The 144,179-nt window shown below is 39.8% G+C and overlaps 3 protein-coding genes and 1 long non-coding RNA gene across 7 annotated transcripts; 1 reads left to right on the forward strand and 3 right to left on the reverse strand.

Moving 5' to 3' along the window:
- The first annotated feature begins 45,157 nt into the window (after window positions 1-45,157).
- ACKR5 (atypical chemokine receptor 5) lies at window positions 45,158-53,462 on the forward strand. 2 transcript variants are annotated; one of them, XM_034412256.3, is made up of 2 exons: window positions 45,158-45,829; window positions 52,106-53,462. In XM_034412256.3, exon 2 carries the CDS (start codon window positions 52,125-52,127, stop codon window positions 53,199-53,201), a length of 1,077 nt encoding a protein of 358 aa, XP_034268147.2. In that variant the 5' UTR covers window positions 45,158-45,829; window positions 52,106-52,124; the 3' UTR covers window positions 53,202-53,462. The 2 variants fall into 2 exon arrangements, with proteins under 2 accessions (XP_034268147.2, XP_060544898.2); XM_060688915.2 differs by having other exon boundaries at window positions 45,158-45,275.
- A 4,042-nt stretch (window positions 53,463-57,504) lies between these two features.
- Window positions 57,505-58,626, reverse strand: LOC148115342 (uncharacterized). Its single transcript, XR_015732428.1, has 2 exons — window positions 58,510-58,626; window positions 57,505-57,819 (listed from the first exon to the last, which is right to left on the reverse strand). It is a non-coding gene; the product is annotated as an uncharacterized LOC148115342 (long non-coding RNA).
- A 3,354-nt stretch (window positions 58,627-61,980) lies between these two features.
- Window positions 61,981-66,669, reverse strand: ZBTB39 (zinc finger and BTB domain containing 39). 2 transcript variants are annotated; one of them, XM_034412257.3, is made up of 2 exons: window positions 66,187-66,669; window positions 61,981-64,621 (listed from the first exon to the last, which is right to left on the reverse strand). In XM_034412257.3, exon 2 carries the CDS (start codon window positions 64,521-64,523, stop codon window positions 62,424-62,426), a length of 2,100 nt encoding a protein of 699 aa, XP_034268148.2. In that variant the 5' UTR covers window positions 64,524-64,621; window positions 66,187-66,669; the 3' UTR covers window positions 61,981-62,423. The 2 variants fall into 2 exon arrangements, with proteins under 2 accessions (XP_034268148.2, XP_034268149.2); XM_034412258.3 differs by having other exon boundaries at window positions 66,123-66,252.
- Window positions 66,670-76,397: 9,728 nt separating this feature from the next.
- TAC3 (tachykinin precursor 3) lies at window positions 76,398-102,166 on the reverse strand. Of its 2 annotated transcripts, XM_034412259.3 has the most exons (7): window positions 101,912-102,166; window positions 93,548-93,693; window positions 87,929-88,037; window positions 86,477-86,506; window positions 85,375-85,428; window positions 79,820-79,894; window positions 76,398-76,784 (listed from the first exon to the last, which is right to left on the reverse strand). In XM_034412259.3, exons 2-6 carry the CDS (start codon window positions 93,659-93,661, stop codon window positions 79,821-79,823), a joined length of 381 nt encoding a protein of 126 aa, XP_034268150.2. In that variant the 5' UTR covers window positions 93,662-93,693; window positions 101,912-102,166; the 3' UTR covers window positions 76,398-76,784; window position 79,820. The 2 variants fall into 2 exon arrangements, with proteins under 2 accessions (XP_034268150.2, XP_087742948.1); XM_087886822.1 differs by lacking the exon at window positions 79,820-79,894.
- Window positions 102,167-144,179: the final 42,013 nt, after the last annotated feature.

Here is a 144,179-nt window from a genome sequence, read left to right on the forward strand (position 1 = left end):
CCTCACTGGCTCTAGTGCAGGGCTGTCAAACTCGTGGGCCGTGGGCCGGATGCATCACGCTCTGGCCACACCCATGCCCGGTTTAACAAAGGGGGGGCAAAGTTCTGATACATCACATGATGACACCATGATGACGCGAGTTTGACACCCCTGCTCTAGTGCCTGCTCTGGCCCCTGATTCATCTCCTGCTTCTCTGTCTTGCTCTAATGCTCTCTAGTCTGTCTTTCTCTCACTCTCTTGTTGGTCCAGAGAGGTAGTCCAGACAAGAAGCATTAGCTCTATCTTTATTGTAAGTTTATATTAACAGAGTACTATAAGACTGAAAGAATTTCTCCCCTCCTGACTTTGAACTCTTGAGAAAACCAGGGAGGGTCCCTTCTGAAACTCTTCCGAACTAGTCTGTGTTGTTTCTCTGTATCATATAATATATGTGAGTATGTGGATATGTATGCATAATTTTTTTTTTGTCATATTTATATAGTGTATATTGGAGATGGTGAACCTTTGAGAGCTGTATGCAATGAAATTTCATTTTAATGTATGCTAATTAGTGTACATTTAAAGTAACAATAAAGTTATTCTAAGTTCTAAGTTCCTACCCCCTCCCTCCTTCTGTGGGCTGAGATATTTTTTACATGCTGGTTATTCAGTCTGCAACTTTCCCTCCTGTGTCCCAAGGTCATCCCCATCTTCCCATACTTGCTCCCTCTGTGGCTCTCACTAATGCCCAATGTCTTATTTATTATCTTGCTTTGTTCTAAAAATTGTTGCTGGAAGCTCTCAGTGGGTAATGTTTCCCAGTTAAGCCAATGGTGCTCTACTGACCCTGCTGTAGAGTCAGTTCCATTACCTACAGTAGTAGATAAGCCCCAATCCGGTTTCAAATCAGATGCCCACTTCCTGATCGCGCATGCCATCAAGTCAAAATGGCCATGGAAGAAAGTTTCCCACAGCTACCCTGTTTCCCCTAAAATAAGACATCCCCTGATAATAAGCCCAATCGGGCTTTTGAGCGCATGCACTAAAATACCCACCCACCCCCAAAAAATATAAGCCGTCTCTGAAAATATTTAAACGCATGCGCAGCTGGTTCCCGCCATTTCCACTGGTTTCCTCTACATGCCTCAAAATAGTAAGACCTCCCCCAAAATAAGGCCAGGTGCTTATTTCGGGGTTCAAAGAAATATAAGACAGGGTCTTATTTTCGGGAAAACACGGTAGAGGAGAGGAGGCATGCCCACAACCACCCCAAATGATCACTATCATCACCACAGTCACTGCCAAAGTGCTACAGACTGAACATATAGCAGGCATGTGCTGGGAAAAGATGGAAAATATCACTTTAACGCTAGTTGCCCAGAGTTGTTGAGAGAAGGGTGGCATACAAGTTTATTATTATCTGTTCACAATAATGTGAAATCACAGCTGCCGAGTTCTTTAGCTGGGTTGGCATTCACTTGCATCAAGTTCTTCCCAAAACCCTAGGATGTTGTAATGTATCGGTGTTGTATATGTGTGGATCCAAGCAGTGTGGTCTTTTGCAATTGAGACATGGAAATTTTGTCAATGTGCAGATTTTCTAAGTGCAGTTCAAATTTTTTGGTATGGCAGCTACTGGAACTACCACAGCCAGTTTATAGCAATAGCAATTAGACTTATATACCGCTTCAGAGTGCTTTACAGCAGTGGTCCCCAACCCCCGGTCCGCGGACCGGTGCCGGGCCGTGGAGTACCTGGCACCGGGCCGCGCAGCGGCCGGGGGCCATGATCGATGCAGCGGCCGGGGGACATGATCGCTGCAGCAGCCGGGGGACATGATCGCTGCAGCGGCCGGGGGACATGAACGCTGCAGCGCAAAGGCTCCTGGGCCGTGCGCAAAGGCTCCAGGGAAGAGAGCCCCGCGCAGGTACGCACGTGTGGCCCAAAGCTGACGTGTACCTGCGACCCTGCAGACGTCGCGAACAACGCCCCCCACCCCTGCGCGCGCTCAGCGGGCCACACAAATTATCAAAGGCTGATTGGTCCGCGGCGATAAAAAGGTTGGGGACCACTGCTTTACAGCATGGGTGCTTTACAGAGTGCTTTACAGCCTTTCTAAGTGGTTTACAGAGTTAGCATATTGCCCCCAGCAATTTGGGTCCTTGTTTTATCCACCTTGGAAGGCTGAGTCAACCTTGAGCCTGGTGAGATTTGAACTGCCAAATTGCAGGCAGCAAGCGGTCAGCAGAAGTAGCCTGTAGTACTGCACTTTAACCACTGCGTTGCTATGGCTCATTATGCCACAATCCTTCAATTCCAGTTTTCAGGTCTTGATACTTTATTATCTTCTCCAATTTTAGGTTTTCTATTCTACTATCCCCTGATATTGCCACATCAATTATCCACACTTTCTTCTTTTCAAGCATAGTTAATTCTGATATGTTACAATTCAAGACTTTATCAGACTGCATTCAGAAATCCCACAATATTTTAACCTGCTCATTTTCTACTACTTTTTCCACTAAATGTTCCCACCAACTTTTCATTACTGGCACATGATAATTTTTACGCGATGTTCCAGTGAATATTGCATATCATCAACTTGTGTGATCCTCTTGCACAATCTGACCTACTGTTTCTTCTTTGCAGAATCTGCACTTTGAGTCATTTGATGATCTTTCAATTCTGGCCTTGACTGTATTAGTTCAAATAGCTTGCTGTTAACGCAGCCAAAATCAAGCCTTCAATTTCTTTTCTTTTCTTTTTTTTAATGTTCCAGTTGTAAACCATTGCCAGGTTTGATCAGGCTTTCCCCTTGATCTTTTGTAGAAATTTACCATGTAATGCTTTTCCTTGCCAGCATTCTGTTCTTGTTTTTATTACATTATTTCAATATTCATGTTTTGTTCCCTGCACATTCAGTAAGTTCCAATTTTTAACTTGCATTAGTGCTTGTTCTTAGCTGCCTTGTGTATAATCGGCCAATATATACTTTTCTTCTTCAACAGTTTGCCTTGAAGTAAACCTTTGTCTCTCTTTCTGCAAAGCAGGTATAATCTATCAATATCACTACTGGGATGTACTGCATAGTGAATAATCATTAGCTTTTTTTTAATTTTTCGATCTAAACTTCATTTCAGCTTGTGTCCAGTTAATAATTCCAGCAGGGTATTGTATCACAGGTATGGCCCAGGTGTTGATGACTTTGATGATCTTTCTATCATTTAATTTTATCTTTAGCACTTTTCTTACTCTTTGTATGTATTCTTTACTAATCACCTTTTTAACTTATCCATGATCGATGTTGTCTAACTGTAAAATTGTAGACTTCATCCTGATAGCTCTTGATGCTTTGGCTTTTCAGCATGTCAATTCCATTACTGTTCACAATTTTACCCCCTACTTTATTGTATTGTATACTTTTCTCTAGCCCCAAATTGCATTGCTATCTCTGTGCTAAAAGGTCTTGCAGTGTTTGTAAAATTACTGGATTTCAATTTCTGATCTTCCACAAAGCTTCACCCATATGCAGCAAGTGTGAGATTTTGGTAACATTTATTTGCTGTGTGGTAACCAAGTTCTGTTTTCTTCAAAATCGACGAAAGTGGGATGATGATGATGATGATGATGATGATGATGATGATGATGATGATAATAATAATAATAATAATAATAATAATAATAATAATAATAATAATAATAATATGGTTGGTTGCACAGTCAGCCAGGTGTTTAGCCTGGATTTGGCATTTTTATCCAAACTTATTGAATCTTCTCAAGGACCTGGGATAGGCAGAGTTTGTTGTTTCATGTTAAAGATATCACTGCAGGATGGAAACTGTTCCAAGTAAAGCTGCTTTTTGTAATTGAGTGATGTTGATTTTATCAATGTTGAGGGTGTTCAAGTGGTGCTTCAGTTATTTGGGCATTGCACCAAAGTGCCTATTGCTATTGGTACTATCATTGTTTTTTCTTACCACTATCGTTCTACTTATATTTGCAGGTCTTTGTATTTTGTGTTTTTCTCCAGTTCTTTCTCTTCTATTTTGCTATCTGCAGCAGTGGTGGGTTGCTCCCGGTTCGGTCTGGTTCTTGCGAACCAGTAGTAATGGTGGCGGGAGGCTCCACTCACCCGCCCGGACGTCATTACGAACAATTTGCGCATGCACAGAAGCTCTGCACCTGCACAGAAATGCATGTGTGGATGTGAGCAAAGTGAGCCCGTGCGCGCGCACTCCCATTGCGAACCTGTAGTAAAGGTAAGTGGAACCCACCCCAATCTGCAGGTATTACAATATCCACTATCCAGACTTTTTTGGGTTTCTTATGAACAATTTTGTTGATGATATTATGTGGCAGGTGCTTGAATTCTTGAATTCTCTTGAATATTTGAATTCTAAAGTTCCAGGTCACTTTAAGGCCTTCATTTTCTGTTACTTTGTCTATTTTGCGGTCCCACCCATTCTTGCTTGCAGGCAAGTGTATTTCTTGCAGGCATTCCAATGTACCAAGTACATTGCTACTACTTTATCATGCAGTTGCTTGTACTCAGTCTCTGCAATCTTCTTGCAGCAGCTATTATTATTATGGTTTGTCAATCAACACAGCCAGATGTTTAGACTGGATTTGACATTCTTATCCACCTCTTGAATATTATCATTATTATTAATTATTATATATATATATATATATATATATATATATATATATATATATATATATATATATATATATATAATTTAGACCACTTGAGCTACGCAGTGGAGATATGATAAAGGCTGGATCGTCAGGACATATCTTTAAAGAATAAGCAAGGCATCTTCAAGCTATAGAGCCATGGTGGTACAGTGGTTAGAATGCAGTACTGCAGGTCTAACTCAGTGCTCACTCCAGGGAGTTCAAATCTCACCAAGCTCAAGGTTGACTCAGCCTTCCATCCTTCTGATAAAATGAGGACCCAGATTGTTGAGAGCAATATGCTGACTCTGTAAACCTCTTAGAGAGGGCTATAAAGCACTGGGAAGTGGTATATAAGTCTAAGTGCTATTGCTATAGTTAGAGAAACATGTGGATGTCCCTACAGTCATATGCAAGGCTGCAATTTGAATCTTAGTGACTCAGGGCTGAATCACATAATTAGGTTATCCCAGTGCAATGATGGACACTAATTGTTTCTTGGGATTAGGAAGAGATGATGTCATCCTCTCCTCTCCTCCCACCCACTGGGAAGGCCACCTCCACCCATCTCTCTGTCCACATCAAAAGTAGCATTTTCTAGTTCAATGCTGGCTCAAGTTACGTGATCTAGTTCTCCTGATGTACTTCACTGGATTAAAGGCAAACTCCCTTCACTATAGCTGGCAACTATGTATTGTCCCAGGACCACCCACATCCCTCTGGTCACTGACCAGGGCTCTCCATGGCTATTTCATCTCAGACTGCTGAGTGCTGGCCTTGTTTTCCCAGGTTCACTGCTGAAACAGTGAAAGTTGAACATTTTTCACAAATTCCTTGATAGAGGGAGTGGAATGCATCTGTCAGAAGCCAACAGAACAGCAGGCCATCAATGGTGGCCAAAATGGAGGAAAAGGTTCAAAAACAGAAAGAGAGCTCTTAAACCAGCTACACTTCCAGTCGTTTTCCACAAAGGGACCCAAGCAACTGCATTGTGGGAAAACCCTCAGCCAAAATCTAATGGTTCTCGTGGCATCTGAAAATCCACATGCAAAGGTACTGCCACATGGATGAAGTCACACGTGTCCCCCCTGCTAGCCACATTTAGCCATAATTATTATTAGTCCTCTCACCTGGACTACTGCAACGCTCTCTACATGGGGCTCCCCTTGAAGAGCACCCGGAGGCTCCAACTGGTCCAAAATGTGGCTGCGCGGATAATTACGGGAGCTGCATGGCGCTCCCACATAACACCGCTCCTGCGCAAGCTGCACTGGCTCCCAGTGGTCTTCCGGGTGCGCTTCAAGGTGTTGGTTACCACCTTTAAAGCGCTCCATGGCATAGGACCTAGTTATCTTCGAGACCGCCTGCTGCTACCGACAACCTCCCATCGACCCGTGCGCTCCCACAGAGAGGGCCTCCTCGGGGTGCCATCAGCCAAACAATGTAGGCTGGTGACCCCCAGGGGGAGGGCCTTCTCTGTGGGGGCACCTACCCTATGGAACCAGCTGCCCCCTGAGATAAGGAGAATCCAAGACCTTGGTGCCTTCCGCCGTGCCCTTAAAACTTTCTTTTTTCATCAAGCCGGGCTGGCTTAACATATTTTTAAATTTTAAATTTTTAATTGGTTTGTCATTTTAAACTGGGGCCAAATTAATATATATTCTTTTAATTGTTCTTAATATTTGTATTGTATGTTTTTATCTGGCTGTACACCCCCCTGAGTCCCTTGGGAGAAGGTGCAGTATATAAATTTGAAATAAAATAAATAAAATAAATAAAAATTATTATTATGGTTCCAAAGTCAACCAGATGCTTAAGCAGAATTTGGCAATTTTGTCCACAGTTAAGTCCTTCCAACAAACCTTAGATAAGATGTTGTTTAATAATATTATAGGTAGGCATCATTGCAGGATATAAACTCTTCCATAAAGTTGCCTTTTCCAATTGACTTGATTTTCTCAATGCCGAGGATTTTCAAGCAGCGCTCTAGATGTTTTGGGATTGCATCCAAGGCACCTATTACTGTTGGTATGTTTTGCTTTCTTTTACCACAGTCATTCTTCTTCTTCTGTTTGCAGATCTTTGGATTTCGTTATTTTCTCCAATCCTTTCTCTTCTGTTCTGCTGTCTCCAGATATTGCAATGTCCACTTTTGTCTTTTACGAATGAAAGCAAATGGAAAGGATATTTGCTGCAGGATCCAGGATAATGTCTTTGCAGGATCTAGGATAATGTTGCAGGATCCAATCTGAGTCAGTCACCAGGACCAGAGGTTTAGTCTTCCAAGCTTTCAGACTCATGCTGGAGCCCATCCTCGGGGAACTTCTCCCTCTCCAGAATGTGTACTCTAGTTTACCATCAGCTTATCGGATACTTAGGAGCCGAGGATGCAGCAGCATGAAGAGACAACAACCAATGACTTAATAACCGGTCACCAACACCCAGTTAACAACTAAAAGCCACACACAACTAGGCACCACATAATACGATGCATAGAACACCCAGTGTATGCATTCTAGAGAGAGAGAAGTTCCCTGAAGATGGGCACCAATACGAGTCCGAAAGCTTGGAAGACTAAGCCTCTGGTCCCAGTAACCATCTCAGATTGGATCCTGCAACTTTTGTCTCTTTTATTTTATCAACAATTGTTAAATCTGGTGTGTTGTGTGACAGATACATATCTGTTTGAATTCTAAAATCCCAGACCTTCTTCATTTTCTATTACTTTGTCCATTTAGACAGAAGAACAGTTTTTTCCTGAACGCCATCACTCTGCTAAACAAATAATTCCCTCAACACTGTCAAACTAGTTACTAAGTCTGCATTACTATTAATCTTCTCATCGTTCCTATCACCCATCTCCTCCCGCTTATGACTATATGACTATAACCTTGTTGCTGGTATCCTTAAGATTTATATTGACTGTTTCCATATGACTGTCATTAAGTGTTGTACCTTATGATTCTTGACGAATGTATCTTTTCTTTTATGTACACCGAGAGCGTATGCACCAAGATAAATTCCTTGTATGTCCAATCACACTTGGCCAATAAAGAATTCTATTCTATTCTATTCTATTCTATTCTATTCTATTCTATTCTATTCTATTCTATTCTATTCTATTCTATTCTATTCTATTCCTATTCTATTTGTGGTCCCACCAGTTCTTGCTTGGTGGCAAGTGGTATTTCTTGCAGATATTCCAATGCACCCATCGTTGCCACTCTATCATGCTGTTGTTTATATTGTTATGGTTGGCCACACAATCAGCCACATATTGTTATCATTTTACCCATGTGTGCATACACACACACACACATATTCAACTCAATGCATGACCTGTGTGTCCCCAAAGTCCTGAGTTGAACAAAGGCTGTTTAATCATTTTGTCTTTTGTAACATTGTGCTGCTTTTTTCTAAGATGCTTTGAATACTTTATAAACATTAATTTGCCCAGCTTTTTACAAGACAGGCCAATAGCAGGATATACAGGGAAATGGAGACACTTAAGTAAGTGAGAAACTAAGTGACAAGAATGAGCCCCACGGAATGTCCTGACAATGACTAACTAGCCAGATTAAAGACTTATATTGGAGGATATACTGTGACTTTCCATGTCAAGATGAGGGATGTAAAATAAGTCAGCTACGGATGGTGTGATCTGACATACTGATTTGTCATAATCGGTCAAAAGTAGTAGTAATTTTAAGTAGTAATAGCTTTTTGGAAAAATATTGCCACATGCAAACAAGGCTTGGATATAGATCGTACCCAGGTTTTGGGTGAGGTGCTTCCTGTATAGAGATTCTTTAACTCAATCTCTCATCCTTTGAACCAGGAGTCCTCCTCCTCTTGGGCTGTTCCACTGAATGATGGCCCCTCCCCATGAAAGTTCTCACCAGTTAAATTCTCAGCAAAAATCTCCAGAGTGAAGGGCTACTTCCAGCTACAGCAAAGAGAAGGAACTAGGTCAGCATTCCTTAACCAGTTGTCTCAGACTACAATCTCCAGAATTCCCAGTTTAATGCTAGCTAGGATTCCTGGATATTGTCATTTGCTCCAAAGATGTCAGCTTGATGGAATCTGTGCAGGGATGAATCACAATGTTTCTGACTGGGTATAAACTGTGTCCTTCCTTATTTCAGAGATTTTCCACATTTTCTCTTTTGATTCTCTCCTTTTTTTTCTTTTTTGCTTTTCATTTGCTGAAGAGGTAACTTATATGAGCGATGTGTAAGGTACAGGCAAGCTGGAGCTGCTGTTTGTGGCTCTGTGTGGAGCTCATATCAGAGGCTGGCTGAGCTTACTTCAGTGATTTCCAAACTTGGCAAGTTTAAGATGGGTGGACTTCAACTCCCAAAGTTTCATAATGGCTGGGGAACTCTAGAAGTTGAAGTCCACCCATCTTAAACTTGTCAAGTCTGGAAACCGCTAATGTAGGTTTTTTGACTTTTCTGAGGATAGTTTTAAGCACTTTGTATACTAGAACCTGTTCAGATGCTAAGAAGACCACAGATGGAAAATGCCACTTCTAATATGTCGCACATTTTGCTCCCAACTGACACTATTTGAGCCATGCAGTTAAATCATTCCACAGATTTATTTATTTATTTTTAAATAGTAGGCTACTTGAAATAAAATGTTGGACACGGATAAAACATTATTCCAAAGAAACACAGAATGTGATGGTAATGTGTACTAATTACAAGACAGGGATATCTCTTAACACTGTGGCACTTCAAATTAAAAACTGGGGGATGGCATGTTTATGACTGTAAATTGTAATAATCCATGGTTCACTTCATCGGGATTTTTCACTCCCAGTTTTCAAGAGTGGTTCTCTAGGGAAAACCTTTGACACAGCGTTGCATGGGCTCGAGCTCCCTCTAAAGGCCTTTGTTGGAAATACATCTTATACCTAGCAATGAATTTTAACTTTACATTTCGCAAATCCTTCTGCTCCAGGTTGATCAGAGCTTCCATTCAGATTACTCTACTTTTTCCTTTCCATCCTGGGTCTTGCTCCTTTTGTTGTTGTTGTTGTTGTTGCTTCAGGAAGTAGTTAAGACAGGGTTCTTAGCTATCTGCAATCCCAGAAGTAAGTTCAAGTCCTTTTCTTTAGTATTGTGGTACCGTAAATACTTCTATGTCAGAGGTGGGCAACTATGGCCCTTTTATGACTTGTGGACTTCAATTCCCAGAATTCCTGAGCTAACATGGCTGGCTCAGGAATTATGGGAGTTGAAGTCCACAAGTCATAAAAGGGCCATAGTTGCCCACCCCTGTTCTATGTAGTCTGTATATTATTATAGCTGGACATGTGTTACTCAACATTTATTTGTTTAACAAATTTACATGGCTGCTCATGTCATTGATCATGACTGTGGGAGATGTATAACAATCATTTATTTAATTGTTGGACTCTAAACATTCTGCCTAGGTCTGGGTTTTCCAGCCTGAGCCACTTTAAGATGTGTGGACCAATTATATCCCTGATTGGGGTATTCTGGGAGTTGAAGTCCACACATCTTCAAATAGCTCTGGTTGGGAACCATAGGCCTAGATCAGGGGTCTGCAACCTTAAACACTCAAAGAGCCATTTGGACCCATTTCCCACAGAAAAGAAAACACCGGGAGCCACAAAACCCTTCCCGTGCCTGACTATTTCTTGAGCGGCCACAAAACTAGCATATGTAGTTGAATTCAACGTTCTGTTTTCTTCTGAAACTTTCCTTTTCTTGGATTTTTCCATGGTTGGCATACCGGGGGTTGAAAAGCTCAATAAATCGTGCCAGCGGGTGTCGCACATTGGCGGTTGTGACGCATATTTTGAGTGACAGGGTGAAAGAGTCACATGCGGCTCCAGAGCTGCAGGTTGCTGACCCCTGGCCTAGATTGTCATAGGTAATATTTTCTAAATTAGAAAAAAAAAAAAATATCTGGCTCGGTGCCTTCTTGCATCACAACCTGAATGGTTTTCATAACACGAAAATAAGGATATCCAGTTTCTGTTATAGGTTTAAGAATATGAACTAATTTTAAATGTTCGGACTAAGCCATATGCATTAACAGTTCTCCAGTTCCCTTAAAACAAAATCCAAACTCCCTTAAGGAAAGTACCAAATGATAATAACCATTCTTGAAAACATATAAAGATCTCTTTTTGTTTCTCTTTTTCTTTTTTTTTAAAAATATTGTTTATAATATCGTGTTTCCCCAAAAATAAGACCCTGTCTTATATTTTTTTTGAACCCTGAATAAGTGCTTGGCCTTATTGCCATGCGCTCAAAAGCCCAATTGGGCTTATTATCAGGGGATGTCTTATTTTGGAGAGTAACCATTTATAATTGTGTTATTATCATTGACAATAAAAGTACAGGTGCAGGGAGGAAATCACTCACACTATTAATAATCACACTGATTAATAAGAACCTTCAGAGTTAATTTCCTGAAAATTAATAGGTAAAATCCAGTCACAGCATTCCGCTTGCAAATAAGTCAAAGCACAATATAGTAGGCCTCTTGTTTCCCTGCCAACAAAGGGACTTAAGAAGGCTGGAAGACTGCAAGGGGTGTGTGTGTGAAAATATGAAGAGACAAGTTTGGGGTGTGTCAGGAATGAGCTTTAATTAGAAGGTAGATCAAGCCGGCGCTTGCTTTTGGAAACAATGCCTTTGACATATCTCTTAGCTGCCTGACAGCAGCCAAATTGAACAGAAGTGGGTAGCACATGAGCTTAAAAGCAAGGAGAGGGAGAAGACAGCCCTAAAAGTTACCCATGCAAGATAAAACAAGTATACCAGAGAAATTGGGGGCAGGGGAGTGAAAGTGTCGCCACTGAGGAAAACTAGGGACTTTTGTTTTATCTAATTAGGAATTTGGGTGAGGTGCAAAAGTTTGTAGAAAATTGTTTTATTCCTATTCAAAACTTCAGCCAATAGGTATTGTATTTAGGCCTTTTTAGGGGAAATGAAAGATCCCAATTAGACCAAGCGCATTATTTCATTTCAAATAGTGGTGTAATATTTGTCACATAGGCACCTTATATAAACAAATGATAAACAAATGAACAAGCTTTCCTGACTGACTGGACTGGAGATCAGCAATCAGTCCAAAGACATCTCCACGGTCAGGTGGCTGGCATGACTAAACGCCAAATGTGCACGGAACACTGTTACCTTCCCACCAAAGTGGTCCCTATTTTTCTACTTGCATTTTTTACGTGTTTTCGAACTGCTAGGTTGGCAGAAGCTGGGACAAGTAATGGGAGCTCACCCTGTTACACAGCACTAGGGTTTCGAACCACTGAACTGCCAATGTTTCGATTGACAAGCTCAGTGTCTAAGGCACTGAGCCACCGCGTTCCTTTATGTTAACATAGAATTAAATAATATACTCCATACACACAATACACACAGACACAGACACACACCGAGCACAGCAGTATGATGCCAAGGTGCCTAATAATACTTGCCTTTTCCAACACAAAAGTTGTTGCGCCTAGCAGATGTCTTCTTCTAATAATATGAATTTGTGATTAATTTTGTGATTTAAATTTATTAGGACTTATTCTAAAAGAAGTATTGGAAGGATATGGCTGTGACTTTAAATATGCAGACTTCAGTTCAAATCTATCTGATCCTTAATACTGTTTCCATGAATAACAACAGAGGACTTTAAGGATGTGGTCATATATGTACTTCCTTAAGAGCTCTTTGCCTTCGATACAATAGGCTTTGCTTTTTCTGTAGCTTTGTGTATCACTGTTAAGCCACAAAATGCTATTGCCCATAGGACTATCCAAATTTATGGGGTGGAGGTTGGGTAGAAATATATCAGTGGAACAAGTGTTATATCCTATAACCCAGTGTTTCTTAACATAGGTAACTTCTAGAAGTATCTATGTAGTTCAACTCCCAGAATTCTTAGCTGGCTGGAGAATTCTGGAAGTTGAAGACCACACATCTGGAAGTTGTGAAGGTAGGAAACACTGCCATAATTTTTTACAACCTCTAGTCGTATTGGATTTGAAGACCAGAATTCTCAAGTGTGAGAATTCACATCTAGAAGGCACTAGAGAAGAGAAGCCTACTGACAACCTCTGAAATGGCGACGACACCAAACACCGTCTCGGGGTTGCCATACCTGGGGGAAGGACCCCTAGCATAGGAGGAGGTGGGTGGTGGGAAGAACATCATGAAACCCATCGGACCAGTGGACAAAACTGCAAGCAGTGAGCAAGGGCGAGCCGACAAACAGCTGACTGCAAGTGGGCCAATGATCAGCTGATCATGGTTGCCTGCAAGCCAGCCGACAAATGGTCAGCTCCTCCAGCAGAGGAAGGGCATAGCTCCAGCCTCCAAAGGGTGCTGGGAGGCAGAGGCTCCCAGCCCTAACTTTATTCCTTTCTTCATTTTGATGGAACTCACTGTGTGCCAAGATTCCAGCTTAATAAATCATTGGGAACCCGGAGCAAGTGGTGTCTTGATTTTGGGTTAGGTCTGGAGCTCGGACGTTTGAAACCTACCATATTCTTATATTGCAGTGGCATTTTTTTTCTTTTCCTTTCCTGTTGAAAAGAAAAGTACAATACTGACCTCAATACTGGCCTACTATCTACCTTACCCATGGACATGTTGTGGGACTGAAGAAGCTTTAAAAAGTTTTATCTCCCACCAGGGAAGGACATCACTGCCACGCTCTATCTAGTGCACTGGGGACCTCTAGCAGTTTTTAGTGTTGTGTTGTAGGCCCCCTGAGACTTTTTTCCAGCAAAGCTAGAAGACCTTCCATTGTCAAAAGTTGCCAAACCACACCCAACAACTGTGGGTCAGGTGTCAGTCATCATGCAACTGCTACTCTCTACTGACAATAGCAATAGCACTTAGACTTATATACCGCTTCACAGTGCTTTACAGCCCTCTCTAAGGGATCAACAGAATCAGTTACAGAGTCAACATACTGCCCCCCAACAATCTGGGTCCTCATTTTACCAACCTCGGAAGGATGGAAGGCTGAGTCGACCTTGAGCCGGTGAAATTCGAACTGCCGAACTGCTGGCAATCGGGAGTCAGCAGGATTAGCCTGCAATACTGCATTCTGTCTGCCAGCCTCCACACAACCGCATTCAGAGAGGAATCTGCTATAATTGTGATAATAAAGCAGTGGCCTTAAACTTTCCCTCATGATCTAGAACCTATAGATAACTTAAGAGAATGGATTTCTCACCCAGGTACTTTGGCCTCAGGATCTTGACTACTGTATAATAAGTAGCCAAGCCAACAGAGGGCGCTCTCATCCAAGGTGAGGTAATAAACATACTTCTAACTTGCAAGGGTGATTTTAGTGGACTATAAAAAAAGTATTGCCCACACTGCTCTTGGGAGAAAGTAACTTAATAAAACTCAGCACTCTGGGGGGGGTTTTTTCCCTTTTTGCACAAGCATGTGAATAAGTGTGAGCAGCCCAAATTAGCTTACAATGAGCCTTTCAGCAAGCAGGACAACCCAGGGGTGCGATGTAAATTCCTTTCCTTAGTGTTTTCTTTAACAGAGATTTACTGCTGGGTGTGGATCTAGCAGCTGCCAAGTTTGTGTCTCCTCACGTCAGGAGAGTGGGAACCAAAACCTTGGGCTGGCACCACACCCAGACGCTGCCAATGCTTTCAGAACAGGCCCAGCAGCTTGGACGGCCTAGTCTTTGGTAACTGCCTCACATTCCCAGTGCCTCCTACCTTTACTGGGTGTGATAGAGGGAAGCTTCTTTGGTGTGGATCTTGGGGTAGCCCAGGTTGAGCCTGCATCAGCAGAATTCCTCCCAGAGAGGTATTTCCTGCCCTGTCAGCAACAAAGTGTCCTCATAGCATGAAGATGCCTTTTAGTGGGAAAGAGCTATTGTTCCAGCCAGCTGGTTAATGGTCTGTCTACTTTACCATGGAGACGCAGAGAAAAGAAGGAGCTTTCAGCATGATAGTTCTTTGGAATCTGCAGAACTTGACAACGTGGTAACGAGGAACAACGCATGTCCCCCCACTCTGCCCAGCCAATATATCTGTGTTAGATATTATGTGCATGTCCTTTGGACTCCAATGACCGTACTCAAGTGTTGAGGAAATAATGGTGTAATCATTGCAAGTCTTTGTAATGAAGACATTTGAATTTTACACTGGATGGAATTTGTTATATCATTGCAATAGAAACAAGATGACAGTACATTATTTGGGGGGAAATTAGGTCCATCTAATAAGTGAGATGGGCAGCATAGAAATTTAATAAATAAATAAATATGCTTGCATCTTTTTCTTCTATAAGTTCTTTGTTCTTGCATTTATTAACTGGATAAAATCTCAAAAATGCAAAAGATTCAACCCACTTCCATATTTTAAGCAACTTCTCCATTACAATAAATAATTGGTGTAAAATCAGAGAAAGCACATTAAGTGTTTCTTTAAAACTATCTTCCTTTAAGGGTTAGGGTTAGCCTACCACAGTTAGCTTACACAGTTGTACTCCATGTTATCCCCACATTGAGCCTAAAATATATTAGGTTACAAGAAGTGACCAGGCCACAAGTCCCCAGTTTGCCACATGTGAAATTGGATCTGGGTTTCCTCATCAAAAAACATAATTTAAGTCCAATCTTCTTCTAGCTTGTATTCCATCAAAGTCCAGGACTCCAACTTCTAGAATGTTCAACTACTATGGCCTATAAGTTAGTTGAAGGATACGGAACTGAAGTCCAACTGCTATCTGAGTAGCAGCAAGTTTGGTGAAGAATTGACTGGCTATTATATTATTCTTATTTTTTGGACTCTATGGCTTTACCTCTCTTCTTATAGGCTGCCCTAGTCTGGATTTTATAGATCATAGTATGATCACTGCATGGTCCTAAATTGTGGCAAGATGTGAACACAATGGCCAAAGTGATCCCATCCAGTTCTTTTAAATTCCATCCAGTTCCCAAACATATGCAGGAAATACTAACACATTGTCCAGGAACTGAAGACTAAAAACAAGATCTCAATTGTGCCTTAACTATCTTCTAACTGGTGCTAATTCACCCATTTTAGATCAGCTGGACCAGGTCAGAACCAATTCTGATCTAGTCCAGCTTTTCTAAGGTAGGGACCAAATGTGTGGGTTCTGTAAAGGTTGATTTTAAGACCAGTGCAATTTTGGCCACAATTGAAAGCAGCAAAGGAAAGTTGGAGGTGAACACTTTTTAACTTGGTGGAAACCAGAGTGTAATCTTTCTGGATTTGTTATGAAGGGACCTTGCAATTAATCGATGAGTTTATATTGTCAGGAAAAAGTGATCTTGGGTAGGATCCTGCAGGGGCCTAAAATGTCCCATGAAGCAAACTCCAGCGCATGTAGGGATCAGAAGAACCGGCTCAGTGCCAGCCAGAAAAGCTTCTTCAAAGCAGGAGTAACCTGGCATCTGCTGATTGGCTGATCATTCTGCGGGCTGACAAATGGAATATCTGGGCTACTCCTTCTGGGATTAGCACACAGGTCACTTGGCATCCTGTGAAACCTCACAACGTCAACCTGACTCACCTCATCTGGCAGTTGGCCATCGCCCTCCCCTTTCCCTGCCCACCCAAGCATTCTCCCAAGCCGGGACAAGCTGAGTCAGGAACTTCGCTCTGATTCAGCCCCACCCTACTCCCCTCCCTGCTTGTACAGCTGGAATGAACTGGTTTAGCTGCCCATCGTCAGCAAGATTGGAAAACCTAAGCCACAAACTCTTGCTTGGGAAAACAGGAGAAGAAAGTTAACTCTCCCAATGCCAGGAGAATGGCCAGGTGGCTGGCCAAAAGACAGATGTTTGCTTACTAGAGTGGTGGTTATTTCTCCAGAGTCTCCTAGTGCCAGATGTTTTAATTTCTTACCCTCATAGCAACTGATATTCCCCCTCCACCTAATTCTTCCCAAATAAGATCAATTGTGGTGTTGTTGTTGTTAGTTGCAAAGTCATGTCTGACCCATCACAACCCCATGACAACGTTCCTCCAGGCCGTCCTGTCCTCTACCATCCCCCAGAGTCCATTTAAACTCATGCCTACTGTTTCAGTGATTCCATCCAGCCACCTTCTCTGTCGTCCTATTCTTCTTTTGCCCTCAATCTTTCCCAGCATTAGGGTCTTCTCCAGTGAGTCCTTCCTTCTCTTTAGGTGGCCAAAGTATTTGAGTTTCATCTTCAGGATCTGGCCTTCTAAAGAGCAGTCAGGGTTGATCTCCTCTAGGACTGACCGGTTTGATAGCCTTTGAGTCCAAGTGACTCACAGGAGTCTTCTCCAGCACCATAGTTCAAGATCAATCATATCATGTTAGAAATTGAAAACCAGGGAGACTTCCTCTTCTTAGAATGGTACAAAATGAAGGCTTTCCAACTTCAGCCCTTTCTGTCCAAATTTGTCTCCTTGGGGATCTGTGTGGCCTACTGCAGATTCTCTCTGTCCACAGCACTGAATTCCGCTGTACCTGTAAATCTTTGGCCTGGTTTGTTGGGCTCTACAATTCCACCAGACAAACTGCAAATAAGATGGTGACCTGCAGCTAAATTGCAAAGCAAGCTTAGCAAAGGTAGTTAAATTATAGTTCTGTAAAATAGGGCTATCACTATTTATTACTTTTTTTAGACACCCTATTTGTTTGAAACGAGAACAATGCTACTTGTTCTCGTTCGGACAACATACCAAGGCACACATTTCTAAGTTCCAGAGTGTTCAGGTAACAAAAAGATTCCTTATTTCTGTTAAGGCCCACAGAAGCTGTGCTCATTTTGAAAATTATCTTCCTTTAAAGGAGACTTCAAAAATTTTGGTAGCAACCAGATGGAGTGGATAGGGAAATCTGGGAGGTAGAATTCAGCAATTCTGGAGGACACCACATTAGAGAAGATCGCCTTAATTCAGATAGTCATCTCCAAACTATGATCATTAGGACATCAGAGATCTAATACTTCATAAAATTATATGGCCAGTACCTGGAAATAGGAGGGAGAGGAGTATCCAGTCCAGCTGCAATGTAGAATTCTTCAAACAAAGCTTCACTAATATGATTAGCCTTGCACTTAAAACCACGGTCCTTCTAATACAGAACGAACAAGATGAAAAGAGACAACCAATTAGGTGTAATGGTTAAAATATTGGATTAGGTGCAGGGAGACCCATATTCCAGTCCATCCCAATCACAGAAGCTCATGGAATGACTTCAGGTCATCCACTGTCCCTTAATTCAATTTACCACACAAGGTTATTGTTGTGGAGGACAACTGGAGGAGGCAGAGGTCTCAAGGCAGGGGTCAAAATGATGTAGAAAATGGTATTGTGCTGTTGCAATACAAGCTCTGCCCCTTTGAGACATACATAACCAAAGCTTGCATTGCAAGTCCGCAACCCTGCTTTGGTCATGTTCATGAAAGTATAGGATTCTGTACCTCTGGGAAGGATCCAGGAAGGCCTCCTTGAAGTCCTGAATGAAAGAGAGGATAACAGCGTAACAAATAATTGAATCAAATACATTATAGGCTTAGCCCAAATGGGCCATCCTGAAACCCAGAATGGGCTCTGAGTGCACATGTATGGGTAAGACCTATAGCTGCATAGTTGTTTTTTTTTATGCACACTGATAACTTGAAATGTTCCTCAAATAAGTCCTTCCCCCCTTTTTTCCAAACATTCCTGCCCTTAATTTAATATATTGGCCATCCTTTCAACCACGAAGGCCACCACCATGCTCACTTTCCTTAACTGCTGAAACAGGCCCAACCCATTTCTGACAACAAAGCCCAATTCTTATGGTGTGAGCTGCTAATTGCCAGCTGGATTCCATCCTCCCTGTTCAGACCTGCTCAGGCAAAACTCCCTCGCCCCACCCCATGGCTCAGATGCCTGGGAGCAAACCGAAAATGCTGAATTAGGCTGGGAAGGCAGCGTCTTTTTCAAAAGCTCAGCAGAAAAGCTCTGACTCCAGAGGCTGTCCCTGCACCAACTGGGTGGGAGACTCCGAAGTCCTCCCTTTCTTTAGCTTTCCTGTTCAGATCTTGAATCTCGGGAAAGTTTCAAACTTCCCAGTTCTCTGATTTGATCCCCTGCTTGTATCGATCTACTTCAACCTGAGAAATCGGCTTCAGTTTCCAGGACCTTGAGGTTCTCCAGCGAAATCAAATTGCAATGGCTAATGGGTCTGTTGCTGTGGCCCAATTTCCAGCCTGTTACTCCCCTTCCCAATATCCACCAAACCACAGATCCCAGAGCCACATAAAGGCAATGGTTGAAAGGAGACGAGGCCTAGCTTCATCCAACAGCTCAATAATTGCAGTTCTGCATTCATAATTCGGTCCAAGGGCTAAAAGTCCCACAGCCGCAGACAGCAGGCTTAGCAGATAAATGCTTATGATGTTATTGAGGTTTTTCTTATTATTGTAATAAAATAGTTATTACAATCATCATCCTTCTGGTAATAACTATCCTTCTCCACATGGAATCCTGGGCAAATTGCATTTGCAGATACTCCATTTGTACTACCAATGCGAACAGAAAAATTAATTGGCTCTCCCACTCAACAAGTGAAACAACAGGTGAATATGTGGACACAGAACCATTCGGAAGCAGCACCAATGCTGTGTCAAAGAAGCTTTGTGGTATGACTGGTGTGTACCAACTCATTGGCCTTAGTTGTGCGATTCCCCCAAATGTTTGGCAAGACCCCCTATGGCCCCCATCTTAAAACGTTGCTTTGCCGGAAGCAGTGACAGTCAAAGCACTCTAAAACTGATACACGTTTGAATGAGATGGGTCTACCAATTGTTTGGAAGACATCGTCTTCATGCTCATTCTCTTGCAATTGTTATCCAACCAGAAGGCAGTGTACCACCTTGGGATTATTTATTTGCTAACATTTCTTCAAAAAGATCGTTATCTGGTTTTGAAAGATGCAAGATAAGTTTAAGGTATCACCAGGTGTGCTTCCAAATCTGTGTGAGAGTTTATTTGGGGCCGTCCTCAACACCCACCAGTTCAAGGTATCACTAGGCCTGTCTATAATACACCTGGGCAAATGAAGAAGTGCCTGCTTACCACACTTCCAGCAGCACATGTTTCAAATCGGTACACCAAGTAGCCAATATTGCTGAATCTATTTTAAATGCAGGTACTGTAAATTAAGGCTAACCGTTTTCCCCCCTCTGTTTTAATCTATGTACAAAGATAAACTTTGGGTTCAGGACAAAGTTTTGGAATGAATATACCAGTACATAGAGCAAATTCAAAGTCATTTTTTTTTAATGAAGCAAATTAGAGTAGTACAATTTATGACATCTTTCTTTTTTAATCTGTTCAATAACAAGCCATTTCTGGGAGCATACAAAAAAAGCAACATTAGGTTGAATTTAATTGGCTGTCATTCCCCAGAAAGGTTTTCTCATTCTCTTTGACAGTTGGAATGATTTACAGGATACATTGGTTTAATTGAGGAGAAAAATAATGTGTGTAGATTGTCTAAAAAACAACATAGTTGTAGGCAGCAGGCTTTTTAATAGTCTTACAGGGAAAAGGGCAGGTGTTCTAAGTATACGAAACAGAATGGGCATTCTAAAGGCTCATCTACATGTTCACTTGCTGTGCTTAAAAAGGCCCCATTAATCATTTCTGAAGGCATGTCCCTTGGATGTTGCCTTCAGCTCATTGATGCCTGCTACTAAAGCAGCTCAAAGTTGGAAGTTAATGTGTGGAAATAGAGATTTCCCTCTTCCGTTGGCACAAGAGTTCCTATGTGGATAACCCAAGGCCCTAGGACAGTGTTGGCGAACCTTTTCAGCACTGAGTGCTGAAACTGGAGCATGCGCATGCACGCAGAGAAGTGCCAGAAACTGGAAGAGCAGCTCCTCGACGCAATGAGCATGACGGGAAGCTGAGCTTCTGGTTTCCAGCATGCACATCCATGCAGGTCACCTGGTCTTCTGGTTTAAAGCACGCATGTGTGCACAAAGACCAGCAGATCTTCGAAGACATGCGCACCAGAACCCGGAAGAGCAACGGGCGATGGCTGGTATGCCTGGAGAGATGGTTCTGTGTGCCACTTCCAGCACATGTGCCATAGGTTTGCCATCACGGCCCTAGGAGGAAGGTCCTTGGGATGAATCAATCTGGATTGGCAATCCACTGTGCTACAATTGATTTAGCTGGTCTGTTTTAGAACCACCTTCTTCCATTTAGTCACTGGGCTCTTTATGTTCTGCCTTTTATAGGCAACATTGACCCCATGCTACAGAATGGTTGCTATTTCAGAACAAGAGTTCCTTTCACACAAATGAAATCTGGTTACTTGAACTCTGCCTTTTCAACAATTATCTCCTGACTATACAGTAACTAGATCGCACAAATCTAGTCAGCCACTTATAGGCTCCTAAGAGAGACAGAAAATTGTCATTGCTGCCATCTTGTAGGCAACAGATGGATAATCCTCAAGCAAAAAAAAGGGGAGGGGGGTATAATTGGTTGGATGGAGTACCCAGCAAATACAAGCACCATCCCAAGACATGTTCCGTATAGCAATGGATGGCAACTTTTCCAGTGGTGAAATCCAATTTTTTTTACTACCGGTTCTGTGGGCGTGGCTTGGTGGGTGTGGTGTGGCTTGGTGGGCACGGCAGGGGAAGGATACTGCAAAATCTCCATTCCCACCCCACTCTGGGGCCAGCCAGAGGTGGTATTTGCCGGTTCTCTGAACTGCTCAAAATTTCTGCTACCAGTTCTCCAGAACCTGTCAGAAGCTGCTGGATTTCACCCCTGAACTTTTCCCACAGTGACATTGGGCAGGCTTGGAATTTCCACCAGGGAAACCACCTATCATTGCCCTTACAGTGTCTCATGACAGATCAGTACTGACAGAGCCAGATCCACCACTGATCTGGATGTGTTTTAAAATAATGCTGTAGAATCAGCACTATTTTTCTGATAGGCTTCCTCCTGGCTCAGGGACAGGTGAAAAAGGGCTGTGGGAATGAGCCCTAAGATTAGGCAATTGAAATAGCTGCATGCATTGAACCCATTTCTTCAGAATTGTTCATTTGGTTAATTCAGATGGCAATGGTGGTAGATTTACATGTCTAATCCATTCACTCAGGGAAGCTTTGCCATTAATTGGCTTGAATTTATTTGAGTAAATGACTGTCCCACATTTGCACTCAATCAATGAAAGCATTGCTCAAGAGATCTGCAAAGGACAGTGGTGGGTACCCAATGGCCTGGCATTTCTCCCCTCTATCATTCTGAGACTGCTACCTACACTGCATAAATGTCTCTCTTGTGCTCAGGGTGTGTCACCTATGATGCCAGGTTGAAAATTTGGGCAGGGCACACTTAGGAAAATGGCAGCCTGATCCCAGAGACAAAGCCATATGCACAAGCACATGCATACTTCATGTCATGTCTCCGCCCTGCCATGCCAATACCTCTAATTGAAGACTGCCAGAATATTTGATCACTCCTTTAATTAAACGAGATTACAAGCTCTGGCAGAGCCTTGTACCTTTCAGATCCTAGGGGCAGGTACAGAACATTCTGCTGTTCTCCTTGTGCTTGTGCTAACAGGAAAAGTCCTGTCTGCTTGTAAAGGACACACTCATGGAAGAACCCCAATAGTCCCTCTGGTCCTTTGGAGATCTGGCCAATATCATAATTTCCCTGTATCTGAAGATAGGAGAGGTGACAGAAGGACTCCATGGCATTCCAAGATCTGGGAGGGAAATGTGGAACAGCCTGAGAGGCTTAGGTAATGCCAGAAATCAGCAAAGTTTCCCTTTATATATACTCAGTAATATTTACAATAGCCCTTTAGGACAGACAGACATTGTTAGCTTCCTTCCGCCACTTCAAACACAAGAATGGCAGCTTGCCTCCAAGCCTGGTTGTGCATTTCTGGGGACCGCAGTGACATCCGGATTGTTGGCCTCTTGGCTTATTTTTGTGCTTTCCATACTACGCACCTGATGGGCCCCTAATGCAAAAATGTACTAGAAGGAAAGTGCCTGTCCTCTCTTTTATGCACAAGCGGCAGTCAGCCAGTCCAAATCTGCTAATCTGCCAAACAAAACTGTTATTACTGCTGAGTGAGTTTTGTGGATACAGCAGGGACTGGGGCCATTCTGCTCCAGAGATGATAATGGAAGCTTCAAGAAGATACATGCAGGGAGGAACTCCAAGCATGAGCTGGAGATGACAATCCCCTTTTAGGAGGCAGCTCTTTGTATTCTCAGTCCTTCTCTGAAATGTAAGAATGGTTTCAAATAATATAATCCTTCTCCCTGACAAGCTGCTTTTCTTCTTGCATAGATTAAAACAAATATTAAAAATGAAAGAGTATACCTAACAGGCATTTCCTTGAGTCGCATCCTCCAGTTCTGTTTTATTACAATTGCAGAAAGAAACGATCTATTCCCAAAGTGGCAGGAAACCTGATGGTTACTGAACTCATTCCTCCTCACTGCACCCCAGATATCCTCAGTGCTTGTCAATCAAGGTTTATATTGCTCATGAGTACCTAGAGCAGATTCAATCGTGTGTTCTGTCCATATTCTGCAGATATATAGGCAACGTTATCCAATTTGCCTCTCCTGACAACTGAATATCCTTCCATTAGAACATGGAAGGATGTGATTCCCCTTTTCTCCGCATTGGCTATGGCTATAGTGCAAAGAAGAGAAAGGGGTGAGGGGCAGGGGTGGTTCTACTTACCTTTACTACCTTTACTACCAGTTCGCAATGGGAGCGCACATGCGCGTTGCTTTGTGCACATGCACACTTCTGCGCATGCGCAGATAATCCATGATTATGTCTGAGCAGGTGGGCGGAGCCTCCCGCCGCTTTTACTACCAGTTCGCAAGAACCGGACCGAACCGGGAGCAACGCACCACTGGTGAGGGGGATGTTGTTGCCTAAGTCTGCTCAAGTGATATAGGAGTTCATCCCGTGCTTTGCTAATTGTGATTCAGTTTTGCTGTGATTCTCCAACAGGTTGCTCATGAGCATCAACCCACCTAACAAAACATCCTTCAGGTAGGTATCCTGCCTCACCATTTTTTAAAAATATGCCTTTTCTTTTATTCATTTATTTTAAAGGAAGGTAACCACAGCTATAGCAAAACACTGCCTCAAAAGGAAGGAAATAGAGTGGTGGGTAGGTTTACAAGGGAACTTAGAAAAAAAAAGTCAAAGGTAAACCAAGGTGTTTGAGTGTATTCGAGAGGGGAAGAGGAACAATGGGGAAGAACCTCATGAGGTTCCTTTCTTGTTCATGGAAGCTTTCTGATTGGCTCCTCCCACCATGGCAGCCCTGGAGTTGAAGGAGAACGTCCATGATATGCTCTCAGAATTCCAAATGTGCCCATTGGCTGCGAAGGTTTGGCACTCCTGAGTATGTGTGATGAAAGCAGGCACATCTGTCTATGCTTGTTCATTTTGTGTAATTTCTTCCACTGGTACAAGCCAAAAGTGAGAATGAGAGAGAAAGAGAGAGAGAGAGAGAGAGAGAGAGAGAGAGAGATGGTGAGAGCTAATTACACAGTTCTTGAAATCTCTCTCATTTCTGAGATGGTGCCAGGCCTTTCATCTTTCCATTCGTAGTTGTAAGAGATATCTATCATGTCAGTCATAGGGACATACAATTCTATGCTGACTACAAAGATAAACATTCATCCTTCCTCAGTTAACCCTACATAGAAGCCACTATTGAGAAGGTGAAACAGCACCCACCAAAAATGGCTGCCCTCCCTGTGAACCACGTTTGAGATTTTTTACATTAACTCCTTTATAGAGCTTGGGGGGGGCACTCTTTATGTGCAGTCTAGGGGGTCTGGCTGGAGTGTTTTATCTGCCCTGTTGATGACTGAAATGTTTCAATCTTGCTTACACCTCCAAAGTCAGACATGCAAGAGCTGGTGTGTCAGTTCCATGGAAGCCCTGGCATGCTTGCCTGCCAAAAAAGGAAGAGTCAGAACATTCTTAGGACTGGAGAAAATATTCTACTTCTGGTTCTGGTGGGGATCCCAGAACGGACACAGGGGCAGTGAAGAGGAAGCCAACAAGTCCCTTGGAAAAAGAGGAGGCCTATGACAGGCATGGAAGCACCTTAAACAGTTTTCCCCACTATCATAACCTTCAGATGTTTGGGCAAAGAATTCCCAGAGTAGGGTTACTGCTGGTCCTGATATCAGACTGGGGAGGTTGTATTTCACAGGCATAAAACCCTTTCCCCCCCCCAAAAAAAAATTGATTTTGCAGTTTATCCCTGTGCCATCCCATCTCAGAATGTCACATCCCCTAACTGCAAAGAGCCAAACTACACACAACACATTTGCAATTGCATGTGAGAACGAGTACTTGAATTTTATGGAACGGGGGGATGTCCCAGTGCAAAATCCTACTCCTCAGTAGAATGGACCAGAACTCTCTCAGATAGATTTGCCCTAGAAATGTATCACTTATGACACATAGATCCTGTACAAGTGGGGACCATCCATTGTACAGTCACTCTTTGATAGTAAAAAGAAAATTAGATGCCAAGTTGATTTTTAAAAAAAAAAAAAAAAATTGAGACTATGTCAAACTTTGAATCCGTAATGGCTCGGAGCATGATGGAACCTGCAATTCCCAACTAATCACAAATGGTTGCAAAAAACTTCAGTTTCTTCACAATGGAAAAGCTGTTTAGAATCCATGTGTGTGATCTCAAGGTCTCTCTTTCCTCCAGAGAGAAATATCTCCAGTCTGGATCTCACATCCAGCTGCCTTTTGGCCACAATGTCCTCTGAAAAATGCAAAGTATCCTTTCGCCCACCTTACTGGAAGATTTCTGCATAAAGTCAGTCTTTGGGACTTGAAAGCCATTTTCTAGTCATCTGTCATTCCATTACATCAGCCTGGCTCTAGGTGGCAGCAGTAGACTTTTTGGAGTTAGCCAGGAATCTCTAAAATCAAGTAAAGCTCCCTAACGCACTGCAGGATGTTTCGGATTGCAACCTCAACAAATCCTCGGACGCCAACATTGGGATGCTTCCATCTGATTTTAGAAGATGCACTTTTAAGATGTCCATGTAGGCAAAGAAGTTTGCAGAGATGGTGTCAACCTTAGCCTTTTAGGTTCATGCATCTGCTCATGTTGTGTAACTTAAATAAACCCTGGTGGGCATGGGCACCATTGCTTTGTGGACAAGTGGGAATATTCTCACCAACTTCTCCAATGAGCCTTCCATCTTCATCCTTTGTACCCACTGAGGTGAACTCTAGTCCATGAAAGTTTGTGCCGTAATAATTTAAGTCTCTGAGCTGTTGCTTCTACTGGGACGAACGCCTCCAAAATCATGGGATGGAAGGGTGGCAATGCATTTCTTTTCCTCTTCTGCCCTCCAGTGTTTCATGTGAACTTTGAATTCCTTGGCCTGGCCTTCCTTTTTCACTCTGAAAAACAACAACATTACTCCACCCTTCTGCCAGAAAGGACTTTCAACCAACAGTCAAAAGAACCCAGCTTCCTGCCTCATACTTAAAATCTAAAAAGAGGTAGCACCAAAGAAAAAGGGGTGAGAAAAAGAGCTAAATAAAGTGCCTTCATTCTTATAGGGGGTTGAACAGTGACCTTCCGTAGAATAACAGAATCACAGGTAGCCCTCAATTTAGGATCATTCTTTTAACAATTCAATTTGATTCAGTTTATTACAGCCATAGACCAGAATTCTTTTAACAGGAGTAGTTCAAAGTTACAATGGCAGGGGGGGAAAGCGACTTGCAACTGATTCTCGCACAATCATCGCTGTGTCCCTGCAGTACCATGATCAAAAGTCGGGCATTTGACAACCAGCATGCATTTCTAACAGTTACAGCATCCCATGGTCACATAATTGCTGTTCGCGGCCTTCCAGATGGCTTCTGATATGCAGAGTCAATTGAGAAAGCTGGCTTTGCTTAATGACCAAGTGATTCACTTAGTCACGTAATTGGGATTGTAAATTTAACAAAAAGCCAAGACATCCTATTTCTCAAGACAAAAAAGCTTATTCCTCGAATAAACTTTGGTGATACACGAGCACCACCTTCTGGATAGGAGACACAGCAGCCAGCAATATAAGTAGCAAAACAGCCACCATACCCAGTACTGAATCCCATATCCAATAATCAATATGCTTTTAAACAGGCTTATATTGTAAGAACTCTATTTTAACAGAGTTAATGACTTGGAAGAATCTAACATCAGAGATAGCACTATCATACGGGGAACATTTCAAAACCAGAGGACTCTGGGTCTCTAATCTTAAACTGATCACTGGAGAAAAAGGATTTCAGAAACATATATCAGGATATGGATTCAACACATTCTGCTACACAACATTTAATTATTATTCATTAAACTGCTGAAAAAGGAAAACCTACAAACATGTATTTAATAGATTAAGCCAACATCTTCCATCCCAAAAACATTTCTTCTCTAATTTAAACAGTGGTTTTATAAACATATATATGTGTGTGTATGTATGTATGTATGTATGTATGTATGTATGTATGTATGTATATATATATATATATATATATATATATATATATATATATATATGAGAGAGAGAGAGAGAGAGAGAGAGAGAGAGAGAGAGAGAGAGAGAGAGAGAGAGAGCCCTCAGGCAGTCGCTTTCACAACAAACTATTTTGTGTTAAATTTATATTTATATTTACTGATAAAGAAATAAAGGGAGACGTATAGATCTATTTCAAGCGATTTAGTTCTCATCAGCTAGCCATACCCTTCTGGGATATATACATATACATATACATATACATATACATATACATATACATATACATATACATATACATATACATATACACATATATATATGTATACATATATGCTCGCACAAGCACGAAGCTGAAGACACCAGCCTGAAGATGACGAGTGGAACCTCGTCAAAACGTCGCCAAGATACTCTCAATCTTACACAGGAAAAGACCCGAATACACCAAGACTTGTGTATATATATACATATATGCATATATACGTGTGTGTGTGTGTGTGTGTGTGTGTGTGTGTGTGTACAGTTAATATTTCGGGTTTCTTCCCGTGTAATTGTGAACATTTCCCTAAAAGGGTAAAAGCGACGTTTCGACAGAATCTCATCTGCCTTCATCAGGCTTACATAAGCCTGATAATGGCAGATGAGATTCTGTCGAAACGTCGCTTCTACCCTTTTAGGGATATGTCAGGTTCTACCTACGTAAACCAAGATGTTATGCAACCCTGGTTCAGTGAAATCACAATTCACTAGTTTCTGGGCTTTTTTTCTCTCTCTCTCTTTCTGGCAGCCAGCAGACCCTTTGCTGCCCATTGGAAGACTAAGATAGATCTATTTCGGCCTTATAAGGCCTCATCAGTTAGCCACACCCTCATCTCATGTATCCTCCCTGTAAAGGTACAATATTTGTTTTTCTTTCTTTTTCGTAGGTTTTATGTGTCTTTCTCTTTAGCCAGGTTTTTCACGCACTTTAGAGAAGGGACTCTAGAACTATCCCTACCTCCCAAAAGGCAATGGTCAACCACATCTATATTGTTGCAAAAAAAAAAAAACCACAGAGACAAAACTGTAACATTTAGATGAACTTGGGTGCCAGTTGATGTGACTCCTAGGTTAGAGAGTGTATCTTTAACTAATGTTGTAAGCAAGTTTAGTCACTTAATGGTGCCAGTATTTGAAGAGAAACTCCTCATATGAGCTGCGGTGGTGCAGTAGTTAGAGTGCAGTACTGCAGGCTACTTCCGCTGCCTGCCGGCTGCCTGCAATTTGGCAGTTTGAATCTCACCACGCTCAAAGTTGACTCAGCCTTCCATCCTTCCGAGGTGGGTAAAATGAGGACCCAGATTGTTGGGGGCAATAGGCTGACTCTGTAAACCACTTAGAGAGGGCTGTAAAGTGGTATATAAGTCTAAGTGTGATTGTGATTGCGATTTTACAAGAATGCATTGTACTAGAACATGGAATATGAGAGGCATGACAAAAGGAAGAGTTGTAATCATTAAGAAGAAATGAAGCACACTAGGTTAAATATTTTAGGACTGTATGGTCTTACATGGAGCAGAAAGTGCCCCTTTAAATAAGATGAGCATATGTTATGCTAAATATTCAAGGCAATTATACCAAAAGTTGGAATAACTATGACACTCAAGGAAGTCATTGATATGAGCCTTTCCTCACCACTATGTAGAATTGGTCTCCAGCCTTTTTTGCATCGGAAGAAAAATATACAAGCATGACATATATTGTCCCCATTGTAAATTTCTAGCTTGGCTCTGTTGCCTCTGTTTCAAGTCACTGCAGTTGTTATCCTTCTAAAGTAATGAGTAAAATATTCTAATTGATTTTTACATACTTTGTGCCTGTTGGATGCTTAAAGGGAAACTACAACAATGGTATGACTTAAGAATTACTTAAGCCTATCTCACTCATGAGCTACAGACTGGATGAAAGGGAAATGGAGATGAAGAAGATAGGAGGAGGAGGAGGAGGAGGAGGAGGAGGAGGAGGAGGAGGAGGAGGAGGAGGAGGAGGAAGAGGAGGATGAGAAGGAGAAGGAGAAGGAGAAGAAGAAGAAGAAGAAGAAGAAGAAGAAGAAGAAGAAGAAGAAGAAGAAGAAGAAGAAGAAGAAGAAGAAGAAGAAGAGAGAAAAGAGAGGGGGGAGGGAGGGAGAGAGAGACAGAGAGAGTTGATCCTTCCCCTCCCCAGGGGCAAGTTTGTGCTATAGTGGTCTGGTGCATATCTTGGGAAAGGTATGAGAGAAAGAAGATAAATACTGTTGAATTATGGATTTGGAAACAGTTTCTAAAAATATCATAGAGAAGAATCAATCAGCCAGTCCTTTGCTAAATGAAGGCTTGAAGCAAGATCAGTAAGTGATGCAAGCAGAGGTTGGATTAGAAAAAAAAAGCAGTTGTTTCACAAAGTTTAGGGAAGTAGAAGAAAGTAAAGACAGAGCATTAAGCGGACAGAAGATATCAATGAGATTATTGAAGTGTCATTGAAGGGCTACATAATTAAAGAGTAATACTTAATAACTCTGATGCAATGCTAGCCCTAACTCATTTCAGATATTCAAAATATGGATATATAAAATAGGATGCTGGGAGGCTTCTTAGCAAGAATCCATTTGGTAAGAGATGATTCACATTTCATATGCAGAGCCCCTCTGTTGATGGGCCAATTAAAGTGCATGAGTCAAACTAGGACCTGCTGGATCCCATCTCCATTACTATACATGAATTGTAGTGGGCATGAATGAGCAACCCTTCTAGTCAGAAGGATATGATCAGAGACTTGTCATATCACTAGAAGTGGCAGGGCTGATTTTGATTTGGGGGGGGAGGAGGACAAGTTTGTGCTTTGCAGAAATCTAGGGCGTGTCTATTGTCCTTTCAATGTCTTTCCCATTGGGAATAATACCTTGGGAGAGAATATCCAGGATTTATAACGGATGTAATAGGGACTTTGTGGGCTAATGAATTCATTTTATGCCTTGGAATTCTTCATAGATCCAATGGGTATGAAAACTCAGCCTCATGTACTCAGAGGCCACACATGGAATTCTAGGATGGGCTTGTGGCCCTCATATTATATAAGGCATTGCTACCAGATTCCTAATGGTATGTAACAGAAAGACTTTGACATGACCTACTTTATTCCAAACTCCACAGTAGCTTATTGCTATATAAGTATTTCCTATTTATTTTATGCCATACATTCCTATGAGACTGTAAGTTGGTGCGGGCATCCTGCACCAACTTATGGTCGCTGTTTTTGGCAAGAGTTTATTTTTCAGAGTTCTGCCTTTACTTATCACAACAATGCAGGAGTCAGACCAGCCCGTTTTACATATCTGGGGGGAGGCACAGGAAATATTAAAACTAATACTGGTTTTAAAATATGATGCTCCACTACACGCCCCATCCTCTGAGACCCACAGGACAGTAAATGACATCTTTACAACAGCAGCAGCATCACTCTGGTCCTTAGGAAGTTGATCCATCCGGATTTTTGCCAAGAATCCCGCTGAAAGCCGGGAATCTTGGCTTGCTATAAACACAATTGGAGGAAGACCCTAGGGGCCCTGTGAGCAGGAGCAGAACTAGCTGGCAGAAAGCACAAGAAACTGAAAGAGCACAGAAGAAAATCAGCCACCCAAAACAAACACAAACATCTAGGGCAGGGATGGCTAACCTTTTTGCCATCGTGTGCCAAAGGCAGGGGTCGCGTGGGGGGGTCGCGCATGTGCGTGCCCACACCCATAATTCAATGTGCCTCACCCCCACTGTGCATGCGCGCATGACCCCCCACCCCACCCCGCACTCCCCCCCACTTTTGGCACATGATGGCACAGTGGGCCCGGTAGGCCTGTTTTTCGCTCTCCCCAGGCTCCAGAGGCTTTCTTGGAGCCTGGGGAGGGCAAAAATGGCCTCCCCCCTCCTTGGAGTCTCTCCGGAGGCCAGAAACAGCCCTTTTCCCGACTTCCAGTGGGCTCAGAAGGCCCGAAAATCAGGTGGCCAGTGCACACATGCATGCTGGAGCTGAACTAGGGCAATGCTCGCGTGCCCACAGATATGGCTCCGCGTGCCACAAGTGGCACGCGTGCCATAGGTTCGCCATCACGGATCTAGGGACTTCTGGGAAGAGTCCTGAAGTATAAAAGGAGTGAGTGAGGGGGGACATTTTCTTTTCCCCCCAGAGGTGGGTTTCAGCAGGTTCTGACCAGTTCTGGAGAACCGGTAGTGGAAATTTTGAGTAGTTCAGAGAACCGGTAAATTCCACCTCTGACTGGTCCCGCCCCCATCTATTCTTGCAATAACCTTCACATGGAGTGGGGTGGGAATGGAGATTTTACAGTATCCTTCCTCTGCCATGCCCACCAAGCCATATCACACTCACCAAGCCACACCCACAGAACCAATAGTAAAAGAATTTGAATTTCACCACTATTTCCCCCAGTAGGCTGCCTAGAAGAAACTAAAAAGGCAGGCTGAACAGCATCCTTGCTTCCATAAGCGTGAAGAGTTTCATTAGAAGTTTGCTCTTTAATGTTCTAAGACTTTCAGTGAAACCACAATGTAGCTTATGTACAGTATATAAATTATTATAAATTCTCCATCTGTTGGGGCTCTTGTCATATAAATTATTGTCCTTCTCCTCTTCACTGATCATCATCACTATCATATTTCACTGCAGTGATGAAGGGGAGGAATCAAGGAAGACAAAGTCCATCGGTTCGTTTCTTCAAAATGGAGAAGCAGTGCTTCTGGAGAATTGCCATGTTTCAGCCTTACATTTTTAGTGGGACAGCTACACAGTGTTGTTAATAATAACTTATATCTTCTCCTTTGAGGATTCTTGATTCTAGTAGAAATGGAAATAATTGCCCTAAATTCCACGTGCCAAAGCAACTCCATCTAATGTACAGTTCAGTATTTAAAATGAATACATGGATGTAGTTTTCATTCAAAGAGGAGGAGGAGGAGGGGGAGGAGGAGGAGGACAGAAGGTTACCTTCCAACAGTGGGGGTATGGCATGCTATGGTGATGCTGAAGGTATACCAAATAGCAAGACAGCTTCTTGCTACAAGAAGCTTCAAGTAACAGCCTTACAAGGTACACCAGATCAGGAAACCAACTCTATGAAGATTAGAAATGAACTTTATTGAGATTCTGTTTGTGTTTCACCTTCTCTCCCTCTTATAGCCCATTGAGTCATGGAGGAACCATCCCGAGCCTTTTCTGTCTTCTTCCCTAGGGCCACACACTGCTTCTGCCCTTGTTTCTGTAAAGGCTTCTGAATATTCCTTTCAAGGCCATTTCCATAGCTCTGTAAATTAAGCAAGTCAGGCAGTCCTCAGCTAAAAAGTTAGATTAGGTACCTCCAAAATCCATTAGCAATTGGGAAAACAAACAAAAATTGATCCAATGGCTGATTGGTTGTCATCTGGATCAACAAGAACTGCCTTGGACATTCTAACTTTGGAAATCTAATATTGCCGACTACAGAACCAATCTCCACTGCTGGACTTCTGCAAACAAGAATGAAGAATGGATGACAATGGGAAGAAACTTTTTAATACCAAAAAAAAAAAAAGACATCGCCCCTAATGACAGTAGACCTATTACAGGTAGCCCTAGATTTATGACCATAGTTGAGCCCAAGATTTCTGTTGCTAAGTGAGACAGTTTCATTTTATGAAACTCTCGTGCCACAGTTGTTAAGTAAATCATTGCAGCTATCCAGTTAGTAACACAGTTGTGAAGTGAATCTGGCTTTCCCATTAAATTTGCTTGTCAGAAGGTTGCAAAAGGTGATCACATGACCCTGGGACATTGCAACTGTCATAAATATGAGTCAGCTGCCAAGCATTTGAATTTTGATCACATGACCATGGGGATGCTGCAGCAGTCGTAAGTGTTAAAAACGGTCATAAGTACCATTGTAATTTTAAATGGTCATTAAATGAATGGCTGTAAATCGAGGAATATAAGTTATTTACAGGAATCACAGCAAACCTAATATATGTCTATGTAAAAAATTGCATATATGTAAAAAAAAATTATACTTTTACCTACTGGGCAAAATTTCACAGGGCAGAAAAGATCAGCTAGTAATTGACAACTAGGTCCTTAAACACTCAGAAGAAAAACAATCTTTTTAAATAGCTTGATAAAAAGGCACTGAATTCCCACATAGTTAGATCAGAAAATGCCTAGAAATGTTGGTGATTAGAAAACCTGATAGCAAAGAAAACATATCTTACGGCCTACAATGAAAAAAAAATGGGTGAAGTCAAAATTAAAAGAGGATTATTCCAAGGTAACTCATTGCCACCTTTCTTATTAATTTTAGCAGTAATAACACTTTAGATAATTTGAACAAAACCAGATATAGCTTTCAACCCTCAAGGCAAAGTCCTAAAGAAATCCATTTGCTAAAAAGGTTTTCAAAATCAAAAGCAGAACTGGGATCCAAACACTACATTATTCAGTGAGAATATGGGAATGCAATTAAGTTCACGCCAATGTGCAACTTTGATGATTAAAGGAGACAAAATTCTTCAAGAAGATAGATTACAGCTCATGAATAGAAATACCCTAAAACAGTTGGCACTAGAAGAAGGATTTATGGGAGCTTCTGACTATTACGTGGTCAAGTTAAAAGGAACGGTTGCGTTAATGATATAATAAAACTGATATTAAAAATTTTGAAAAACAAAATTTAAATTAAATTAAATGCAGGGAACATAATTACATCTCTAAACAAATTATTAGATATACTGCAGGCATAACTGATTGTATATATGAGTTGAATTAAACACTGGGAAAATAAGGAAATGAATGACCACGCATCACGCTTTTCATCGAAGAAGCATTATAGACAAACTCTATTTTGCCAGAAATAAAGATAGTATAAGATTACTCCTGTTAGGATATGGTTTGAGCCTAACAAGTTGTCCAGGCAATATATGTGTTCTTTGACTTTAATATGAATATGTATTGTGTGACTTTAAAGTTTTCCTGCTGATTCATTGTAATGCTGAGTCATGCTGTAATTAGTTGTGAACGTATTTAAGAAAGGTACTGTAAAGTATTCAGTTGGTGATAAGCTACCATAGTATGTGGAATTGCTATCCATTGTGCTATCATCGTTGGATGGATCTGCTACCAACGTGGTTTGTGAACCAGAGTGAGTTTGTTATTCTAACCAACTACTGTTTGTGTGGTAAGAAGAGTTATCCTTAACAACTCCAAGTAAAGAAAATAATAGAAAAAGAAAGACTTAGCCTGACTAGGTGACTCAGTGGCTAAAACACTGATCTTGTCCATCAGAAAGGTCAGCAGTTCAGTGGTTCGAATCCCTAGTACCGGTCTCCTGCGTGAGCAGGGGGCTAGACTAGATGACCTCCAAGGTCCCTTCCAACTCTGTTATTATTACTGCTTCAATGATTATATCAGGCACAGTAAGAGATCTAATGGTTCCACCACTGTGGAAATTTGTAAAGAATAGCAATCGAAGACTACAAAATTCAAAAGAAGATTATAAAAAAGAAACAATTAAAAACTACATGAATGCCTGGAAATCAGAATCTTTTCATAGGGTGTGTGTGTGTGTGTGTGTGTGTGTGTGTGTGTGTGTGTGTGTAGGGAGAATGTGTGTGTGTGTCATGGAAGCTCAGAAACAGGCTATGCAAACAAACGTCATCGAAGGCAAAATTAAACATATTCCATATAATATCAAAGGTCATCCACGTAGGTAAAATACAACATTCTAATTCACCTCATCAGTTGCTATAGCAACGTTGCCCCAAGTGTTTCAAAAATTGTGCCTTGGAATTTTATGTAGAAAGGTTGGCTTTACAGGTGGTCCTTCATTTACAATCACAATTGGGACCAGAATATTGGTCACTAAGGGATGTGGCAATTAAGCAAATCATCAGATGACCAGATCCAATTTTATTACTATTTTTACCACAGTTGTTCAGTGAATCATAGGATTGTCAAGTGAATCTGGCTTCCCCAATTGACTTTACTTGTTGGAAACTGGTGGGAATGTCACAAATCATGACCATGTACTTCCGGGGTGTCAAACATGCAGAGTCATGTTGTCCTCACGGGACGTATCACAACTTTTTCCCCCTTCGCTAAACTGGGGGTGGGCGTGGCCAGCGCATGATGCATCCGGCCCGTGGGCTGCGAGTTTGACACCCCTGATGCATTTGCAAGTGGCTGCAACCATCGTAAATGTGAGCTGGTTGCTAAGTGCCCAATGTGATCACGTGACCTCAGGCATGGTTCCACAGTCATAGCTTCAAGAAGAGGTTGTAAATCACTTTTTCAGAGGTCATTGTAACTTTGAACCATTGTTAAGCAAACAGTCATAAATCAAGGATTATTTGTATTGTTAACAAAAAATGAGTCATAGAAAATAAGGAGGCCTTATGGGATTTTAAATACAAACCAACAGACTGCTGAAAAACAATATATCAAATGTTACTAGTTTAAAAAGAAAAATGTGTGATGCTTAAATACCGTAATACTAGGAATTGTTGACCAAAAACAATTTTTTTAAAAAAAAAAATGGGTTTGCAATTTGAAGGCTTTGGAAGAAAAAGTAAACTACAATACCCAATAAATGGATTTCTTAGAATGATACCAAAGATTTAAATGCCTTGGACTTTACACCACTGGCTGCATACATTAAAACTTCAATAAAAGCAGATAAGCAAGCAAAAATTAAAAAAATAAAAAATGATCATAGAATCATAGGGCTGGAAGGGACCTTGGAGGACTTCTAGTCCAACCCATTTTGTGTGGAAATATATTAAAAGCCTCTGCTGCAACAAATTCCATAATATGCCTCTTTGTGTAAAAAGGGAAGAGAACTGCCATCTTGGCAAAACATGCCTTTAGTGTTTCCATTCATTTTTTAGAGTTAGATTTGACAGTGGGAGTGATGCATTCAGTACACATTGATTATAACATTTTTCTGTCATTTTATAACTCTGGTTGTTATTATTATTTGAACGAATTAATTTCTATTATCCCATAAATTGGAGGAGGAGGAAGAGGACTCTCAAAGTGATGGGAGTTCTAGGATCTTACCACTGACTCATCTTTCTGGTCTCTACCATGTTTAACATTGCCTCCAGTGGTGGGATTCAGCTGGTTTAGACCGGTTTGAGTGAACCAGATGTTAATTTTATGTCCAGTTCAACGAACTGGTAGTTCCAATGACTGAGTGGCCCCGCCCTGCCCCTCCCCTCCCAGGAGTGGCCTGTTTTGGATCCCAGGTAAGTGCAGGGGGCGAGTGGAGCCTGTGGAGGTGGAAAACGGGCCTCCCAGAGGCCCACGGAGGTGACAAATGGGCCTATTTCCAGCCTCCAGAGATCCTCCGGAACCCGTGGAGGTGGAAAACGGGCCCTCCACAGCCCATTTTTGCTCCCAGGAGGCTGCAGGGAGGCCTCCTAGGCCCAAAATTAGTACCTTCCAGTTAAGTGAGAAGCCTTGCAGTCTCTCCTTAATTCAGCTCTGCCTGCTAGAGAAAAAAAACAAATCAATTCTGCCTTCGTTTGCTCTTCTTTAAGCTCCCAGAAGGAATTACAGTTCATGCATACACAAGTACAAAAGTCTTAAAAACATTTGTTTTAAGCGGCACCCCCACACTCCCTGGCCACACGTTTTTGCTCCCAGGGGGGTGCAGGAGGCCGAGTGCTGCCTGTCACACTCCATGGCCATGCCCACCCAGCCAGTCATTAGGGCAGAGAACCGGTTGTTAATTTATTTGAATCCCACCACTGATTGCCTCGCTAAAACAATCTCACCAGTGAGATGTTATCTAAGTTCTCTGATTCAGCCATCACACCACCATACCTATTACATTTGGATTAAAAACATAAAATAGGCAGCCCTTAATATTGGGGCTGAGCCAAAATTAGGCAAAGAAGGGGCTCGGAAGGTAGAAATGTATCATCCTCAAGGATACTGATATTCCATTCATGTCTGATATTTTCAGCAGTGTTTGGGGTCAACAAAAAATGAATATATACACTGCTATGTTCACAAAAAACCTTCCACACTAAACCACAACTGCCTGTAGGAAGTCAACATCTTTTGAGCAACATCAGCAAAGTTGGGTATCTTGGAAGTCATTCAGAATACGCAAAATCCTGTAGCTGAGGACCGAATTGAACATGTGATGGCACATGACACTAGAAGATGTCAATCCTGGCAGATTATTTTACTTCCTGGACTTTAAAAAAAATTGAATTATTAATTGCATGAGAAAATATAGTTTTCTTGTCAGCCTAGTGAAATAATGACTAATTGACAAAAACTTGGTAGGTCCCTTTGAAATGGAAATAATATTAGAAAACAGGTGACTTTTCTCATAGGAAAGTCTTTTCTAAGAAAATGCCAGAGATTTTACACTTTTCTAAGAATTCAACAGGAGTCAAAGTGCTGACAATGTTTAGCAGAGGAAAAGGAGGGAAAGAAATGAAGCCATCTGCTTGAGCCTTTCTTATCAGCCTTTCCTTTCTCTTTTCCGGAAGATCGTTTTTATAACCTCCTATCTGTCAAGGACTTTTTAAAAAAAAAATCCAAGTGAGTTTTCCATAATGGGGGAAAAAAAGTATTCTCTCTACACTCCAGCTAAAAAATAAAAACAAAACCTATTCTCAGGATCCAAAGCAACAAAGAGGGTATGTATTGAAAAACTGAATGTAAGTAGATTCACCCAAGGAATGGTTAGATCAGTATTTTTCAACCTTAGCAACTGGGGCCGACTGGAGAATTCTGGGAATTGAAGTCCACACATCTTAAAGTTGCCAAGGTTCAAAATGGCTGCCTGGGGAATTCTGGGAATTGAAGTCAACACATCTTTTTTTTTTTTCCATCAGAAGTCAACACATCTTAAAGTTGCTAAGGTTGAGAAACACTGGGTTAGAACTTCCCTTAGTTTTAGAGAGGCAGAATTTTTCACTCACAACCACTAGAGTATTTTAGTGGAATTGCCCAGCTGCCATACAGGCTTCCTGGAAGTGACCAGAGCTCATAAAAGCTGTAAATTATATAGGCACACAGAGGAGATTCTGAACTTTAAGGAGGCCAATGTTTTATTTATTTTGTACAGCATACCAGGACTCCCTTCCTGAACACAGAAAGTTTAAGAATTACTGCTGTAACCAATCAGGGAGTGCAGAAGAGCAAGCACGTTTAACATTTAGCCCTTGATATTAAAAATATGGTATTTGGTACATTGACCCATATTTAACATTTTAGTTATGAATTCCAGTAAGCAATGTTCCCTTCACAAGCAGGAATCTGACAAAAGTGAAGTTTCTATCTTTTTAGTCTGTGACATTAAGAGTCATTATACTGTAGGTACATCACTGAATACAGTATATAATTCTGAACAAAGTTTTATAACAAATGTAGCATTGGAGGTGCCTATTCCACAGTAAACTTTGAGACACATTAAATCATTCAGGCAGGTGTTCCCTACAGGTAGACATGTACCATTACATCTGGCCAAGACATGCAATACCAACTCAAATAAAAATGGATTAGGAATTATAGAAGGGCACCAAAAGCTGAGTTTTTGACCGCCTCAAATTATATACTAGACCAGGGGTGGGCAACTGTGGCCCTTTTACAACCTGTGGACTTCAACTCCCAGAATTCCTGAACCAGCTTGGCTTTCTCAGGAATTCTGGGAGTTGAAGTCCACAGGTTGTAAAAGGGCCACAGTTGCCCACCCCTGTACTAGACACACCACCACCCATGAATTTTTTGGATAGCATGCTGGTGGGTGGGTGGGGTTTCTAACTAAGCAAATGCTATAGACACAGGAAATTGTCACATATTGAGACCTACAGCTCTTCAATGAGTTATTTCTAGGAAAGGAAAAAGATAAAAATCAGTATTCCCTACAGTCATGCCTGCATTTCTAACAATAATAGAAGACTTACTGCATATTGCAGAATTAGTAAAATGCTATACAATTACTGGTACCTCTTGAGCAGTGGTGGGATTCAGCCGGTTCGCATCACTTCGGGAGAACCGGTTGTTAACTTTCTGAACAGTTTGGCAAACTGGTTATTGGAAGAAATCATTAGGGCAGAGAACCAGTTGTTAAATTACTTGAATCCCACCACTGCTCTTGAACAACATGCTTCCAGAGTGTTTTAAAAGAGACGTAACAGGTGTTTGAGTATTAGGAGAGAGAGAGGCTACATTATCTGAAACAAGAGATGATATGATGGGGGAATCCTTCCACATCAGGGGTGAAATTTACTTACCTTCACTACCGGTTTGCAAATGTGAGCATGTACCTCCTCCACGCATGCGCAGAGCCTTCTGTGCATGTGCAGAGGGTCAAAAACGGATGTGATGATGTCTGGGCGGGTGGGCGGAGTCTCCCACCACTAGCGCTACTGGTTCGCCTGAGCCAAATAGAACCAGCTCAATTTCACCACTGTTCCACATTCAAGCATTATCACTACATGCATATGGCAACTCTTATTCTTTTATCACAAATGCCATTCATTCAAACTATCTTGGCATATCTATTTTGTCAGTGATTATGTATATGATAAATGACTAATAATGCTAACCAGGTTAATGTTGCAAGCTAATCATAAGTCAGAGAACATGTCTGCACACACACACACTGCTTATATTAGCCTGCAATAGCCCCATGAAACAGATAAGGCTAAGAAAGAGGGGCTTGGGGCAGGGGTGAAATCCAGCAGGTTCTGACAGGTTCTGGAGAACTGGTAGTGGAAATTTTGAGTAGTTCAGAGAACCGGCAAATTCCACCTCTGGCTGGCCCCAGAGTCAGGTGGGAATGGAGATTTTGCAATATCCTTCCCCCAGGAGTGGGGAGGGATTGGGGATTTTGCAACATCCTTCCCCTGGAGTGGGGTGGAAAGGGAGATTTTGCAGTATCCTTCCCTTCCCATGCCCACCAAGCCATGCCCACAGAACCGGTAGTAAAAAAATTTGGATTTCACCACTGGCTTGGGGGAATTTCACCCAGTAAGATTTGTTGCTGAATGTGAGTATGAATGAAGGCTGGTCCACATGTTCACATTCCATATATGCGTATAACGTTTGACAGAAACATTTCTCCATTGCAAAAGAAGAGATTGTATCCAGCAGCTCTGAGGGTGACAGGGTACATGCTAATGATTTGCTACGACCTTAGCTTGGTGGCCAATTTTATCACTTTTAAAAGCAATAGAATAAGAAGGAAAAAACCTTAGCCATTTTTAGCAACTAAACAGGTGGACTTCCATTCTTCATAGGAATATTGTATGTAGTCTATTGTGCTTATAGTGACCACACATCATTTATTTACAGTGTTATAAAAATATAGTTCTTTCTTTCACAAAGGTATCCTTTAGAGAAGGGGTCTGCAATCTTAAACACTCAAAGAGCCATTTGGACCCATTTCCCACAGAAAAGAAAACACCGGGAGCCACAAAACCCTTCCCGTGCCTGACTATTTTTTTGAGCGGCCACAAAACTAGCATATGTAGTTGAATTAAAGGTTCTGTTTTCTTCTGAAACTTTTCTTTTCCTGGATTTATCCATGGTTGGCCTACCGGGGGTTGAAAAGCTCAATAAATCGTGTGCCGGTGGGTGTCGCACATTGTTGGTTGTGACACATATTTTGAGTGACAGGAAGCTGCAGCATAGGGGTGAAAGAGCCACATGCGGCTCCAGAGCTGCAGGTTGCTGACCCCTGCTTTAGAGTTGTTTAATTTCTTTCTTTTTTTTGTTCTTCTCCTCAATTTCCCTTTGTAAAGCAAAGTTATAAATCTAAGCAATTACATATCTTTATCCTTATGAAATTCTTTCAGATTTGTGCCTTTTTCAGGTTTGTCTGTTATTATTTCCAAGAAAATATGGAAATGTAGCTATTGTGCATAATCTTTCCCAAGACCATTTTGAGTGGGAAAGATGACATTCCTTATTAAGAGGTAGCACTGATGTATACATCAAACCTTAGGCCAGTGATGGAAAGTATGTTTGTGCGCACATGCGCGTGTGCATGCCGGAATGCCAGAAACCGAACACCAGCTGGCCAGTGCGCATGCATGCGCCAGAAACCAGATAAGTGGCTGGCGACGGTACACGTGCCCACAGAGACGGCTCTGCATGCCACCTCTGACACTTGTGCCATAGGTTCACCACAGGGGTGGGTTCTAAATTTTTTTACTACCGGTTCTGTGGGTGTGGCTTATTTTGTGGGTGTGGCTTGGAAGTCATGTGACTAGGTGGGCATGGCTAGCTGGTCAGAGTCATTTCTGGAAGGTCCTCGCACTTACGACCAGTCCTCGCACTTACGACCCGACTCATTTGTTTGCTTTTAACACTGATCAGCTCTAGGATGGCCCTTTGAAGCCCCGCGGCAAGAGTTTAAACAGTTTTTTTCCCTCTAGTCATCAGCTGGGACTCAGGAGGCAGCAATAGATTGGGGATGGGACCAAAAGGTAAGAATAACGTGGGTGGGTGGGGAGGTGGGAGGGCGGGGGGGAGAACCGGTTCAGTGATGTCATATCGTCACCGCTACCGGCTCGGCCGAACCGGACCGAACCGGGAGGAACCCACCACTGGTTCACCATCATGGACTTAGGCTATACTGGCCAGCCCCAATCTGACAGTATTCAGATGTGTTCATGCTGCAGTTGAACAGAATTTCCACTAGGAGCAATACTCACAACTTGTATGAAGACCCGATCTTGCAGATAGTCAAACTTGATCAATATATGCAGTCCACAGTTTGAATGCTGAGAGTTGCATCACTTCACTTTGCAGAGGGTGGGGGTGTTCCCTTTTGGAATACTTTTGGAGTATTCTTTAACATTGTAAAAAACCCCAACACTCCTTCCAAAAGAAAAAATAGTGACAGAGGAAAAAACAGTACCATTTTGGAGCTAATCTTCAAATACCTTGTTGGTGTGATTTAATGGATTAAAAATGGAAATCCTCCTCACACATTTCAGATTGCAATGGTATGGTCTATTTTATTCTTGGAGAGTCCTGGTCAGCACTGTTCTCCTTGGGTTCATCTGGCTTCTGGCTGGGAACAAGAAAACCATTTATTCTCTGATTTCTTAAGCTGACCATTATCACACTACCTAACATCACTGTATCATTATTCTCTGCATCCCATTATAATCTAGGAGTGAGAAAACGCAAGCCATGATATAGGCCAGATGAGTTAGCAGCACATCATGGGACAATGATTCTGTCACAAGCCAAAGATACTTGATCTGGTTTGTTGTTGTTGAAAAAAAATCTGATTTATCTGAGCTACTGCACTTCCCTGTTCCAGCCAGGCCTTTCCAGCAATTGTTTTGAATGTAAAGACTTTTGGCCCCTTTGCTGGAATCAAGCCAGCTGCCCCTCCTCACTCATTTCCCTTTGGAGAGTGCTGAGCCATCATCCTTTACTGATAAAGTTTATCACAATCCCAAAGGCTCCCGGCTTCGACATTGAACAACTGGGGCTTATTTACTGGCATTGCCTCTCAATTTCATCTCTCAATTTCAATCCTGGGTTTCCAAAATCACATGATTGTGTGGGGGATTATTCAGAACACATGGAAGAGACACCTCTAGACAGTGGTGGGATTCAAGTAATTTAACAACCAGTTCTCTGCCCTAATGATTTATTCCAAAAACCAGTTTGCCAAACTGTTCAGAAAGTTAACAACCGGTTCTCCCGAACTGGTGCGAACTGGATGAATCCCACCACTGCCTCTAAATAACCTCCTGTGGGACAACTATGGAGGAAGAATAGAAGGACAGAAGGTGGACAGAATAGCTCCTAAAATTGGAAGACTTAGGGCTAGTGACTACCATTTTGCTGAGGTCATCTTATAAGACTGTGGGGGAGATGAAATGCAAGGAGAGAGCTTGTGATGGTGTCTGGAATAAAGGCAATCATAACTACAATAAGTGAACAAGTATTCCATTTTCCTCAGAATGTGAAACTGAGATTGCATTGTTTATGGCACTTGATTAGCTCATACTTGTTCTTCTTTTTGTAACTCCTTTAAGGTTGTTTTGCGAAGCCTAGAAATTAATGCTTGCTTGCCAGTAAGCATGAAGACCTTCAACTCCTCATCAACAGTCACAGAAATATCGGAAAAATACAGCTTGAAGCTTAACACCTCAAAAACCAAAATCATGGTCGTCAGCAAACAACCCATTAATTTACCACTGATAAATTCAGAAGGAATACCACTAGAAAAAGTTGAAAGGACCACGTACCTCGGTTCTAATTTACATGAAAGCTGGGATATTACCACTGAAGTAAAGACAAGGATAGAGAAAGCTCAAACAGCATTCTTCAAAATGAACAAGGTCTTTTGCAGTCATGACATAAGCCTAAAATTGAAAATCAGGCTTGTCAGATGCTACAACTTTTCTATCCTGCTCTACAGAGTAGAGAGTTGGTCTCTGACAGAAAGCCACTTGAGGAGACTAGAAGCATTTGAAATGTAGATTTACAGATGGCTGTTATGTATAAACTGGGTTGACAAAATCACAAATGAGGAGGTGATAAACCGTCTGGGAAAGCAAAGGGAAATAATCAAAACCATTAAAAAGCAAAAGTTAGAATATTTTGGACATGTGATGCGACACCCAGAAAAATATGTCATACTTCATTTAATCCTCCAGGGAAAGATTGAAGGTAAATAAGGTCCAAGCAGAAGAAGAATATAATGACTTCAAAATCTAAGGGACCGGTTTGGACAAAACTCAGCCGCCCTTTTTCGTGCAGCTGTTGATAAAAATAGGATTGCCAACATGATTGCCAACGTCCAATGATGGATATGGCATAAGAAGAAGAAGAAATTAATTAGGCAATTAAGAAAAAATGATGTTGAATCCCAAACAAGTTATATTCTGCACGAAAATACTCAAATCAATATTATTTATTTCCAGAAAGAAAAGAGTTCAGAAAGGGTCAAAATATGTGGTATGTTCTTGAGGCTGCTGTGGGGCTTCCTATCAGTAATCTTCAATCAACTGACTACAGCAGAATGGCTTTGAGGAACCTCCAAACAGAGGTGGGCCATTTCTATGGTATGTGGGGTGAAATTTACCTGTTCTGGCCTTGGGGTTACAATCTAGCCTTCACAACAGGCTGCCACTGCCTGGACCAGCTAGTCATGGTCAATAGTCTAGAGAGCTCAGTGAGAACCAAGAGAGATGCAGTCCACATATTCTGAGCAAACTGTTGGTGATCCAAAAGAGCTGTCAATATCAATCTCAGAGTTTTACCAGACTGAAAGAGCTCCAGAAAACCGTACAGTTTTTGCAAGCATCTTTCCCTATTATAAATCCTCTCTTCATTGGATATGTCCAAGCAAAAGCTGGACAGCTATGAATCATAAATAATTTAGATTCTTGCAAGGTGGGATTGGCTTTTGAGTGTTCTGATTCTATAAAGTGATGTAAAAATGCACAAACATATTTTTGATACCATTTCCCCTAAAATAAGACCCAACTGGAAAATAAGCCCTAGCATGATTTTTCAGGATGCTTGTAATAAAAGCCCTACCCCAAAAACAAGCCCCGTAAGATTGTCAGTCGGTGGATGCATTTAGTACCATATTTCCCTGAAAATAAAGACCTAACCAAAAAAATAAGCCCTAATGCATCTTTTGGAGCAAAAATTAATATAAGACCCAGTCTTATTTTGGGGAAAACATGGGTATTACTTTTATGGAGACTTTAACAGCTGCCCTAGTAGTTGAACCAAATGAAACAACAAGAGTTCATGATTTATCCCCCATTGTTCAGAGAAGGAAAATGAAGCAAATGGAAAACAGCAATGGCTACCAATGAAATCTCAAGGGCCCCTCTAGAGATGGTTTGAAAATGCCTCATGCAATCCAGGCATGTCAAAACAGGTATCTCCAGGCAAGGTTGCTTTGCTGTTGAGATGAAGAGCAGGGGGTGCTCCTTCTCTGATTCACATGCAGAACAGAGCTGAGAGTGGGGTCTACTTTCAAGACCAGCAACAGGTAAATATTCTCTTCATGTGAGGACAACTGACTAATTGAGGCTAATTGGTTCCTTCCTCCAAGGACTTGGTCTTCCTCTCCTCAGCACCTGCAGTTGTCTCATCTACCTAATGGTGAAACTGGCCAGGGCAGCCTCTTTCTTTCTCTTTCTCTCCTGTTCTTTTGGCAGTACATTCTGTGTTATTTGAAAGCAGGGAAGCTGGTTTCAAAAATGCAGAACGGAAAAAGGAAATTTGCCTCAGGAAAGCAGACATCCTCTAGATTTCTTCAAAAGTGTGGGGCTGAGAATAATCCGTGCTGCCCATTCCTGGAACCTGAGCCGTGCTCGAGCGTTCAGGCAAAAACTTCAGAGGGGCCTTGCTTTCAGAGTAACAGCCTGTGATGCTCATTTCCTGTGTGTGAGAGATAGGAGGGACGGAAAATACCAACAAATCTGTGAGTTGCCAACAAATTCACATTCCTGGAAAGGCTGCACCTCACATTCAAGTTGGAGGGACTGAAGAGTAGATCTCTTTATTGCAACATCACCAGAATCAATTCTGGTTTCTAAGAAGGTAAGCAATCGATTGACCTGCTCTCCAGAAATAAATTTCGTTGCTAGGAGCTTAGCTTGTATTTTAGGGGGTGGGGAAACAGATTTAATTTGGATTAAAGAAGTACTTTCTCTTCTTTCAAGTGCCCTATAGGAAATGTGTCTTTTTTTAACCTATCATCATCAATAATAATAATATTATGGTTCTTCTCCATCCAGATTGCAGAGAAGCAAATATTTTATTTGTCTATAAATAGACAAATTTGTCTGTAAATAGAATCAAAGGCACTTTGAGAAGGAAATTGCTATATCCATCATTATATATCCATTCTGCTTTCAACTATTAAAGTTTCATCAAGAGTGTTGTTTTTTAAAATTGGGAAAATTTCTTTAACTGATGGTTTCAAGGAGCAAAGTAATATCTGTATAACATGGAAAGAAAAAAAAACTCATTTGAGACAATTGCTTCTTCTGAACATTCTTTATGGCCCAAAATTTACAATTGATAGGATATGTCAAAATTTTAGATATATCACACTGTTGTTTTTCCTTGCATTTTTCTCTTGAGGAAAGAATTCCATGGAATGCAAAAACCAGCCAGTGCTTACATCTGGTCTAATAAAAATCCATCCTAAGAATCATTTAAACATCAACTACTTTTAGGCCAATTTTTTGATAGTTTTGTCAGTGTCCAATCTCCAGCTCTTTCAAACCCAAAGAAAATATTTAGAGAGTCATTATTATCTTTGCAAAGCACGTTTGTTGGAGGTATAAGATCCTCTGTGATGCCTTTAGTTAAAAGATCTGAGGAAACAGGAACAGAACAGAAGCTCAAAAGAGAACCATCTATTCTAGAATGCTTAGAATGACACTGAGGTTTGTTTAAGGTAGAATGGGGAAAGCCATATGTGGCATTTTCTGTGCGCTTGATTCTAGGAATAAAGCCTGTTACCTCCACCTAAAGCAACTTCCCCAGTCTGGAACACTCCAGATGTGTTGAATTACAACTCTTAACATCATGTGCCAAATTACTCATAGGTGTTGTAAATGGCAATGGCACGCGAGATAATCCCTATATATCTGGAACAGTCAGGTTGGGAAAGAGTGGCATAAAGAATCTCATGTTGCAGAGCTGGTAGATAGTTCTTGGTAAAACTATTATGCCTTAGTCTGAAACAGAGCTGTGTATCCTCTACCTTTGTGGCTTGGTGGCCCGGCAGGGAGGAGAGGGGAACCGGGCTGCATGAGTAGTTGGTTGGTGCATAAGTGCACAGCTCAAGTTATGTAAGCAGCAGGCCAGTGTGCAGGCTCGTGTGGCCTGGTTGCAAATAGGCCATGACGCGGTAGTGGGCCGTGGCCCAGGAGTTGGGGATCTCTGCTTTAACCATTTTGAAGCATCCTATGGATTCTGGCTAATGTAGTAAGAGACTAAAACGTAGCCAATCCTGCTAGTTAGAGTTCTTACATCATTCAGTAGAGTGAAAAGGAAGGAAGGAAGGAAGGAAGGAAGGAAGGAAGGAAGGAAGGAAGGAAGGAAGGAAGGAAGGAAGGAAGGGAGGGAGGGAGGGAGGGAGGGAGGGAGGAAAAGTGGAGCACTGGAGAGACACAATTGCCATCAGATCTACCTAGAACCATCCTACCTGTCTGGATCCTATATCAGCATGATGTCAATGTTTGCCAAGGGGTATCAGTCTTATTAAGCATTCAGTAAAATAATTGGGTTGGTTTATATCTCATGCCTTCAGCTCCCACACATCTCCAAAAGCAGTGTCTTGATAAAAATGCAGTTTATAGCCAAAACCAGCATACAGGGTTAATAATGCAACTCTAATTACTTTGTGAGGCACACACAGCAGTCGTGAGGCACATTTTATTAACTATATTTGTTTCTTGATATGTGTTTCTCTGAATTCAAAGTGAACTTGGTGAATAAAACAGCTCTCTGTTCCCAGCTTATTCTCATATCAACTTTGGCTGACAGTTGTGTTCCTTATATGAGACCACCCAGTGATCTTTGAATCGCTAATGGAGGATTTTAATCAAGGACTTCCCAGTCCAATACTCGTAAGAGTGTGTGCAATTAATCACATTCTTCAGAATGCCACAATTGTTTCCCAGGACTACCTTTAGAAAATATATTCTCAGCCCCAATATATGAAGGTATCTCAAAGCTCACCTGGTCCCTATAGATGGAAGTCATCTATACATTTATTTTGAAATAAAAACCACCTTGAACACAAATAGTTTCAAAGCATAGTTTTGTTTACCACTTTTAAATTACCTAATGACAGTATTTCATGATTGAGATTTTTTTTTTTTTTTGTATTAAATAAGATTTTAAAACATTGAAGGCATATTTACACTATCAAGACTGAAGTTGCTTTTGCACTGGCTGAAATGTTACAGCTTCTCCCAGCACATTTGAGTAGCTTTGTAAATGTGGTGGACATTATTTGAAATAACGTCCACCACATTATTTATGTGGTGGACATTATTTATGAAATAATGTCCAATAATGCACTTCATACTGTTCCTTCATAGAAAAGATGGCATTTCAACCGTGTTCAGTTTTATTTTAATACCGTGTTTTCCCAAAAATAAGACCCTGTCTTTTATATATATATATATATATATATATATATATATATATATATATATATATATATATATATATCCACAAAAAAAGGCACCAGGTCTTATTTTCTGGGGATGTCATCCACTGATTAACCTCACTTGTGCACATCACCCCCGGCCGCCTTTTCGCTGTCAGAGGCCTTCAGGAACTCCTTCTTCTCTGGCTGGCAAGGCTTTCCTGAAGGCCTCTGCAGCCAATAACAGAGCTCTGGATCGATTTGGAGCTTTGTTATCAGTTACAGAGGCCTTCAGAAAAGCTTTGCCTGCTGCAGAAGAAATGGGCCGGCAAGGCAGGTGTCAGGGTGTGCGGGGCCTGGCTGCAACTGTCCGAAGGTAAGTAGTAGGGCAGCTCCCCCCCCCCATCCCCATCCTAGCTTAATTTTTACTCATGCACTCTGGAATGGGCGGAATTTTAATTAGGGCTTATTTTGGGCACACGTGTAAAAATCAAGCTAGGATTTACTTTCAGGGTAGGTCGTATTTTTGGGGAAATAGGGTAGTGTTTGCATAATCAAGGCTAAGTTAGCACATTTTCAAATATCCACTATTTTCACTCTCTAGTTCTTCAAAAACCATTTGAAGAATAGAATAATAGAATAACAGAGTTCAAAGGGACCTTTGGTGGTGTTCTACCCCGACCCCCTGCTCAGGCAGAAAAGCCTGTACCACTTCAGACAAATGGTTGTCCAATCTCTTCTTAAAAATCTCCAGTGTTGGAGCACCCACAACTTCTGGAGGCAAGTCGTTCCACTGATTAATTGTTCTCACTGTCAGGAAAGTTCTCCTTATTTCAAGGTTGGTCCTCTCTTTTATTGGTTTCCACCCATTGCTTCTTGTCCTGTCTTCAGGTGCTCTGGAGAATAGGTTGACCCCCTCTTCTTTGTGGCAACCCCTTAGATATTGGAATACTGCTATCATGTCACCCCAGAAAATCAATGGGCCTCAAAAATAGTCAAATTTGGAATGCTAAAAGCAAAACCGTCTGCCCTTGCACTGCTACAGAACCTGCAATAACAAAAACACTGCCATCTCTGCACAAAAAGGAAATAAAATAAATTGCTTGCATATACATATACAGAATCCTCCTTCGGACTTTGTGTTATATTGTGTTAGGGGAGCTAAGGTGGCGCAGTGGTTAGAGTGCTGTACTGCAGCTACTTCAGCTGACTGCTAGATCAGCAGATCAAATCTCACCGGCTCAAGGTTGACTCAGCCTTCCATCCTTCCGAGGTAGGTAAAATGAGGACCCAGATTGTTGGGGGCAATATGCTATTTAGTATACTGTTGATTGTTGTAAGCCACCCAGAGTCCTCGGAGAGTGGGCGGCATAGAAATATGATTAATAAAATAAATAATAAAATAAATAAATATGTCTTTGTCCAAAATTGTCCAGTTAACCTAGATCCAACCCAAATATCAAACATGTAGATTAGCCATTGGTGGCAAAAATGCATAGTGGGAATGATTTTTAATGAAGAGGTTACATTTAAGTATTCTTTTCTATGGACAGTGCCATATCCTTCCTTAGGTATACAGGTATCTCCCGCAATAGTGATCTTACTTTTGGGTTCCTTTGATGTGGTCTTTGTGTGTCTCTCTCTCCACAACCCAAAAAGAGAAAAATGGAATCTGATCATTTCTAAAGCTCCATTGTTATACTCTTTTCATATTCAATGAATACAGGCAGGGAAAACAGGCAATTCCACATAGTCACTGAAGGTGTTGAGTACAAATACAACTGCATTTTTAATGCTGCTAAAACTTAATTGGTAAAAGAACCTATGTTCCTTGAATATGTGCATTATTGCAAAAGTAAAGATACAGGGACCTAATCAGGAAAACAAAGGGGCAACCCTATCTGAGAGAATGCCAGTTCTAACGATATTTTATTGCTGATAACTCTATCATTTCCAAATAAATTCATTCTCTGGAGATTCCAAGGATGGAAGTAGATACGTTAAGGTACATGGCCAGTTTTGGGTAGTGGTTAAAGTGCTGGCCCAGAAACCAGGAGACTGTGTGTTCTAGTCCCACCTTAAGTATTAAAGGACATAATGAACATAAACTGTTTCAACTCCTACCCTCAAAATGACACTATAAAGCACTAAGCAATTAGACACAAGAACAGTTTTTTCCTGAACGCCATCACTCTGCTAAACAAATAATTCCCTCAACACTGTCAAACTATTGACTAAGGCTGCATTACTAGTACTATTAGTCTTTTCATCATTCCTATCACCCATCTCCTCCCACTTATGACTGCATGACTGTAACTTTGTTGCTTGTATCCTTACGATTTATATTGATATTGATTGTTTCCTGATTGCTTATTTGTACCCTATGGCTATCTTTAAGTGTTGTACTTATGATTCTTGATGGGTGTATCTTGTCTTTTTATGTACACTGAGAGCCTACGCACCAAAGACAAATTCCTTGTATGTCCAATCACACTTGGCCAATAAAGAATTCTATTCTATTCTATTCTATTCTATTCTATTCTATTCTATTCTATTCTATTCTATTCTATTCTATTCTATTCTATTCTATTGCCAGCTGGGTGACTTTGAGTCAGTCACTCTCCCTCAGCCCAACCCACTTCACAGGGAAATTGTTGTGAGGAAAATAGGAGGAGCAGCAAGTATGTTTGCCACCTTGACTTACTTAAAAGGATTTTACAAAAGGATTTTAAAAACCGAATAAATAGGCTCTCTCACTAACCTATGATAATCCCACAACATTCTGTAGACCACATTGATCTCATTGAGAGTCCTGGTAGGCCTGTCAGAAATTTGCCTTTTCCTGTTCTTTACATTGCAACACAAAACTCTAGTCCACAGTCAGCATGCTTGTTTCTCTTACTTTGATTCTTTGTGTCAGATTCTCCTGTGAACCCATTGTTGTCCTTGGGATTGAGCTGCTGATCAGGTTTGGGAGTTGAAGAAACATTAGAGAAGGGATAAGATCAGGGCAGACCGTCTGACTAGAGGCTGATCAATGTACCAATAAAGGAGAATATCTGTAGCTCAGGGTTGAAATGAGGGGTCCTTCGTATTCTCTGAGGTTGCTTGTTTTCTTGAAGACGTTTCATTACCCAAACGACCCTGTTTCCCCAAAAATAAGACATCCCCTGATAATAAGCCCAATTGGGCTTTTGAGCGCATGTGCTAAAATAAGCTTCCCCCCGAAAATAAGCCCTCCCCAAAAATAAGCCCTCCCCGAAAATAAGCCCTCCCCAAAAACGCAGAGCTGGAAATCAGGTAAGTGGTAAGAGGAGCCCCATCTTGCTCTATGTGCCCCAAAATAATAAGACCTCCCCAAAAATAAGGCCAACTGCTTATTTCAGGGTTCAAAAAAATGTAAGACAGGGTCTTATTTTCAGGGAAACATGGTAGGTAAAATCATGAGTATCACTAAGGAGTGCTGTTTGCTGTCAGATTATATTCTGGTGACTGATCAATGTATTTGATAAATACTATACATTATATGCAGCAGTGGCCAAATCATAAAACAAAAAATGGGAGTCCTGTTGAGTCCTCCCAAATTTGAAGCCTGCACAGATTTAAAACCCATAGCTATTTTTTAAAAAAATCAATTTCCTGATATAAATGTTCTTGGTTCAGGGGAAGAATACATTCTAATTTCACATTTCCTTCTTTTTTTGCAGTTCATCTTTTCCCCTCAAAATGGGAGAGCCAGCGACCCTCCCCCCTTTCAATGAAGCATACCACAACTTGACAGATCTCTTCCACGCGTTCAATCACACATTCAGCACTTGTGATTTGGGACTAGATGATGGCGTTAAACGGGTCTTTCTCTTTGTCCTCTATCTCATCATCTTTGTGGTGGGATTGGTGGAGAATCTCTTGGTCATATGGGTCAACTGGCAGACCCGAAACCACCGGAACTTGGTCAACCTATACATTTTCAATATGGCCCTTGCAGACTTGGGGGTGGTCCTCTCCTTACCAGTCTGGATGTTGGAAGTCGTGCTTGATTACACTTGGCTTTGGGGAGATTTCCTCTGTCGCTTCACCCACTATTTCTACTTTGCCAACATGTACAGCAGTATTTTCTTTCTCACCTGCCTCAGCATTGATCGGTATGTGTCCCTGACAACTTCCTCCCACTTCTGGCATCAACGCCAACATCTTGTGCGACGGATCACTTGTTGCTGCATATGGGCCTTTGCTGCCATCCTCCCTTTGCCAGAGGTGGTACACATGGAGTTAACTGATACCATTGAGCCCGTGTGTTTCTTTATGGCCCCGCTGGAGACCTACAATGAGTGGGCCCTCGGTCTCACCCTCCTTTTTGCCTTAATTGGGTTCCTTATCCCATTCTCCCTCATGGCAGTCTTTAACATACTGACCGCCAGACACATCAAGCGTTGTGATAAGCCAGAGAGCAGAAAAAACTGCTACCTCATCTATGCTTACATAATTGTCTTCTTGATCAGTTGGCTGCCTTTCCACTTAATTTTGCTGATCTTCACCCTTGAGGGAACAAGTATATTCCTCCACTGCTCTGTCCTTGAGTTCCTGTACTTCTTCTACGACATCATAGACTGTTTCAGCCTTGTCCATTGTGTGGTCAATCCCATCCTGTACAACTTCCTGAGCAAGAACTTCCAAGGAAAGCTTATCTCTGCTGTGGTTCGATACATTCCCAAAAACCAGATGGAGCAGAAGGACAGAGATGACTCTTCCTCCAACACCCAACACTCAGTAGTCATCACACAAGACAAGACCTCACCAATTTAAACAGCTTTCCTGATTTTTGGGTCATTGTCATAAGAATGCATTTGCATTTTTCTGTATCAGCAAAGGATAGGCTTCATTAGGATACTTGTTGCCAATGTTTTTTACAATTTAAAAAGAAGGTCAATATAGGAAAAAATAAGGTAGGGAGGAGGATTATGTGCTGCTGTGTCAAACTGACTGGCCTTAATCAACCAAAATCTAACATTGCTATTAGTCCTTAGCTACTTCCTTCATCTTGAAATTTGAAGTGAAAATATATATATATATATATATATATATATATATATATATATATATGTATATGTATATGTATATATATATATATATATATATATATATATATATATATATATATATATATATTGCTGCTTTGACATTTTACTGTGGAAAAAGAGATGTATTTCTCTTAATGTCTTCTAATGTGAGCAGTTTTTGTATGAAAATAGTATTCTGAAAACTTAATGCTGAGCTGCTGGTTAAACAGAATTGCTAGGAGAGCAACTTATACCTGAAGCACTTGTAAATATAGCTCCAACCTAGAAGCTAAAGAACTAAAGTGATCTGTGAAGATAAAACAAGGTGTAGCCCTATTTTAATGTGAACATTCAATTAGTTGTCTCTTAGAACCGGGAAATCAGGATACTAACAATTCGATCCTAGCAATTCCTACATAGGTCTTTTTAGCCCAAACCACTAACGTTTACCTAACAGAGGGGTCGGCAACCTTAAACACTCAAAGAGCCACAAAGGTCCTAACCAGAAGCCCCTGTTCAATTCTGGAGCCGACCGGAAGTCCGGTTCCCCCATCATAGTCTTCTCCTAGCACGGCGTCCTTTTTCCTCTGCTGACCAGAAGTCTAGTTCCCCCACCATAGAGTTTCCTCCTACCATAATGTCCTTTTTCCTCTGCCTGTCCTAACCGAAAGCCCTATCATTTGGGAAGCCAACCAGCAACAGGGAGCCACAGCAGAGGGATGAAAGAGCCACATGCGGCTCCAGAGCCACGTGTTGCTGATCCCTGACCTAACACCACAATAAAAATGTGAATTTAGGAAAATGTGAAAAGAATATTTCTAGATGATTATACCACAGGTGATTCTAGAGTTTCTCACTTCCAAGAGAATGCACATCACCCTGAATTCTTTCATTGTGTTAAAAATCCCAAACTAGATTCTGGGGTGTCATTTTTTTTTCTCCCTTTGCCTTCTTCTGCAGCTGGAAGATTTGTCTATCCTTGACTTTTCCACCTCCTTGAGTTATATACCCTTCTAACATTTTACCTAGTATGGAAATAAATTTAAGAGAGAATTAGTTCAGTGTTTAATACTTGCAAAGTAATGCTATTACTGGCCATGGATCATGTTTTAAAGGACTGGACAAGACAGAAAGGGTCTCTGTATTTAGAAAGTGGACATAACTGGTTTGAAGAAGAAATTCATAAATGAACCGAATGAAATGCTGGAGATAAATTCTCTCTCTGTCCCTTAAATGAAGTACAATGTAAGAAGGTATAGCTATGATTGTTGCATCCAAACATCATTCAAGGGATGCATAGAATACTTCTTTAACCTAATACAGCAATGGAATAGTGCAGTAGAGTGGGGACACCTGTAAATGTATTTGTAAACATTCTATTTTAACAGAAATATGCAAGATAATCCATAGGAATTTTCAAGCACTTTTAATCTTTCACCAACTTTACAAAAGTGATGTAAAAATGGGCAGATGGGCTGAGTGAATCTTGTACTCAATAAAGTGATATTTTGATTGACTGATTGATTTCATTGATTGATCCATTGAAAGATATTAATTTATTCCTTTTAACTGTAATCATTTGGGCTGCAATTAGCTATCCTATCAAAGGTATGGTTGGTCGTTATTCCAACTTTTAGTATAATTGCCTTGAATGTTTAGCATAACATTGCTCATCTTATTTAAAGGGGCACTTTTTGTTCCATGTAAGACCATACAGTCCTAAAATATTTAACCTAGCGTGCTTCTTCTTAATGATTACAACTTTTGCTTTTGTCATGTCTCTCATATTCCATGTTCCAATACAATGCATTCTTGTAAAATCGCAATCGCAATCGCACTTAGACTTATATACCGCTTCACAGTGCTTTACAGCCCTCTCTAAGCAGTTTACAGAGTCAGCATATTGCCCCCAACAATCTGGGTCCTCATTTTACTGACCTTGGAAGGATGGAAGGCAGAGCCTATCTTGAGCTGGTGAGACTGGAACTACCGAACTGCAGGCAGCCGGCTGTCAGCAGAAGTAGCCTGCAATACTGCATTCTAACTACTGCACCACCACAGCTCATATTCATATAATGACTATATTCACTATTTTATAGCAAACAGGGTCATTTCAAAGTGTTCCTTGCCCAGCTGGGAGGGAAATGGCCTCTTTTGGCCCAAACTAGAAAGAAGAGTCATTTGAAAAGATTGCATTAGTCAGAGATATTCTTGAGAAACCTTGCTCTAATCAAATGTAGTTCTTTTATGCGTTTAGAGAAGAGCACTTTGAATATATCAGTTTGGTTGAATGTACACTTCTGTATGTGTCTTACAGCATCAGAGCAGGCAGGTCACCACTTTCCATCTTGTTTCCCAGAGGTGTCTGCAGATGGTGGGGGGTAAAATCTGCAAAACAGCATGGTGTCACCATTAAAAGCCCCGCCTCTTTTGAATACCGATTGGCTTTACATGCCTGACAAAAGGAATAAAACCTGTATCAATGCATTATGTTTACTATCTTGTATATTCTGACCCCCATCCTATCCCAGACACCACTGGTCTCTTGTTTAAGATTATCACTGGTTCATCTTTTAAAACAAGCCAGTATGTATGTGTGTGTGTGTACACACAGAGACGATTTGTATACTGCTGAATCCTCCTAACTCATGGCAATGTCCAATATGCTAACTAAAGTAGAAACCTCTCCCCCTGCATTCCTGCTTCCCCCACCCATCTTTTAATCTTACATCACTGTATTTTCATTGTTTATCTCACTGTTTATTGTTTCATTATTTTGCTACTGTTACTTTTACACTTCTTTTCATTCCTGTTTTTATTGTTATAGGCTACCTAAAATAGCCCCATGGCAAGATAAGTCGGCGAAATAAATTTAACGAATAAACATCCAGTAAATAACAAACCATTAAAACACACTAATTAGAAAATAGCAACTCTAGTACCTAATAATGAAAGAGACATCCAAGTAGCAATAGCATTTATATACTGCTTCATAGTACTTACAGCCCTCTCTGAGTGGTTTACAAATGTCAGCATATTGCCCCCGACAACTTGGTCCTCGTTTTGCCAACCTCAGAAGGATGGAAGGCTGAGTCAACCTTGAGTCCCCGTCAGGATCGAACTCCTGCTTCTGTAGACAAAGTTAGCATGCAATACTGCATTCTAAACACTGCACCACCACAGCTCATAACAATCACAATATTTCCCTAAAGTCTTTGAAGTAGTTCAGTCTTAAGCAGTTTAGGGAAGGCCCTCAGCAGAGGGACAGCCAAAATTTAGAGGCCAGCTACTTTAGCTCTTTCCCTGAACAGAAGAGGAATATTACAAGCAGCCACTTCCTCGGAATTGTTGAATCCAGTTGAAGTAAATGGTCCTGTAAGCATTTAAGTGCCAAGCCATAATAGGGTGATTGCCTCCATGGGAATCGCCCAGCTATTCTTTTCCGCAGTCCTTGACATAAAAGTTGCTGGCTTTATAAGAAACTGGTTTATATACATTTTTTTTCAATGGGAAAAGTCAGCATTGCTCAGTATAGCTTAGACCCGTGATGGTGAACCTATAGCCATATTCGTGGGCAGGCAAGCTCAGCTCCGGCGCGCATGCATGCGCCAGCCAGCTGATTTTTGGGCCTTCTGGGCCCACCAGAAGTAGGGAAACAGGCTGTTTCCTGCCTCCAGAGGGCCTCGGGGGTTAGTGGGAAGGCCTTTCAAGGAGTCTGGGAAGGGCGAAAACGGCCTTCCCCACCCCCCGAGGCCCTCCTGAGGCCAAAAATGGCCCATTTGCCAACTGGAGAGAGCAAAAAACTGGCCTTCCAGTCCCACCAGAAATTTCCAGCCTCCAGAAGGTCTCTGGGGGGTGGGGAAGGCCGTTTTCGCCCTCTACAGATTCCTAGAAAGGCTCTGGAGCCTGGGGAGAGATAAAAACGGGCCTACCAGGCTATTGCGTGCCAGGAACGGGAGGGAGCGGGGCGGGGGGTCGTGCACACATGCACTTGAACTTAGTTAGAATCTATCACCATTTACAAATAAGAAAAACAGTGCAGCGAACTCTTTCAGTTTTCACTTTTATTATTCTAAATAAAAAACACACTTTTGTGCCAAACAATGGAGTATAAAAGAATCCGATGTACAACCATTTTAGACATCTACTTTTTTTTCTTTAGGAAGGAGAAAAGTTTTACAAAATATACAAACTTTACAGCAAATAGATAGTAAACACTTAAATAACTGAGAGGTCAGTACCTACAATTCACTTAACCAAGAGATTTGACAGCAATCACAATGCTCGGTGTTATTCTGTTTTTGCTGTTTCATTTCAAGACATCTGGATCTTTGGAAGAAATGGAGGGGGTGGGCAGGGCAGGGCTGAAGTTTACAGAAAATAATAATTAATAATGCATCCATTTCCAATTTTTTTTTTTCATTATTTCAAAGTGTTCTACATGTGATTGGAATACCTGTTCCATGCCTAAATCCTTCCCTGCTAGGATGATAATGGTGAGAAGGGATTCTTCACAAATGATAGCATGTCAAACAGAGTGAAGCTATTTAATTACAATACTTAGTCCTTCTACAACCCTAAGGGTTCCAAAGCACTTTACAGACATTTATTACACCTCACAACTTGTCACCTGTGAGGTAGGTATTTTTAACTATTCCTCCTCCCCACCTTCATTCATGAGTGGATAAACGTATGAGGCAGGCAGGTGCTGTTATTTGGCCAAAGTTGCTACACTCAAGCAGATGTTCAGAATTTGAAGCCAATCCCCAATTCTCTGGGTCCAAATGCCCTAATTATGAGGCCGAATTACTCATCAAGATTTTGCTAGAAACTTCTCAAGCTGCAATAGTTATCCCTATGGAGCAGGAGGACGGGTTTGGCACTGAAGAATCAGAGGAAAGCAGCTGTAGAATTCTGCTTTGATTTACATAAATTAATTCCTACTACATACAAGCAATATATAGGAACTCATTCTCCACTTCTCCTACTGAAGGCCACATTTTTATTCAGGAAACATGGTTCACAGCATTGGATGCATTGCCTGAAATACATACCGTAAATGCAGCAGCAGCCACAGCCTTAGATAGGGACATAGATAAGGCCCGGGCAAGAACCATCTTTCAGCATAGAAAAGGAAGAAATACCAAATTCATCAAGATTAATAGGTAGCATGAAGCTTTTTGATTAGCCAGTACTAGGAGATTAATATCTATTCAACAGCAAAATCCTTTGGCTTGGCATATTTTTGGTTCTATCTTCCTGTTCAGGGCCCTGCCATTAACATATCAGTAGATCAAGATTAGTGATTCAGTCCCTGGGCAGTTTTTAGATCATTACAAATAATGATCTAAATTTCTCAGCATTAATATTTCCTCGTACTATTCCCATCTGCCATATACATTGTTCAGTTCCTCAGCATATCTTCTTGGTGTCCAAGGCCACAAAGGGAAAGGAACCAAATACACTGAATATCTGCACACGTAATGTATGTATTATGGAAACATTCTTATTTTCCTAGGATGTGAAAACCAAGACAGAAGTAAGTGCTTTTCTCTTGAACACATATCAAAACATTTATCTTCACAACATCCTTTAGAGGTAGGTACTATAAGCAAAGACAAAGCAAATCTGCCCAAAGGCTGCCCTACTAGAATTAGTTTCAGAGCTGAGATTCCTGGAGCTGCGGTTTTTACATACATACATACATACACACATACACACCCATAGGCCAGGGTTACATTTCTGTTCTCTTTAATAACAGTGTGTTTATATATAGAAGCCCAAGAGTCCATTTGTACACAACAGGAGCTGTGAAGAAGACTCGAGTGCTTTCTCCTCATGAGGTAGTTTGCATTATTCCAAGGGCCAGTTCTCAAACCAGCTGTTCCATCTCTCAATAAATCACCTTTCCTACTGATTCCCCATTGAATGGGAATCACAGAACTATACTTGTTTGAGGCATCAAACATGATCCACAAAATGAAGCAAACTAAAATCCAAATCAAGGCCTTTGTCTTCTGCTCTCCCTCTAAATGTTAGTTACACCTCGTTCCACTTCCAATTTTCCATCCCCTCAAAAAAAAGGGGGGGGAAAGCTGTAATTTCAACCTCTACTATGACTTTGCATTATTACAGAGCAAATATATTTGGCCTTTTCAGCTGATAAAACAAATCTGTACTTCCTGCTATCTTATTGTTCCATTAGCACAAAGACAGAACTTACAACCTGCTTCTGCACTATTTTTTTTTTTTAAAAAGGAATGATGTAAGGGAAGAAGCAGACACATAATTTGCTTTTTAAAAAAAAGATTATGTTGGTAGCAGAAGAAAACTCTACATGATCAGAATAACTTGGAAACTACAATGCGGATTATTGTGACAAGGTAAGAGAGACAAAATAGTTTTGCTGTTTTTCTTCTTTTTCTTTTAATTGAAAGACAATTGGTTTTCTTGGACTGATAGTGAAACATATTAAACCTGACAAAACAAATGTAAAACAGGTGTAGGAAATAATGGTGCACAGTGGTTGTGATATCATAGGCACTATATGAGGGCAACAACAAGAGACATATTTATTAATAAGTAGGGGAGGGTATCTGGGCTATAAAAAATTTAATCATAGTTTTATGTAGCTCTTTGCTACCATCTTGTGGTAATTCTGCAATGCAACCCGATTCCTTCCTCCAACAATTTATGCATCCAACAATCATTCATCAAGATAAATGCTGTTTGGTTAGTAGTCTTGCCCATGCTCCTTTATTTTGACAGATTCTTCATTTGAGCAGCAACATCTTCTTCTACCAATACAGTGTCCTCCATATAAGCTGAACTCTAACTTTCATCACCTTCGGCTATGCAAATATTGAAAATATTTTCAAAACTTCCGATGTTCTAGGAATGAATCAGGATGCCTTTTGATAATGCAGTCAACATTAGCCAATCAATGCCACTGGAATCTCTGAGAAGTTTAACAAAGTAATTGTTTGTTTTGTTGTTAATAAAATTCAATTCTGGAGCAAGAAAGTTATGCATGTAACTAAATGTGTTGAAAATATATTCAAATTGGCTTTAATTCTTTAGAAAAGTTACATCTGTGATACCAATGCAACTATATTCCTCATGTCGCAATCTGACATAGTAGCAGGGGCAAGGAGGAGTGGCATTTTCAATGTAACAAATACTATAATCTGTAAAGTGTAAAAATAAGCGCCACTGTTAAGAAAACTTCTGAATCACTCTAAACAAAAAGTAAAAACAGTGTATTTAGTGTCCTGCTTGCAGGTCATACAAAAACTCTAATCCTTTCATTTCCCCTTATAGAGAAGTTTTAAGGCAACAGTGTCTTTTCAAACACAACTGTGCATTCCTACCCATCTTTACTCAGAAATAAGCCCAACTAAATTTTATCAGGCAAATAAATATTGTAGGTTAAAAGGAAGATTCCAAGTACTAGCATAATATATTGCTTTAAAATTTTTACCCTCTGAACACACCTTATTGTTCAAGACAAATATTATAATTGACAGAATTCCACATTGGCATTAAGGCAGCATTGCAAAAGAAAGAAAGAAACCTTATCTCTTGCAATTTTTCCATGCCCTAAGAGTTTTTGAAAGAGGCACTTCAGATCAAATCTTATTGTTTGAACAATTAAAATAAGTGTGCCTTGCCAAAAGTAAGAATTGTTTCTCTTAATCTTCTCCTTTCCATTCCATTGAAAATCAATCCAAAATCGGCAAACTCCGCTTCCTCTGCTCTCCTAAAATCTATCTATTCTCTTTTTGCCTTGGTCTCTCTGTTATAAACTAGATATTATTTTATTTTAAAAAATAATTGATCCTTTGGAAAAGGGCAAATGCAAATTAAGGCTAGATACAAGGTAGATTTGGTGACTGATTAAACCTCCAAACATATCCAGCAATGGTGAAATCCATTTTTTTACTACCGGTTCTGTGGGCGTGGCTTGGTGGGCATGGTATGGTCTGGTGGGTGTGGTTTGGTGGGCGTGGCAGGGAAAGGATACTGTGAAAACTCCATTCCCACCCCATTCCAGAAGGATATTGCAAAATCCCCATTCCCTCCCCACTCCTGAGGGAAGGATATTGCAAAATCTCCATTCCCACCCCTCTCTCGGGCCAGTCAGAGATGGTATTTGCCAGTTCTCCGAACTACTCAAAATTTCCGCTACTGGTTCTCCGAACTACTCAAAATTTCTGCTACCGGTTCTCCAAACTACTCAAAATTTCTGCTACGGTTTTCCAGAACCTGTCAGAACCTGCTGGATTTCACCTCTGGAATCCAGCCCTTGTAGCCCTTTAATATCAGCTTCATTCAAAGAAATCAGCTTTTCACTGTATGGAGATCAGGTTTCTCTCAATTAAAGTCTGTAGACTGGCATGACAGTTACATTTACTATATAAGAAAAGGCAATCCTCTTGAAAGGAAAAATGCACAGATGTGTCTACAATACAGTACCAATAGGAAATAACCCCCACAAAACAAAGACAGCCTTATTTCTGAGTAAGTATGCTTAGGATTGCATTTTTAATTTTTGGAAATTAAACCTTGTCATCAATAAACCAGAAGCATTTTTTTCCATACTTTCCACTTTTTCCCCTGCTAGCCCTACTGGCATGGAGCATTGATACTTCTTAGCAGCATGAATCTTCTAATGATGTCAGATAAAGCCTGTGAGAGGAGGGGAGAAGTCATGAGATGGGAAATATATTAAATGAAGAACGAAAGAGCTTATTTCTTACATTTGAAACAACTCAGCAGGAGGTAAACACAATGGTTTTTTGAGAACAGTAACACATCTAATGTGATGTTGTTTCACAGGACAGTGATTTAAGGAAAAGTCTACAAGAAACATAAGAAAATAAAAGTATACAGACCATTAAAAGTATTTTTTTTTAAATTCTGAAACAAGTTTCCTCTCAGGTAGTGTTTCCTTCCCCAATATAGCTCATCAGCTCTCTGCGTTTTTTTCTGCATCTTTGGAATGGATGATGTACATGAAAGTTTGCTCAATGGTGAAGTCTGGTGGGAGGCTCCCTTTGTGCACACCTATATGCTTGCTCATAAGGTTAAGGGTGGAACTGTAGTGGCCACAAACGGTGCACCGGTACATGAGAGCCCCAGAATGTGTCTTCAGATGACACTTTATGGTAGAACGTCCACGGAAGAACTTGTGACACACTTTGCACTGATAGGGCTTCTCCCCTGTGTGGATCCGCCGATGGTAGTTGAATTCACTGGTATGAGCAAATCTTTTCCCACAAACCTTACAGCTATATTTACTGTTCCCAGGTTGGTTCTGGAGAGCCACGTCCTCATTTAGGAACTTCTCCGTCAGCTTCCGCTTTTGCAAAGCTTGCTGATGAAGACGGTCACCAAAGTTCGGCCGGACGAGGTCCAAAGTAGAGTTACACTTGTGCTGACTAACATGGTAGCGATACGCAGCTTCAAGTTTGAAAGCCTGGCCGCAGTAATGACACCGGAAGAGAGCTTCTTCCATACTTTGGTGGACAGCCACATGTTTCTCCAAAAGATGTCTATCCACAAAACTACTGGCACAGATAGAGCAAGAAAAGACAGAAATTCCCAAGTGGGAAAGTGTGTGCCACATCAAGCTGCAGAGATTGAGATGTTGCTGGTCACATATACCACATATTTGGCCTTTCACATTCACATGGTCCAAGATGTGGCCACGAACCACATGAAAATCTTTAGCCAGTGGTTTCCGACAGGCAGCACATGCCAAATCCCCATTGAACAAATTGACCTTCCCTATCAGAGGGTCACTGGGATGGACAATAATATTGTTGTCAAACACCCCTTCTCGGCGATGAAGGTTCAGCTGCCACTGGGTGAAAAACTTAGTCTCACACATGTCACAGGAAAAAAGGAATATCCCAATGTGTGACAGGACATGAGTGACTCTAGAGTTCCTGTCTTGGAAATGGGTCTCACAAACCTTGCAATTGCCAGTCAGAAGGTCTACATGATCCCTGGCATGCTGACGGATCAACTGAATGTTGGGCTCCAAAACCTTTTTGCACACTTGACAAGGCATGGCCTTGTTTTCCCGGCTGTCATTCTCAAAGGATAGCTCCTCCTCACTATCATCGCTCAGCTCTATCACCTCCTCTGCAGCACCCAGCTCTTCACTGGGATCTTCAAAGTGCAGATCTTCTTCCCCCAAGTCTTCCAGCTGCAATTCATCCATTGGCCCAAAAACATGATCTTTGGAATGGTCACTATTGCTGGGGCAGGAATTGCTACTTGTTGATATATCTAAGGAGACATCGGAGGCAAAAAGATTACTTTTGTTATAATCCCCGTTGCTCTGGACCTTATATTGCTGACAAGAGTTTACAGTGGTTTGAACAGCCATGCTAATATTACCAAGCCCAGCCTGGGTCATTATACTCATGGCACCAGTAAATGGTCCTGTTACTTCTTGCTCTTCAGCTTTGGGAGTCTGTGGATGTATTAAATTGTGACTAGCTTCATTGATAGGATCTTCTTTGTAGCCAGTGGCTGCTTCACCATGCATATTGCAATTTCGCTCTGATCCCCGTTGTTCCCCACTATTTCGACTTTCACCTAGAGAATGGTTTGGTTCAGCTAAAGCACCACTAGGCCGGTTTTCATTTGAGGCAGAAGGCTGTTTAGTGACAGCTGAGTTTTCCAAATCCGGGAAGGTAGAATGGCAAGCCTTTAGCAAATCATCCATGCCCAATTTTTCAGCAACCTCATAAATGACACCCACATTTATAAGGTCTGTGAAGAGCTCTGACGTATAAATAAAATTCAGAATCTTTTCAAAGTTGGCTGGAGTAATGAAATCCACTACATAAGTGCGGGCAGCATCCAATCCTGTATTCAGGAAAAGATTCTGGAAATAGCCTGCTGCACACGCCAGCACTGCTTTGTGTGCAGGGAAGGAACAGCTACCCACAACAATGGTGACGTCACACATAGACTCTGTCAATCGAGATTTGTTAAGTTCCTTCAACAAGTTATTCGGATGGTCAGTGCTATTCAGTTTGATCCTCATGCCCATCTTGACTGTTCCTTAAAATCTCCTTCTCCTGTTCACTTTTGCCTTCTATTGCCACATTTTTCAGATGCACCGAAGGGGGAGCGACTGGGCGAGAAGCTCTAGAGAGAAAAAAAATGAAGTTCACAGTTTTGATTCTTACTGATTTGGAGTGAAATCTAAGACATAATTTTTATTACATTATAATCCACGTTGGAAACACTCCAAAATGAAAAAGAAAGATAATGATTGCAGGATATAAGCAAATGTATTGTTCACAGAACAAAAGAACATAGCTGCTTTGGTCTAATAGTTACAATAGGAAGGAAAAAATGAATGTGTGCATGTGAGAAGCAGAAATTAGAAATCACAGAGCCACAAGAAGCATCATTTCATGTTTTAAAGCAATATTATTAAAGAGTTAGAAAGTTATCATCTGCTTCCATTTTCATCTCTTCTTATTCCCAGTTCTGCAACTAGTTGACCAGATATCTGTACTCTAGAGACATGCAGTTTCATAAATAAGAAAACTGGTTTTCCAATCCAATATCTTGCAGGGTTTTTTATAACTATAGTTTTGTTTTGTTTTTCCTCTGAAAACCTCTTACTTAAGATGTATGTTCTACTGATTCTTTTTAACAGATGAGCAAACAGAAAACCTGGAAATGAAATTAATCACAAGATAACTCCTAAACACCTTAAGTTCTCCCGTCATACTTTCTTCAAGCCCAACCTGTTGCATCTTTGTTTATGAGCCTCAATTGGCTAATAATAAAATAAAATATGCACGGCAGAGTGTTCAAGTTCGTGTTTTCTTATAAACTTTAGCAACAAAGATACCACCTTAACCCACATATCCCACTCTAACTTTCCTCAGGGACCATGCCTGCTATCAAAATAGATCGGAAAGACTAATAATTAATAAAGGATGCTCTCTATGCAAAAGCCCTTCAATCAAGTCATAATTTGTCATACTTCAAGTAAAAAAAAATTTCTCCCCCCTTTTTTTTTTCAAAACAAATGCATTACTTTAGAAACTGGATGGCAGATAGGTTTTAAAAATAAAGCAAGTTATTTATCAATGATTGTTTTTTTTATTGCTTGAAGAAAACAGAAGTGGAGGCACTGTTGAAAGTGAGTGCCAATAAATCGGGGTGGGGGTGGGGGTGGAGGAAAGGAATGGTGACCCTTAAAAGTTGTTTTTTAGCTGGAATATGAGGCTGAGATGGGACACCCGCATTGAACCTTAGGATAACGGGGAAGAAGAGCAAAAGAAAAGAGGCAGAGGGGGCAGTTTCGATTTGCAGTAGATGGGACACGGAGTCTACAAACACACGCATTTGTGGGGTAGAGGCGGGATGTCAGGCGAGGGGTGTAGGATAGGAAGGGAAAAGGGTCGTCGGGATGGGGCTTCTCTGGGTCGAGCCGTGAATGGGTATAAAAAGGCCGGGAAATCTTTCGGGGAGCCTTGGAGAGGGGAAGAAGGGCTTCCCGGGGCAAGAAGGGTAGAGGGCGGCGATGAGGACGCAGCGAGCGGAGTGAAAGCAAAGGGGGCTGCAAGGCAACGGAGGAAAAGGTGGCCCCGACCGGGAATCCCTGATGCTAAAGGGGGAAGCCTCACACCTTTGTAGGCGGCAGAAAGGAGCTCTTTCCCCCGAAGGGAAGGGAAGGGAAGGTGGCCCCTTACCCGGGAGGCGGTGGGAAGCATCCCCGCTTTCGCATACACAAAGGGCTCCGGCCTCCCCTACCCTCCAGCCCGGCCTCGCCGAGGAGGTGCTGCTCCGGCCCCGGCCAAGAGGCTCCATCCGGCCCCGAGACGGCCGGGCCCAGCGCCGCCCCCAGCCCCGGAGGGGGCACTGCAGCAGCCCCGGCTTCAGGGGATACGCGCGGGAAGCCAACAGCCGCCGATGCCGGGCCGGGAGAAGGGAACCCTGTTAAGGCTGAGGAGGATGGAGACGCCGCCACAGGAGAGGCGGGAGGCAGGAAAAAAGGAGCCCTGCCTGCCGGGTATGGCAGCCGCGGGGAGGCTCGGAAAACTCCCGCCGGGCACAGAGAGCCCACGGAAGGAGGCGCACGAGAGGCGGCGCTGAGCCGGCGGGAAGGAGAAGGGCTGTGGCGCAAAGCTTTAGGGGCCTGGCCCTCAGAGCCCAGGAGTTCTGCCTCCCTCTGCGTCTTCTGCTCTATTCATCAGGAGCATTTAATGTTTTTTGCAGGGTCTCCGCTTCGCTAGTGGAGCCCCCCCACCCATCCACCCTATCCACCACAATGGAGCCCCGACGGGGCACAGAGAATAATGCTAATACGAGAATAAGGCAGGGGTGAAATCCAGCAGGTTCTGACAGGTTCTGGAGAACCGGTAGCGGAAATTTTGAGCAGTTCGGAAGACCAGCAAATGCCACCTCTGGCTGGCCCCAGAGTGGGGTGGGAATGGAGATTTTGCAATATCCTTCCCTTAGGACAGGGGTCTGCAACTTTAAACACTCAAAGAGCCATTTGGACCCGTTTCCCACAGAAAAGAAAACACCAGGAGCCACAAAACCCTTCCTGTGCCTGACTATTTCTTGAGCAGCCACAAAACTAGCATATGTAGTTGAATTAAACGTTCTGTTTTCTTCTGAAACTTTACTTTTCTTGGATTTATCCATGGTTGGCCTACCGGGGGTTGAAAAGTTCAATAACTCATGTGCCAGTGGGTGTTGCACATTGGTGGTTGTGACGCATATTTTGAGTGACAGGGAGCCGCAGCAGAGGGGTGAAAGAGCCACATGCAGCTCCAGAGCCGCAGGTTGCTGACCCCTGCCCTAGGAGTAGGGAGGGAATGGGGATTTTGCAGTATCCTTTCCCTGGAGTGGGGTGGGAATGGAGATTTTTGCAGTATCCTTCTCCTGCCATGCCCATCAAGCCACACCACACCCACCAAGCCATGGCCACAGAACTGGTAGTAAAAAAAATTGAATTTCACCACTGGAATAAGGGTATATGTATGAAATTGCCTTCGGGAAGCAAGGGTGCTGCTCAGAAATCAATTAAGTGGCAATGGGGGGGGGACAGAGGACACGAGCCGCTTATGTCCATGGGTGGGCGGAAAGCCAGTCCAGCGTATCTGGATGGATTACTTTGAAATGGCCATCTTCCCCGAAAGAAATGCAGGTTCAGACCTTTATCTTCCCTCCACCTCAGTTTGTGTCACTTTTCAGTCAGTTTATAATTCCTGGGGACTGCCTGGATTAGTCCCCGCAATTTTCTTGGCAAAGGTTTTTGGGAAAAGATTTGCCCTTTGTATATTCCTAGGGTTGAGAGAGAGGAACTAGTACAAGATCACCCAACCTAAGGAGAGACTAGAACTTAATGATCTCCTGGTTTCTAGTCTAGTACTTTAACCACAACATCAAATTAGCTCTCCTGTCTCAAATCTACATGAATATTATTTTCGCATTTTGTAAGTGTACATGCTTTGATTGCCTGATTCATGATCCAAACATTAAAACCTGCAACTATGCATCAGTTTTTGAGTTGTAAGTCACTGAAACATTTTATGGGAATACTTTTTTGTTGTACACCATCCAGAGTCACTCTGAGACTGAGATGGGCAATATCTAAATATGATAAATAAAATAAAATAAATATCACATGGATCTGACAAATCAGTAGGAGTCAAGGAAAGCTGGGTAATGCCTTCCAAAATATATGTATTCTGTAGTCTAATAGTTAAACCTCTGGTCTAAATCACATTTATTGCCCATGAATTTCACCTGAAGGCATCTGATCCAAGCTAGTCCTATCTATCTACCTCTGCTTGGAACTCTCCTAGTGAGAAGCAAGATACAAATAAATGAATAGTGGATGTGTCTGTGATAAATACAGACATAGGAAAAGGATAGAAATAGTAGCTTACTATAAATTGAAGCAATAAAGAGATGCTTGAATAAGATTAATACTCAGGAACAGCATATGTAAAGCACACTTGACTACTATAATATAAATGTTAAGATGTTAAAATGTTCAAGAATTTTATTGTCTGAAGCAAAAACAGCACATTTTCTTCGTACTCTAGCAAACTGCACAGTCAGTATATAAAAACTCCCCACTACATGGCAGTAAAAATGTTATGATAATAATTAATGATATAACCATTTGCTATCATTTTTTTAAAAATGGTACATTAAAATAATCTGCCTGAGATGCCCACTTATTTCTTTGTCATGATAGTAGCTAGTGTGGTCTGATTTGCCACTGTGCAAATTGGCTGTAGGTTCTCCCATGCCTAGACACATGCTGAGACTGTGTTTTTCTTTGTGCATAAAGTCTCATGTAAGTGTGAATAGCACACAAACAAGTGAACAATGTTTTTAGGTAAAGTTATTCAGGTTTTATATTAGTGTGGATAAATAAACATTTGTCTTAGCAATTGAGAGTGCCTCACATACCATAGAAGAGAATCACTACAATTTTCAACTATGTGTTTTTGTGTGTGTGTGTGTGTATGTGTGTGTGTGTGTGTGAGAGAGAGAGAGAGAGAGAGAGAGATTCCCTCCCTCCCTCTAACACTAATTCAGATGCAAAATGCTGTTTTCAATGCATTCATTATTGTTTTTGTTTCTAAGTGATTTCTAAAGCCTACCAGTCATTTTAGAAAGATAATTACCTTAATATAACATGTGTTTGAAATGTTATGTTAGCTCTAGTTTCTAGATCAATGGGAGACTGTATGTTCTAGTCCCACCTTAGGCACAAAACCAGATGGGTGACTATGGGCCAGTCACTTTCTCTCAGCCCCAGAAAGCAGGCAAGGACAAAACACTTTCAAAATCTTGCCAAGGAAGCAATAGGGACTTAATCAGACAAGACTCATCACAGACTTGAAGACATCAGAAAACGAACAATAACTTTGCCTTCATATTTTACCTTTGGATGGCCACTGATGCTTGATTAGAACAACGTAAACTTGCTTTAGATAAAACTAAGTGTTATTGTGCTTCTGGCATATAGGTTTAAATGAGCCACCCTTGACTGATACTTAGCTGACTGGGAGAAAAACAGCACTAAACGCAGTTAATATATTTTAGGGTCCAAATATATTTGGATGGGAGACAATTAGGAAATCCTAGAATTATAAGCTATATTGGGTAGTTGAAACAAGCTGAAGAAGGCAATAGTCACCACTACATGGTTGTATCCATGTGGTCACTACGAGATGATCTCAAGCTCATGTTTACAAAACTTAGAGACACACCTTGACAATAGACAGAATATCTGTATATGAGAGATGCAAAAAGATGAAGAGATAAGAAATAGGCTCTAACATTTCAGACTGAGCTTTATAGAAAATTCTTGGTTTTGTTTAAATAGTAAGGTACTGCTTTTGTCTTCTTCTCTTTGCACATATGCAAGACATGTCCATTCTGGCATCTCATTAAGTTTAGTGGAATTAGTCTATATTAAGTGGACATAAATTTGCAGTAATAGATTTATAATCAGATTCAGAAGCAAGACAGTTCATGTTTCTAATGATGTAGAAGATGAAATAATTTCTTTCCACAATTAACAACCTAGAGAAGTGTGATCTAGATTGTTGGGCCGAAAATCATGCCAAATGCGCTAATCAATCATCTCTTATCAAAATGGGAAATAGCATCAAGTAATATACCGTAGGATTCAATTCCGTGGCCTCTACTTTTCAATATTTATATTAAAGACCTAGTTGAAGAGTGGAGAGATTGCTTAACAATATGCAAATGACACAAAACTGAGTGGGATAGCTAATATTACTGTAAAAGAAAAATTTCAAACTGAACTTGATGGATTAATAAAATGGGCTGAAAGTAATAAAATAAAATTTAACAAAAACAAACCCAGGATATTTTGAACAAAGGCAGAATTAGGTAGAATGGTAGGATCAGCCCTCACTCAAGATCCAAACCAGGAAAGCCATTAAGACACAATAGGAATTGCCCAACACCCTTTCAGGACACAAGCCTCTTCATTACATCATCTCGGAGAGTCCAGGCTTCAACCAAACTTCTCAGACAACCTACAAAGTTAGTTACGACCCCTACTACAGTCAATAGAAAACATTTCTTGCACAGGAACAGGGAGCTCAAGGGCAAGGCCCAAGAGAGGGTATAAAATTAAATAATCCTCACTCTCTACTCCATGTGGTCAGCTGCCCAGGACCTAAAACCCATGTGGTCCTGTTCACCAATTTTTCCAATCAACCTCCATGTTTCCAAAGTCTTTCTCCCAGCTTGGAACTAAACCAGATGGATATTTCTTCCAACAACCTGAAAAGATGTCACACAAAACTTTTCTCCATTTCAGAGTGAAAGACACAGAAGGCAGATTCCTCTTGATAGTTTAAAAAAAAAATCCTAAATGGATGAGTAGCTGGGCTGTGAAACAGTTGCTTGGAGAGCAGAAGAATTCCCTTTCACTTAGTAACTTTAAGCAGAAGCTAGATAACCATCTGTTAGGGATGCTTTAATTTGGATTCCTGCACTGAGCAGGGACTTAGACTCAATGGCCTTAATAACTCCTTCCAGTTTTAGGAAAATCTGAATTTAGGAAAAGAATCAGCTCCTAGACTGAATTTCCAAAAACATGGCCACAGTGCAATACGGATAGTCCTCGACTTACAGCCACAATAGAGCCCAAAATTTATGTTGCTAAGTGAGACATTTCTTAAGTGAATTTTGTCCCATTTTATGCTCTTTCTTGCCACAGTTGCTAAGTGAATCACTGCACTTGTTGAATTAGTAACACGGTTGTTAAGTGACTCTATTCCCCATTGACTTTGCTTGTCAGAATGTTGAAAAGGGTGAGATCATATGACCTCAGGACACTGCAACCGTCATAAATTTGAACTTCTGAATTTTGATCACATGACCATGGGGATTCCATAATGGTTGTCAGGGTGAAAAACGGTCATAATAAGTCACTTTTTTCAGTGATATTAAAACTTCGAGTGGCCACTAAATGAACTGTTATAAGTCAAGCACTACCTGTACAGTCATTCCCACATGTTCATTTTCCAAACCCCAGTAAGATAAAACATTTAGATTCTCACTTGGGATTGCATAAATAATCAGGTTCCTTCAGCCCAGTATTTTGAGCTATGATGGACTATGAGATCCTTTAAAAACATCATGGTTGCCAAGCAAAATGTTTTTTTTATCATTTAAGCAACAGTTTCCAGTTTAGATAACAGGAGAAGCCTTAACTCTTCAAAAATATTTCAATGATTATAAATCAGGGCTGACAAACTGACTAGAGTCAGATAATACCTATTCTAGTTCTTAATTTTGTTCCTATTTTCACTTTGTTGCAGTGTAAGACACAATTCACAAGATGGCGGTCTTTATCCAGCCACTACTTGGCAGCAGAGCAGGAATTAAAAAGAAAAATGGGTTTCCTGTGAAGTTTATTGTAAATACTGTAGAAAGCTTTTGGTCTCCCTAGGAGGTCACTTGGATTTTAAAAAGTAATGTAGTGTTCAGATAGCTGAGGCATCAAATAGGCAGAACCTAAGGGTGTTTGTCTTATTCAATTACTCTTGCTGCTTATCCAAACTGGGTTTATTTATTCTTCATGAAGATGGCTTTTATATTGCAGCAGGATACCAATAAATAAATGCAGAAATTCCTGTGGGGCCCACTGCTTTTGATGCCCAAAGGACAGAAAATCTTCCTCCAATTAATCTGTCTCACTGATTCTCTTCTGTGAAACTCCTGGTTATTTATCGTTTGAACTGAATTCACTCTCTCAAAGGCCCCCTGCTAACTCCTTTGGCAGTGTTATTTCGGAACTATTACAAATACTGATATGAAGAGCTGCACAGAGAATGGGAAATTGCGAAGAAAATTTCCAGCAGTTCTTACTCCAAAATTGATTTTTTATTTTTTTTCTAAGGATGGAAAGGGACTTGGAGAAGCGGATTTGAGATAACATTCCTTCATGACAGTAGTTTTCTAATCACAGCAGTTGTTAAGTGAATCGTGCAGCCATTAAGCAAATCTGCCTTCCCCCATTGACTTTGCTTATCCAAAGCCAGCTGGGAAGGCTGAAAATGGAAATCACATGGCACCAGGACATTATAAATACATGCTGGTTGCTAAATGTCAAAATTTCATGTCAAACATGTAGACCGCAGGCTGGATCCGGCCTGCAATAGGCCCAGACTTGTCCCGTGGGGCTATCCTGGAGACGGCAAGGGACTGGCCCTTGTCGCCCCAGCCATGCCCACCCAGTTGGCTGCGATAATCAGACCATGCCTCCCTCCCACCGGTCCCCCAAGGGCAAACAAAATCCTGATATGGCCCGCAATGGGATTGAGTTTGACACCCTTGCTCTAGAAGTGCTCTAGAAGTATTTATTTATTTTATTTTATTTTATTTTTGAATTTGTATACCACCCTTCTCCCTGAGGACTCAGGGCGGTGAACAGCCAAATAAAAACATCAAATACAAATATTAAAATACAGTTAAAATATATATATAAATTTGGCCCCCTTAATTAAAACAATAAACAAAACAAAACAATTAAAAACACTTAAAAAGGAATTAGGCCAGCCCAACTTGTTGAAAAAAGAAGGTTTTAAGGGCACGGCGGAAGGCACTGAGGTCATGGATTCTCCTTATCTCTGGGGGCAGCTGATTCCAGAGGGTAGGTGCCCCCACAGAGAAGGCCCTCCCCCTGGGGGTCACCAGCCTGCATTGTTTGGCTGATGGCACCCCGAGGAGGCCCTCTCTGTGGGAGCGCACGGGTCGGTGGGAGGTCGTCGGTGGCAGTAGGCGGTCTCGAAGATAACTAGGCCCTATGCCATGGAGCGCTTTAAAGGTGATAACCAACACCTTGAAGCGCACCCGGAAGACCACTGGGAGCCAGTGCAGCTCGCGCAGGAAAAAAGTAGAAAATCTATCTCAATTTTTCAAATAGTCAAGCCCGGGATATCATTGTTTGGAGAACAACAGTAGCAGAAACCCAGAAAGGATGGCAGAAATACTGTTAAGAGCTTGTGTTCAAGTCTATATACTGTTCGTAAAAATGAGAAAGTGCCAGTTCTTCACCAAGCAACTGCTTTCTTATAAGTTACTGGAAAATGATGATGGGCTTCACACGGAGCTTTCAAGTATGGCTCTGCAGGGGCCCCTCTTGAAATCAATACTACGTCTTTTTGCGAGTTTGTAGGACTGGTTCAGAAGGTGCTCTTGGCTGCCTTTGCGTGACGAGCTACTTCATTGCACATAGCTGTAAAAATAATCAGGAACACTTTTTGTTCAGCCTCTGAAAAGACACCTATTGCTTTAAAGGGACAAACCACGGCTCTTTTGAAGAATTCATATGGGCTTACTGTATATGCACATCTCTAAGCAAAGATCTTTTGTGGGAAAATCTTCGTCTTGTTCTAATTCCTTCTCTATTTCAAATATACCTCCAGAAGTTGCTTAGTGCTGGAACAAAGGGTTGATTTTTCGTGACTGAACTTTGGCATCTTTAGGAGGAACAAAATCTGGAAATTATGCAAACCAAATTACATAATTGTGAGTTGGTAAATCCAGGTCTCTCTGCGGTCGTTTCTACTTATATAGTGTTAAAACGTTGAGCTATTTCATTGATTAAAAAAAATACTTCTTTTTTTGTATATAATCTGATGCTTAGTGAGGATAGTCTTTCTCTTTATGCCTTCAAGTCGATCTTGACTTCTGGCAACCACCTGGAAAAGTCTTTGCAATTTTCTTGGCAAGGTTTTTCAGAAGTGATTTGTGTCAGAGTATGAATATTCATAGACTGGAATAGGCATAGCAAAAGGTCAGCCAATGGGGACTGTTTGGATAGACATGGTGACAGGTCAGCCAATGGGGACTGTTTGGAAACTGAAACAGTATTTGTTTGTATGGGGCCATAAGAGACAGTTTGGAGTCTGGGCACGGCTTAGACTTGCTGAACTGTATATAAGAGTTTGTTTGGCCTCTGTACCATATTAGCCTCTGTAATGACTTGCTTCTATGAATATTGCTTGTGTTCCTGATCTTGTATGCTGACTTCTGATGTATGGTATTGTATATAAAGAAGTTCTTATGTAGATGAATCCTGCAGAATTGTGTCTGATTGTCTTCTTCCTAGGGCTGAGAGAAAGTGACTGTTTCAAGGTCACTCAGCTGGCTTTGTGCCTACAGCAGTACTAGAACTCAGTCTCCTAGTTTTACTCTGATGCCTTAACCACTGTACCAAACTGGCTCTCTTTATTTCATTGACTCTTGATTAATTTACTGGATTATACTAATTTTGGCATTTTAAATGACAAAGCACATTTGCTTGGGATAAATCCCTTCAAAGACTTAATAAATATACTTGGAGCAGAGCAAATAAATATTGAGAAATTCATCTGTTAATAAGCAGAAATCAATTCTGCTTCTCAGTTACATATAGCCAGGGAAAGGCTGCTCATGGATTCTTCCGCATTCTTAAGATTGTTCTGATAAATTTCAAGTGTTTCAGGAAGTTTGGGGGGACTTGAGAAAATAATTTAATTATCAAGTTTGCCTCTCATGAAATACCCCATTTCCACTTTTTAAAACCCTCCCAGGATCCAAAAGGATTTCCCCTCAGATTTAGGTAGAATTATAAACGGGAATGATAGCAGATGGTCTCCAAAAGGCCTTCAATCCCATTGTCCTTAAACTTCATGTTCCAAAAGTGGATTGAAAAAAACTGACACAGATGTTCTCTAATATCCCCACATGGCTTTCTTCAGGTGGTCAGGAGTCTGCTCAAAAATGATGCTAAGGAGTGGCAAACTTAAACATATTCCTTGCAAAGAGACTTCCTTACAAAGTCTCATGGATTAACGAATGATTTCTAGTTCTTTGGATTCTTGCTATGAAAGTGGTTACCTACATCTTGGTTTGTCCAGTAAGATGCATTCACTTCTTTAGATAGCTAAATAGAAAAGATAAATAGATCTTATTTAAAGTATAGAAAGTATGCTACTATTGTGAGCTGAAGAAGCTTCTTGGATGAGAAGCAAAACATCTTCAAAGAAAAACCAGAAAGTCCAGTTGCCTCTTGAAAAAGCACCTTTGGGACTACTATTGTTTAGTTACCAAGTTTAGGCTTTTACTTTCTTTCTAAAGCCGCTGGATTTGGCAACTCTACTAACCTGTGCATGGAATTTTCCTTGTTGAATTGAAAGTTCAACTAGCACAGGATACTGCTGTTGGCCTATATCTACAACTATTTGGTTTAATGTTTTACATGTTTGTAAACTTGTACTTCGGTTTCCAATGTAGAAAATTCAAATTTTGAAAATTGACTCTTTGAGGGTTGTCCAGACCATCTGTGACATATCTGCCCGCCTTATACTATGTCAGCCCAATATTCCATCTAATCTAATTTAGTCTTTATTCTGCAAATCAGCAGTTTCCAAATGTCTTAAGATTGTTGTAGGATGCTTTTGGACCATGTATGAATGTGGCGTTTTATATACCTATGGCACAATGTCTATGGAGATTCTTAGTCATCCAGGTCATGGTACTTTTACAAGACGCAACTACACTATTTTTCCTTGAAGATGTTTCACTTCAGTGAATAAACTTCTTGGATGGGAAGCGAAACGTCTTCAAGGAAAAACAAAAAATTCCAGTTGCCTTTTGAAAAAGCACCTGAGGGACACGTATGGCACAAGCAATGCTATAGGGCCTTCAATGCAAAAGTGTAATGCAATCCTAAAACATGGTCTCCTAAACAGCAGACAGATTTGGATATGTAAATGTACATTGTGCCAATAACTTATGCCATTTTGTAAATGTGTTGGTTTATTGATTTTGTCGAAACAGTGTCCCCCTCTCCAATATTAACAGCAGCATCTGAAATATCAAAGAATGAGACACACACAGTGGCAGGTCATAAGTAAAAACCCTGTTAATAGAGAAGACTGAGGTGTTCTTATTCTGTGCCACAAAAGAATGCGCAGAAGGATTGTTTTACATGGAAGAGATTCTTCAAGATTCAAGTCACATGTATACAGGAGGACAAGCACTATGAGGACTAGAGATAGTTGTCAAAATATCTAAACAGTGAACACTAAAGCATTACAATTAGTTATAAGCTGGAATTAAGAGCATAATTAAGGAAAAGAATATGGGAGGAGGCTGGGAGAAGATGAAGAAGCTCCATGGTACATCAAAGTTTCTGGTTTGGCTGAAAGTGGCTTTGGTGGGTGAAATCTAATTTGTGTTGGTTTCTTGAAGTCTTGCAGACTTTTTGCTTGTCCTCATTCTTGCATGAAACCTGTACAAGAAAATATGAAGCAAAAACTACTAAGCTGAGTGCAATACACAGTGCAGTTGTCCGTTAAAAAAACTTAAGTCATAAAAGATTAGGTAGATAGGGCTTCAAACAGATGCAAAGGTTCTTTTGACATAATAAAACAGACCAAAGAGAACAAGGCTGCATCTGCATATAAAGTTAAGGGTTAGGATGTTCAAAAAAAAATTCAAGTTAAAAAAAAAATGGCAAGAGCCATTTTGTGCATCAAACAGTTGTTTTGAGGTAGCCTGTGCCCAAATTAAAACATGCATATTACAGTTGTGTTGATCCATGCATAAATTGAAAAGGGGAGAGGACTGTATCTGAACAAAAATGTTTTGGAATCAGGAATGGTGAAAATGTCCAGAATATCAATGGTTGAGGGAAGGAAAGGAAGATGCTGAGAAGCAGGGAGCAGGCTGGTGTCATATACCCTGTTTCCCCCAAAATAAGACATCCCCCAATAATAAGCCCAATCGGGCTTTTAAACACATGGCAATAAGGCTAAGCGCTTATTTCAGGGTTCAGAAAAATATAAGACAGGGTCTTATTTTTGTGGAAACACGGTAGTGCCCTGGGTCATAACAGCAGTGGTGATAGTGGAGGGAAGGGAATGCATTGGAAAGAAGGAATGGCAGGAATCCTGGGGCAAAATGCTCCATAGAAATCTGCTGAGGAGAAAGAAGGTGAAGTGCATCACATTGGCCAAACTCTCACTTGTCCAGAATTTATTTTGTCCCAAATCCAGAACTATCTATGTTCTACCTAAGGTCTACCTTAGAACTATCTACGTTCACTTCTACCAAGCAGTGTCTGCCTCGAAACAGTTCCTCAGAACTCACCTAACACAATAGTTGTGTTCTAGATTATTTTTCTGTTTTTTAAACTATATTTTGTTGAACTAACGCATAAGAGAACCTGCTCGGTTTAATTATACCTGGAGAGTCACACTAAGGCCAAAAGCAAAAACTGGACATGTCATGAGGAAAACTATATTTATTGTCATTTTATTTAATCGACTAATGCTTATTAATGATGGGAATAATTATTTCACATATATTTAATAACTCTTCAATACTGCAGTTTGGTAACAATTGTGAGATAACCTTGGAGAGCTGCCTGCAAAGTTTTCAGGAAGAGGCAGGCTGCCTGGGCTCAAATTGTACTGCTGTGCACCATGCTGTATTGGAGGAAGTTACACACTGAGGTAAAACTTTAAAAAAAATAATAAAACGCACAATGGCTTAACAGAATGTACATACAGACTGAGCACAGCTACATGAAATTACGAGAAATTTGATAAATAAATCAAGCAAAGCACTATCTGGAATGATTGGCTTTGAAAAGTTATTTAAAAATAAAACCTCATTTGACTTAAACAATACTTGGGAATAGGGGAAATTTTGTTCAATTTATGGATTTGACTTTATAGATGCCAGCCTAAAACATATATAGAGACCATTATTGGAAAGCAGCAAGTGTGGTCATTTTGAATCATCTATGGATTCCAAAATTATTTGTTTTTCCTTTTTCTTAAAAATGTATCACAGGTATTTTAATATGATGGATCTGAAGGAAAACACTGCCCCCGCCCCCCAATTCTGTGTAATGTTAACTTGACATCAGCATAGAGAATTTAGCACAAGATGAATTCATGATCATTGATGCGCCACTGCTAAATTTCCAAGGATATATTGTATTGGGGACTCAGACAAAGCAGATTTGATGTTTGTTTAAAGTTCTAATGAGAAATATCTAAGCAACCATCTAAAAACATCAATAGGAGTTACAGCCAACCACATTCATCAGATCTAATATTTAACATCTCAGAATTGAAACCACTGAGAATTGATAAGACTGTTTTTAGTTACATAGTAACTAAGTATCACTAATAATGATGATCAACTAACGTTTTAACAGTCGGCTAGAAACTGTTTTCCCAAAGGGCCAAGAAAATCCTTTTACTTCAGTGCATATTAAATGCAGCTTGTAGAACATGATATACATTTCAGCAGGGAAGAAAATAGAATGATTTGTGGAAAGAAAGAGTTGGAACTGATAGAAAATGCAGCCTATACTTAATTTTACTTATTGATTTAAAACATTTATATAGCTGCCCATCTTATAACAAACTCTGGGGAGCTCTCAATCAAAAATTATATAGAATGTATGTTACCCAAATTGCTTTCTCCTATGCTTGCCTCTGTTCCCTATTGTTACCTTTTAAAAAATTAAGTGGCTTTTACAAAGACTTTATAAGTCTCTAATGCTTTCTTATCGAGCCTGAAAAGCTTACCCCTGGAACTACTCATTGCTCACGGAAGTATAAAGAACACAGTACATGGCACTGGGTACAGTCCCAATTTCTGGATATAAATCCGTGTTTCTGCCAAAAGTGACTTTGACAGAAGAACGTGCATACAAATTTCACCAAAAACACATCTTGTAAATGCTGAGTAGTTTAGCCAACCCTATTTGGGTGGCAATAATCTAGATAATATCTAGACAGCAACAAAGACGTAGAGAAAACTGCTTAAATGTGGTGCTATCTTGTGGTCATATGGATATTTGGAAGGATATATCAGAATTAGACTTGTAATTTGACTCTAGGCAGAAACCATTAAAAGTATTTTACATTTTACAAATATTTTTATTTACAAATTTGCCTGTTTCAGCTCTAGAGAATTCAAAGCACCTCAACTACTCATTTGCTCACTGGCAGGTTACTTACCAGTTTTGCTGCATCTGCAGTGTTCATCTAACCTACTCTAAAAAAATGATGGAAGACCACTAATATCAAAGTCACACACTGTTTATATATGCTTCAACCTAAATCACACAAACAAATATATATAAGAAATTGTGTGAATGCTTGTGTGTGCTTTTACCATATGTGAAGTTGCTCGCATATTTAAAATCTTGTAAACAGTAAAAAATTTATGTAAGAGAAAACTGTGGAAGAATTTCGTTTTTCACCCCATTTAAAAGTTTTTTGTTTTGACCCCCCTTTTCCTTACCTCATTCTGCATTCGGCGAATATTTTACATCATTCAAACCATTGAAAGTTTCTTTACTGAGTTCAACGGAATTATCTAGAATTAAAGTATAAGGAAAGTTGGTTTCCAGCCGAAGTATTTAGCTCCCATCAGTTTGATGGAATTTGGTTCAGTTCGGTTTCTCCTATGTCTGATAGAGGATACGCGCAGAGTTCACTACCTGATTGCTCAGCATAGAGAGAGGTTAAAGCAAGAAGAAAAATTCAAAGCTGAAGGAACCAGAAGGGGGAAAAAATACAGAATTAGGTTTGTCCTTTTCTTTTTTTTTTTTTTTTTTTTTTTTTTTTTTTTTTTTAATTTTTATTATAATCCAACATACACAGACAAGCAAAAACATTTAAACAAACTATACATAAACTAACTATACAATAAAATCAAGTCCTGAGACTTGAGCTTTGAAGTGGAGTTACTTCGGTAATTGTATATCGATATATCTGTACATATTATCCTTCATCATATATCAGTGCTTATATAACGATATTTGTAGATATTATACTTCATCATATATCAGTATTTATATAGCGATATTTCATTTTGTTTCTGTATTTAGATATAGTTGGATGGTATTTCCTTACTTCGTGTCCTTTTTGTCTAACCAGTTATACCATTTTTGCCAAATTAAGTAATAGTCTGAGTCTTCTTTTCCCTGAATTTCCTTGGTCAGTTTATCCATTTCCGCACATTCCATTGTTTTTTGTATTACTTTTTCCTCTGTTGGCGTATTTTCCAATTTCCACATCTGTGCAAAAGCTATTCTGGCAGCAGTTAGGATGTGTATAATTAGGTATTGTGTCTCTTTTTTATAATCTTTTGTGAGTATTCCTAATAAATATGTTTCCGGCCTAAGGGGTACTTTTTGGGTGGTGATTTCTTCCAACTGATTTTGAATTGTTTTCCAAAATTTTTTAACTTTTGGACATGACCACCACATGTGGTAGTAAGTCCCCTTCTGGGTTTTACATTTCCAGCAATTTTGATTGGTGTTGGGGAACATCTTTGCCAGCCGTGCAGGGGGGAGATGCCATCTGTAAAACATCTTATATGTATTTTCCTTGTAGGGCACGGACATTGTCAGTTTAGTATTAATTTTCCACATTTTTTCCCATTTTTCTAGATTAATATTATATCCAAAATTTTTAGCCCAAATAATCATATTTTCCTTCACCACTTCTTCTTCCAGATTGTATTTAAGCAAATAATTGTATATTTTAGTTATTAATTTATCATCTGATTGCATTATAATTTTATCTAATTCATTTCTTTCTTTTTGGATTCCAAATTTTTTCATATCACTTTTATATCTTGATTTTATCTGTAAATACGTCCACCAATCAATGTCCGTGCCCTGTTGTCTCAATTCCTCTGCTGTTTTTATATTTCCTTATAAAATTGACACGATAGAGAAGGCACAAGAATTCTTTGACACCCATTTTATAATAGAAGAAGAACAAGAAACTAGGTGTGACTCAGATAACACAAATCAGGAACACCCCACAGGGGAAACAAAAAAAGGAAAGGAAGAAAAGGAATCTAGGGAAAGGGAGAAGATTGAAAGAGAAGGGGCTAGGGGGAAAACACAAATGGTAACAAGAAACACAAGTAAACTCAAACTAACAAAGAAAAACTAAAGGAAATGGGACAAGAGTTGAAATTAATTTCAATTAACATAAATGGCCTTAATCTACCAACCAAAAGAACACACACCTTTAAAAAACTTCAAAAATTAGATACAGACATTATCAATTTACAAGAAGTACATATTAAAAAACAACACAAACAATTATTAGAAAACAGAAAACTTGGATCATTATTTACCTCACTATCAGACCAAAAAAAAAGAGGCATTGCAATATACATTAAAAACCATATTCAGGCAAAACAAATTTATACAGATGGAGATGGTAGGATATTAATGGTCAACATTAAGACAGAGGCCCGAAATATACTACTAGTATCAATATACGCTCCAAACGGGAACCAAAAAGAATACTTCAAAAGACTACACGACAAAATTAAAGAATTAGACTACGAACACATATGTATAATAGGGGACTATAACGCAATTGTAGATATGGACTATGACTACCAAAGCAACAAAAAAAACAAATCTAAGAAAAAGACACTACCGGATACTTTTAAGGATATGACTCAAGAGTTACAACTGAAAGATGCCTGGAGAGAATTGAATAAAACCAAAAAACAGTATACATATTATTCAAATCCCCATCAGTCTTGGTCCAGACTAGACATGGCCTGGATGACGGCAGAACTAAGAGAAAGCATAAAAGAAATTGAAATCACACCGAACGTATGGGCAGACCACAGTCCTATAACAATAATCTGGAAAGGCCAGCAAAAAAGAGGGAGATGGATGATGGATAGAGAGATCATCAAAGATAAAGAATACATAGAGATGATAAAGAAAGAGATGGAGATATTCTTTCAAATAAACAAAAGGGAACATACATCATTGCAAATCCTATGGGACACTACAAAAGCATATATAAGAGGACTAACAATCTCATTCAAGGCGAAGAAAAACAGAGAGAAACAGCAAACAAGAAACAATTTAATGACTGAGCTCGGAAAGCAGGAAGCAGAACTACAGAACAGACCCGATAGGATAGAGATCAAGGAAAAAATAAACTTTATCAAACATGAAATAAACCTAATAACAACAACAGAAATAGCCAGGAAAATCAAAATGGCAAAACAAAACCAATTTGAATTTGCAAACAAAACAGGACGTTGGTTGGCCTACAAACTAAAGAAAGAAAAGGAAAAAAGACTAATACACCAACTACAGGACGAACAAGGGCAACTGCAGCATATGAATAAGGAAAAAAAGCAAATCGTAAGAAACTTCTATCAGGAACTATATACACAGGAAGAAATCCAATTGGAAAAAGTAAAAGAGTATATAAATAAAACCAACATTCAAGAAATAAAGGAAACTCAAAGAGAAATCTTGAACAGACCAATATCGATGTCAGAATTAATTGAAGCGAAGAAGAAGCAGAACAACAATAAAACACCAGGTCCAGACGGCATCCCGGCGGAATTTTACAAAATTGAATACCAGCTAATTGATGACATTCTATTACAAGTCCTGAATGAAGCAATTTTAGAAGCCAAAATTCCTAAATCATGGATAGAGACAATCATTACATTGATACCTAAAGAAGACACAGACCTAACCCAAACCAAAAACTATAGACCCATATCACTTCTAAACACAGACTATAAATTATTTACATCGATTATGGCTCAGAGAATGAAGAGAATCATTGTGAATTATATCCATCCAGACCAAAATGGTTTTATTCCAAATAGGCAAATCAACAACAATACAAGAACAATAATTAATATACTGGAATATTATGAGCAAAAATCAGATGAAAAGATGGCCTTACTCTTCCTCGACGCACAGAAAGCCTTCGACAATCTTAACTGGGATTTTTTAATATTGCAACTAGAAAAAATGGGAACTGGCGAGAAATTTCTTAACATGATTAAAACAATATATTCAGACCAAATTGCAAGAATATGGATAAATGGAGAGACAACAGACCAATTTAAAATATCCAAGGGAGTGAGACAAGGATGTCCCCTCTCTCCTATACTATATATACTAGCACTGGAACCCCTGTTGAACGAAATTAGGAATGATAATGAAATAAAAGGACTAAGAACAAAAAATCAGGAATATAAACTACAAGCATTCGCGGATGACGTAGTATTTATATTAGAGCAACCGAAACAATCAGGATTGAATTTATTAAGGAGGATAGAACAATATGGCGAAGTGGCAGGTCTAAAAATTAATAGACAAAAAACTAAATTACTAACTAAAAATCTGACAAAACCCCAGGAGGAAGAGCTGGAAGAGGCACTAGGAATACAAACAACAACCAAAATAAAATATTTAGGAATTTGGCTCACCAATAAAGTATCATCATTAAAAGAAGATAACTACATTAAATTGGCTAAACAGATACAGAAGGATTTAGAGGCATGGAGTAAATTGAAACTATCATTATTAGGCAAAATTGCTTCAATTAAAATGACTATCTTACCAAAAATACTATATTTATTCAGAACAATACCGATAAATCCGGGGAAAACATATTTTAAAGACCTCGATAAAATGATATCCAAATATATATGGCAGGGGAAGAGAGCCAGGATCAAATTGAAACACCTACAAGATACCAAAGAAAGAGGCGGCCTGGGACTACCGGATTGGCAAACCTATTATATTGCAACAGCCCTAACCTGGATCAAAGATTGGATGACACTCAAAGACAAACGAATATTAGCCCTAGAAGGATTCGATCTGTCCAAAGGTTGGCACGCATTCCTATGGGAGGAAAAACCCAGACAGCATGAGCACTTTAGGAGACACTACATTAGAGGAGCACTGGCAAAAATTTGGACTGAAATAAGAAGGAAACATTACGATAAAATTCCAAGATGGATATCAACTATGGAAGCACAAATCTACCCGAACGCAATGGATATGAATAAAATGAAGACCTACGACGAATTGCTGAATACAGGTTTGTCCTTTTCTAATGTCCAAAAATTGTCACGAAAGAAGGGAAAATTGGAAGAAGCTTTTCTTCTTATAGTGCAGCATAAAATGTAATCGAGAAAAGATACAGGAATATCAAATTTCCATTACAGTAATCTTGTGGTGGTTGACAGAGATAGCCATTTCTAATCAGGAGGACACCAAAATGGTAAAAAAATATGCATCATGATATAACAATGCGGGCTTCATCTTTTTATGTTTGTATTGCATGTCACGCACAAGTACTGTGCATAAGAGACAGAATTTGAACCACAATATTGCAATGCACTTTTCATTGCTTTTGTCTCTTTCTCCTGCAGATGCTTTTGGTTGTTGTAAGTTGCACTTAGAAGATTTTGGGCAGATGAAAATGTTAATATGAAAGTAACATAAAGGGATAGAATGCCTCATACAGGCAGCCTTTAAAATACACACAGAGAGATGTGTGTGTGTGTGTGTGTGTAAATGCTAGAAGGACTACATATGCATTTGGAGACAAAGACTTCCTCCCTTTTCTGGAAGAATGTATTAGGGTACTGTTTACTTTCTTATGCCTCTTTTGAATTATATGACTCAGCAGCATTTCTATTTCATTATTTAAATCACCATCATAGGTGGATTTTCTTCTGATATCCTGAATTTAATTTGAAATACAAGACAGGCTTCGTCACTAGATTAGACCCAAAGCCTGTCTAATCCAGCTTCCTGTCCATAAATGAAGACCACAGCCCCTCCTCTGCTTATCAGCAACCACCTCCACAAAGACACAGCTTGGATGAGCAGGTAGAAGCTATGCTTGGATTGCTTGTGCCTCACTTTTCGCTTTTTCACTTTGGACATTTGGGTGTCCAATCACATTTGGCCAATAAAGAATTCTATTCTGTTCTACTCACAAAGGACCCTTAAGGAATCATATGCATCCTCAGTTCACAAATATACTTACCAGGCTCTATGGTCCTTTTGCCCATCAGTCCAACAAAGAAATCATGCATGTCTCCTATGGAAATATTAAGTTTATTGGACAAAGCAGTTTTCAACCAACCGGGAAAAAAGCAACAGTCTTGAGTTAATGTAGCGCTTGTAAATCATCTGGTAGGCTTATTTACTACATTTTGAATTTCAGAGATAATTCTGAATATGGCACAATGGTAATAAACGCATGTTTGTATATAACAGTCCACTTCTACCTATATTAAATATGTTTCTAAAATGGGCTGTTGATTAACAAACCAGAATATTTATTTCATTGCAAAGTATTGAGGATGAATATAAGTGTCGCTCAGAGACACCATCTGAACCATTTTTGGCTCATGGCTTGTCACTATCCTATCTTACCTTCTGTGGTAATTCAATCAATTGAATAACTGGAACTGAATGTGGATTATTTCAATCATTTAATCTACCTGTTTGCTTCAGGTGGATGTTGTGTGAGAACAGCTGGAAAATAGCGGAGCTCTCCTGGGCTCCATGAAATGCAGTTGGCAACTGCTTGCTGGGAGACCCTACAGGGTTAAGCCGCCCTGGAAGGGTGGTGAAGAAAGGAGAGGCGCTTCGTCGATCACGAGGAAATCGCAATTTCCTCGTTGATCCGAAGAAAGCTCTCCCAAACAGCAGCAAGGACGATGGCCATTTTTGATCAGTCACAAGCTGGGACAACCGGGACACTAAGATCTTGTGCTGGAGCGGTGTGTGGACAGAGCAGTGAAACTGGGTGAGAAAACTTCCGACTGTTATCTTAGAGATTTAACCTGAGTTAAAAGTTCCAAAAAACAATCTCCAAAGGTTAAAAAAGCAGCAATTGGATTTATGGAGAAAGATTAAAGACTAAAAACTAAAGAGGAAGATTAAAGATTAAGAAGTAAAAGAAAAACCTAAAGGATGATTTAAAACATAGAAAGCCTGGAAAAGCCGAACAACATTGTGAAAAGTTATCCTTCCATTATATCCTTCTTTCCAGTGATGGACCTGTACTACTAAAGTTTATTCAATCAGAAACAATAATAAAGAAAGCAGTGCTTATTGCAGAGAGCAATTGATCAACTTACGTTTCTGGGAAGAGGCAAGGGTTTGGGGATCTGGAAAAAAATATAAAGCAGAAGGCTCAAATGCACCACAACCATATGCCTTACACACTGAAACATAGAATATCTCTCTCTCTCTCTCTCTCTCTCTCTCTCTCTCTCTCTCTCTCTCTCTCCCTCCCTCCCTCCCTCCCTCCCTCCCTCCCCCCTCCCTCCCTCTCTCCTGTTCCTTTCTCCACATTCTCCAACATTTTTGTTTTCTTCCCAATCTCTGTTCCCATTCTAAAACTCTCCACTTCTCTGTTTCCATTTTCTTATTTCACTTACTACTTTTGAACAGATCGAGTTGACAAAATTTTTCTGACATCAAACCAATTTTAGCTTATTGAAGACAGAAAGTAAAGCCAGTCCTTGGAGTACATGACCTACAGCTGAAAACTTGTTCCCTTTTTAACCCTTCCCTTTCTAGGCTAACATGTTCAGGCAGTCTTCGACCTGACTACCATAATTGAGCCTGAAATTTCCGTTACTAGGCAAGGCAGTTATTGAGTTTTGCCCCATTTTACAAACTTTGTTGCCACAGTTGTTAAACTAATCTCTGCAGTTGTTTAAGTAAGTCATGCGGTCATTAAGCGAATCTGACTTCCCCCATTGATTTTGCTTGTTGAAAGCCAGCTGGGAAGCTACAAAAGGTGATCAGCTGATCCTGGGACACTGCAACTGTTATAAATATATCCTAGTTGCTAAGCACCTGAATGTTGATCACGTGACCATGGGGATACTGCAACGGTCGTAAGTGTGAAGACCGGTCATAAGCAACTTTTTTCAATGCTGTTGTAACTTTGAATGGTCACTAAACAAATGGCTGTAATTCAAGGATTACCTGTACTATTATATACACATTACATAAAGTTATATTTAAAGTTGCAGGGAATAAGCTTATTAAACTCTTAAATGTAATGAGATTTGTTTGTCAAAGTACTAATATGATGGGCACTAAGTCTTTAGAAATAACAAGAATTCCTTTTCTACACATTTAATATGTAGGTCAGTCTATGATTTCAGCATGAATATATTGAAGCTGTAAATGTGAGGGATTAAAATATTGACAATATCATAAAGATTTTAAGACCAGAGGAAAAACATTATTACATAGTTGTACACATTGCATTTTTGTAGCGTTAGAAATGTTCACAAACCCATTGGGGAATTCTCCCATTTCGGAGAAAATTCATACCATTGTAACCTGTTTCTACTATGACTTGTTGTATGCCTAGCTGTACGTTTTTTGGGTTTCACTGAAAATCTCTCCCTCATTTAATCTGAGAGTGTGAAGGGAATACTCATATTCCATTCAAAAACATGCACAGGCTATCTTGTTGCTGAATATTACATGCTTAAAACATAGATGAAAACCTTTCAACTTATCAAACATTCTTGAATTGCTTTGGGGCTGTTTTCTTAGTGATTACTTACTGATTTCTTCTTTGCCTGACAGTCTGAGCAGTGCCTCATAAGATATCCCTTGACCACCATACAATCGCCGGAGCAAGGATAGTGGCAGTTTATAGAGTTCTGGGTTCTTCTGTTGAAATGAAAAAACAACATGACATCAATCAAAGTTGATATAGCAATTTATAAGCTAATATTTCCCCTGTCGTCAACATTCTATTCCCATCTTGACCCTAATCTCTTATGCAAGTACATATTTTTTCAATAAGTATTTTCAAAGCATAATTCCTCATAATCTGTAACGCACAGGTAGCAAAATAATAGCTGAAAATGCCTACTGCAACCTCAGCAACTCTAGATTAATTATTTGAAGCTCAGTCCAATGAAGGGCAAAGCCAAAAAAAATTAAATGATATCTTGCTTCGTTTGTTCAGTAAAATTAATGGAATATGTAGTTGCTAAACAAACAACCCCATCCTCATTCCAGGAAATTACCGGATTCTTGCCTTCAATTCAAGTTGCTGATTGTCAACTTGAAAGCCCTATGTGACTTAGGACCAGATTATTTGAAAAACTATCTTTTCCCAGTTACATCTACCCAACCCACCTGGTCTTGGAAGCAAGGAATATTAGGAGTCCCTTCTCCTAAGGAGGGCCATCTAGCATTCTAGCAGGATCAAAAAGAACAGCCTTCTCCATGGTGGCTCCCTCCCTGTGGAACATCATCCCCACAGAGATAAATTGACCTCCACTTCAACATTCTTTCAAAGACCCTAAAGGACCTGGTTTTGCCAACAGGCCTGGGGACCAGAGGTGGGTTTCACAGATTTTTGTCCCGTGCGCACGCCTTCCACATATGCGCTTTGCTTGCAAGTGCACCTTCCACACATGCACCAGGCCTCGAAAACGTGGCTAAACAGGACAGCATAGTGCCAGGGCGGGTGGGCAGGTGGACGGGCCCACCTGCGATCTCTGCTACCGGTTCACCCGAACCGGTATGAACCAGCTGAATACCACCACTGCTGGGGACCCCAGAGTGAGATGGAGCCCATCAAATGGCTCATTTGATTGTTGGGAGAAGGGTATTTTTTATTGTTTTTGTATTGGGCTTTTATCCTTATAAGTCACCCAGAGTCACTGAGAATGAGTTTAGCGGCCATATAAATTTCTTAAATAAATAGGTTTCTCTCCAGTCTATCTCCCAAATTTTTCCAGCATTCAAAATTTCTGCGTACACTATTTTTTATCCCTGGAGAAAAGGTATAAAATGATATACCTCCCATCAAGATTTATTGATTTGATCTTGAACTTTATAACAAGAGTTTTGTTTCCACCCCATTCCCTATGTTTTGTCACATCTTGTATACGTTCCACACATTTTTTGTGTCTCGCTTTGATTGATCCTCAAAATAATACTACCCACTATGGATTTTGGATACCAGATGATAAATTGCTTTTTGCTTGCATAGTTCGAATCCCCAAAGAAACATGGCTTTCCTGCACTTGGAACGCCTTCAGACTTGTTGAAATTTCTAATTCATCACCACCAATAAAAGGTTTGGGATGAAAGATATTTAGTGCAACACACTTTGAAGGCACCCATTTTGGAGAAAGTCTTGAATTAGAAGATGATAAAACAGCCAGAATCCCCATAGAGATAAATCCCTGCTATTGTTCTTCTAAAGAGCTTACTGTTATCTCACCACCTGGAGAACCATGCGTTGAACTATGGGGAAAACATTTCAGAATGATAAGTAGAAAGAAAAGCTATGAGATTCATCAACAGGTGAAGTGAGTCAGGAGACTAACCATGATGAGGATATGCAGGAGCCATTACCTAGACAAAAAGTGCTGAAGCATTTTTTTTCCAAGTCTAGGACAAAGAGTTAACATTTAGAAGCAGTTCAGGTAGAAGCCTCCCTAATTCACTGAACAATAAGGAGGAGAAGGTACAGCACAATCAGACCTGTAATATTCTGTTATTATAGCCAATTTCAGTAAAAGTAGTTTTTAGCCTTCCTGTGGAGATGATTTCCTGGTCCGGTCTGGTCTCCCTAGTAGAATTGACAGCAGGTGCTACAAAAATCAAATTCCACACAAGTATTATGAATTGAAGATCTAACCACTCAGGATAAACCATCACCATCTCCTTACCCCAGGATAAAGACGGTCTGCTAGACATTTCCAGAGGACTTCACTTACTTCCTGTATCTTATTGTCTACCCACAGCTCTGAAAGTTTTTCTCTATCCCACTTCCAGATGCTCTGTGCAAGTGAGGGACAATATGTTGACATAAATGGAAAGGGTAACCTGAAATGGTCCAATGTGGGTCCTATGGGTCCCGATGACTTTGTCAGTCTCAGCGCAACCAGGAAACTACCCTTTATCTCTCTTAGAGGAAGACCAAAACCCAGGCTTCCACAGCCATTTTTTTAAAATTTCTAAGTGGATTGATCACCGGTCAATTAGTCAACCTAGAGAGAATGCAAAATTCTGCAACTGACCATTTTATCCCTGGCTTAATAGGAAATGTATTGAAGGATTTCTCTCTTTTATTTCTAGCAGGAGATTCCCTTTCCAGTGGCCACAGCTTCCATGAATTTTGGCTCCTCAGTTATTTTCCCCACCTAATATTCTGAGAATAGAACACCAATTCCCACAGCTAAACCCCCTTCTCAAACTCCAGACCTCGAAATCTTCATGTGAGTATTAAGATTCTTCATCTATCTTTGACTGTCCTTTATGAGAAGTAGCTACCAATATATTGACAATGCTAGCTAAACAAGTAACATCTCCAAACCCTAATGAAATCTCTCCCTTCCGATGCCAATTCCATTCTAATTCCAGGTAAGAGCAGATTTTTACTTAAAAAGCTGCCAATTACCTCTCCTTATACAATATGTTAATCAGCCTAGAAGAAGAAAAGAGAGAGAACTGCTACTTTAATTTGGGGGTGGCTGAGTAAAGCAATTTGAGGGAGGGGACAGAGTAAAGTGTGTCCAAATTTCAAGAACATCCAAAAATAAGGAATTGCTTTGTTAAGAGCGGTAAAGCTATGGTAATTTTAGTCCTATTTTGGACTGCACAGAAGTAACAAGAAGAGATTATGACGGCTGAGGACAGAATTGGATTTCTCAAAGCTTTTTATCCTCAACGGATCTAATTCAGAAGGGATTCGACAAAAGAAGCTACTTAAGTCTCCTTGCAGGCCTTGCCCCCAAAAGCAATTTACACTGCATAAAGCCCCCTTTTTTTTAACAGAAATGGGAGGATGGGGGAAATTGTAGCTCATCCTCTACTCCTCTTTTGATACCTATGAATGAATGTCCCTTTTGTATCAGATTAGATTCTGGCTCACCTACAAGATGACAGTTTCTTTTGCAGATTTGGAACAGAGAAAATTGTTTTAGCTTATTCTGTCAGGAAGTACTGAATTCAATATAAATGCATGGCAGGCCTTAAGCGTGGTCTGTGAATGTTGTAGAAGGTAGTATAGGTAATCCTTGACTTTCAACAGTCTGTTTAGTGACTGTTTGAAGTTACAATGGCACTGAAAAAGATGACTTACGACCATTTTTCACACTTACAACCATTGCAGCATGATCTGGAAATGGCCTAGTTATTTTCCTACCTTTGAACCTAGATGTGAAGAAGTTAATTAAAAACAAAACTGTTTCTACTTTCCCAAGATCGATTCTGGGACAACAGGTACTGTAAAGTTTGGACATGCTTTTGATATTTCTCGTTAGTCTCAGGATTTATTTGTTTAAATATTTTTTTTTAAAAAGAAAATGGATTGACAAGATTAAGCAATTGCCAATTTGTTAATAGCTCAGGAACAAGAGAGGAAAAGTAGTTTAAAACTTTAAATTCCCCTTTAATAAGTCTAGTTTCAACGTAATGATTTTATATGTACAGAAAATCTTAGCAATGCTCTATAAAGCACCCTATTTGTGGCAGTTTTAGTTCTCCAAGATTACATTATCCAGCTACCTCACTAAATCCCCGCCCCCAGTCTCAAATTATTAGTTTGGGGCTGATTTTGGCATCCCCCCCCCCCCCCCAATTGTTAGATGTTTGTTCAAGATGTTGAGAAGGAAGTCTTGAGGAAAATCTTTGGATCAATGGGACTTAAAACTGTAGGAAATAGCACTGGGAGAAATTAAAACAAATAATTTCAAGTTAAGAACCTTGAAGTTAAGGATCATTTTACTCACATTTCATCTCTACTCCTTTAATACTATTAACACAATAATTCCTTGCCTCACTTTATATGTCTGTTCAGAGAAATCTATTCCCAAACAGCATTTAAAAAGTAATGGAATATCTACATTTGCCTTCTCTCAGCTCTTCCTCAGTTCATAGCTATATTTTAACTACTGTAGTTTTTAAATACAGGACTCTGGTAATCCTCAGCAATTTAATAAGGGGATCCCTTGAGTCCCTCTACTTTCTCCAAACATCCTTGGAATGCTTCTCCTGTATGTCACTTTAACACTCTACAGAGATAGCTCATTAAGCAGATTGGGGCTTCTTTTTCTAGGATGTCTTGATATTTATTTTAGCAAGGGGATTTTTTTAAAAAAATGTTCCTCTTCCCATCCTGCAAAATCTGGCGGTGCAGTCCACTCTGAACTTTCTGCAGTGTACAGGCAGTCCTCTACTTACGACCACAATTGAGCCCAAAATTTCTATTGCTAAGTGAGACAATAGCAACTCACTTCTATTGTTAAGTGAGTTTTGCCCCATTTTATGACCTTTCTTGCCACAAATGTTAAGTGAATCGCTGCAGTTGTTAAGTCAGTAACACGGTTACTGTAACACGAATCTGGCTTCCCCCTTGACTTTGCTTGTCAGAAGGTCGCAAAAGAGGATCATGTGATCTTGGAACACACCAACCATCATAAATACATGCCAGTTGCCTAGCATCTGAATTTTGAACACATGACTGATGACTGGTCCTCGGACTTACACACACACCTATGGCCATGTGATCAAAATCCAGGCAATTGGCAACCAGCATGTATTTATGATGGCTGCAGCATCACCATTTGCGGCCTTCCCAGCCAGATTCCCACAAGCAAAATCGATTGGGGGGTGGGGAGTGGCCTTTGCTTAACAACTATGTAATTCACTTAACTCCTGTAGCAGGGGTGGGTTCTACTTACCTTTACTACCAGTTCGCAGTGGGGGCCGCATGTGCGCACGAGCAAAGCAAGTGTGCACGCTCTTCTGCGCATGCGCAGAAGCGTTTTGATGAAGTCGGGGTCGGTGGGCGGAGCCTCCCGCCGGTTTTACTACTGGTTCTATAGAACCGGTGCGAACCGGGGGCAACCCACCGCTGTCCTGTAGTGATTTGCTTAACAACCGTAGCAAAAATAGTTGTAAAATTGGGCTCAATTCACTTAACAACTGCCTTGCTTAGCAACAGAAATTCCAGTTCCAATAGTGGTCATACGGTATGTCTTTCTCCATCTGCAGACAAGTTTCATTCTATAGTCTCTCTGAGACATCCTCCCTACATATACCAGTACAATTTTATATGCAGATTTAAAGCAGATGGAGCACAGGAATTTGTTGCTGTTGTTGTTCTCTCGAAAACTACCACACCATATATTCAATAACATTTCAGTTTACCTCACCTTTGTTTGGACTCCACTGGGCATCTGTTGCTCCAGAGACTCAATACAGTAACCACGACATAACTTTGCCACTAGTAAGGACAGCAGCACTGTCAGAACAAGGGAACACTTCATTGTGGGGGTTTTTTCCCCTCAGGGAGAAAAAGCTTGGAAAGGGAGAAAAAAATAATAATTAAGGGGTGCAGGGGAATTCAGAAATAGATAGTGGAGAAAAAAAAAGTCAGCACAGAAAAGAAAACTGTCAGGTGCAAAGAAATATCAACCATTCTATCTTTTGTGACGGTATAAAATGAAGCTATTGTTTTCATTTTTTAGGAAATTAATTAATTCATCCCTCTCATGAGATTTCAAGTACAGAATAGAACTTAGTCATTTACTTTCTGAAAATAGGAAAGGAAATTCGAAGTATTAAGAACATGTACTTTTCCATTCTCTATTTGGTGAACGTGTTCATTAAATGTACATTGGTGAACACAAATATTTTTTAAAAAGCAGACTATCTTTTAGTACTTCTATATATGCAGCAGATTAACAATAAATGTTTTTGCTTTCTTCTAAATTCAGGATTTGATTTTATTTTGGTCGTTTTAGTTCTACTCTTCATTTTTAATCAGTTATTGTTGTTAGTTGCGAAGTCATGTCCGATCCGTCACGACCCCATGGACAACGTTCCTCCAGGCCTTCGTATCCTCTACCATTCCCCGGAGTCCATTTAAACTCACGCCAACTGCATCAGTGACTCCATCCAGGCACCTCATTCTCTGCCGTCCCCTTCTTCTTTTGCTCTCAATCATTCCCAGTATTAGGCTCTTCTCCAGTGAGTCCTTTCTTCTCATTAGGTGGCCAAAGGATCTGAGTTTCATCTTCAGGATCTGGCCTTCTAAAGAGCAGTCAGGGTTGATCTCATCTAGGACTGACCAGTTTGATCATCTTGCAATCCAAGGGACTCGCAGGAGTCTTCTCCAGCACCATAGTTCAAAGGCCTCAATTTTTGGCGCTCAGCCTTCCTTATAGTCCAACTTTCACAGCCATACATTGCAACTGGGAAAACCATACCCTTGACTATACGCACTTATGTTGGCAGGGTGATGTGTCTGCTTTTTAGTATGCTGACTAGATTTACCATAGCTTTCCTCCCCAGGAGCAAATGCCTTTTAATTTCTTGGCTGTAGTCCCCATCTGCGATGATCTTGGAGCCCAGGAAAATAAAATCTGTCCCTACCTCCATTTCTTCCCCATCTATTTGCCATGAATTGAGAGTTAGATTCATCTAAAGATTCTCTCTTTATATAATAAGTAGTTCTACTCTGAGTTTATTCTGGATCATATTGCATGACACATGACCCAGAAAAAAAATTGCCTCTATTTCAAAAAAGTTCAGTATTTTCAAACTTGGGCTGATTATAGCATTAAAATCCCCATAAATAATTAAATCTACACTTCTAGGTTCACGTAACATATCAATGACCCAAGCTATCCCAATTTACCGGTTATCTGTGTAGCATATAAATACTAATACATATTAACATTCTCCCTTTAGATTTCAGCCTTAGCATTTGAGTTTCATCTTTATAATAATTTCCAGGATTCATTTCTTCTCACATCATGATATAATAAAATTAAGCTCATTAAACCCCCTTTAGCACGCCTCTTTTTTTTTTGACCCTTCTTGGCCTATTTATAAAAACACGTGTAGCTAGATAATACTACCAGACTATTTCCTATCAGCTAAATTTCTTAAGAAAAAAATCATATACCAGTAATCTTGTAGAAAATGAAAAAAAAAAATCCTGTCTATGCATTTACCCAATAATGTTCCAGGATGCACATTTAATTATAGAAGTCATCATGTTAGTTTTTTTGTAAACTGTTGATTAATCGTATTTTGGATTTGGAACGTATGAATTATTTTGCCTTATTCTCCTGCAAAGACTCCTGGTATTGTATTGAAATATGACATATCTGTTAGTCTCTGGTCCCTTCGTTGTTGTTTTTTGTTTGCTTGCTTTTGAAGTGTTTGAATCATCCTCTAGCCATTTCATATACTCTTATTACGCTTAAAATTTAAAATTAAATAACTTTGTTAACATAATTATTTTTAACCCAAGATATTTGGTGTAAACTTGTATGTTGCATCCTACGCTTCCTTAAACAATCTCAAGTTCGATTCTATTTCTGGTTGCTTTGTATTGTGCACTTCTGCAGTAACTTGTAAACTCCTACACTATTTGTCTTCATTGCCTTATCCATCTGAGCTGACAATGGATTTTGTGGTGCTCTGTGAATCATTGGTTGTTCTAGAATTATGTCCATTTCCTTCATGATCATTAACTGTGTTTACTGTATATTGCTTTGCCAGAGCTCTTTCTTTTGATAACACAAGTTATTGGGAGATTTACTTCTGCATTAATTAGACTTTTCACCAGCTGTGTTCTTTCAATATCCCTAGCTGGGTTATTATGTTCAATATCCTCCACTTGTGATGTATATGGAATCTCAGTTTTTTTGTATTTCCAATGTTAATTAATTTCAGTTGTTTTTATAAATTTCACCGAGTGTGTACTTATTGAATAGCTATCAAAAGAGGAAGATTCAATGGAATCAACGTGTATTATGTTTATTAGTCTACATTTACTGCCTGTGTCTAATTGGATGAGGCTTACCTTACCTGTCCCTACAACTCTGTATTCTATTTGTTTTGCAATGTCTGCTTCTCTTGATTGTCCTTGTATTTGCATTTTTCCCCCCTGAATAAGAGACTTTTCTGGTGGTTTTCCATTTTTGTATTCAGTTTTCATGAACAAGTTTTCTACAGAAACTTGTTTAGCTTTAATTGGTTGACTTGCACAACAACTCCAGATTTTTGGTGTTTTATTTTTCTTGTCTTGATTTAACTCTTTAGTTTTTGTCTTCCAGTTATCTCCTCTCCTTCAAATCAAATACCTTTATTACAGTCTTTGACCAGTCTTTACAATTTAGTACTGATTAAAAATAAAAACTGCAGTAAAAAAGGAACAGTTTAATACAACAATTAGTTGTTAGGGAAGGGGAAAAAATATGGGACAATAAAACAGCATGTCTAATTTTAATTTTTTTGCGCAGTTGTGCAACTTGGTAAAATATTTTGGCAACTTGGTATGTTAAGCGTATGGTTAGTGTCCCTTAAAAGATAATGAGCATAAACTTTATCTGCATGGCCCTTGTTATTTGGAAATGATTAGTGCAGTCAACGCACGTCTTGAGGTACTATAGAAGAGGCACCACATAAGAACATGGGCAAGAATATCCACCTCCTTAGAACCATGGGGGCAAAGTCTCTGTGAATAAAGGGTCCCGCGAAATCTTCCCTCTAGTAAGGCTGATGGGAGAGTATCAAGATGGACTCTAGAAAGGGCCCATCTATATTTGTTTAGTGTTAAATAGTACAAGTATCCTAAAATGGAGGGCTATCTAACACAGGGTGTCAAACTCGATTTCATTGAGGGCTGCATCAGGGTTGTTTGACCTCGAGGGGCTGCGGCAGGGGGACGTGGGCAGGGTGGGCTTGGCCAGCTCCACGTCACTCATTGAGGTTCCGTTTCCAGCCATGATGGCCTCCTGCAGCCCTCTGCCAGAAAAAATGGAGCTCGGGGGGGGGCACGTGCGGTCTGTCTGGATTCCGTTTTCGGCTGCAACAGACTCCTGCAAGCCTCTGCCAGCAAAAACGATGCTCGGGGTGGTTGCAGAGGGTTGAAGAATACATGATTCCTTCCTCCAATTGAAACTACTGGGTTATCATATCTCTGTTAACCTTAACAAACTTAAGAATTCATTTCCAATTGTTAAGCCTGGAGTTGGAAAGCCGTTTATATCCTCAGTCTCCATATCTCTCAACATAGTCCAGTTCCTGTTTAAGGGAGTGTTATTTGTTGTCAACATGGCAAATTCTTAGGATAGGTTTACTCCAATTCAACCAGCAAAGCTATAAGCATACAGTGAAGCCCTAATGACAGTCATGAAATGACTTCATTATAGGGCTTTCATTTGGAGGAATTGAGCCATTGTCCAAAGAAGAGTTAGGTGAGGGTTTTATTGGAGAGGGGGGAAAAATCTGTGATCTTGGCTTGGCTTCCTCCTGCTTCATAATTTTCTGCTACTCCAGTCTATGGTACTAGCTGATGATAGCTACCTCTTGTGAGGACCGTTTTAAGTTTTTAAATAATAATAATAGCCCTCTTCATCCTCATGTTCTCAATCATTTTTCCATCCTCTTGCAGTAAGTACTCTCGACTCTAGTAAGTGGCTGCTTGTATTATAATTGAGAGAGCTAAAAAGTAAGTTTTGTGGCATAGAATGTTTGGAATTCTACCTTTAGTTCACCTTCTTCGTTATTGGCATACATCACTTAGCTTGTCCCAGTCAAATCACAGTTGATATTAATACTGTGTGCTATAATTTTTTTAAAAAATCCTACCGTTTATGGTATATAACATTTTAAATTTTCAGATTTTGTGCAGCCTCCTGTATGAAAGTCCTCTTTCTTTGTCCTGTCTGATGATGGGCATTTATATCTTATATATAAAGATTGTCATAATGATCTCCAACACTGGGGACATATGGAAAGGTGATACAAGCAATCTCTTATAAAGAGTTAATTCTTTCCCAATCAGCAAAACTTACAACACAGTTGATGGGATCACTCAATGACTTTCAAGCTTTAAGTGAAGAACTATTCGCTTAGGCTGCAATTCTGTTCCATGGGCTTTAAAGCAGCTAACTACTTACATGTCTACAATCTTTCTGTATTTCAGTTTATTGTACAATGATAGAATTCCTATTGTATTTGTAATAAATAATAAAGTAACTGAATTGCTCAAGACTGATAATCAGGTCTCCTACTATGGTTCATTCCTCTTTAATCATAATATTCTTAGCTTAACCTTTTTTACCCTTACTTCTTTCATGCACACTTTTATTACCCTGAAATTTTAACTTACACTAATTAAATTTTATATTCAGCTATGCAATATTTTAAACTAATGGCGTGATCTTCAGTGCAATTTTAATCCTTATAAACTTTATACTCTAGATTTATAATCAAGATTACTGCTATTTTATATTCATGGAAACAAACCCTTTTTCATTGCTTTTGATATACTGATGTTATGTTCATTCAGATATAGATGTGTCTTTAATAATATATCTTGAATATAATCTAGATATCCTTATGATTTAGATATATTTCAGTGTTTTTTTCTGTTTTAATAAATGCATACATTAAATACATTCAAACGAGTTATATGTTTGGTGGGGGCTCCTAACTAGCTATTAGGTTTGCATTATAAGTGTTAGGAGAGCAGGGAATAAATACAAACCAAAGTTTTCACACAGAGTATTCCCAACTTTCCTATAAAGAATGTATGGATTCTATGAATGCATACTTCAGGTTCATCTGATGCATTCTGCAGAGAAGAATCTGTCTTTCTTTTGGGCCTTTTAACTTCTTGTACATACATTTTTCTGTTCACTGTAAAGTTGTGTTTTAGAACGCTTTTAACTCCATAGTTAGCTTTTTAAACTTATTTTAAAGTGTGTCTTGGATGTTTTCATTAAATCTTCAGTTTTCAAATTGCATTTAAATGTCTTAGAGGTTTTAAGCCCTTTCATATGTTTTACATATGAATAATAAGTACTTTTCAATTCTAACAAAAGAGAAGCTCGTAGGCTGGGTGAATAAGTTAAGGATCACATTTATAACTTCCAATTCTAATTTAAAATAATATGTGCGTGACTTTTCTTAACATGCACATAAACTTTATATCTGTGTGATTTGTACAGCATGCATACAAATAATATAATAGCAAAGCCCATGAAGTTCTCTTATATTTATTTTTTTTAAAAAACACCTGTATTTTAATTTCAGTTCTGTAATTCTGTGAATAATACATTTAGACAGACACACATTTGCTTATATTAAGATTATAATGCCATATGAAACAAGAGATTGGACTGCCATTTGTCAGAAATGGTGTACGGTCTCCTGCTTGGGTGGGCGGGAGGTTAGACTAGCTGACCTACAAGGTAAATGTGCTATTAGATTTTTCATTCATCTACTTTCCCACACCTAAGCTTTTGCTTGTTCATATTTGCAATGCAACATTTAACTGCATCTCCGTCATACATTTACTCAAAACCTAATCAGCCATCCACCACCATTCATGCATAGCTTAAATAGCTTAAATATATGTAGCAATCTTTGAGCCGTCACCAGTCCTTATTCCCACCTATCAAATAGTTTCTTCAGATGAGAAATCCAAGTAGCCAGCAGGATCAGATTAGCAATGAAATAGATTATTTGGGGCTTTTGGTCTTATTAACTTTTTATTTATTTTTTCTGTATTACTCTTGCTTTATGTGAAAAACCTAGATGTGGTCAGTGTGTTCAAAGTCTTCAGAGGTGAAGCATCCTTCAGTATCTTAGGATGGAGTTTGCCTCATCTTAGTACCTACTGTCTTTCCTCTGTTCTACTCCACAAGTATGAAGGCAATCAAAACATACATGTAAACACTTGTGTCATACACATGCCAGTTCTCAAGATGCCAGGCCTTCTTACAGACTTCTGTGGGTTGCGTACTCAGAATCCTTACAAAATGGTGTAAAATGTCTGTCTTAATACCTTGTGTATCTCTTTTTGTGGACACAGCATGACTAAATCTTAAATGGGGTCAGAAAGGGACTGGCCAGGAAGGGGCAAGCACATCAGTGCTCACTGCTAGTCTGTCTAAATGTTTGTCTCTTGTGCTATCAAGCAGAGGGACAATTGCTACCAAACTTAATCTGGCCTGAAGTATCAGACCAGGCATGCCATTATTGGGCATTACATGAAAAATCGTAACATTTTAGATCTGGGATAGTTTTTTCAGTTCATTTGGTACAGTCCCAGGACAAGGGGAAAATGATTAAACCCTTAACAGATTACCATTCTGACATTGCTTCAGCACTTTCAAGCAAAGGATAAACTACCACCTTTGGAGGCAGTTTTTACTTATATTGTTAAGCAATTTCTCCACATATTCAGCAAAGTCTGTTTTTCTATATTTCAATCCTGCGATGTCTTATGCATTATAGCTATTCAAATAGTTAAATGATGTTACCATATCATAACCCTATGACTCTCTTCTGCTGAGGTGCATAAGAACTCTCTGCATCAGATACATTCTCTACTCTATTTGTTATTCTTCTGTTTAGATATCCATTACACTGTTGGGAACTACAGTCCAGCATCTATAAATGCTGCCCTTAATTGCAAATCAGCATACTTCTATACTTTTAGTCATTAAAGACATAAGAACATACTGAATTGGGGGCATTTTCTCTTAGTGGCCGATCAGATGCCCCCAAAGTTAAGTTTACAATTAACTAGGCAAGAGACAGTGACATAACTGTACTCCCCTCCCGCCTTTATTCCCTTGCAGTTGATATTTAGCCCCAGACCCACAGGTAATATTGAATTTTCATGAATTTAATCCAATCCCTGGTGCATAATTATGCGCGTAATTAATTATGTGCATAATAAATAAAATAATAATTAATAAGATAATAATTAATAAGTGCACCAGCATGCCTACGGTCCCTGTCCTAATGTTTTCTTTTATTTGTATCCTTTTCATGTATTTATAATTATGTTTACACTTGTATCTGTCATAAAATTTAATGAGCAATTTTATGATGTTTGTGTGTCTATATTTTTCTTGACTGTACACCGCCTTGAGTCCTACGGGAGAAAGGCGGTATAGAAATATAATAAATAAATAAATAAATAAATAAATAAATAAATAAATAAATAAATAAATAAATAAATAAATAAAATGCATGCTTGACGAAATAAATAAATAAATAATAAAATAAAATAAAATAAAATAAAATAAAATAAAATAATAAAATAATAAAATAAAATAAAATAAAATAAAATAAAATAAAATAAAATAAAATAAAATAAAATAAAATAAACCATCCAAATTAGCGGCCGCGGTAATAAAATCCCCTAGGTTATTTATGGTGTGTGAAGAAGTGCTTTCTTTAGTCTATTCAAAACCGCCTCCCTTTCCCCCCACCCTTCCCCTGTCCTTCACTTTTCATTAGTATCGGTGATGGATGATGTGACAGTATAATGAACAAAATACCCCCGTGGAACTCTTCTCAAAAGCCCCCGAGAGATCGGAAAGACAGGAAGAGTGCCAGCCGGGCAAGACTGCCCGCAATGAAAAGAATACCACCACCCTCCGATAAAGTTAGACGAAACTTTCACATAATCCCTCCGCTTCCCCAACTCTGTTGCTCTCGCCCCAAATCGCGAGTTTTTTCCATTGCCCTCAAAATCCTACCCGGCCACCTGATGAAGAAAGGAGGGCAAGCGCGCTAGCAGCCTCAGCGGGCCGTCTCCGTGTCGGCGGCGAGAGCTGCTCTGCCGGAGACGGGCAGAGAAGAGGCTCTTTCCGCAGCTTCTGGCTCCCGGGCGAAGAGTTTGGCGTCCCTCTCTCGCGCAGCAGCAGCAATCAGACTGGAGGCAAAGCCCAAAGTCGACGACAAGAGTTCCTCGCCGCCCGTTCCCGCCACTTTAATAAAGGGCGGGCTGCGGTGGATTGGAGAGCGCCGATAGGGGGTGGAGGAGAAAAGGAGGAAGGACCCACGGAAGACAACCTCTTCTCCAGCCTCACGCCCACCTCCCATCGCCGCACAAGTTTCTCCACTGGTTCGCACGCACGCACCTATATTGATAACGCGCAACGAATCTCATAGATGTCATCGCACCTGCCAGATAACGATGTACGCATGCATATATCCCACCTCTCTTAAATACGTTGCCTCCACGACACCTTCGCAGTGTCGGCTATGCCCATCTATTGTTCTGGACAGGTCTGCCTTTGCAGGAAAATGCCCATGTAGCCCAGTGGTGAAATCCAAATTTTTTTTACTACCGGTTCTGTGTGCGTGGGTTGGTGGGTGTGGTGTGGCTTGGTGGGCGTGGCAGGGGAAGGATACTGCAAAGTCCGGAGAAGGGCGGCATATAAATCAAATTAAAAAAAAAAAAAAGTCTCCATTCCCACCTCACTCCAGGGGAAGGATACTGCAAAATCCCCATTCCCTCCCCACTCCTGGGTGAAGGATATTTCAAAATCCCCATTCCCACCTCACTCGGGCCAGCCAGAGGTGGTATTTGCCGGTTCTCAAAATTTCCATTATCAGTTCTCCAGAACCTGTCAGAATCTGCTGGATTTCACCCCTGATGTAGCCCTTCACCTGCCAAGTCTTACTTAATCCACCTGGATTTCAAACATATTTAGGTCCACATGCACACAGATCATTTTGGAGTTCATATCTATTACCACAGGTTTTTGGTCATGGCCCATATTCAGGAGGTCAGTAATACACACTAGTGGCAGCAGATTTTTTCTCTCTCTCTCTAAATAACTTATCTGAAGGCTCCCTCCAGCTAAATTCTCCTCCGTGGAAGTTGCCTTTGGATGCACAATCTAGCAGAAAGTATTATAAAACACTGAACTACCTTCAGCATTAGCTTTAAAATATCTCTTCCCTGTCAATATAATTTTCAGTGATTAAGACAGCTGAACTTACAGTGAAGTACCACAGTGATCGCCAGAAGATGGATTCAGTCCTATCCATATGATGCCTAAACAATGCAAAATCAATTTTATAATATATGGGATATGAATCTGCAATATTTGTGTTCTGGTTTTCTTTAGTGTATTGAAACAATGTTTAAACAATACAATGGATCTTCTTGTAGTTTTTGTACAATAGGTGATTGTATTGGTAGGGACTACATTTGTAAGATATAAAAGTCTTAGCCCTGCCTTATGATTGGAAAAGTAGAATTAATCTTTTCCTGTTGCCTCTAACTCCTTGTGACCAGCATGATACCTCATGGTAAGTCCAACTATTGATCTGTCCACAAACAACAGCAAGTTCTGTTATCAATTTATTGGCTTCCAAGAAGCAGATTTTATTTATTTATTTATTTTATTAAATTTCTATACTGCCCTTCTCCCGAAGGACTCAGGGCGGTGAACAGCCAGAAGATAAAACACAGGAAATACAAAATCTAAAATAAATTAAAACAAATTAAATAATTTAGGCTGAATTTTAAAATACCCCATTAAACAGATTAAAAATTTATGTTATGAAACCATAATTTCTACTTTCAGAGTCCTAGAATTGTATTCCCTTGCATTCCCTTCTGCTTTATCAGTATGCAGTATGAGGATACAAAAATTGGGATGGCAATACAGACACCGAATCAATTTTCATAAAGCTAATCCACTCTCCATGCAATATGGACCTGCATCTTGGTCAGACAAATGGGGAAATCTTCTGTTGCATCAATTATCAAAGGGTGATATGATAACATTTAAAGTGGGAAATATACAAATCCAGTTGTAGTGATGCATTTTAATAGATGAAAACTGTATCATTACATTGAAGATTGCTGAATTACAATTAAAATGTTTGGAAATTCTTGCCATTTCACCCTCAATAGACATGCATTGTTTACCTGTCCATCACATTTCCAAGTCAGAGTCTCTTTGTGTGTCTCATTCAATTACATATTGTTCTTCAGTATCTTGCGTAGGCTTTCATGCTTTCACTATTATATGCCAGTCATGCAGAAAAATTGGTATCTTGTTTTTCAATATTCATATTCTTTCATTCACTCATCCTGTAAACCAATTGCCTCCATTTTGGATGGAGAAATTTGGGCACTTTCCCTTAGTAAAACACACAACCCTTATTCTATGTACATAATACATATAGTTGGAACTTGGATGCAAGTGTTGTAAAACATATGATACAACTCTTTGGCACAAAGCCACCCACCCACCCCCCCAAAAAATTGTTCCTTGGTCAAACTGTTCATATTAAAATAATTCTCCAAGCATTCAACTGTATCTGCCTTTCTAGAATTGAATCCCATGGGACCTTCTATGACAGCAAACTCTTTTCCTTTCCTATGTAACAACCCTCCAGATATTTGAAGGAAACTAGATGAGAGTGAAACTGGGAGGTCAAAAACCATCCTGCAAAAAGAAGATGGGAAACCACTTCTTTATAACATCAAGAACACAACACAGTGTGCCATTATAAGTAACCAAGACTCAAGCTCAATTTGAAGACAAAATCTCAATAGGTAGCAGTACCTATCTGACCTTGGCTGACCTTAGTTCTGCACAGTTGGTCCATAGATGGCAAATATCTGACAATCATGAGATTCTTGGCTAGACTAGGAAATTTAAAAAGAACATCCTGCAAGAAAGAACCGCACACCAAAAAGAGAATGCATTGCATATCCAGTCATCAGGAGCCAACAGCCTTTTTAACTTTTATCATAACTACTTGCAGACTTCAATTCTCCCAGCTTTATAAGATAGCTACATTAATTTCTTCTAACAAGGCAATAAATAAACTTATGACCTCTTCAGGACAAAGATAAGTTTTTAGAGATCATAGTCACTTTATTCTGTGAATCTTTAACTCGATTATGGAAGTAGGCATTGGCAAGAGGGGACAGGGGTTTATTTTGTGCAAACTCAAAGAGGAATAGAGAATTCTTAAGACTCAATAATGGAGAAAGAGCCTTCTATTTCTCCTGGAGTTGGCACAAAATAATGAAACTATAGAAGTTTGTTTATGCCATATCAGTTCTGAGATAGTGTAAAATTGTGTTGCCTGTTTTTATAGCCAGTTATTGTGCTACTGTCAAATTGTGTTTTTAAAGCCAGTTATTTTCCTCTGGCTTTACTTCTGTCTCCATTCAACATGTCCCCAATCACTAGTGGGACAGTGCAGATGAATATGAGTTCAGAATTCTAGCTGGAGCCTGTCTAGCCTGCCTCATCGTAACCTCATTCTATACTTCATTTGGCCATCTAAAATAATGAGAAAGAAGAAAGGAAGAGAGAGACAAAGAGAAAGAAAGAAATGGAAGAAAAAAGGAAGGAAGGAAGGAAGGAAGGAAGGAAGGAAGGAAGGAAGGAAGGAAGGAAGGAAGGAAGGTATTGGAAGACACCAGGACAGAAATAAAGACAGGTGACAGACCCTGCCATGATTGTGCAACTACAAGTAGTCCTTGACTTACCACCATTTGTTTAGTCACCGTTTGAAGTTACAACAGCATTGAAAAAAGTGACTTACAAGCAGTCCTCACACTTATGACTGCTGCAGAATCCCCATAGTCACATAATCAAAATTGTGGTGCTTGGCAACCAACATGTATTTACGACAGTTGTAGAATCTGGGGTCATCTGATCATCCCAGCTGGCTTCCAACAAGCAAAATCAATGGGAGAAGTCAAATTTGCTTAACAACTGCATGATTCCCTTATTAATCATGGCAAAAAAGGAAAAACTGGGCATAACTCACTTAACAATCATTTTATTTAGCAACAGAAATTTTGGTTCCAATTGTGGTGGTAAGTCCAAAACTATGAGTAACTACTTGTAGAACAGAAGAACTGAAACTTAGCATCCACATCTTCTACTTCAGAGAAACTGGAGAAGTTATTGAAATATTGAAATTGACAAACAGAGAAACAGGCAAATAAACAACAACAACAAAATCACCAGTTCAACTTTCTCATTATTTTCAGGGCACTGAAATGAGAAAAAACGGGGCTACTTCAGTTTGACAAACCTTATTATCTTCAGAACACTGCAATAAGGAAACACAGGGCTATTACATTTGATGTTATAGATCCCCACTGTTGCCGTTTCATACCTAATAGTGCTAACACAGAATTCTGCAAAGATCCCCTGTCCACCAAATAAAATAGCAGAGGTCTGCAGTCTTTTCTTCTACTTTTTGGAAGCTGGGTGACAAGTTGGTGTCAAAAGTAAAGGGGATGGTAACGGATATGAGCGGCATGCACCGGAAGAAGGCAAAAGGGAAGGCAAGCAATGAATTACGGTATTTTCAATACATCAAGGTGCAAATTCTGCCTGTGCTATTCTTGCATGTAATTTTGGTTTGCAAGTACAACCAATATGCAGAATTTGGGATCACAAAAGTCACAATGCATTTTTTAAAAATCATTTTGGCATTGTCATAGTTAGGTTTGGATGTTTATGGTCAAGCCAAATAAACTTTGCAGCTAGAACCTGACAATTTTTGAAATGGAAATTTCTTCTTAGGAGTTTGCCATCAAATTAGGTACAAGAAATGTCACAGTGGATATAATTATTCCATCAAGATTCCAGAAGTTTGAAAAGAAAACTTGGCAAGAATATTTATTGCAGAAAAAAAAGAGTTTGGAAGTATGGTCAATTTTTTAGGCTAGGATCTTAATCTGACAACCTTTAGCAAGTCCTTGACTAATAAAAACCATTTTGCCAGCCAATATGATCTCAAAGCTCCTGAATTTATATTGGGACACAGCTTTATATTTTGGAACATATTTGATACAAGAATTCACACAGAGGAAATTTCAGGTGAACCATAACCACAGAGTTTAATATTTCAGGCAAATAATATTATTCTATTTATTTATTCATTCAATTGCTATAGCCGCCCATATCAGCCAAGTGACTCTGGGCAGCTTACAATTTTAAAACTGTAAAGCAGTTAAAATAATTAAAAATAATAAAACATCCAAAAATAAATCTATGTAGCTGTTGCGATGTTTTTCTGGATCGGACTCAATAAATCATTAGAGAATTAAGAGTTCAAATACAACTCTTTTTATTTACATAAAGGCATTCTATATTCACTGAATATTCACAGATAGAAGCGGGGAAACTGTGGAGGATAACTCCTTATATACACAGGGGGTGGAGTCATGAGAATGAGTGATGAGTCATGAATACATTAGGAATCAAAGAATGAATTAACCCTTGATGTTCTTATATACACTATTTACACATTAGAGAATAAGGCATTTACATCTAACAAATCCCCCTCTAAATGCCGATTATTTACACAACACCAATTACATTCAGATTCGGGACAATACAATACATACAATTTGGAAGTTAAATATTTATGTTGTTTGGATGGTAAAGGCTTTGTTAAAATGTCAGCTATCTGTTCCGAAGTATCACAATGCACAGCTTTTATAAAACCGTCTTGAGATAATTGTCTTACATGTTTAAACTTTATATCTATATGTCTGGACCTTTGTCCAATAGCATCAGATCTGGAGATTTCAATGGCTGCTTTGTTATCCTCATTTATGATAAAAGGTAAAATAGGTTTCTTCCAAACATCTGAAATTAAGTCATTAAACCACACAAGGTTATTTGCAGATTTGGATAAACAGACATATTCTGCTTCTGTAGTTGAAGTAGCTACCAGTTCTTGTTTGCCGGTATACCAATAAATTGGACAATCATTTAAAAAGAAGATATAACCTGATGTACTTTTTCTGCAAGATGTGTCTCCTGCCCAATCCGCATCTGCATAACATATGAGTCTTGGTTCCTTGTTGCCATTTGGTTCTAATATAAGGCAAAAATCTAAAGTACCTTTCAGGTACCTCAAAATCCTTTTGACAGCTTCCCAATGGTACATTGTAGGTTTACTGACATATCTGGACAGTAAATTAAGTGGTAAGGCTATATCTGGCCTAGTCCAATTAGATATATAAAGAAGTGAACCTATGATTGATCTATAAAATGTGTTATCCTTAAATTCAGGAGATGATTCATCAGTATTTCTGAGAAAGTCAGTTTGCATGGGGGTATCACATGTTTTAGCATTGTTCAAATTACATTTGTTTAGAAGTTCTACAATTTTATCCTTTTGAGTAAGCTGGAACCCTTTTTTTGTTTTACTGATCTGTACACCAAGATACTTATTTACCTTACCTAAAGATTTTAGTGAAAAATGTTCATTCAGCTTGTTCACAAAAATTTCTCTTCTTCCTTTATGTTTTCCAATATATAAAATATTGTCTACATAAATCAATACAAACTCAATACAGTCATCATTCTTTTTGACAAAAAAACAATTATCAGCAGATGTGGTGTTAAAATCCATAGTCTTGAGCACCTTTACCAAACAATCATACCATCTTTTACCGGATTGTTTCAATCCATATAAGCTTTTGTTTAACAACCAAGTTTCATTTTTATTTGTGTATTGGCTGTGAGGGGCCCTTACATAGATTTCTTTATCTAACTCTGCGTGTAGGTACGCAGTCTGTATATCATATTGAAATACATCAAGGTTAAGTGCTGATGCTACCACCAAAGCTGTTTTGACACTCTCTGTCCTCACAGTAGGGGAATATGTGTCTGTGTAGTCCTCTGGATATTTTTGTGCGTAACCTTGGGCAACTAATCTAGCTTTGTACAGGTTATTGCCTCCTTCCAAATTTTTAATTTTATATATCCACCTGGTACCAATAATAGTTTTGTCCTTAGGTGCAGTTGTGGGAGTAAACACATTTAATCTTTTCAAACTTTCCATTTCCTTTTTCATGGCTAGTTCCCATTTCTCTTTTTCTTCGCGAGGAAGTTTCAGTACTTCTTCGTACGTATTAGGTGTTATTGGTTCACTATTTACATTCATTACGTAATCTTTATATTTATCTGGCATCTTGTTCCTGTTGTTTCTAATTGTTCTTTCTGGTTTACTATTGTTGTCATGCATATATCTTGCCTCCTTTTTTGTTAGTGTATCAGTTTTTATTTTGTACTGGCTATTTGTCCAGGTTTTGGTCTTGTTTTCATGTTTGTTGATATTTTGTTTATCTACAGTTCCTTCCTTATGATATTTTGTTTCTATGTGTTTATTTGGGAATATTTCATTTAAATGTAATTTAGACCAGTTGGCCTGTTCATGGAACACGGCTGTTCTGGAAACTATAAATTTATTATTGCCATCAATGAATCTATATCCTTTTGTACCAGTTTCATATCCCATGAATCTAAGTCTTCTGGATACATTTTCTCCCTTTCTTCTCAATTGTTTGGGTATGTGTACGTCTGCAGTGACTCCAAAAATATGCATATGTGCCAATTTTGGTTTTCTATTATACATCACTTCGTATGGTGTTTTATTTATAATACTGGACCAGGTCCTATTTTGTGTATAATTTGAATAGTGTAATGCCTCTGACCAAAATTGTTTACTTAAGCCAGCATCCTCTAATGTACATCTAATCATAGTTTGTAGTGTGGAATTTTTCCTTTCTGCAATTCCGTTCTGGAACGCAGAAAATGGACTGGAAGTGTAATGTAGCATTCCTCTATCCTTTAGCCATTGAGAGAATTCTTTAGACATGAATTCACATCCTCTATCTGTCATAATTTGCTTTATTCTAATATTATGTTGTGTCTCTATGCGTTTATAAAATTCCTTGAATTTTTGAAAAGTCTCATCTTTATGTTTCAATGTGTAAACAAAACCATAACGGCTATAATCATCCACTATTGTTAGAAAATAACGTTTTCTATATGTGATTGATGGAGTAAGTGGTCCTACTAGGTCCATGTGTACTAAGTCAAAAATTTTGTTAGTTGATCTGGCAGATTTTTTTGGTCTGGGGCTAGTTTTTAGTTTTGTAGACTTACATACCGAGCATTCTAAATAGTTTTCACAATTTTTTATTTTGACACCTTCTGCGTGTTCAGTCATTTTTTGTACTACAGGAAAGCTGGCATGGCCTAACTTCCTATGTAAGATGTGAGCACACTCATCATGGATTGGTTTACCTATCTTTGGTTTTTTTATGTTGGGTGCATCATTCTGATCATGTGATATTATACAATCATCATTGTCACTATTGCTAACATTTTCATCATCTATTTCTATACATTCTTCAACATTTGAATCAATATTATGTAGCCATTCTTCTTTTGTTATGAGGTAGGGCAAGCCCCCCTTTAATTATCACAGTACCTATTTTACTTTTGTTTTTCTCTAGGATTGCTTCTCCCTTTGAGAAAGTTATATTAATACCAGAGTCCCTACTTAGTTTTATGGCACTCAATATGTTATGAGGTATTTCGGGTATTAACAATACCCCCTCTATTTTTCCTAAACCAGACAAAATTACATTCCCTCTGCCTAGTACTTGAACCTTTTCTTGATTGGCTACTTTTATTACAAACTTATCTTCTGTAAAAGAAGACAATATATCTTTATTGTTAGTGGTATGGTTTGTAGCTCCAGAATCGATGAGCCAATTATTATTTTCACTTTGTTGGGGTTTTGTATTGTCATGTTTATTTAGTCCATTCAGTGAACCAGATTTTTTATCTCTTGAGCTTTCTCTGCCCCCTCTATTTTCTCTATAATTTGGTGGACTCCTATATCTATGCCTTTCTATAGAAGGCTGTCTATGATTGTGTCTGTTCATGTATTCTGGTCTGTGCCTTTCTTTTGAAAATCTGGGGCAATCTCTTCTATTATGTTCTTTGGACCCACAATTATGGCATCTATATGTTTCATTATATTTTTCTTGGAAAGCTACTTTCCTAACAGGTCTATGTTCTGTGTGATTGTTAGATTGATTTTTTCTCGAATTGTCTTCAGCTATCAATTTGTTGGATAGACTTTCTATGGATAAATATCCTAAGTTAATGGTATCAAGATGTGACATGAAATTGTCCCATGATGAGTCAAGTGAGTTAATAATAACACTTTTCATTGTTTGGTCTGAAATAACTTCTCCCCTTAAATGCAGTTCAGCCCTTATTTTGTTTAAACATATTAAATGCTCACTTATAGAAACCCCTGGTTTTACTCTAGATGAAAAGAATTCTTTGGACATTCTTGTTGTAGTGGCTACACTGTCGCTGTGGAACAAATTAAACATACATTGAATAATTTCTGAAACAGTCAGATTTGATTTGATGCTATAATACATTGCAGGAGATATACTGGCTATTATTAGAAAAAAGGCTCTATGGTGTAATCTATCTATTTTTAAAGTCCAAGGTCTTCTTGGAGGATTAGTGATAAAAAATAATAAGTTCTCTTTCATGAAAATAACCTGAAGCTGCTGATACCATTCTTGTAGATTAATACCATCAACCCTTAACTTTGGGAAGTCACTAGGCAAGTTTCCTATATTACTTTGGCCGTTACTTACAACCTGAGGCAGTTCGTGGTCTTGCAAATGCAGAAAATTGCAGAATGGTGTAGGGATGTCAGCAACGAGTCTGTGTGGTTCCCTCATGAGTTCGAATCTTCCCGGGTTGTTTTCTTGACTTCGCGCATGCGCGTTGCTCATTCTTTCTTTGTCTCCGTCGTGGAAGGTTCTCTCCACTGCCGCTTGCTCGCTCGTCTCCTCTTCGGATGAGTCGGTTTCTGGCTCGGTCTTTGGGGTCCTGGTGACGACGGCTGTTCTTTTCTTTCTCTTGTGAGCGATGTCGCTTGCTTCTGTCCTTGGTGTAGGGCGGAATCGGCAAGGTTCTCTGTGCTCTGGTGTCGTCGCTCTTGAAGTTGGGGTGTAGGCGTGCAGGTCCCGAGGCATCGGTTCGTTCGCTTGCTTCTTCGGCGATTCCCTGGTGATTTTTAGTTTTGGCCCAAATACATTAAAGAGTGTTTTTATTGCTGATTCTATTTGTATCTCTGTTGGTGTTTCTTCAATTTCCGTGTCTGATTCTTCTGAGTTATAAAGTCTTTCCTTTTCGTTTTCAGCATCGAGAGGATCTTTTCGCGCCAGAGATTTTGAATTTTGTCCTTTGATTGGTTCAGTTTTGCTCATCTTGGAAGTCTGTTGAGAACAAGATGGCTGCCATTCAAAATTTTGCGCGGGATCAGTGTTTCTCTCTTTCGTTGTAATTTTATTTGTAGGTAAATCGCTCACCGTTTTCGAGTCCTTATTTTCATTTGCGTGAATTTCTTTTCCTTTTGTCATTCCTTCGCTTTTTATGACGTTTTTGATTTTTGCTTTGAGTCTTAGCAGTTTTAATATCTCAGACCCGAGAGGACTGCTTTTCAATTCCTTTTCTTTTTGTTCATCTATTATTTCTTGATCTTCTTCCATCTCTTTGCTGTATGCCCTGGTGTTGGGCCTATCTCTTTTAGACATGTTTAAGTTCTTATTGAGTCAATCCAACCATCCTCTGCTACCAGATTGTTGCGATGTTTTTCTGGATCGGACTCAATAAATCATTAGAGAATTAAGAGTTCAAATACAACTCTTTTTATTTACATAAAGGCATTCTATATTCACTGAATATTCACAGATAGAAGCGGGGAAACTGTGGAGGATAACTCCTTATATACACAGGGGGTGGAGTCATGAGAATGAGTGATGAGTCATGAATACATTAGGAATCAAAGAATGAATTAACCCTTGATGTTCTTATATACACTATTTACACATTAGAGAATAAGGCATTTACATCTAACAGTAGCAATTGAGATAGTTAACTAACTAACAGTAAAGCCAATGAACAGGACCCTTAACAGATTCCAAGCCTCAGGCCTGGGTACACAGTCACATTTTTAAAGCCTTATGAAAGGCCTAGCAAAGTAGATGGAAACTGAACTTTTAGAATATAACTTCTAGAAGAGAGGCATTTCTAAGTTTCACCAAAGGAATATGAAATGGCACTAGCGATATCTAAGAGTTTTTGCACACAAGGAAAGGCTGAGCTGGAGAAAATTGCAGAGCATATCAACAAAATCAGTGGAATTGCAGAGACATCAATATGGCCGAGTGACTAGTAGATGATTTCTGGGCTGCAGAGATGATACCAAAGTGGTGACTATAAACTCAGCCAGCAGAACATGTGGGAAGAAGTGAATGTAGTGGACTGGGGACCAAGATGTAGCTGGATGGGAGAGGGGAAATCTTTAGAAGCATAATGTCTATGGAGACTGTCAGTCATCCAGGTCACGATTGTCCCAAAGATGCTTTTCTAAAAGGCAGCTGGGCTTTCTTGGAAGAAAATCACTTGCCTTTTGGAAAAGCACCTTTGGGAAGCATAATCTATTGGGATGGAAAGGGTGAAATTGGCAGCCAAAAGAACATTTGAATTTAATGTTTTAATACATGGCAATGACTCATATGAATGAATTAAATGTAACTGAACTAGCATCAAGCCTAGTGTTTAAAATTCCAGTTCTGCCTATTAAAAGTAAAATACAGTCCTTGGTCCATAAGGCCCTGCACACTTTTGTTCCAGTGGCCACATTGGATTTGGGCTGACAAGACCTAGGTTCAAGTCTACTCTTAGCCATGGAAATCCTTTGGGTGACTTCTCTGACTTCCTCTCAGCCCAACCTACCTCATAAGATAGCTAGTAGAAGAATAAAATGAAGGGAGAGTCCCCAGGGAAGCCATCTTAATCTTGAAGGAAAAGTAGGATATACAATACACCCAACAAGCCAACTAACTAACCAATAATGCATAAATAAATGAATGCAAAATAAAACCAGGAAACTTGTGAGTTCTAGTCTCACCTTAGCTGCAAAAGCTGGCTGGGTAACCTTTGGCCAATCACTCTCTCTCAGCCCAGCCGACCTCACCGGGTTCTTGTTGTGGTAAAAAAGTAGAGGAGTATTAGGTATGTTTGCCGCCTTGAGTTACTTATAAATAAAGGTGGAATAAAAATCATAAATAAATGCATTTCATGGTCCTCTAAATGCTTGAGGAACAATTATTTTGAGAAATTTTTCATCTGACAAAAGATTTAGACTGCACACAGATTATGTTTTTGAGGCAAAACCTTTCATTTTTTTTACATCAGTTGATAGTATATGTATATCCCTGAACCTCTTATCCTTCTCCGTGACTTTTTTTCTTTTCTTCCCTTCCCCTGACTTCCATTCCTTCCCCCCCCCCACACACACACACACACTCTAGTGTTCACACTACTTTCCTATCATCATTGTTACCAGAAGCACTTCAGCCTAGAGTATTACTTCAACACATACAGGGCAAGAGTAGAAGGGACAATGTAAGTCATGAACAAATCCAGCTCTCAGCCCCGAGCAGAGGGGAGCATCTGTGATGGCAAGGATGATAATTAAACTAGTAGTGGGAAGATAATTAATAAAAGCATTGCCCCTCCTAATTGCAAGGGCATAATAGCTCCACAGTGGTGGTCTCTTCTCAGTTCCCCTCAAATATCCTGCAAGGGAAACAGCCACCTTGGGTGTTGTTCTCACCACTGAGATGGCTGCTGTTTGTGACATTCATATTTCATGACAAAAGGACCATACAATGCTGCCTGGTGCTGCCAGACAAAACTGATCTGTGTTAATTGAGCAGGCTGATTCAGACCCACTTGACAGAAACTCCAGGAGCCGGGAGGGAAACTCTTCAGCATCTGACTGCATCTCCAGCCTGTAAAAAGTATATAGCTGGACAATGAAAGTATTAGTCATTTCTAATCATTTTGAAAAATAACAAAAATCTATTGTCATCAGTCAGAATGAAAATTGATGCACCTATGGTTATCCTCCAGAAATGCAAAGACATTAAAATGTACCATTCCTTTCTTTAAGGATGGCAAATTTAAGATGAAGTCAAGAGAACCATTAACTGCAGAGGAACATCATTTTCAATGGGGTTTTTTTGTGCCCAATTAAAAGAAAGATTTAATACAGGCAAGATGAGAAGAAAAAAAAAACCCATTAAAAATGGAATTTGAAAATGAATTATGTACAAATGCTGAACATATGATGATTGCAAAAATATATAAACTTTTGTTAAGATTTCAAAAAAGAAAGGGAACAAGTTAAGGATTGTATGTTAAAATGGGCTGCCAATTTTGGCTGTGATATATAGCTGGGTACAGGGGAAAGAACTTAGATAAATTGGATAAAATTTACATTGTGTTATAGCTGGAGAGAATTTTTTTATAAAATGGTGCATTGTTGGTACGTGACACCAGAGATCCTATCAAATATGTATAAAGGTGCCTGAAGTCAATGTTGGAAATGTGAAAAACATGAAAGAACAGTTTATCATGCACTGGACAGGAAAAAGCCAATAAATTTTGGATATAATTCCATACAACGATAGAAAGAATTTTAAGGATTAATATTGCAAAGAAATCAGAAAAAAATTCTTTAGGATTTATGGATACTAAATTAGAAAAGACTCATGAATAGTTTTGTATATAACAATGCAACGAGATTATTAAATGCACAAAGACGGAAGAATATTGAAATTCCCACAATGGAGCCATGGATTGTAAAACTGTCAGAATTAGCAGAAATGGCAAAACTGACCTATTTGGTCAGAGAGAGAAAATAACAAGTACTTTTTCAAGACTTTTGGAGACTTGTTATGGAAATCATCTAGAAGAAGAAAAAAGTGAAATGCTGATTTATGGATTTAATGATTGAGAAAGATGAGAATTTAATATAGAGTTGTAGATCTTTGGAAGATATAAGAAGGATGGGAGCTGATGGATTGGTCAATATCTATTAAAGAGAAGGTGAAAAATGTATTTCTTAGCTTTATTTTTTCTTGCATGTTTTTGTTTGTTTTTTATCTTTTCTGTCTTTTTCATTAGATTTATCTTTTACTTTGTAAAATATTTAATAAACACGTTTTTTTAAAAAAAAGATACATTTCTTTCACTTTGAAAATTGTCGCCATCCAGCCAGAATTCATGCTCCAAAAGCTTATGAAATAGTTAGTAATCTGGATATCCAATCTGAACCTCCATTCCTTCTGATTCAGTCAGATGCCAAACTTTTTAATTTCTTGAAATCTATGAGTGGTTTTGAAGCGCTCCAACTTCAACTAAGAAACAAATTTAATTTTTTGTTCACTTTGTACATGTAAAACATTACAATTGTTTTAACAATCTTCATCACCCTCTCCTTGTATGTTCAACTACTTGCATTTGAAGACAGCACAGTTTAATATTATATGATAATCTATGGGGATTTGGACTGCTTTCTAAATATATTTATGTAAGATACTGGGTTTCATATCAGAAAAATAGAAAATACTAAATTATCACTTTTGATATATTTTTATTTCATTAATAACAACATAAAATTATATACTAAGCCAAAAAAAAATTTATTTTATGGTCTCACACATCCGATTTTGGAGAACAATGTGTAAAATCAAACCACAGGCAATTGTTGCATAAAAGTTTATACATAAAGTATTATTACCTAGTTTCTATAAAACATGTTTTAGACATGCATTAAAAATAATCAAACCATATAACTGTACCTATGTGTGCAATGGGACTCAAGCGCGCGCACACACATTTTTAAATTAAATGCTGTCCTCAACTTGATACTCTCCTCGTATTTTGGACTGCTGGTTGGGATTGATTGGTAGAAGAAATACCATATTATATGGAGCTGATCTTTATTTCTGTTGGGGGAAATCAGAATTGTTCAGTTCTGGTTCTCATGTCATTTTGTGGGATACTGACAAACAGATATTGCTCCCAATGGAAGATTAGACACTCTGTGTTGCATGTAAGGGAATCCAGTTACAATCTCACCACATGAGGCAGTTCTACCTCATGGACCTTGATAAAGTTCTTTGTCCAAGACAGCAGGAAGTTTTGAAAAATTTGAAAGAGCTCCTCAGGAGGTGAATTGCAAGGGACCCCTCCACCTATAGGCTTTCTGGCCCCATATCAGATCCAAAACTCAGTTTCTGGGAAGAGAATTAGTGGGTGGGGGTTGATCAACATGGCCAAACATCAACTAAGGATGCCATTGTTGTAATCTTAACCCAAAAATCAGCCACTTTTCTTTTCCTGGCTTTGAACCACCTTGCCCGATTTTTTAAAAAAAATTTAGGAACTTGAAGGGCATCAATTATTATAAAGTGAACATATTGAACTAATGAACGTATTGCCTCTCTAGGTATTCATTAGTTCAATATGTTCACTTTATTACTTACAAAACAGAGGAAATTCCCTTCCTCTTAATTATTCTTATTGCTCTCCACAGGTCCACTGTGCCCATGCAATTAAGCACAACATCCTCAGGCCCTGACAGGGGAAGTTTCCATCCTGGGCTGGGCCCCAAGAGACTGCCCTTATCTTATTTCCAGCCCATAAAGGACATAGGCCTAAAGCAGAGGTGGGCAACTATGGCCCTTTTATGACTTGTGGACTTCAATTCCCAGAATTCCTGAGCTAACATGGCTGGCTCAGGAATTCTGGGAGTTGAAGTCCACAAGTCATAAAAGGGCCATAGTTGCCCACTCCTGGCCTAAAGGGATATTTATTTTCCCACTTATTCCATTTACTCCATTGGTTGGTAATTTACAGCAACAAAGCCAGAGGTGAAACTATTCTGCAGTGTCAAAAAAAATAAATAAATATGAAGATGGCAGCAACGGAATCTTTTGGACACACACACATCTTTCCAAGCAGATCAGTGGTGAAATTCAAATTTTTTTACTACCGGTTCTGTGGCTTGGTGGGTGTGTTTTGGTGGGTGTGGTAGGGGAAGGATATTGCAAAATCCCCATTCCCACCCCGCTCCTGGGGGGAAGGATATTGCAAAATCTCCATTCCTACCCCACTCTGGGACCAGCCAAAGGTGGTATTTGCCAATTCTCCAAACTAGTCAAAATTTCTGCTGCCGGTTCTCCAGAACCTGCTGGATTTTACCTCTTGATAGCAGATACTCTTGCTTTAGTGATTTGGAATAGATGTGTTAGAAGGAGGAGAGATGTTGGTAATGGGAATACTAGATTTTATCTTAATGTTATTTTGTACCAATTTGATGAAGGTGGAAACCACTCTAACTCAGCAGTCTGGAAAGGCTCCTGGTCTCCTTGCTTCTTATTCCCATCCTGTTGGATCATTTCCAGCCTATGTCTTCATCCATTTCTTCATCTCCTCTCTTACCAAGTCACTACCAACATTTTGCCAACAGTTTCCTCCCTGCCATCATCAATTCTCCTTACTATACAACATCAGTGGCATTTAGCCATTTTTTATTTTCCTGACTAATAGTAGAAATTTCAATCAAAAGAGTAAGCTCTACATCCCTCTATTCTTTAGTTCTTAAGAAGGTTTTTGTACCACAGAATTGTGAGACTTAGTAATAATATTGAGAGTGACTACAGATAATGATACCTGTATGTATGCTGTATGTATGTAGTACTGTATGTATGTATGTACAAATAAGGGAAAATCTATAATATCAGCAAATTACTTCAGAGAAAGACAGAGGGAAGGAGGTGTCTATAGGGCACCACTTGGCAGCACATTACTTTTGTGCAATCTGAAATGCTAAACCAGTGGACCTATGCTGAACACACAATCCACACATATTGACATATACAGGGGTGGGCTGCTGGGGGTTCGCAGGGGTTCGGGACAACCTCTAGCTAAGATTCTGTGCAGTTCAGAGAATCCCCAAATCCCACTCCTAGCTGGCTCACCCCACCCCGCCCCTCCCAGGAATCCCCATGCGGCCCGTTTTGGATTCAGGTAAGTGCAGGGCGTACACGGAGGTTCAGGGAGGGTGAAAAACGGGCCTACCAGAAGTTCGAGAAGGCTGGAAATGGGCCCGAGGAGGACAAAAATGCCCCCTTGTCATGGTGCAAGAGGCGGACTAGGCCACACCCACCACGGCCACGCCCACCCAGCAATCGGGCAGAGAACCCCTTGCTAAAATTTTTGAAGCCCACCCCTGGACATATACACAACACTCACACATGGGGGGAGGGGGAGAGACTTCTTTCAATTATCAGGTAATAACCAGAGAACAATCCTTCCACCCACTCATCTCATGTTGAATAAGCCAGAGTCTGTCAGAAGCCAATGAAAAGAGAAAACAAAATGAACTCTTATCAATTCATGCACATACAGAGAGAAAAAGAGAGAGATGCACTGAAGTGGCGGGAGGGGAGGAAGAAAGAGGTAAAACTAAAACACCTCCAAATCCACCTCTTGGGAGTTCTCCTCCTGACATGAAGATAAGCTGTCATTACCTGAGTCTGACACTTCAGAGCAGAACATGCTTTATCAAATTTGACACAACTAATGGAGAGAGAGGAAAGAGCAAGGAGAGGAGAGGAAAAAATGATCTGTGGGATCATGGAGGGGAGCATTCTTCCTTGAAGCCTATATTCAGGGGAAGCCATATATTTACAAAAGGATGTTTTCAACTCCCAGAGTTTTCTTCTGGCACCAGAGGACTTTTAAACTCCTGGAGATCAACACATTTTGTATTTATCCTGAGAACTGTAGTCCTGGGTGATTCTAGACAGCTGTCCTCAGAGTTGACTGAAAGACTTCCAGCTCCCTTGGAGAAGAAAAACAAGATGATTCATCATGCCCTACTGAGACAAATATAGCTACTCAATCCACAAAGCTGTCTCATTAAGAAATATTTACCTTGCCACATGACACTTCCAGCCTTTCTGGAGATGTGCATCATCCCAGATGTGAGACAGGGCCACAGATCACTGAGCTGCAAAAGGTAGAAAAGATTTCTCTGCAGAAAACCAAGATCCAAAGTTTGGGCTACACTGGCTGCCCTAGATAAGTCATAACTTCCCAGATTAACCTATGTTCTCCTATGGTTCTATTGAGGAGGGACTGAATATAATGTCCAACACATTCTTGCCTGTCAACGACTTCTTCAGCTTCAATCTCAATAATACACAGGCAAACAATCGATACAAACTCAAGGTAAACCACTCCAAACTCAATTGCAGAAAATACGACTTCAGCAACAGAGTGGTCAACGCCTGGAATGCTCTACCTGACTCGGTTGTTACATCCTCAAACCCTCACAGCTTCAACCTTAAACTGTCTACCATGGACCTCACCCCAAGAGGTCCGTAAAGGGGGCGTGCATAAGCGCACCAGCGTGCCTACAAGCGTGCCTGTCTTACTGTTCCATTTATCTGTATTTTTATGTATTTTTGTTCATTTTTATGTTCATACGTATACTTCCTACCTTGTACATGTTTGACAAACAAATAAATACATGTATTAAAAAAAATAGATCTTTTTCCCTCTTCCAACTGATAACACTTCAACTTCTAGTGTTTTCCTGTAAAAGCTCTGTGATGTTTCAGATTTTGACCCATCAACTTTTGTTCCTATCAGCCATGTACCTATGTGGGTGTATGTACAATACAAAATTTCGCTAAGAGGATATTATCATCGGTTGGACCCTAATTAATGCAATTAAGAGAAAATCACTACATCGTCCAAATATTAATAATCAACTGCATGCCAAAGCACTCTTGGTAAAAAAAAAATAATTTGGAATCAGTGGGATTGGATCCCAAACTAATTGCCTGAAAACGCCATTAAAACCCTTCTTAAGGCTGGAGTCATAAACACACTTATTGAGGAATAAATCCCATTGGCATTCGGAACAGCTAAGCAGGCCCCTCTGGATGGGGTGGAGAGTTTGCTGCAACAAAACCCTCCAAGTATCTTAAGGCACCTTAAAGACTTATTACTTTTATTACTGTGTAAATTTGGTGAATAACGATCCATTTTGGCAACCATTTAGGTAATGTTATGTGGCAATAAATCCCATTAAAATGTAGGTCTCACTTCCTTTTAAGCATGCCAAAGCAGCAAACTCTAAACAAATAATGATGTGAAAATGCACAAACACAATCTGTAAACTATACAGTAGCCACATGGCGTCAATGCTGAGGCTCAGGTAAGGAAGTGCTAATTCTTCAAAATTAGTCTTTTAACCCTCCAAGATATTGGTTTTCTCTCTTTAAAAATATGTATTTACACATTGGGTCTGGGAGTAATATTCATTTAACACTTCGAATTAGAGATAAATTGTTCTTTAAAATTCCTTCACAGAAGGAATTAGAAGTTATAAAACAGTTTTTGAGGGCTGCCAGTATTTCGGCAGTTGAAATAAGGAGGTACTAATGATTAAACTTTCAGTACTGATTTACTGATCACATTACGAGGGAATTTTATATGAAAAGCTGAATAGGAGAGGAACAGGCTGCTACAAAAAAAATATCCAGAAAAGAACATAACAGGTGCCCTATGGTGATGAAGAGATCAAGAAGGCCACTCTTTTAATAGCAATTTATTCCTTTCTTCCAGATATGCTCATCATACCATTGAGGGAATTCCTGTGTTCTATAAAAACTCAAACAATTCCCAAGTAACAAGTATTGTCTATAGTCTTCTTTGTCATGGTAGGATGGTAACTCACCACAGAGAAGGTAGCTCAAGAAGGATTACATGTTATCCCCAATTTATGATTGTTTAAAGTCCTTGATTTATGATCTACTTGGAAAAAGGAGTTATGACCTGTTCCAAAATTCTGATAAGTCACCCCCTCCCACAATCACATGATCACACTGGATGTTCCACAACTTGATCACTTTCTCAGCCATTTGCAGCATCTCCCAGTCCAGGGGTGAAATCCAGCAGGTTCTGGAGAACTGGTAGCGGAAATTTTGAGTAGTTCGGAGAACTGGCAGCAGAAATTTTGAGTAGTTTGGAGAACCAGCAAATACCACCTCTGGCTGGCCCCAGAGTGGGGTGGGAATGGAGATTTTGCAGTATCCTTCCCCTGCCATGCCCACCAAGCCACGCCCACAGAACCGGTAGTAAAAAAAATTGGATTTCACCACTGCTCCAGTTACATTCATAATGCCTTTTATAACTGTTTTGCCAAAACCCAGTTCTGATTTTCGATGAAACTGTGCCACAGTGAACAATGGGTTCACTTAATGACCATTTAATAAGGGTCTCATTTGTTTTATGTCCGCCATGTCCATTTAATGACTGCTGCAAAAAAAGTTGTAAAAATCAGGTACCTGACCTATTTTACGACCGTCATGATATACAACTATAATGGGCAGGCCCAATTACAGTTGTATGTCAAGGACCACCTGTAATGTCTCCTTACATACCAATTGATATTTTCCCACCAGTAGATGCTATAGATATGAACAGATCAGTATGTTGAATAAAAGTCAAGACATTCACTCAGTGCCCCTCAACACCGTGATAAATAAATGTCAGTATAATGGGATAATCTCAGAAAGCCTCTTCTCTTTTGGAAAGTTCTGGAAGCAGTTTAATTCTCTTCCACTAGATTAAATGAAGACCTGGAGGAACAAATTGTGCGGAAGGATTCCTCTGCATGGGGCGTGTTCTCACCTCTCTTTAGCTTTGTTCAGATGCACCTGGGGTGTGAAGGGCAGCCTGATTGTTTTATTATTATTTTCAGTATTTTTATCCTGCTCTCCATCTCACAAGGCTCACAGAACAACTTACATAAGTCAATTAGTGCAATAATATGTCATTACAGCCGTTATTATCTATTTACAAAGGCGGCAATTAGTTTTCTGCTTCTTCTTCTCCTGTTCAGAAGGTGGGTGGTTCTAATGATTTCGCTAAAGAGAGACAGAGCCCAGATCCTCCTGATGAAACGGCACCAGGTAAAGGAAAAAAATTAGTTCACCTTGACATTGTTTTTGACAACCACAATTGCAGGATCTGATTAAAATAAAAAGTAAATTAAAATAGATAGGAAAGACTGAGCTCTTTTCTTAGCTCCATACGATGACACACTGATTGATTTTCCATTTGTACATCATTGAATATACAGTGAATACAGTGGTGAAATCCAGGTTTTTTTTACTATCGGTTCTGTGGGCGTGGCTTGGTGGGCATGGTGGGCGTGGCTTGGGGAAGGACACTGCAAAATCTCCATTCCCACCCCACTCTGGGGGAAGGATACTGCAAAATCCCCATTCCCTTCCCACTCCTGGGGGAAGCATATTGCAAAATCTCCATTCCCACCCCACTCTGGGGCCAGCCAGAGGTAGTATTTGCCGGTTCTCCGAACTGCTCAAAATTTCCACTACCGATTCTCCAGAACCTGTCAGAACCTGCTGGATTTCACCCCTGAGTGAATATTCCAGGCTCAAAGTAGTTTAGAATAACAATGAACAACAAAAAACATCTGCAATAGAAGTTCTAAATTAAAATGTCCACAATAAAGGTACGGAACAGGCTGGCAGAACTTTAAAGGAAAAAGAGCCACATTGGCACCTGTATAGGTAGTCTTTGACTTACAACTGGTTGTTTAGTGGACATTCACAGTTATGAAAGTGTTCCTCAGGGCATTTACAACCTAGTTCCAAAGTTCTGACAGCCAGACCCTTCCCTGAACTGCATTTCAGGTACTTAGCAACCAGCTCTTATTTAGGGCCATTTGCAGTGTCCTGTAGTCACATAACTGTATTTCAGGGGTGAAATGCTCTCGGTTCGGACCGGATCATTAGATCCGGTATCGATGGAGGCGGGTTGTTTGGAGAACCGATAGCAAAAATCCCTGCCCCCCATGTCCAGCTGAGCCGCACAATCATCAGAAGCTTTTTTTTTTAGTTTTTAAAAACATTTTTTCTACAACCTCTTCGGCCAAAAAAAATGCTTTTAAAAGTAAAAAAAAAAAGCCTCTGATGATTGCGTGGCTCAGCTGGGATCGTCAAATGCTTTCAAAAGGCTCTGATGATCCCAGCTGAGTTGCCTGATCGGCAGAGGCTTTTTTTCTTTTAAATGCCTCTGACGATCCAAGCTGAGTTGCCTGATTGGCAGAGGTTTTTAAAAGAAAAAAAGCCTCTGCCGATCATGCAACTCAGCTGGGATCATCAGAGCCTTTTGAAAGCATTTTTTAACAACCTCTTCATCAAAGAGGTTGTAGAAAAAATGGTTTTAAAAGTAAAAAAAAAAAAATGGCCATGCCCACCCAGTCACATTACCTCACCACCACCAAGCCACGCCCACAGAACCAGTAGTAACAAATTTTAGATTTCACCACTGCTTTATTTTATTATGTTTTTGTCCAAAACCGACATTTATTTCTTTTTGGCAAAAATTGGTCCCTAGCAAACAATTGACTCTCTTAATGACCATAGCACTTAACAATCACAGTGGTCATTTAATGACTATGGTGGTCACTTAACAATCATCACAAAAAAGTCAAAACAATTGGGTTGTTTTATGACCATTGCTACTTATAACTGTAATGGGCAGGTTCCTTTACGGTCGGACGTTGAGGACTACCTTTAATGGTCTGAGAGAATGTCCTTGAGAGACAAGAGGAGGAAGAGCCACTGACTAGACAACAATCAGGTAAGAAGCAGCCGAGCCTGCAGAAGGAATGAACAGATGGCAAATATCTCAGAAGGGACTGTCCCTAGTTTCTTTGGTTGTAAAGGTGAGGGGTGACAGATATATTTTCAGACTTGCAAATTTGTGTTACTATAACCTTACAATAAAGGGAGTCATGTTTGGTACTTCTTTTCTAGCTACCTCCAAGAGCTGACTTCACCTTAACAATAATTGCAGGGTACAAAGGAAAATGCCAATCAACTATTTGGCAGCTAGCAGTGCGGCACCAGCGAGGGATCCATCAATATCCATGAGGCCTGGAGATGCTTAGCAGCCTGTCTTTAAGGGTGGAAATGACTGTGAAAAACTAGACTTTGGTAGCGGATCCTTCCTGGCAGTGGTAACATTTGATAGCAGCCGATTGGTTATTTCTCAAACGACGCTAGTGGCTGTTGTGCAAGTCAGATACAGAATAAAAATAGAGAGTTGTAATAAACCAATTTACACCATCAATGCACAATTCTGTTTACTATGGAACATCCGTCAAAAAACAGTTCAAGCCAGTTGTCCTATCTATCAATGATAGAAAATGGGGGGGGGGGGAAGAGAGAGAAATATTTCCAGCCCACAAATCAGTTCTTTCTGTGAAAATCAAATGTGAATTAGACAATTGCCAGTTGTCAGTTTATCAGTAAAGCAAAGTGAAGGCAGGGGTGAGGAGGAGCTGCCAAATCAGTTGTATAGATTGAATCTTCCAACTGTAAAGGTAAAAGTCTAGAACTGCTATTCCCCACGCACCCACCCCCTCCAAAAAAATAATAGGCTGCCTGAATAAATGTAGAACGTTAAGGGAAAAATTATGTCAGGAAAATTAACTGGCAAGTGCTGTGTCTGCATGCCACCACTGTCCTGGGATTTGATGCTAGCGCAGATGGTCTCCTGGTCACCAGCAAATTGGTTCCAAAAGCTTAAAATGAGAATGCAATGAAACTATGAGTGAAATACATCCAATATATTATGTGCGGTGGAGTCCAGAACAAAGGCAAAGAAGTATACAGTAAATGCCAAACTAGGAGGAAGAAATCAGGCAAAACAAGATACACTTTGTGATTCTGCTTCCTTTTCTACATACCTTTGTTGAGGATGAATGACTAATTCTCCAAGGGCTTCACAGATCTTCTGCCAAATCCCAAGAGCCCCACTGTCTTTTCCTTTATCAAAGAAAGAGACAGCCTGAGGAGGTGGCGATGTGTATTTAGAGCTGCTTAAAATGAATTGAGATTTCTACCTATACTGGTTGAATAATACGAGAATATACTTTCAATTAAACAAAATACATAAGAGGTCAGTTCTGAGAGATGGAAACAGAACATCAGCAAAATGACTTCTTCTGTTATTGAGAAGGGCTTTTTCAGGCTTCTTGTCTGAATGGAGACAAGAAGCCTTCCAGACATGGAACACATCACATACATTTGCACTTATGATGCAATCGGCCATCTTTGATTCCTTCCCTTATTTATTGCCATTATAATACTTTATGTAAAAATTGGTGTTATTTACAACTCACAACAGCATACAAGTAGGACAGGACATACACAGAGCTAACCTACTTCTGTTTCCCAATTTTAAAAATTAGGAATCTCCATGTATAGTAGGAATGTCCACAACTAGATGGCAGTGTGTGTGCGTATGTGTGCGTGTGTGTGCTTGTGTGTTTGTGTGTGTGTGTGTGTTTACTTCATAGAGGTGGCAAAGGAGAAACTCAAAGTCAGAATTATAACATAGAAAATGTTCAAACTTTGCCCCAGCAGTGTTTTCTTGCTCAGTAATACTCTCTTAGCTGAGATTCTAAATTGGAGAGAAGATAAATAGGCATGGAAGGAGGATGCAATTCCACTTAGGGTCACAGTGGATTAATTAATTAAAGACTTTCTCCAAGTGCATCACACTCCCTCATTTGTTCACTTCTTATAGAATTATAGAATGAAAATAGATCCATCAAATATGGCTTGCTCCATCAAATACAATGATCATAAAAAAGGTGCTAGAATGTGCAGAAATTAACAATGGAGCTAAAAGACTGAGAGGAAACTATTTATTACGAAACATGGAATAGATGGTATAACTGGTTGGAGAAAGAATCTAAAATTAATGTATAAATGTAAGAGAGAGGAATGAAATAGTTAATGTGTAATAGATAGGTATAGATTGTAGTGAATATAGAAATTAGTAAGTAGTATATAAAATGTATATGTATATAGTTGATTAAAAGATAAGATAGATATTATCAAAGATGCCAGTATTGGAAAGCTGTAAAAATGTAACAAAGATGTTAAAGATGTAAATGCTGAATAAAAATTATTTTCAAAAAAGAAAAAGGAAAAAAAAAAAGGAAATAGATCTTGATAATAGTCTGGTCTAATACTATTCCCAGTGCAGGAATCCATTATTACAAATCCTAAGAGATGGCCAATCATCCATCTTTAATTTTCACACCTCCAATAAAGAAAAGTGTCCTACTTCCTCCAAAAAAAAAAAAAAAAAAAAAGCCCTCCATAGATATCATGTAAGCTTTACTATACATATTTTTTAAAAATTCTTCTTCCAGAAATTCCTGAGATTTTTTTTTCCTCTAGTGCAGCAATGGTAAAATTTAGTCTTGTTAGATCTTGGATAAAATTGCCACTGAAAGGATTCCAGAATTCTCAGTCATTCTTTCCCCCTGAGATGTGCAACAAAATGAAGCCAGTAATGCCTGGGATTACTTTGTTCATGACAGGAGTATAAATTAATGCTGCAGTTCATTTAAACAACTAGCTGTTGGAATTTCTGGCCTATCTATTAAAGGCAATCTTTCAAATTGCCATTCCTCTCTAATGCAGTGGTCCCCAACATTTGCAGCTTGGCAGCTCGGCTGGGGGAGGTGGGAGGAGAGGGGAACTGGGCCTCGCAAGCACGCAGCTCCATTCACGGAAGATAGAAGACTTTGGGGCATGGTTTTTGTGCTCCGTTAGCTTCTCTGCGCCAAAAGCTTTTGCAAAGGGACTAAAGGCCTGAAGCAGCACGAGATTGCTCCCTTGAAGCCTTTCAGCCATTTGCAAAATGGTGCGGAGAAGGCTTTGGGGGGTGGGGCGCAGTCTTGTGCTCCTTCAGGCTCACTGAGGCTCCTGACACTCCAAAAGAAGATTAGGAGTCCTGCGCAGGCAGCCTCGGTGAATTAGCAAAGCTGAGCAGGGCACACTTGTCCTACTCAGCCTCTGCTCTCACCGCTCCGCTTTTGGGGCATAGGGAGCAGGCGGTTTGGCAGCCCGGCTATGTGGGGGGGAGGAACTGGGCCACAGCTCCACTCATGCAAGAGAGAAGCATTTGGGGCACCGCTCGTGCCAGTGGAGCTGCTTGTGCAGCCCAGTTCTGAATAGGACACGGCCCGGTAGGTGGCCACGGTCTGGGGGTTGGGGAGCCCTGCTCTAATGCATCCATCCTGCACAGAACTGTAGTTCCTAAGGTAGTGGAAATGACTCCGTTTCAGGAATTGATAGATATATATGCCCAACACTAGTGTTTCTCAAATCTCTCAAATTTTAAGAGGACGGGACTTCAACTGCCAGAATTCCCCAAACAGGCTGGAAATTGAAGTCCACAGCTCTTAAAGTTGCCAAGTTTGGGAAATCCTGCCCTAAACAATCCCCCCAAACAAGTAAAAAGACTCAAAAACAAAACGACACCATTTCCAAACAGGTTTAATAAGGAAACAAATCAGTTCTGTTCTATTTTTATTTTGTTTTGTGATGAAGATTTGGTCAGTCACAAACTCAAGCCGGAGAAGTTTTTTCCTTATATATTAGAACTACCTGTCAGACACCCTTAGAAACTCTTAAGAGATTTCTAACTTGTCTACATTACGGCCCGTGAGTTTTATCCTCATGGGGCTAATGACAGCATAAGAGCTTTCATGTTTTTTCCCCTTTGTTCCGGAGTAATAAAAATCCATTATTGAATCAGTTTGCCATCGGTTTCCCAGCAGGCTAACAAAAGTGCTAATGGTGAAAAAGAATATAGAGAAAGAGGGAACTCAAGGATGACACTGAATTGATAGAAGGATAAACTTCTCAGAGTTATCCCTTAGTTCTGCCTGTTATCTTTGGATTTTTGTTAAGAAAGAAAGAAAACTGTAGAAAAAATTAGGGTAGGATTAAGCAGGTGTCGTTTCATAGTCTTCAAAGCAGAGATTTACAGAATAGTAGTAGTTTACCCTCACCTATAGTCCAGGCAGATGCAACCCAAAACTTCACATATTTTCAGGAGTTTCTGTTATCAGCCCAGTCTCACACAGTTTGAAATTTGTCAGATGTAAATGCCTTATTCTCTAATGTGTAAATAGTATATGAATGGGATATCAGGGGTTAACTTATTCTTCAATTCCTAATGTATTCATGATTCACCACTCCCACTTATAGCTCCACCCATTGTATATATAAGGAGCCACCTTCACCCTTTTCCTTTCTTCTATCTGTGAATATTCAGTGAATATAGAATGCCTATTGTAAATAAAAGGAAGTATATTTAAACCTTTAATTCTTACTATTATTATTGAGTCTGATCCTGAAAATATTGCAACAAGCTGGTAGCAGAGGATGGTTAATTGACTCAATAAAAAACTTAAAAATGTCTAAGAAGGATAGGCCCAACACCAGGGCCTACAGCAAAGAAATGGAAACAGAACAAGAAATAATCAACGAATCCACGAACGCAATTTCAAGAGAATCCGAAGAATACACCACTGAAGACGAAGAAATAATAGATGAAAATGATGACCAGGAGGAAATCGAAATAAAGAATAACGAACTCAGGTCAGAGATATTAAAACTATTAAAAAGCCAGAAGAATGATGAAAGCCTCATCGCGAACCTCCAAGAAATGCTGAAGAACAGCGGAGCAGCGAGAGAGAAAAACATCACTAATGAGAAGTCTAAAGAACCAAAAATAGTAAGTGATATGACTACAGAGAAAGTCATTAAGAAGAAGAAAAAATGTGATCCCGCGCGAAATTTTGAATGGCAGCCATCTTGGTTTCAACAGGCCTCCAAGGTGAACGAAGCAGAGCCAATCAAAATGCTCAGTTCAAAATTTCTGGCGCGAAAAACGTTATCAGATAACGAAAATGAAAAAGAGGATTCAAACTCCTCGGAAGAGTCAGAATCAGAAAGTGAAGATGACTCAACGAAATCCCAAGTAAAGTCAGCGATGAAAACGCTTCTTGCTGCATTTGGGCCAAAACTAAAAATTACCAAAAAGCCGCCGAAGAAGAGAGCGAGCAAGCCGATACCTCAAGACCTGCCCGCTCCCATCCTGACTTCGAGAGCGACGACGCCCGAACCTAGAGAGCCTTGTCGATTCCGCCCTACACCACAGACCGAAGCAAGTGACAACGCCCACAAAAGAAAAAGAAGAGCAGCCGCCGTCGCCAGAACTCCCAAGGCCGAACCAGAGACCGACTCGTCTGAAGAGGAGCAGAGCGAGCGAGCTGCGATGGAGAGAACCTTCCACGACGACGTCAAAGAAGAAATGGACAACGCGCATGCGCGAAACTACACAGACGGTCCGGGAAGACATGAACTGGTGAGAGAACCACGCAGACTCGTTGCGAGCATCCCCATGCCGTTTTGCAATTTTCTACACTTGCGAGACCACGGACTACCTCAGGTTGTAAGTAATGGACAAAATAATGTGGGAAACTTACCCAGTGACTTCCCAAAACTAAGGGTTGATGGCGTTAATTTGCAAGAATGGTATCAACAGCTCCAGGTTGTCTTTATGAAGGAAAACTTACTATTCTTTATCACTAGTCCCCCAAAAAGACCTTGGACTTTAAAGATAGATTGTCTACACCATAGAGCTTTTTTCTTAATAATATCTAGTGTGTCTCCTGCAATGTATCATAGCATCAAACCAAATCTGACTGTTTCAGAAATTATTCAATGCATGTTTAATTTGTTTCACAGCGACAGTGTAGCTACCACCACAAGAATGTCTAAGGATTTCTTTTCATCTAGGGTAAAACCAGGGGTTTCCATAAGTGAGCATTTAATATCTTTAAACAAAATAAGAGCTGAGCTGCACTTGAGGGGGGAGGTGATTTCAGACCAAACGATGAAAAGTGTTATTATCAACTCACTTGATTCATCATGGGATAGTTTTATGTCACATTTAGACACTATCAATCTAGGATATTTATCCATAGAAAGTCTATCCAACAAATTGATAGCAGAAGACAATTCGAGAAAAAATCGTTCTAGCAATCACACAGAACACAAACCTTTTAGGAAAGTAGCTTTCCAAGAAAAATATAATGAAACATACAAATGTCACAATTGTGGATCCAGGGAACACAATAGAAGAGATTGCCCCAAAATTTCAAAGGAAAGACATAGGTCAGAATATAGGAACAAATACAATTATAGACAGTCCTCCATAGATAGACATAGATATAGAAGCCCACCAAATTACAGAGAAAATAGAGGGGGCAGAGAAAATTCAAAGGATAGAAAATCTGGTTCACTGAATGGACTAAATAAACAAGACAACACTAAAATACAGCAAAATGAGAACAATAATTGGCTTATTGATTCTGGAGCAACTAATCACACTACTAATAACAAAAATATATTGTCTTCATTTACAAAAGATAAATTTGTAATAAAGGTAGCTAACCAAGAGAAGGTTCAAGTATTAGGCAGAGGGAATGTAACTTTGCCTGGTCTAGGAAAAATAGAGGGGGTATTGTTAATACCTGAAATACCTCATAACATACTAAGTGCCATAAAACTAAGTAGAGATTCTGACATTAATATAGTTTTCTCAAAGGGAAAAGCGACTTTGGAGAAGAATAAAACAAATGTAGGCACTGTAATGATTAAAGGAGGCCTACCTTATCTGATAATAAAGGAAGAATGGTTGCATAACATTGATTCAAATATAGAAGATTGTATTGAGGCAGATGACGAAAACATTAGCAACAGTGACAATGATGAATGTAAAATATCTCATGATCATACAGATGCACACGATAAAAAAAAACCAAAAATAGGTAAGCCAATTCATGATGAGTGTGCTCACATCTTACATAGGAAGTTAGGACATGCCAGTTTTCCTGTAGTACAAAAAATGACTGAACAGGCAGAAGGTGTCAAAATAAAAAATTGTGAAAACTATTTGGAATGCTCAGTATGTAAATCTACAAAACTAAAAACTAGTCCCAGGCCAAGAAAATCTACTAGATCAACTAACAAAATTTTTGACTTAGTACACATGGACCTAGTAGGTCCATTAACCCCATCAATCACTTATAGAAAACGTTACTTCCTGACAATAGTAGACGATTATAGTCGTTATGGGTTTGTTTACACATTAAAACATAAAGATGAAACCTTTCAAAAATTTAAGGAATTTTACAAACGCATAGAAACACAACACAATATCAGAATAAAACAAATTATGACAGATAGGGGATGTGAATTCATGTCTAAAGAATTCTCCCAATGGTTAAAAGATAGAGGAATGCTACATTACACGTCTAGTCCATTTTCTGCGTTTCAGAACGGGATTGCAGAGAGAAAGAATTCCACATTACAAACAATGATTAGGTGCACATTGGAGGATGCTGGCTTAAGCAAACAATTTTGGTCAGAAGCCTTACATTATTCAAATTACACACAAAATAGAACCTGGTCCAGTATCATAAATAAGACGCCATATGAAGTAATGTATAATAGGAAACCAAAATTAGCACACATGCATATTTTTGGAGTCACTGCAGACGTACACATACCTAAACAGTTGAGAAGAAAGGGAGAAAATGTATCCAGAAGACTCAGATTCATGGGATACGAAACTGGCACCAAAGGATACAGATTCATTGATAATAATAACAAATTTATAGTTTCCAGAACAGCTGTGTTCCATGAACAGGCCAACTGGTCTAAATTACATCTTAATGAAATATTTCCAAATAAATGCAAAGAAACAAAATCTCATGAGGAAGGGACCATAGAAAAACAAAATATCAACAAACATAAAAGCAAAACCAAAACTTGGACAAATAGCCAACACAAAATAAAGACAGACACACTAACAAAAAAGGAAGCAAGATATTTGCATGATAACAATAGCAAGCCTGAAAGAGCCATTAGGAACAACAGGAATCAAATGCCAAATAAATACAGAGATTACATAATGCACATGGATGGTGAACCAATAACACCTAATACATATGAAGAAGTGTTAAAACTTCCTCGTGAAGAAAAAGAAAAATGGGAACTAGCTATGAAGAAAGAGATGGAAAGTTTACAAGGATTAAATGTATTTACACCTGCAATAGCACCTAAAGATAAAACAATTATTGGTACCAGGTGGATATATAAAATTAAGAATTTAGAAGGAGGCAATACTCTATACAAAGCTAGATTAGTTGCACAGGGTTATGCACAGAAATATCCGGAGGACTATACTGACACGTATTCCCCCACAGTAAGAACAGAGAGTGTCAAAACAGCTCTAGTGGTAGCATCAGCACTCAACCTTGATGTATTTCAATATGACATACAGACTGCGTATCTACACGCGAAACTAGATAAGGAAATATATGTAAGAGCACCTCACAGTCAATACACCAACAAAAATGAAATTTGGTTGTTGAATAAGAGTTTATATGGATTAAAACAATCTGGTAAAAGATGGTATGATTGTTTAGTAAAAGTACTTAAGACCATGGATTTCAATGCTACCACTGCTGATAACTGTTTCTTTGTCAAAAAGGGTGATGATTACATTGAATTTGTATTGATTTATGTAGATGACATTTTATATATAGGAAAACACAAAGAAAGAAGAGAAACTTTTGTAAATAAGTTAAATGAACATTTCTCGTTGAAATCCCTAGGTAAAGTGAACAAATATCTTGGTGTCCAAATTAATAAGACTAGAAGGGGATTCAAACTTACTCAGAGAGATAAGATTATAGAACTTTTAAATAAATGCAATTTAATCAATGCCAAACCCTGTGATACCCCTATGCAAACTGATTTTCTTAGAAATACTGATGAATCTTCTCCTGAATTCAAGGATAACACATTTTATAGATCAATCATAGGTTCACTTCTTTATATATCTAATTGGACTAGGCCAGATATCGCCTTACCACTCAATTTACTATCCAGACACGTCAGCAAACCCACAATGTACCATTGGGAAGCTGTTAAAAGAATTTTAAGATATCTGAAAAGTACACTAGATTTTTGCTTAGTATTAGAACCTAGTGATAACAAAGAACCAAAGCTTGTATGTTACGCAGATGCGGATTGGGCTGGAGACACGTCATGCAAAAAAAGTACATCTGGTTATATTTTTCTCTTAAATGACTGTCCAGTTTACTGGTACACTGGTAAACAAGAACTAGTAGCCACTTCAACGACAGAAGCGGAATATGTTTGTTTATCCAAAGCTGCAAATAACCTTGTATGGTTTAACGATTTAATTTCAGATGTTTGGAAAAAACCTGCTTTGCCTTTTGTTATGCATGAAGACAATAAAGCAGCCATTGAAATATCTAGATCCGATGCCATTGGACAAAGGTCCAGGCATATAGACATAAAATTTAAACATGTGAGACAATTGTCTCAGGATGGATTTATTAAAGCAGTGCACTGTGATACTTCAGAACAATTAGCTGACATATTGACAAAGCCTTTACCTTCTAAACAGCACAAATATTTAACTTCTAAACTGCATATCTTGTATTGTCCCGAATCTGAATGTAACTGGTGTTGTATAACGAATCGGCATTTAGAGGGGGATTTGTCAGATGTAAATGCCTTATTCTCTAATGTGTAAATAGTATATGAATGGGATATCAGGGGTTAACTTATTCTTCAATTCCTAATGTATTCATGATTCACCACTCCCACTTATAGCTCCACCCATTGTATATATAAGGAGCCACCTTCACCCTTTTCCTTTCTTCTATCTGTGAATATTCAGTGAATATAGAATGCCTATTGTAAATAAAAGGAAGTATATTTAAACCTTTAATTCTTACTATTATTATTGAGTCTGATCCTGAAAATATTGCAACAAAATTAATGTAAAATTTCCCACCTGGAAATTCATCAGATTCAGACAACCAAGAAAGCCAGTGAGCTAAGTGGCCTCTAATATTATCAATTCTGACACCTCAATTTTAATTCAGAAGAGCTATTGCCACTTGAGTAGCTTTAACTCTGGATTCAATTATCTTAGGAGTTCTCCATTTTATTTGATCCCGTTGCGAACCGGTAGTAAAGGTACATAGAACCCACCCCTGAGTAGGACAATAGTGATTCAGACAGATGATCATTTGCTACAGAAAAAGCTGAGAAGCACTTGCACATATCTGCATGGAAAGAGATAAACAAATCCCTTTCCTCCTACATTACTGTAACTGGAATGCTGCATGCTTGCAGTAAAGTATTGCTTTAGCAAGTGATGAGATGGACATTTTCATCCCATTAGCACATTCGAGGTATCTTAGGCCAGTGGTGACGAACCTTTTATTCACCGAGTGCCGAACAAGTATGCACTTTGCACGTGTCATCCGCGCAGATTTCATGCAGCTCCCCCCGTGCGCTGTGCATGCAATCGCACCATCTGCGCATGTGTGTGGTTTTCACACACGCAATGCACATGCATGAATGCCATCTGCACATGCGGTCACTGTACACAAATACTCTCGCACGCATGTACAAATGCATGCACATGCGCAGAAGAGCTCCAAAGACCAGCTGGGTCCCCTGAATTTCACGCATGCACACCGGAGGCCTGAACACCTGCTGGGGCACATGCGCATGCGCAGCTGCAGGTAAGTTAGGTGACAGCTTGAGTGCCTGGAAAGATGGCTCTGCATGCCACCTTGGGCACGCGTGCTATAGGTTCGCCATCACAGTCTTAGGCTCTTGTTAAACTTACATTATATGTTCAAGTAAAGTGTGACTTTATTTTAACAATGAAAGTGATATTCATCCTGAATTGTTTTTATTTGGTATTAATTCTGGAGACATGCAAGAGACAGTAGTGAGTCTTTGTTGCCTCTGTGGAATAGTTCTATTCAGTACTGAAGCTATTTTAAGAAATATTACTGGCTGTCCATTTTCCTTAAACAAGACATTGTCTGTATCTATGATCATTTCCTCTTGAAGCACACCTCAAGCTGTGACACATCATGAAGTATTCCTTCTGCATTCTCAATGTACATTTAGCCCAGCCTACCCACTGCACAGTTTTGTTATGTTTTTTTGCTTTAATTTATATGCCGCCCTTCTCCGGAGACTCAGGGCGGCTTACAATGCGTTAAGCAATAGCCTTCATACTTTTGTATATTTATACAAAGTCAGCTTATTGCCCCCACAATCTGGGTCCTCATTTTACCTACCTTTGAAAGGATGGAAGGCTGAATCAACCTTGAGCCTGGTGAGATTCGAACTTGCAGTAATTGCAAGCAGCAGATGTTAATAACAGTGCTTTAGTCCACTGTACTACAGGCTCTGTTATATCAATTGTGGGATTGTCACCATCCTGCAAACTTGTTCAGGAATTCACCATCACTGGTTGAGTGCAAGATGGGAAGCAGGAAACAGGGTGGGAAGTCACTTGCTCCAATAAAAACCCAAAACACAGGAGATGCCTCTGCCCTTCCTAATGCAGAGATGCAGGAGGGGAAAACAATGTGACAGTAATTTTATACGGCAGAATAGAGATGCAGAAAAATAATAATAAAGCAAATAGCTCAATTAACAGAGGGATCTCAAAGAGTGGTGTTTATTGTTTAAACACAAGAGGACAAGTTTTTATTAGAAAATCCCATTTAGATTGGAAACCCAAACCTGATCTATCTGTATTCCAACTAGAAGAATTAAAGCTTTTGTAGTTGTTAATCCAGCTCCCACTCCCGTTGCTTTTTTACCTCCATCTCCTTCTGTTTCTGTTTAGGTTAGGAAATAACTTTGAAACGATGATCCAATGGGTCACTGATTGTCTAGTATAAATTAAGACAGGGGTCTGCAACCTTAAACACTAAAAGAGCCATTTGGACCCATTTCCCACAGAAAAGAAAACACCGGGAGCCATAAAACCCTTCCCGTGCCTGACTATTTCTTGAGCAGCCACAAAACTAGCATATGTAATTGAATTAAACGTTCTGTTTTCTTCTAAAACTTTTCTTGGATTTATCCATGGTTGGCCTACTGGGAGTTGGAAAGATCAATAAATCGCATGCTGGCGCGTGTCGCACATTAGCGGTTGTAATGCATATTTTGTGACAGGGAGCCACAGCAGTGGGGTGAAAGAGCCACATGTGGCTCCAGAACAGCAGGTTGCTGATCCCTGAATTAAGACAATCTAAAAATAGAGGGAGCCTAGAATCTTCTAGCATGAAAGGCTGGGTATCCTGGGGCGGCAAATTGCCTATTGTTGGATTTTATCAATAGAACACTATATTATCTATTGTGTAGGTAGAGATAACACCACAGAAAGATCCAGGGGTTAAGATGTTGGCCCAGGAACAAGGAGACTCAGTTTTAAGCCCACAATCGGGTCTAAATTAGACAAGGAAACTTACTGGGTGACTCTGGATTCATGACAATCTCCCAGCCCAACCTATCTCGCAGAGTTGTTGCGATTAAAAAAAGAATTCTTAGAAGAAAGGAAAGATATAGTGAATAAATTCATATCTATATATTAACATTGAAGAGACCATGTGAAGTAGCTTGCAAGCTGTTCAGGCTGCTGACTCAATATGGGTTAAAATAAAGATGAAGGAGAACTGGTGGAGTATGAATGCTGAACCATTTTAGAGCCAAATGATATGTTTTTCATAATATTTAACATTTACAGCACTCAACTCTCCTTTACATACTCTGTGAGGGACTTGGAGCTTAATTTATAACCTCTTGCATATAGTGATAGAGTTGGAAAAGAATTTAGTAAATGCAACTTGAAGGCACAATTTTCATCTGATTACAAGGTTTGCGGGAAAAGCATTTCAAAGAGCAATAAACAATATTTTCTCATCCCTTGTGCGCTAACAGTGTTTCTGAATGTTTCTAACAAAATATTAAACTATGGAAGCTTACCAAAGCCATGACAGAAGATATTGTGCAGTTTGTGAGCTGAGGAGGATTAAACAGGAATTCTGATTTTCCTCATTATTCAAACAGGTTTTTGGGCAAAGCAGCCACAAGCATGGGCAAAATGCCATCCTAGATAAACAGTCAATGAAATGCCATAGAGATTCCCATTGTAAAAACAATGCCTGTCTCACAAAATTCTTCAAAGCTTTAACAAGCCTCTCTTGTTAATTCAATATAAGAAAATTATCAGGGTCACTCTCTTAGATGTTATTTGTATATCTTTTTTAACATCAGTCAGTTTCTTTTATATGTCCACTACAACATATTTTTCCATACCATTCTTTTAGTCTGTCATTTTTAAAACTATTTTCAAATCAGTCTGGTAATACTTATTCCTCTTTCATAGTACCTTTTAAATACAGGTGGTCCACATAGGCAAAAAAACCTCTTAAAATTAATTTCTGGACCCATTATGTCCAGTGGTGGGATTCAGCCAGTTCGCACCACTTCGGGAGAACCGGTTGTTAACTTTCTGAGCAGTTTGGCAAACTGGTTGTTGGAAGAAATCATTAGGGCAGAGAACCGGTTGTTAAATTACTTGAATCCCACCACTGATTATGTCTAATTTCAATATGTCCAATGTTAAAATATTTTGCTTCATTTTGTATTAGTAAATCAAGAGTGTTTGTGTATTCTTTTTTTACTGTCTTTTTATTTTTTTATTTCCTTTTTATTTTTTTATTTTTTGTTTTCTTCACCTATTTTTTCTTTTAATTCTTTTCTTTTCTTTTTTACTTTGTACAGTGGTACCTTGGTACTCCACTGCTTTGAAACTCATCAAATTTGGTACTCATTTTGACATGAAAATTTTGTCCCAGTACTCATCATTTGTTTGGTATACAATGCACAAGCTAGAACTTATTGCTGTCAGCTGCCTTGTGACTCACTACATGATTCCTTATGGGAAAATTTTGTTTGGTACTCATCATTTTTGATACTCATTGAGCTTCCTGGAACCAATTAACAATGAGTATCAAAATACCCCTGTATTTATGGATATAAATTGTCATCTTTAAAAAAAAAATGTAAAAACAATGACACTGACATTACTCATCTCAAAGGCAAAACTGGTTCCTCTTCAGAAGTGAAAATTATAAAGAAAGAAAATGTGTATAACAATAAAATATGAAGATGCTTTCATAGTGTTGAAACTATCAGTGGATGAGGATTTCAGCTGCTGGACTAAAAACAAATCTAGAATGCTGCAAGTATTTCAGAATGTTCTGTTTCTTATGTTTGATCGTGCCTGGTGGAGGACAAGGTGTTGACTTTCTCACAAATCTTTCATTTCTAGAATTGCAGAAAGGCAATTCAGAGGAAGGGAAAGAAGCACAGAAAGGGAATAGGGCTAGATTGAAATCACCAGATAGAGATTCCGAATATCCAGGCTAAAAGTGTTTTGAAGAATGCTGTTTATGTCAATCCTGTTGGCACGTTAGTCCTTACAAAACCAAGAACAGCCCAGTTTGTTTCCACTTAACATGCAAATAAATGTTTTTCTAAAGCTTCTTCCTTCTACTAATCTCAACATTCCAGGTTTCAGTTCAGGGGAGATAGACAAGATTCAAAGCAAAGAAGCAAAAATGTTATCCCAGCAAGAAGAGAAAGAGATGGCAGGAGACAGAAAAACTCAGCTGCTTTTCTATTCAATGATGGCTCCCACGGAATTACTACTGGGGTGCTTTAAAGCCAAGCAGCCATCGATTTCTCCCTGTCATTAAATAGAATTGAATCTGGGAGCTGTGAAGCTCATAAGAAGTCCCAGGTAATAAGAAAAAGGAGATTGACCGTGCTAGCAAAAACAACAGCAAAAAGCTAAGATGTGTGCGAGCAGAATGGGCTTTCTTGGTTTTACAGGACTCGCTGTTCCTTTCCAGCCCAAGAACAAAAGAAATCACAACATGAGAGGGAAAGAAAAACCCCGCTTTATCCACTCGAAGCCTATCTTATCACAAGTACTCTTTTTTCCCCAGTAACTATGCAGAAACTTCTTAGAAATCCCAAACAAGGTTAGTGTAGCCCAATTGAACAATGGATTTTGGAGGCCAGAAGTCCAAACTTAATACTTGTCTACAAACCTTTAAAGTAGCTGCGTCTTTCCCCGTGCCCATACAGCTGCCCTTCATGGACTAGAGTGTCCTATATACTCACATAACTTTCAAACCACCTTTGCAGAAACAAAGCATTACAAAGCCGCATGCTGAAGTAGAGAACCATCATGACAAACATTAATTAATTAATTTAGCTCCCTTTACAGTCTTTTCAGCTAATAAACTTCCCCACATCATCTTGCGACAACAAACTTTTAATTTGTGGCTGCTCTGAGGTTTTTTTCCGCTCCTTTTGTTGTTGTGCTTTATTTTCCATTGATTTCTAGTCTTAACTCTGTGTGTATTTATTTTGATTAGCAATTTGACAAATAACATACTTCCATATAGGGTATGTGGATTATTATTTGGCTATTTCATCTGCCAAAGCATTTTCCACTCATCATTACTTTTGTGTTACAGAAAAAAAAACCTGTTTGTTCTAAATCAAGAGTGCTTACTTTCAATGCTTATTTACTTTTTTTTTTCTGTTTCCTCCCCATCTTACAAATACACATTTTTGAAAATCTATTAACAAAAGCCTATTTTGAACAAAATGCTGCCTTTTAAACCTGGTTAAAAAACAGGCAAAAGAGAAAAAGAATTATCAAGGATGAACATGACAAATATTCAATATACTGACCAGAAGCTTTTGCTGGCTTGCTTTTGTCCAATTGCAGCCTTGCTTCAATGAATGGAGGTCGAAAAATGCAACTGATGGCATCAGCTGACATCATAAGATCAATCATGAGCCTCTGATTGGAATCAGCCCACGTGAACATTCAGTATTCATAATGTTATTAAATTTTACAAAACGTAAGTGTAAATAGCAACATAAACTGGAAATCAAGGAAAATATAAAGATTAAAGCAAATGTGCCACCAATGTTCCTGCCTTTTTCAAAAAAAAAAAAAAACTTTGGCAGTTAAAGACTGGTGTAACTGGTAAAATCTTTCCCTGTTACCTTGAAAAAAGTAGATGAGTTTTGATAAGTACATTAGTGATGTTCAGCAATAATTCCTAGAACAAAAGAAAGCAGATAAGTTTTCGCTAACAAAATCTTAACATCCAAGCAAGGACCACTCTGACCTTGATAAGTGCTGGAAGTATTTTTGCTGAATAACACAAAACTGAAAGTGCAGGCTATGAAGGCAATTGGATGCTTGTTCTTTCAGTTGGACCAAAGCTCTACTGGCAGGTTTTTGTTTTTTTTTAATTTGATTTATATGCCGCCCTTCTCCGGAGACTCAGGGCGGCTTACAATGCGCTAAGCAATAGCCTTCATACTTTTGTATATTTATACAAAGTCAGCTTATTGCCCCCACAAACTGGGTCCTCAATTTACCTACCTTAGAAAGGATGGAAGGCTGAGTCAACCTTGAGCCTGGCGAGATTCAAACCTGCAATAATTGCAGGCAGATGGTCTTAATAACAGGGTGCTTTAGACCACTGTACTACCAAGGCTCTTGTAGGGTTGACCAAAACATTTGTGTGACCACCCAGAATCCTCTAGAATCCATATGATTCAGAGGTGGGTTCTACTTTCCTTTACTACCAGTTCGCAGCAGGGCCACACACACTCTTCTGTGCATGTGCAGATCACCTATGATGATGTCCGGGTCAGTGGGCGGAGCCTCCCACCAGTTTTACTACTGGTTCTTGTGAACCAGTCCGAACTGGGGGCAACCACCACTGATATGATTCTGTGTTACTATGTGATACTTCATATTCCTCACATTCAGCCACTCTCTGATGAATTTATTTATTTATTTATTTATTTATTTGATTTGATTTCTATACCGCCCTACTCCCGAAGGACTCAGGGCGGTGCACAGCCAAACAATAAAACACATACATACAAAATTTAAGAGTAGAATAAAATCAAATTAAATAATTTTGGCCCCGACAAATTTAAAACCCCAAACTTTTAAAACCAATTTAAAATTGAATGTATAAAATACTAAAAGATATTTAAAAATTAAAAATCTTTTATAAAAGAGGGGGAAAATTAGGCCAGGCCGGCCTGGTGAAATAGTAAGGTCTTTAAAGCGCGGCAGAAGGTGCGCAGATCCGGGATCCTCCGTATCTCTGGGGGGAGCTCGTTCCAGATAGTAGGTGCCCCCACAGAGAAGGCTCTCCCCCTGGGGGCCGCCAGTCGGCATTGTTTGGCTGACGGCACCCGGAGGAACCCCTCTCTATGGGAGCGTACCGGCCGGTGGGAGGCTATTGGTGGTAGTAGGCGGTCCTGCAAGTACCCAGGTCCTAAGCCATGGAGCGCTTTAAAGGTGGTAACCAAAACCTTGAAGCGCACCCGGAAGACCACCGGGAGCCAGTGCAGCTCGCGCAGGAGGGGTGTTACATGGGAATGCCATGTTGCTCCCATTACCACCCATGCGGCTGCACTCTGCGCCAGTTGGAGTCTCCGGATGCTCCTCAAGGGGAGCCCCATGTAGAGAGCGTTGCAATAGTCCAGGTGGGAGGTGACAAGGGCATGAGTGACCGTGCGTAACGAGTCCCGATCCAGAAAGGGACGCAACTGGCGAATCAGGCGAACCTGATGAAAAATCCTCCCGGTCACGGCTGTCAAGTGCTCTTCTAAAGACAGCCGTGAATCCAGGAGGACGCCCAAGTTGCGAGCCCTCTCCGTGGGGGCCAATGATTCGCCCCCAATAGTCAGTGATGGCACCAACTGACTATATCGGGACATCGGAAACCACAGCCACTCGGTCTTGGATGGGTTGAGCCTGAGCCTGTTCCTCCCCATCCAGATCCGTACAGCCTCCAGGCACCGGGACTTCAAGGGCATCGTTGGGGTGATCCGGGGTGGAGATGTACAGCTGGGTGTCGTCAGCGTACTGATGGTACTCCACCCTGAAACCACGGATGAATCCCTGCCATTCATTGATCAAACATTATACTTGCCCCAAAGGAAGGCAACTCACCTCTGTGCCTCTGTAGCTATCAACTGGCAACTACAATAGGAAACAGTCAGGGGTAGGTTCTACTTACCTTTACTACTGGTTCGCAGCGGGGCCGCACACACGCTCTTCTGTGCATGCGCAGAAGTGTTTTGGTGACATCAGGGTCGGTGGGTGGGGCCTCTGACCAGTTTTACTACTGGTTCTATAGAACCAGTACAAACCGGGGGCAACCCACCACTGGAAACAGTCCTAGTACTGTACTCCTTCCTCACCAAAAAGAATCCAAGCAACCAGAATTTCTATAGACTCTGAGGAGACTCCACTGGAAAAGCTGCCACTTGCAGTTAGGTGGCTTACTTCATGGGAATTTTGTCTACAACTTATGAGCTATTCTATTCTATTCTATTCTATTCTATTCTATTCTATTCTATTCTATTCTATTCTATTCCATTCCATTCCATTCCATTCCATTCCATTCCATTCCATTCCATTTCAATTTTGAGAAAATATAATACAAAATAAGGCACCAAGTGTTTTATTTACAATCTACTTTTTCTTTCTTTCTTTAGGCTACAAATGTTGACTTCAAATTTCCTCTATCCTATTCTTAGGAGACAATGGGTCCCATCCTTCTGCTGTTTTGCTATTTCAATCTTGCAGTAAACCAGCAAAAGCTATGGAATTTAAACCACCCAGCCAGCCAGTCTAATGCTACTGTATGTTTTTGGTACTCTAGTGAAACATGACTGCTGGGACTAGCTGTGTTCTTTTGCAAAATACCAGCAAAAGAACCAACTGGACTCTGGGGGAAAGGGTATCTGTCTGAAATGGCCAATAAGCACCTATTTCCTCGATCCATTGCTGGTCACATAATTTGGACATACTCACTTGTATACCACTTTGAAGCTGTCATCGGACATTGCTGGTTTACAGGGGGAAATACATCAGTACTGTTATGTATTGAATGTATATAGTTGTGTTAAGTCCTGCTAAAGTGAAACTAACCTTTAGATGACCCTAACTGTTAACTCCAACTGTTTTGGAGGGAAACCTGATACATTCATATTTGGGCGGGCTTTTTCAAGTACTATGATTGATTAAGGCCCTGTGGGCCTAGAGTATAAATTACAGGCAATTGCCTGCTGTTCTTCAGTTCCAGTTTTGAGTCAATAAATATTGTTGTAACTATGCTGGTCTGCTTTTTGCCTACTGAATCCCACTACACAATAAGTACAGCTGCTGATGTTTAAAGGCCTCTCTCATTTGTGGGCTGTAGAAGAGATTAAGGCAACATCTCACTGTGGGCATACAGCAGAACATGATGAGATCAGAGTTAAATGCAAATAGAAAAAGGACCTCCGTCCAATCTATTTTACAGGGTGGT

Source organism: Pantherophis guttatus, chromosome 2 (assembly GCF_059756535.1).
Source record: "Pantherophis guttatus breed Tessera chromosome 2, ASM5975653v1, whole genome shotgun sequence".
Taxonomy (NCBI): Eukaryota; Metazoa; Chordata; class Lepidosauria; order Squamata; family Colubridae; genus Pantherophis; species Pantherophis guttatus.

What these genes read in the sequence shown, in the direction of transcription:
- ACKR5 (XM_034412256.3), top strand. Translation starts at nt 52,125, where the DNA reads ATGGGAGAGCCAGCGACCCTCCCCCCTTTCAATGAAGCATACCACAAC.
- ZBTB39 (XM_034412257.3), bottom strand. Translation starts at nt 64,523, where the DNA reads ATGGGCATGAGGATCAAACTGAATAGCACTGACCATCCGAATAACTTG.
- TAC3 (XM_034412259.3), bottom strand. Translation starts at nt 93,661, where the DNA reads ATGAAGTGTTCCCTTGTTCTGACAGTGCTGCTGTCCTTACTAGTGGCA. An exon ending in CCTTGCCTCTTCCCAGAAAC is followed by an intron (nt 85,429 to 86,476) that starts GTAAGTTGATCA and finishes ATATTTCCATAG; the next exon opens with GAGACATGCATGATTTCTTT. An exon ending in CAAAAGGACCATAGAGCCTG is followed by an intron (nt 79,895 to 85,374) that starts GTAAGTATATTT and finishes CTTTAATTCTAG; the next exon opens with ATAATTCCGTTGAACTCAGT.